This window comes from Dasypus novemcinctus, chromosome 3, assembly GCF_030445035.2.
Source record: "Dasypus novemcinctus isolate mDasNov1 chromosome 3, mDasNov1.1.hap2, whole genome shotgun sequence".
Taxonomy (NCBI): domain Eukaryota; kingdom Metazoa; phylum Chordata; class Mammalia; order Cingulata; family Dasypodidae; genus Dasypus; species Dasypus novemcinctus.
The window spans coordinates 63,916,229-64,060,407 of record NC_080675.1 but is presented as its reverse complement, the minus strand read 5'-3'; positions in this window follow the sequence as shown (position 1 = coordinate 64,060,407).

The window sequence follows — 144,179 nt, the reverse complement described above, 5'->3', positions numbered from 1 at the left end:
AATTTCTATATGGGATGATGGAAAAGTTTAGGTAATGGATGCTGGTGATATTAGCACAACATTGGGTGTGTAATCAACAACACTGAATTGTACATCTGAATGTGGTTAAAAGGGGAAATTTTATGTTAGATATATGCTACAATATAAAAATTTATTGAAAAATCATGGACCTACACAGCTCAGTGTTCATCAAATTTAAAATAAGATAGAGAAATATATAGAGAAAATATTCTATAAGGCTATAGTTAATAGTATAATTATTTAAAAAACTGCTTCCATATATTGTAAAAATATACTACACCAATTCAAGTGTTAATAATAAGATGGTATAGTGCAATCCTGTATTTTGTGTATGATTTGTCTATAAACCCACAACTTCTCTAATAAAAAAGTAAAAATAATGAAATAAAGATTCATTGAATGGATAAAGGGAAAAACAAGTAAGGGAATTAATATCAGGTGATGTGCTCACATTCCTTAGAATTTCTCAATGTGAGAGAATAGAATGATACTTATTTGTCCCCCTTGGGACTTACGTGTTCTCTTTTCTTGAAATCTGGAGCTGTGATGTTCTGCAGCTTCTCAATGTATGGATTTAGACAGATATACCTGTGGATGGGTCAAATTTAATTGGAGCATCTATTAAAATTTACTACCAACAGGAATTGAAATTGTGAATTACCACACTGAAGTAATGTAATCTACTAGATTTTTTTGTTTGTTTGTTTTTTGTTTTATTAAAGTACCAGGGCTGGGCTTGAACCCAGGACCTCATTTGTAGGAAACCATGGTTTAACCACTGAGCCGCATTGACTCCCTGTTCAAATTTTCTTCTATTAGGTTCTTTTTTTTTTGAGGTATTGTAATCTAAACCCGGATATAACAGACACTGTAGCCACTCTCCCATCAGTTACCAGAAAGAAGTGGGGATTCTTCCTCCAAGATCTACTGAGCACCCAGAAAAAGATAAATAAGTTTAATGTTCTTTACACTTCTCATTGATTATAACTAATAACAGCAACTGGGCAGGGAAATAAATGGCAGTTCCTCAAAGCAGTTACAAAGGAGGTAATAAATAGGATCTCAGATTCTAGGTTGAAAAGGCATCATCCAGGAAAAGAGGAATAGCCCTGTAATAAATACCTACTTTAGAACATGATGCTTATGATTCCTTTTTCTTCCTTCAAATAGATCTTTCATTTGAGGATTTTTAAATCCTCATTTAAAAGATGTTGCATACTGAATGAGAGATCAGAAAGCTACTTCTGCTCTGTAATGAACTTCCTCCATTTAGGAGTGATGCCTCATGCCAGTTATTCCAACAACTGTTAAAATCACAAAATGAGAAGCATGTCAGTCCACACTCTGACCTAGAGCAAAGGTAAATGGTTACACCACTACAAATGCCACCAAGGGATCTTAAAATAAGAAGGGTATTTTAATTCAACTAAGAAGCAAAGGTGGGAAAGTAAAAGACAACTTTTTATACTAACAGTTACATTTTCCCCAATGTTAAATTTAAAATATATTTCTCTTTGCAGTTTCTGCTCAAGGAACACTGTGGTCTCTCAATGACCCATAAAACCTGCTACCCAGAGAGCACTTCTTTCTCTATGAAGTAGAGATCAAGAAAAAATAAGGCTTCTAGTTTTCAAAGACGAGGAACAAATGGCTTTATGTTGGAATTACATGGTGATCTTAGGAATAAGGCAATGAAAAATGAAGAAGTGAGAGGCCAGAGATAAAATATAAAAAGATTTTTGTTGCTTGGCTTAAATTGTTGCTGTAGAAATCATTCACTTACTATTAGTAAACATTTTTGTTCCATGACACCATACTGATTTTGCCTATAACTTGTTTTCTTTTTCCTCTTTGATAAAATTAAGAATACCTTTAGGCAAAGAGTTCTATAATGTGCAAACACCCACGACTTGTTTATTTGTTAAGTGCCTATATGCATACTGCCCTTTTTTAGACTATAAGCTCTACACAGATAAAATGGTATGTTATTGCAAACTGAGATTCCCACTGTTGTCTTAGCCTTAATAAAAATGGGCTTTGTGTTTTTAGATATAATTTCATTTTACACTATTAGAAAATCATTCTTCTCAACAGGATCTCATTGACTGACACAGTAAACTGTACCTCGAATAGCAGGGCTTCTGAGGGCACTAGAAACATCCAGAAACTAAAATCCAGGTCAGAGAGTTCAGGAGTTTTGCACCCTGTCACTGGGCCTTACTTTGGAATTTATGTTCTCCAGTATAACAGAGTTAGATTCATTTTTAGTTTCCCTACACATGGCTCTCCTTCCCCTTTTATTTGAACCTATAATTAGCACCATACTTGTTGAATATATGTGCCAGAGACTTAAATCTTTTGTCCATTCATGTGCCAGTTGAGTCCTGAATCTCAGCAGAGTTGCAACACCTACTCTCTAGTTCAATGGTCTCAGTCAGGAAAATAAACAAGAAGATGATGACGGACAATGCCACTCCCAGTGAGCAGAGAGTGCTTGCAACAGCAAGCAAGATAGTTCCACTCATCTAGCCCATGGGATCTAAGCCCCCTCTCATTTGGAAACAGAGTGGGCATCAATATCCCAGAATCCTCAAGATTGGGGAATGTTCAGTGGACTAAAGTAGACTTATTTTTATTCAATTACAGACTTTTTATTATTCTATCAGTGGAAGAAATTTTGTCAATGATAGAAAGGCGGTAGCCACCAGAGTTTCTCAGGGCATGGAGAGGGAAGAAAGGGTATAATATGGGGGATTTGGGGGACATTGGAGTTGTCCTGCAAGACATTGTGGTGACAGATACAGGCCATTATATGTTTTGTCATAACCTAAAATTGTGCGGGATAGAGTATAAACTATAACGTAAACTATACTCCATGGTTGGTGGCAATGCTTCAATATGTGTTTGTTAATTGTAACAAATATAACACACTGAAGGATGTTGTTATTGTGGGACAATGGGGGAGGGGAAAGGGGAGGGATACAGGAGATGCCCCTATGTTTTTTATATAACATTTATGTAATTTAAAGTTTCTTCAAAAAAATTAACAAAAAATTTTTAAAAAAGAAAATAATTCTGGGATTTTATGATGTTGTTTCTTATATTGACATGAATATGTTTGGGGGGATTGCTAAATGGCAAAGGCTCTTATTGGACATTTGCAATTTTGCGTAAGTTAGATGATGGTGATGATAGTGATTTGTCTGAGGTCACTATGTAACAACAGTGCTCTCAGAGAAAATGGAAAAAGGACAAAGAAACTTAAATGTATAGGTCTGAAGTCCAAATTCCAGCTAAATATAAAACATCAGACTTTTTCCCTAAGAAGTTGCATATTTCAATAGAAGATTCAGGGCCAGGTGTCAATAGATGGATTCCAATTCTGGCTCCCTCAACAATTCATTTGAGAGACCTGATTATTGTTCCTATCGTTCTGTTTTCTCTTTGAGGAAATGAAGAGACTATGGTTTTTGTTTTTTGTTGTTTTTTGTTTTGCATAAAAGTGGGTTATTTTGCAGCTGCACTGGGTCAGCTAAGTGCTCATCTCCAGAAATGCCTGGAAGTCTGATACTGACCTTGACCAAAATAAAGATGAGATGTGCTAATTGCTGATGAAGTGCAATGTACAGGTTGAAACTCCCCTACAGGCTCCTGGTGCCATCTTGTCTACATTTTTTAGGAAGAGATTGATGTTTTCTACCTGGTTCAACCAGTTGCACAGCCTAGCTTTAGTTATAAGACCGTAGGGTACAAATGATCCCGCTGGGAACTTTTGCCTGGGCATATCTGAAAACTAGAGGTCTTTGTGGTTGGTAATGACCCCATGACTGTACCTGGAAGTGCCGGACCACTCTAAAATGGTGTATACCTTCTTTCTCCTCTAGTAGAGTACCCTTTACCTTTACTAAAGCTTTATGTCACAAACCTATGGAGGTTTGTAAGTTTTTTCAATTATATGACACTTTGTAAGAATAGAGATGAGGCCAATTAGGAAGACCTATTATTGCTTTCATTTTTCTCTTCTCATACTAACTAACTAGAATAAATATATTTGCAAAATAGAAAACAGAGAATAATAATGAAAGATTTGTTCCTATCTCCAGAACTGTTAAACATGTGAAACATTTTAGAGACTTTTAGAAAAGAAAAATAAAACAAAACAACAAACAAGACACTGGTAAGTGGTATCTGAGTTCTGTCTCGACTCAGTATAACAGAATTTTTTGTACACGATACATGTGGTATGTCAGGGCTTAGTGTCATAGTATTCTATTTTCTAACCCAATTGCAAAGAAGACACATTTTAGTAAATTAGCCAGTTGTTCCTCCCAATCTGAGACATTACTCAAGTTCACATATTAAGGATAGTGACTTAAAGAGTCTTTAAGTGCCTTGTTGACATTGCTCCACAAAATTTTAGCAATGTTCTCCTCACACCCCCAAAAATACCAATACCAAATACTTAAAGCCAGGCAAATAGTAAATAGTCATTTTACAACCATTGTTATTAAAATATATTAACTAATTTTGTTGTATTCTTTTTCCCCTAGTGTCCAACACAATTATTCTAATATATTCCTACCAAAAAAGTCACTATCACCCCTCAAGGATCATGCTGGCATCTGAAAGCTTCAGTAAATTTCTATAAACTGAATATTAAAAGGTACTATTTGTATTTAGGATTCATTATTATGAATAAAAGAGAATAAGAGAACATTATGATTTCCATGTCAACTATCATATATTTAGTTAAAAAATTATAAATATATACATAATATATATTTATGCTATACCTACATACACAAACACAAACACACACATTCATACATTAGTGTTTTTTTTCTTTTTTTAAGAGATACTGGAAATTGAACCCTGCACAGGAGAAGTAGGTGGCCAACTACTGAGCAACACTGGCTCCCCTTATTCTTTGTTCTTCATGTCTTATTTTCAAAAAGGACAAAAGGAGAGACTAATAAAAACTAGCTGATATTTTGCACCATTCCAAGCTTTTTTAAATCCCAGTCATGAATCTCTTTCCCAAAATTCTATATTCATATACAGCCACATTAAAGCAGAATCAAGATCTCTTCATTTAGTAGACAAACATCTCTAGTCAACCCCAGCCTCAGGGGTTTCAGGACACAGAACAAGTTTTAGTAAAATTTTGCAGTTTATATTAACTGTTATTTTCTGTTCTTTTGCTAAGAAAGCCTGAATATAATACTGTTTTTTTTTGAAGAACATTGTCATATCTTAAATTCTGAAATAATACTAAGCAGTTTCAAGTTGATATTTACCTATAATACTTGGATCTCCCTCCTTGATCTCTCCAGCTAAACTACATTTTGCTTTATTAAATCAACTTTGCTTTAAAAAAATTCCAAAGAAATGCAGGCTCCAGAAAATTGAGCTATGACAACTCAATGTCTGATTATATATAAATCTGGTCTATTCCTTCTAGAAACGAACACATCTATTGATTTCAATTAGATTTATAACTCTAAAATAATCCACCAATTTTTCCTTTATTTTATCTTCATTAGATCATAATTTCTAATTGGCTTGGGTGCTGAATGCTAAACCCATTCAATGAGGTCTATTCAATTTAAAAATGGAGATATCTAATGAGAATCAAGCAGGTGATTTGCCTTTAATGGAATTTAATGGAATTTCTATGTAATCAATATAATTTTTAGACACACAGAAAATTTTTAGGCAGTGCTGGGGCAAAATCAGATACTGGAAACAAGAACCTGAGAAATAAAGAATAGCAGAATTCCTACTATCTAATCAGAAGAGGAATAGAAAGAAATAAGCTTCAAAATAGTCTTCAAGTATATAAAATTTTCTTGTGAAAAATAAACAACAATATAATCTTTTTATTTCAACTATAGACTTAAACTAAGGACCTTTTGTAATGGTAAAAATATATGAGAGTTCTAATAAAGCATGCTATAAATTTTCATGGATTATTCACTATATTGTTGAATTTTAGCTGAATGTGTGTAGATTTGATGACTTTCAAAATCCCTTCCAGCACCATAAGTCAATGAGTCTATCATCCTTCATTGTTTAATGTGGTTATTACTGCAAACCATCCTTCCCTCATACACAATATAAAATTACTTAAAAATCAAACAAAAACTTGATCACACTAGAACTGTTTATCTAGTTTCATTTTACACAAGTGGGGAAAAATATGATTTTGCAGTGTTTGATTTCTTGGGTTTTTTTCTCTATATAACAGTAATTTCATTTTAAAATAAAAAGTGCCATTAGGTAATGTAGGAGTTTGACATTATTGATGAATTCCAAAAAGAAATATTGGATTATGTTTGCAAACTGATCTTTTCCTCTGGGCATATTATATTATACTGGATTCATAAGTTTACTTGATTAAGTAATTATGTAAACCTCTTGTGCCAGTAGGTCATTGAGTCACCACCCTTTGGTGGGTGGGGACTCACAGATAAAAGGCATGGAAAAGGACGGAGTTGGAGGGTTTTTGATGTTGGAGTTTTGATGTTGGAGTTTTGATGTTGGAGTTTTGATGTTGGAGTTTGATGCTGAAGCCTTAAGCTGGTGCCCCAAGAAGTAAGCTCACAGAGGAAATAGAAGCAAGCCCCAGGAAGAGAGGAACCCAGGAAGCCTGAACCCTCACAGACATTGGCAGCCATCTTGCTCCAACATGTGAAAATAGACTTTGGTGAGGGAAGTAACTTATGCTTTATGGCCTGGTATCTGTAAGCTCCTATCCCAAATAAATACCCTTTATAAAAACCAACCAATTTCTGGTATTTTGCATCAGCAACCCTTTGGCTAATACAGGTAACTTTTTATATTGTAATGGTTTTGTGTAATTTTGAGCAATGTACAGTATGTTCTCCTTTCATTGAAGTTGTTCAGTATACGTGAATTTGTGACACTATAAATACAGTGAGGGAGCAGATGTTTCACTGTTTAAAAATTGCTAATATCAACACTTCCCTATAAGGAGAGGAAAAGTAAAAGAGAATCTTTATATTTTATGTGCAAATTGTCTTCTTTACACAAAAAATGTATACAAAAGAAAAAACTCTTACTTTCAGAATAGCTCTATTTAGCTGAAAATGTAACATGAAAACAGTAAGTAATAACTGGTAAAGCTAAAACGACCAGCATATACATATATATAGATATATATAAACTCATCTTATATTTGAAAAGAAAGAACAGTATCCTCCAGATGGGCTCTTTCACCTTCTGAAATGTTCACAAATGAGTGGTTTAAAAACTCTCAAGTTTCCCACATTTGTTTCTGATGTACACTATTCATGTTGGAAATGATATCAGTGAATCAGACCATGTCTGTGGTGAGTCAAAGAAGAAGGATGCCTTAGATAGTTTATGCTTTACCTGTGACAATAAGATTGTTAGAAACATCTCTCATAATATCTCCAACTATTAATTCATAAAAATAAATCAGGACTAAAAATATTCTATACCAGCTCTTTGAGGTGTAATATAAAAACTAAATGAGCTATACTACCTATGTAAAGTATAATAAAAAAAGCAAACCTGAGGATGTAGTCCTATCTCTCAGAACAATAAGAATAGTATAAATAGCAAATAAAAATATAGAAATATAGTAAAAATAAAAAGATATACACAGAACTTACTCTGTATCAGACACTGTTAATTATAACATACCCATTTAGTTTAATTTTGGAGGTACAATTATCATATTGATTTTAAAGATGAGAAAATGGTGCCACAGAAAATAAACAATTTGCTAGGTTTACTTGAGAATGAGGTGAAGCCAGGAATTAAAACCAATTAGACTACTTCTAAAGACCTTCTCAATTATTCCACTCTAGTACCTTGCTAGAGGAAGAATGTTTTCAAAGTCATAATCATAATTTCTGATAATCTGTAATTAATCTGGCCTTAGTAATTCATTTTTTTTCCTTTATGAAGGTATTTATGTATCTATTTTTAATTAGCAAGTTAGTTTTTTTCTTTACTTGTAAAGAAGTTTTAGATTATGGGAAAAGTTATATAGAAAGTATAGGGATTCCCATATATCTCACCCTCTCCTCTTCTCACATTTCCCCCTATTAATAACATCTTTCTTTAGTGTGGTACATTTGTTATAATTGATAAACAAATATTGAAGCACCGCTACTAAACAAGAACTATAGATTATATTATAGTTTACAGTTTGCACAACACAATTTTATAGGTTTTAACAAAAAAAATAGGATGTTCTGTAGCCATCATTGTGATATCATCCAGCATGATTCCAATGTCCAGTATCTACCCCGTTATACCTATTCTTCTCTCGCCTTCCCCTCAGATCTCTGGCTAATGTTACAAGTTCTTCCATAACTAGAATAATAATACTTTAGTCAGTAGTTGCAGTCCTCTCCTATGTTTGTTCATTCCTCAATCTTGAGGATTTTATTACTGTGCTGCCCACTCTGCTTCCAATTGAAAGGGAGCTTAGATCCCATGGGGCAGATAGATGGCACTATCTTGCTTAAATTGTATATACTCTGTTTCTTTGGAGTGGGCTTTGCCCATCATCAACATTTTTTCAATTGTCCTGGGTGAGTCCGATGAACTGGAGAGCAGGTTTTGGCTGCAATTCTGCTGAGATTCAGGGATCAACTGGCATTTGAACAGACAGAAGATGTAAGTCTCTGGGACAAATATTTAATGGGTATTGTAATAATTAGAGGTTCAAATAAAAGGGGCTGAAGAACCAGGTGTAGGGAAATTACAAATGAGTCTAACTTTGTTACATTGGAGAGGTAAGTTAATATGTTTCCAAAGTAAGGCCCATTGATGGGGTACCTATTTCCCGGGGTTGTCTGCCCTGCCTACAGTGTCCATATATCTCTAGATTTCTCAGGATCACCTCTGCTTGAGGCATTGTTTACTATGGCAGTCAGTGAGGTCCTCCCGAAACATGCACAAGCATAACCTCTGGAATGACCTCCTGACTCACTCTGAAATCTTTCAGCCATAAAAACTCATTTGTATTTAATATTTCACCCTTTTGGTCAAGGTCTTTTTCCAAATGCATTCCTAGTCCATGCTAGGGAAGCCACGTCAGGGGAAAGGCAGTGAACGTATATGCTGAGTTTGGCTTTGAAAGAGAAAACATTTGAGTAACAAGGAGGCTTTCAGGAGGTAACTCAGGCAATATATATGATTATGCTAAGTTTCAATTATACAAGAATAACATTCTAAGTACAAGCATTAATATCAAGGGCCTAGCATAGTGATCTGTCCTATTTCGCTAGGCACTACCTATGTTCTAGAGATTCTTGCAACTCTATTAGAGAATGTAGAAAGCTCCCAAGAATTTAATATTTTCTTCTTCATTGTGTGGGTCTCCACCCACTGAGATAACATCCCATGACCACATAAGCACACTCATATTCCATAGAGGCCTGCCCCAGGTGCACTCTTCCCCAAACATCCCCCTCCACTGACACCTTGCACCAGTGACCCTCCTCTGCCATATTTGCCAAAAGAATATTTCCACCATTGTAGTTTCCACCACAGACCTACAAATCTCAAGATCGTCTGTTCTTTCCTCCAGCCCACCCCCTAGTTCCATGGATAGTCCAACCACCCCCACACACACTGTTCAGCCCCACATTCCAGCACCAACAGTTCCATTCACATCTCAGCACCTGTGATTTTTCTGTAACTCCGAACCTCCCCCCCAAAAAAGAAAAAAAAAATTCTTGCATTGTGCCTTTCATCATCATAAGATCTGTTTTCTTTTATATACATTTACAATTTCTTCTGTATGTTCCTCTAGTGTCTCATTTTTTTCTCACATTATTTTCAAAGAAGCTTTAGGTTATTGAAAACTCACATTGAAAATATAGGGAATTCCCATATACCCCATCCGCATCCCCTCTCACATTTTCCTCTTTTAATATGGCCTTACATAAGTATGGTACATTTGAAACAACTGATGAACAAATATTGAAGCATTGCTACTAACCATGGTCAATAGTTAATATCACCCCACCACTGACATCCTGCACCAGTGACCTTCCTCTGCCATATTTGCCAAAAGAATATTCCTACCATTGTAGTTTCAACCACAGACCTTGAAATCCTGAGTTAACCTGTTCCCTCCTCCAGTCCTCCCCCTAGTTTCATGGAGATACCCTGTACATCCTCACATTCCAGCACTGTCGATCTCACTCACATCACTGCACTACCATCACACCCATCCAGTGCCTAACTATACCCTTCCACTTTATCATGGATTCTGCCCAGATTGAGCATCAGCTACCACACTGTACTCCCTTTCTGATTCATAATAACTTATCTTCCAGACTCTATAGCTGTGAATCTGCTCAGTATGCTTAGTTCACATAAGTGAGATCATGCAATATTTGTACTTTAGTGACTGGCTTACTTCACTCAACGTAGGGTCTTCAACTTTCGTCCATGTTGCCATGTGTCAATAATTCATTCTTTAGTATAATTGAATAATATCCCATTGTATGTATATACCACATTTTGCTTATCCATTCATCTGTTGTTATATTGCTTCCAACTTTTGGTAATAGTGAATAATGTCACTATGAACACTGATGCACACTTACATCTTCGTGTCCATGCTTTCAGTTCTTCTAGGTATATACCCACAATGGGATTGCTGGATCATATGGCAATTCTATAGTTAGCTTCCTGAGGAACTGCCAAACTGTCCTCCACAATGACTGCATCATTCTGCATTCCCACCAGCAGTGGATGAGTGTACCCTTTACTCCACATCCTCTCCAACACTTATATTTTTCTGTTTATTTGTTTTTGTAATAGCTACCAGTCTAATAGGTGGTATCATCATCTAATAAGATGACTTCTCATTGTAGTACTTTTGATTTGCATTTCCTTAACAGCTAATGTTGTTGAGCACGTTTTCATGTGCTTTTTAGCCATTTTTATTTCCTCTTTAGAAAATTGTCTATTCATATTTTGCTCATCTTCTTTAAATGGGTTGTCTTTTATTTTTGAGATGTAGGATTTCTTTACATATGTTGGATATTAGACCCTTATCTGATATGTGGTTCTCAAATATTTTCTCTAATTGAGTAGGTTGCATTTTCCTTTTCTCGACAAATTCATCTGAAGCACAAATTATTTTTTAATTTTGAGGAGGTCCAATTTACCTATTTTTTCTTTTGTTGCTTGTGATTGGATATAAAGTGTTTTTTAATTAATTTATTGAAATATATCACTCATACATAAACAATAAGTGCATAATAATAGTTGTGAACTTACAAAACAAACCTATATAACATCATATAGGACTCTCATAACTCACCCTACCACCAATAACTTGCATTGTTTTTAAACCTTTTTAACCTAATGATTAAAGAGCATTGTCAAAATATTACTACTAACCAAAGTATTTTTCCCCCAACCAACCTTATTATTATTATCTTTATATCATTTATATTTGAACATACATAAACAATTAAGTGTATAGTAAAATTTGTGAACTTTCAAAGCAAACATGCATAACATCATACAGGGGCCCCATGCATCAGCCCTCCACCAACACCTTGCATTGTTGTGAGATGTTTGTTACAAATTATGAAAGAATATTGTCAAAATCTTACTACTAATCATAGTGCTTACCTTACATTTGGTGTATTTTTCCCCCACCACCCTATTATTATTTTTTAAATATATATATTTTTTTATGACAGAAGTTGTAAACTTATAAAACAATCATGCACATGTGCAGAATCCCAAACAACACCCCTCCCTCAGCACATCACACTGTGGTGGAACACTTGCTACAGATAAGATAATATCATCTGTTACTATGTCCATAGTGTACATTGGCTCACATATTCCATACTGCCTCATTATCAACACAGTACATCTTTTCACACAGATGCAAGAATATTATATTATTACTACTAACCACAGTCCATAGGTCACTCCAGCTGGATTTTTTCCATGCTTCTCCACATTCCCAGTACCCTGAAGTACTGATATACTTTTGCTCTAGCTCACAAAGGACACAATTGCATCTATACCATACCACAATTCTCCTCCTCCTCTTGGTTTACTGTGCTATTCAGTTCCTAGATTATTCTCTGGCATTCTGTCAACTGGCATTTACATATGTAGACTACCATTTTCAGTCACATCCCCATTCATAAACAAGCTGTTACTCCCTGTGTGTTACTATCTACTCTATACATTTCCACGCTTTTATAGTAAAGCTAATTAAACGTCTACATACATTAAACATCAGTAGTCCACTCAGTCCTCTTATCTCCTTTAAGAATCCACCACTTACCACCAGGCCTTAAAGATATTTGCCTACAATTTCTTCTCTAAGTTTTATGGTTCTTGCTTTTATTTTTAGGTTTTTGATCCATTTTGAGTTAAGTTTTGAATAAGGTATGAGATAGGGGTCCTCTTTCCTTCTTTCAGCTATGGATATCCAAGTCTTTCAGCACCATTTGTTGAATGGATTGTTCTGCCCACAGTGTGTGAGTTTGACAGGCTAGTCAAAAATCACTTGTCCATATATGTGAAGGTCTGTTTCTGCACCATAAGTTTGGTTCCATTGGTCTATTGTGTCTGTCTTTAGGCAAGTACCATGCTGTTTTTACCACTATAGCTAGGTAAGATGATTTAAAGCCTGGAGATGAGGGTTTGCTTTTCCTTTTTATGATGTTTCTGGCTATTCAGGACACCTTACCCTTCCAAATAAAGTTGGTGATCATGTTTTCAATTTTTTCTTTAATGCTGGTGGAATTTTTATCGGGATTGCATTGAAACTGTATATCATTTTAGGTAGAATTGACATCTTAATGATATTTAGTCTTTCAACCCATGAGCATGGAATATTCTTTCAGTTATTTCAGTCTTTTTTTATTTCTTTTAACATTGAGTTGCAGTTTTCTGAGTACAAGTGCTTTACATGGTTAAATTTACATTGGTTAACTTTATTCATATTTGAGTTTTATCTGTTATATTTTATTTTCACCACTCCTTTGACCCTTTTGGTTACTTTTATTGATATAATCTTCATTTCTAGATGCTCTTCCAGTGCTCTCTCTCCTGTCTTTCTTTTCAGTCTCTAGCACACCATTTAGTATTTCCTGAAATTCTGGTCTCTTGCTTAAAAATTCTCTCAATTTCTGTTTAACTGTGAATATTCTAATCTTGCCCTCATTTTTGAAAGATTGTCTTGCTGGATATAAGATTCTTGGCTGGAAATTTTTCTCTTATAGTGTTGTAAATATATCAGACCAGTGTCTTCTTGCCTCCATGGTTTCTGGTAAGAAATCAGCACTTAATCTTATTGGATATCCCTTATATGTTGTGCATTGTTTTTCTCTTGCTGTTCTCAGAATTCTCTTTCTCTTTGGCATTTGACATTCCAATGAGTATATGTCTTAGAGTTGGTCTATTCAGATTTTTTCGGATGGGAGTATGTTGTCCTTCTTGGACATGGATATCTATATCCTTCAATAGGGTTGGGAAATTTTCTACCATTATTTCTTTAAATAGTCCTTCTACCCCTTTTCCCTTGTCTTCTCCTTCTGGGATACCCATGACACATATGTTTGCATGCCTCCTGCTGTCATTTAGTTCCCTGAGACCTTGTTCAATTTTTTCCATTCTTTTCTTCATCTGTTCTTTTGTATGTTCACTTTCAGAGGCCATTTCATCAAGTTAACCAATCCTTTCTCCTGCCTCCTGGGTATAAAGTTTTTGAAACCATTTCCTACTACAAGATCGCATAGAGGTTTCCCTATATTATCTACTGGGAGCTTTATTGAGCTTTATTATCTTTACACTTATATTTATGTCTTTGATCCATCTTGAGTTACTCTTTGCATAGGACATGATATGGTGAATCTCTCTCAATCTTTTGGATATATGCATATCCAGTTTTCCCAGCACCATTTATTGAAGCAGCCATTCTTGATGGTCTTGTTTAGTATCAGTTGACTGTATATGTGAGGATCTATATGAGAACTCTCTAATCACTTCCATTGGTTAATATGTCTATCCTTGTTCCAATACCATACAGTTTTGACCACTGTAGCTTTGTAGTTTGTTTAAAGTCAGGTAGCATGATTCCTTCACTTTTGTTTTTCCTTTTCAGCATGTATTTAGCTATTTGGGGACCCATGCTCTTCCAAATAAATTTCACAATTGGTTTTTCCTGTTCAGTGAAAAATGCTGTTTGAATGTTTATTCAGATTGTGTTAAATCTGTAAATCAGTTTGGGAAGGACAGACATCTTAATGATATTTAGTTTTCCAATCCATGAACACAGAATTTTCTTCCATTTACTTAGATCTTCTTTTATTTCCTTATGAGTTTGTGTAGTTTGCTGTGTAGCAGAGCTTTACGTCTGTAGTTAAAATTTATTCTTAAGTATTTGATTCTCTCAGTTGCTATTATTAATGGAATTTTTCTCTTGATTTCCTCCTCTGATTGCTCAGTGTTAGTGTACATAAGTGCTACTGATTTTTGCATTTGGATCTTATATCCTGCCACTTTACTGAACATGTTTATCAGCTCTAGAAGCTTTGTTGTAGATTTTTCAAAGCTTTCTACATATATGATCATGTCATCTGCAAATAGTGTGGTTTTTACTTCTTCCCTTTCAATTTGGATCCTGTTTATTTCTTTTTCTTATATCAGGTGCTCAAGCAAGTACTTCTAAGACAATGTTAAATATTACAGTGACCTTGGGCATCCTTGTCATGTTCTAGATATTAGAGGGGAAAGCCTTAAGCATTTCATCATTGAGTATGATTTAGCTGTGGCTTTTTATAAATAATGTTTTTCATGTTGAGGATGTTTCCTTCTATTTCTAGCTTTTTAAATGTTTTTATCAAGAAAGTCCTGTCTTTTCAAGAGCTTTTTGTCCATCAGAGATGGTCACGTGATTTTTTTCCTTTGATCTGTTAAAGTGATGTATTTCATTGATTGATTTTCTAATGTTGAACCATCGTTGCATACCAGAGATAAAACTCATTCATCAGGGATAAAACTGATTTGATGAGGATTTTAGTATCTAAGTTCATTAGAGATATTGGTCTATAGTTTTCTTTCTTTGTGGCATCTTTTTGTGGCTTTGGCATTAGGGTAATGTAGGCATCATAGAATGAGTTAGATAATGTTCCCTCCACTTCTATTTTTCGGAAGAGTTTAAGAAAGGTTGATGTTATTTCTTTCCAGAATTATTGTAGAATTCACCTGTGAAGACATCTGGTTGCAGGTTTTTCTTGGTTAGGAGGTTTTTGATGACTAATTCAGTCTCTCTACTTGTAATTCATCTGTTGAGTTATTCTATTTCTTCTTTCATCAATGTATGTTGCTTGTGAGCTTCTAGAACTTTACCCATTTCATATAAGTTACCCTCTTGTTGGCATATAATTTTTCAAAGTATCCTCTTATGATGCTTTTTATTTCTGTGGGGTCAGTGTTTCTTTCTGCTTGTTTTGGGATTAGTTTTTCTTTTCCTTGTTCCTCCATGTGTGCAGTTATGTCTTTGATTTTCGCTCTTTCTTATTTTTTAATATAAGCATTTAAGGGGGAGGTGGGGCAAGATGGCATCTGAGTGAGTGCACCTTACGGTCTCTCCTACGAAGAGGCGGCTGAGTGGGGTTGGAGCCTTGCCAGAGTGGGCTGTCTTGGGGCTTGCAGGGCAGAGGCTGTGTGGACATCGATTTGGAGAGAGAGTGGCAGAGGTGGTGCTTGCTAAAGGTAGAATTGTGACTTACAAGTACAGAGGTCGGAAGCTGTGGACTGGTGGGACCCTTCCCCCTGGGGCTTACAGCCCGGTGTTTCCTGAGAATTGTCAGTTGTGCAGTGGAGTTCCTGGGCCCTGTGGTCCCCAGATGCATGGCCCCCAGGTCCGTGTCCCCTGAGCCCCTCTAGCCCATGTTCCATGGACATATGTGCCCTGGATCTGCAGAGTCCCGGACTTCCCTTTCCCAAGTCCAGTGTTCCCAGAGGTCCGGGATTGCCTTAGCCCTCTGGTTTTGGACTGACTCTGTGGGTGGAAGGGATTCAGTGGGGGGTGCAGTGGGAGGGCCTGGCTACTGTGGGTTCGCTTTTCTGGTGCCCCCCCCCCTTTTTTTTCTTTTCTTTTTTTCTTTTCTTGCGCTTGGAGGAGCATACCTGCTCGCTTGGGGAGAGTCTGGGAATAGAGGAGTGGCAAATCTGCTGAGAAAGCCCAATTAACCTAAATACCCTGGGATAGGAAACTTGGCCTGGGAGAAGGTGGAGTCAGAAGATCAACTAGACCTCTCATAGCACACCTAAAGGAGAGGGACTTTAGGAGCTGCTTTCCAAGCCTCCAATAGCATACTTGGGGCTCCTAGTGAGATGTGGGTGCTCTCTCTCTAGAAATTAAGAGTCATTGTTTTCTGTATGGAGCTGATTCAACAAGGACCCACTTGAATCTCCTACGGACCTCTCAGGCAGCTTTCCTGCTGCTTGGGAGAGAGGGAAGTGAAGAAGGGAGAAAAGGGGGAAGTCAGATCCCTAAGCATTTTATTTAACTACAAACAGGATTCCTTGCTTGAAGCGTTCCCTAGTATTTGGTTGGTTTTTCCTTGTTTTTCTTTCCTCTTTATCCCCCCAAGGCCCTTTTTTTTCTTTCTTTCTTTCTCTTTTTCTTTTTCCTGCTTACTTCCCCACTCCCTTTTGTCCCTTTTTACCTTCCTTCTTTCTTTTCTTTCTTTCTTTCTTTCTTTCTTTCTTTCTTTCTTTCTTTCTTTCTTTCTTTCTTTCTTTCTTTCTTTCTTTCTTTCTTTCTTTCTTTCTTTCTTTCTTTCTTTCTTTCTTTCTTTCTTTCTCTGCTTTCCTATTCTTCTTACGTTAGGTGCTGCAGGGAGAGCTTCACATTTGCTGTATTTCCTCATCCTCCATTTACTCTTTACTGTGTGTATTGATTTTGGCCAACAACACTATTCCTTTTCCTCTACATCTTTCTATCCTCCATCATTAATTGTTTCTCTTACATTACAACTTTCTTTCTTTGTCCCCCTATTTTTTTCACTTTTTTATTACTACTACCTTTGTTCTGTTTTCTGCCTTATATTCACTCTATATTATTGTCCTCTCTTTTCTCTTTCCCTCTCTCCTAAACACACAGGCCTTTTAATTCACACTGTATTCCTCCCATATTCAGAATTTTACATACTCTACTTTTCTTACTGTTATAACTCTACATACCTTACATGAGTCTAATATCCTAATATCATTCACCTATATCTCACATGGTTCCTCTGTTAATATTTACTATCAATACTACTATTATTCATTTTCTTTTCTTACTCTTTTTGCTTTCTCTGACCCTAATATTTTCCTTCAGATGAACTTAGCCAACAACAAGGAAATAGAATAAGAAGAACAAAGTGACAAAGAGAAGACTTAACATGCACACAAAAACAACAACTAATTAAACTCCAAATTAGACAAAGAAGCTAAGCAACTGACTAAACCCATCAAAATAAAATGATGACCAGACAGGAACAAAAAACTACAAACCAAACCAATAATCAGGAAAACATGTCCTAATCCAATGAACAAACTAAAAACCAGGAAGAGGAGCAGAATATTGAACAAGTAATTAAAGATCTCAGAACATATATTAGGGACCAATTTGATGAAGTGAAGAAAGAGATTAAGAATATGAAGAAAACAATTGAAGAGAATACAGAAGAAATTGCATTCATATGCAAAAATATAATGGATATGATGGTGATGAACAGCATAATTCAAGAAATCAAAAATATACTCTCAGCAAATAACAGCAGACTCAAAGAGGGAGAGGGGAGATTAAGTGATGTGGAAGACAGTACATTTGAAATCAAACAGATAGTAGAATTGGTTGATAAAAAGATAGAATAAAATCCAGCAGGGGCTTAGGGACCTGAATGACAATGCAAAACATGCAAACATATGTATTATAGGCATCCCAGAAGGAGAAGAGAAGGGAAAGGGGACAGAAGAAATGTTGGAGGAAATAATGGCTGAAAACTTCCCAAACCTATTGAGGGAGATTGATGTACATGTCCAAGAAGCATGACACACCCCAAACAGCATAAATCCCAACAGGCCTACCCCAAGACATATACTTGTCAAGTTATCCTACACTCAAGACAAAGAGAAAATACTAAGAGCAGCAAGAGAAAAGAGAACCATCACATACAAAGGAGGCTCCATAAGATTAAGTGCTGATTTCTCATCTAAAACCATGGAGGAAAGAAGACAGTGGTTTGACATAGTCAAGGTACTAAAAGAAAAAAATTTTCAACCAAGAATACTCTACCTAGCAAAGTTAGCATTCCAAAATGATGAAGAGTTCAAAATATTCACAGATAAACAGAAATTAAGAGAGTATGCCAACAAGAATCCTGCCCTTCAAGAAATACTAAAGGGAGTTCTGCAGGAAGAAAGAAAAAAACAAGAGAGACAGAGTTGGAAGAGAGTGTAAAAGCAACTAAAAAGACAAAAACAGAAAAAGAAAATCAAACAGAATATGACAAACACAAATCCAAAGAAAATATGGCTAATATAAGTAATTCCTTGAAAGTAATACCAATGAATGTCAATGGATTAAACTCACCTGTCAAGAGACTCAGACTGGAAGATTGGATAAGGAAATATGACCCATCTATATGCTGTCTGCAAGAAACACGTCTTAGACCCAGGGATTCAAGGAGGCTGAAAGTGAATGGCTGGAAAACAATCTTACAAGCAAACAATAACCAAAAAATGGCAGGAGTAGTTATATTAATATCAGACAAAATAGACTTTACATGCAAAACAATTGTGAGAGACAAAGATGAACACTACATATTAGTGAAATGGATGATCTTTCAAGAAAAAAGAACAATCATAAACATTTATGCTCCTAACAAGGGTGCCTCCAAATATGTGAGGCAAACACTGGAAAAAGTAAGTGAAGGAATATATGCCTCTACAATTATAGTGGGGGAATTTAATACACCACTATCAACTTTGGACAGAACATCTCAAAAGAGAATCAATAAAGAAACAAAGACTGAGCAATATATTAGAGGAGCTGGACCTAATAAATGTATACAGAACATTACACCCCAATACAGCAGGATATACATTCTTCTCAAGTGCACAAGGATCATTCTCCAAGATAGACCACGTACTAGGCCACAGAAAAAGTCTCAATGAATTCAGAAAGATAGAAATCATACAAAATAATTTCTCTGGCCACAGTGGAATGAAGCTGGAATCTGCAAGGGCCAGAAACCCAGATTTGGCACTAAGATTTGGGAATTAAACAACACACTCTTAGAGAAGCCATGGGTCAAGGAGGAAATCTCAAAAGAAAATAATCGGGAGTGGGAGGAAGAGATGTGATGTGGGGGCATTTTTGGGACTTGGAGTTGTCCTGGGTGGTGCTGCAGGGACAGTTACCGGACATTGTATGTCCTCCCATGGTGGACTGTGGGAAAGTGTGGGCTATGATGTGGACCATTGACCATAAGGTGCAGCGGTGCTCAGAGATGTATTCACCAAATGCAATGAATGTCTCATGATGATGGAGGAGGTTGTTGTTATGGGGGGAGAAGTGGGGGGAGGGGGTGGGGGGAATATGGGGACCTCATATTTTTTTGATGTAACAATAAAAAAATAAAGACAAAAAATTAAAAAAAGGAAATAACTACTTTGAAACTAATGAAAATGATAACACAACATATCCAAACTTATGGGATGCAGCAAAAGCAGTACTGAGAGGGAAATTTATAGCCATACAGTTATACATCAAAAAAGAAGAAAGAGCTAAAGTTGAAGAACTAAATGCACACTTGGAGGTATTAGTTAAAAAACAACAAACTAACCCCAAAGGAAGAAGAAAGAAAGAAATAACAAAGATCAGAGCAGAACTAAATGAATAGAAAATAAGAAAGCACTTGAAAAAATAAACAAAACTTAGAGCTGGTTCTTTGATAAAATCAATAAAATTGACAAACCCTTAGCTAGGTTAACAAAGAAAAAAAGAAAGAAGATGCAAATACACAAAATAAGAAATGAGAAAGGAGATATCACCACTGATCCCACAGAAATAAAGACTATCATAAAAGGATACTTTGAAAAACCATATACCAAAAAAATAACAATTTAAAGAAAATGGACAAATTCCTAGAAACACATAAGCAGCCTACATTGACAAAAGAAGTTGACGATCTCAACAAACCAATCACAAGTAAAGAGATGGAATCAGTCATTAAAAACCTCCCAACTAAAAAGAGCCCTGGGCCAGATGGCTTCACATGTGAATTCTACAAAACATTCCAGAAAGAACTAACACCAATCTTGCTTAAACAATTCCAAAAAATTGAAACAGAAAGAGCATTGCATAACACATTCTATGATGCCAACATTACTCTAATATCAAAACCAAACAAAGACACCACAAGAAAGGAGAATTACAGACCAATCCCTCTAATGAACCTTGACATGAAAATCCTCAACAAAATATTTGCTAATCATATTCAACAACACATTAAACAAATTATACACCATGACCAAGTGGGGTTCATTCCTGGTATGCAAGGATGGTATAACATAAGGAAATCAATTAATGTAATACACCACATAAGCAGATTGAAGGAAAAAATCACATTATCATATCTATAGATGCAGAAAAAAGCATTTGACAAAATACAGCACCCTTTCTTGATAAAAACACTGCAAAAGATCAGAACAGAAGGAAACTTTCTGAACATGATAAAGAGTATATATGAAAAATCCACAGCTAACATCTTTTACAATGGTGAAATCCTAAAATCTTTCCCTCTAAGATCAGGAACAACATAAGGATGCCCACTATCACCCCTCCTATTTAATATAGTCTTAGAAGTACTTGATCTAGCACTGAGTCAAGGACCAGACATAAAAGGCATCCAAACTGGAAAAGAAGAAGTCAAAATTTCACCATTTTCAGATGATATGATCCTATACATAGAAAACCCTGAGAAGTCTACAACAAAGCTTCTAGAACTTATAAATGAGTCCAGTAAAGCAGCAGGTTACAAAATAAATGCACAAAAATCAGTAGCATTTCTGTACACCAATAATGAGCAATCTGAGGGGGAAATCAGGAATCAAATACCATTCACAATAGTAAATAAAAATATCAAATACCTAGGAATAAATTTAATTAAAGAGATAAAAGACTTATACACAGAAAACTACACAAGACTGTTCAAGGAAATCAAAGAAGACCTAAATATATGGAAGAATATTCCCTGTTCTTGGATAGGAAGACTAAATATTACTAAGATGTCTATCCTACAAAAACTGATCTACGGATTCAACGCAATCCCAATAAAAATCAACACATCATTCTTTAATGAACTAGAGAGATTAACTATGAAATTTATTTGGAAAAGAAAGAGGCCCTGAATAGCCAAAGACATATTGAAAAAGAAAAATGAAATTGGAAGAATCACACTACCTGACTTCAAAACATACTACAAAGCTACAGTAGTGAAAACAGCATGGTATTGGCACAAGGATAGACACATTGACCAATGGAACCAAATTGAGACTTCTGATATAAATCCTCATTCATACAGCCATATGGTATTTGACAAGGCCACCAAACCCTCTCAACTGGGAGAGAATGGCCTCTTCAAGAAATGGTTGCTGGAGAACTGGATATCCATATGTAAAAGAATGAAAGAGGATTACCAACTTACACCTTATACAAAAATCAGCTCAAGATGGGTCAAAGACCTAAATATAAAGCCCAAGACCATAAAGACCTTGGAAAGCAAAGTAGGGAAGCATCTACAGGACCTTGTAACAGGAAATGGCTTCATGAACTTCACACCAAAAGCACAAGTGGCAAAAGAACAAATAGATAATGGGGTTTCCTCAAAATTAAAGCCTTCTGCACCTCAAAGGAGTTCGTCAAGAAAGTGAAGAAAGCCTACACAATGGGAGAAAATATTTATCTAAAGGGAGACATATCTTGCATATATAAAGAACTCCTATATCTTGAAAATAAAAAGACAAACAGCCCATTTAAAAAATGGGAAAAAGATTTGAACAGACACTTCTCCAAAGATAATATACAAATGGCTAAAAAACACATGAAAAAATGCTCAAAATCCCTAGCTATTAGGGAAATGTAAATCAAAACAGTGAGATACCATCTTACTCCCATAAGCCTGGCAGGTATGTTGGTTGAAATTGTGGTGCAGAGAAAACTCTTTAGAGAATGTAATATGGAAGTTTGCCTGTTTGGGATGCTTAAGGGGGGTGGGGGGTCATCTGACACAGGGAAAGTTTCCAGGGAGTATGTGAGTGCTCATTTCGTCATAGTAGATTATATCATTGGGTGGAGACCCATACAATGAGAGTGAAGGCATACCCACATCCTGGTGAGGACTTATGTTCTCAAACAGAGGGAATTGTATCTCTTGAGAGAATTGGTGGCTCCTAATAGGTTAGGGTAGTCAAGTTTGTCAAGCCATCAACATTTTTGCAAATATCTCTGAATATGGTCCCTTAAGTAATGAAGATTGATTGTCATAATGGGCCCTGAGGAGAGGGAGAAAGAGGTATTTAATACATGGTATCAGGTTAACTGTGGGGCAATGGAAGTGTTCCACAAGATCATGCCAAGATGGATATAGGTCATGTTAAATTACACCAAAAATGTATAAAAGTCTGTAGACTAAAATGTAAACCATAATGTAAAATATAAGATAACTAAAAATTTAGAAAATTGTATAGTCTAAAATATAAACCATGATGTAAGCGCAAACAGAACCATGTTTGAAAGCTATAGTTTCAATATCTGTACATTAGCTACAGCAAATATAATATGAACATGTAAAAAGATCACTGCTGGGGAAGGGACAAAGATTTTGATGTTGGATAATTGGGAGTACCATATGTTTTATATGTGAATTACTGTGACCTAAAACTTATGTCAAGAGAAACTTAATAATCAGGAAAAAAAAGAAAGAAAGAAAGGAGGTAAACACTGAGGAAGAAATGGAAGAAATTGCCTTGCCCCTGTACATACAGGGCAACACCTGTAGCAGTGATGAAAGGCAAAATGTCAAAAACAAAGCTTTCATTTTTTCATTTCTTTGATACCCCAATTTATTTTTCCTTTATTTAATTTTTCTAAATTTCTATGTATTCTATAGCTAACCTTTAAACCCATCACTATATTCCATTTTTCTGTTAATGGAACCTGGCAATATATTGGGTTTCCTTTTTGAAGTTGTTTCGGATTACAGAAAAGTTCAATTATGGTGGGGGAGGAGCACTGTGTGGGGTGTCATTAGTGGGGGCACATGGTTGGGAGGGAGTTCTCTGGGGCATGTATACAGGGTACATAGAAAGGTTTGGATATTTTCATAGTGGTTTCAGTTGGAAATGACAGCTGGGAGAGTGCTGAATTCCTGACCAGGGGAGCTCTATCACATTCCCCAATGGAACAACAGCAATCCTCCAAGTGCAATGGCAAAGACCAATGAGCCCTTGATATTGATGGCTCCAATTATGAGCCTGTGTGCCTGAAATATGAACTAGGCCTATAGCTGTGGGGTGCCTAGGAGTTACCTCCTGAGAGCCTCCATGTTGCTCAAATGTGGCCACTCTATAAATCAAACTCAGCATGAAGATGCCCCAGTGTAGGACATGACTCCTGGGGGTGAGCCTCCCTGGCACTGAGGGATTACTACCAAGCACCAGCTGATGATGTAACTACAACAAGACAGTGAACAAAGAGGTCAACACAGACAGGCAGAACATCTCAGCTTACATGTAATATCAGGTGTTAAAAACTGCTTTTTGACTTTGGATAAAAAGGGGGAAATAGAAAGGACAAGTGAGTTTATATGATTAAGAGTCTCCAAAAAAGAGTCAGGAGGTCATCAGGGGGTGATACTTATGCATGCCTCAGCAGGGTACCAGAGACAGCCAAGGTAGATGGAAACCCAGGTGCTGGTTCTCCTGAGGGCTGCAGCAACCCACAGGTTCTATGGTCAAGGCAGATGGCTCTGGAGTTCAGGGCCATGTCAGTTGGCCCTACTTTGGAGTTTGTGTTCCTGAGTGATGGAGTTGGACTCAGATAAAACCTTTCTACACATGTCTCTTCTGTTACTTTTACTGGATCTGTGGTTGGCATTTGTGTTGGTGTATACTCAGGAGACCTGAAACTCTGAACTGTCCATGTGATGGCCAGGCCCTGTGCCTCAGCAGACTTTCAGCTCCTACCCTCTGGTTTCTTGGACTTACCCTGGCCAGCTGACAGGGAGGTGAAAAGGGTCAACCACCACACCAGGGAGCCAAGAGTGCCTACAGCTGCAAGCAGGAGAATTGCATCCATCATCCACGTGGAATCTAAACCACCTCTTGATGTAGAGGGGGACTGGACATAGCCATCCCAGGTCCACAAGACAGAGGAATAGAGTATGGATTAGAGGGGACTTATTGGTGTTCTGATGGAGACATATTATGATTAGTAAGGGAAGAAATTGTAATAGTGATGTGGAGAGGGTGGCCAGAGTAGCTGCTGATGGTTGGGAGAGGGAAGAAGAGATATGGTGTGGGGGCATTTTCAGGATTTTGAGTTGTCCTAGGTGGTGCTGCAGAGATGGATGCTGGATGTTGTGTGTTCTGTCATGGCCCACTGGGGGAGAGTGTGGACTACAATGTGGACCACTGTCCATGTACTGCAGCGGTTCTTCAGAATGTATTCGTCAGGTGCAGTGGATGTGCCACAATGATGGAAGAGTTGTTGATGAAGAGGGGTGGGATGGGTGGGGTGGGAGGTATATGGGGACCTCATATTTTTTGAATGTAACATTTAAAAGAAAATAAAGAAAAAAAGTAAGCCTTTATGGCTATAAATTTCCTTTCAGCACTTCTTTAGCTGAATCCCATAGGTTTTGATATATTGTGTTTCAAGGTAGGTACTGATTCTTCTCAAATTTCTTCCTTAACTCACTGTTTATTTAAGAGTGTTGTTTAACTTAGATATTTTTGTGCTTATTCTGGTTTTCTGCTCCTTAGTAATTATTTTGTATAATTTCAATCTTTCTTAAGGACTGAGACTTGTTCTGTGATGCATCATGTGTATTATGCTGGAGAATCATCAAGAAGAATGTATATCCTGCTGTATTTTGGTATAATGCTCTTTATATATCTATTAGGTTTAGTTCCTCTAACAAATCATTCAAAGTCTCTATTTTTTTAATAGCCCTGTCTTATTGATAATGGTCTTATGGTGATAAAGGTGGATTAAATTTCCCAACTATAGTTGTAGAGGCATCTATTTCTCCCCTTAGTTTTTCCTTTGTATGCTTCATGTATTTGGGGGAACCCTGGTTAGGTATATACTTATTTATGAATATTCTTTCTTTTTGATAGATTTCCCCTTTTATTAATATATAGTGCCCTTCTTTGTCTTTTACAACAGTTTTGCATTTAAAGTCTATTTGTCTGATATTTGTATCACTACTCCCACCATTTTTTCATTATTGTTTACATGGAAAATTGTTTTCCAACCTTATACTTGCAACCTCCTTATGTTCCTGGGTCTAAAGTGAGTTTCTTGTAGACATAATATAATGGGTTATATTTCCTTATCCAATCTGCTGATCTGTGTCTATTGATTGACATGTTTTATCCATTAACATTCAATGTTATTACTGTCAAGCCTGTACTTACATTAGCTATTTTTTCTTGTTTCATGTCATAGTTTTATTTATATTTTTCCTTTTAGTTATTACTACTAATAATCTTCCTTTCCAGACTTTCTTCCAACTCTCCTCTCTTTTCCTTTCAACCTGCAGAACTCTTGTTGACAAACTTAATTTTGTTAACTTTGGATATTTTGAACTTTCCCTTATTTTTGAATGCCAGCTTTGCTGGATTTAAAATTCTTAGCTGGCAGTGTGTGGGGTTTTTTTGTTTTTGTTTTTTGTTTTTCCTTTAGCACCTTAGCTATGTCATATGACTCCCTTCAAGACTCCATGGTTTAGATGAGAAATCAGTGCTTAATCTTATCAAGCTTCCCTTATATTAGTGGATCTCTTTTTTCTAACTGCTTTCAGAATTCTTTTTGTGTTGAGCATTTGACAACTTGATAAGTATAAGTCTAAAAGTAGGTCTGTTAGGATTTATATTGTTTGAAGTGTGCTGTGCTTCCTGGTCATGTACATCCATGTCTCTTAAAAGAGTTGGGATATTTTGGGCCATAATTTCCTCCAACACTCCTTCTACCTCCTTTCCCTTCTATTCTCCCTTTGGGATGCCTACAATGCATATTTTTGTGTTTTTCATCTTGTCATTCATTTTTCTAAGTCCCTGATGATATTTTTTCTATTTTTTTAATTTATTTGTCCTATTATCTGTGCAATTTCAGATGTTTTATCTTCAATGTCACTGATTATTTCCTTTGCCTGTTCAAATCTGTTGTTATGTGTTTCCAGGTATTGTTAATTTCTCACATTATGAATTTCATCACTGTCATATATGTTATCTTAATGTATGTTTATGATTTCTTCTGTATATTCCCCAATTACCGTCTTAATATTCTTCACTTCATTAAGTTGATTCATGATCTTTGATTGGACATCCTTGATTCCACATTCTACACTTCCATTAGCCTGGGTCATGTCTTCCTGTTTCTTAATATGGCTTGTAATTTTTTTCTGGTGTCTAGACATCTGTTTATGTTGATGATCATTTTTCAGTTAGTTAGCTTCTCTTTCTACTCTCGGGTTTTATTTCATTTTGTTTTGTGTTAAGTGTCCTTTTTAACACTTGCTTCCACTTATTCTATATCCTTGAAGTTGTCTGTGTCAACTGAAGAACTATTAAGAAAGGAATGGAAAGAAGAAATAAAGAATAATTTAAAAAGGATGAAATATGAATCATAAAAGAACCAGGGAAAAGGAAGTAATAAGAGTGAATAATCAATAAAAATAAATAGGAAAAAGAATAAAAACGTTGGAATAAGAAAAGAAACAGGAAAAAATAGAATAAAATTAAAGACTGAAGAGTTAAGAAGAAATAATGAAGACCAAATAAGAAAAGAAAGAATGAAATAAAAACAACAGAGGAAGAAAAAATGAAAATAAAGAATGAAGAAAATAAGGAGGAAAAAAAGAAGGAAAAGAAAAAACAAAAAAAAGAAAAAGGCTTCCCAGTCATGCCACTAGCAAACATCTCAGGTTGCCAGTGGTCACCAATCAATCAACTTGCCATTCTGCCTCTTCAGGTAAGGTGCCTAGGTACAGAGAGGAAAAAATAAAGAATAAAAATTACAAAGAATAAAGAATTTTAAAAATATAAAATAACAAACGAAAAAAAAACTTTAAAAATATTCAGTCTAGATTCCCTGTCACAAGTTTCCTTGTCTCTCAACTTTCCCACCTCCAGGGATCTGGCTGGGTGCCTGACAGCCTGCTGGATCCCTTCTCTTCTGGACTGGTTGGACACCTGACAGCTCTGGCAGGCTGTCTCTCCCCACCCTCTTTTCTCTCAAGCCAGTTTGCGTTTCTGACAGGTTTCCAGTTGCCTCTCTTGGCTTTCCTCTCTTCTGCGCTCTTAGGCACCTATCAGCCCACCCTCTCACTGACCTACTTTCTCTCCTTTCCAGGGCAGGTGGGTGTGACAGCCATTTGATCAGCTCCCCCTCCTTCTCCCTGGAGCCACTTCCACACTGGCTGCCATATTTCATTTTCCTGGAACCAGCTGAAATCTGTTTTTCCCATCCTATCTCCCCTGCCCACCATAATTTCTCTTCCCCTGAGCCAGCTGGGTGCCAGTTGTTTTCCCCACAACTCCTCCTTTTAGGCACTGGGCACTGGGAAGCATCCCTGGTTGCCTGGGGGCTTTCCTTACTCTCTGCTGAGACTGTTCTTCTATCTAAATCACTTCCCTCTCCCTCTGAGCTGCCTGAGTGCTGGCTTGCGTGCCCTATCTCTCATGGTTTCCCTTTCTCCCTGCCAACTGGGTATCTCCTCTCTAGCTATCCTCTCCAATTGCCCCTATGGTCCCATGGCTTCCCTTCTGCCAGGTAAACCTGCCTACATTCCTGCAGTTTCTGGAGGACAAGTGTGGTTTGGCATTTCCTACTCTGCCATTTTGAATCTAATAATACATTTCTAATCCTTGAGTATATTACCTCTTTGTATTAGTTTTCCATTGCTGTTGTAAACAAGTTGCCACATAGTGGCATAAAACAAAACAAGGTTATTATAATATTTCTGGAGGTCTAAAGTCTGAAGTGGGTCTCACTGGAGTAAAATTCTTTGTGTCATCAGACCTGAGTTCCTTTCTGAGCTTCTAGGGGAGAATCTACTTTCTTGCCTTTTCCAGCTTCAAGAAGTTACCTTCAGTTTTTGGCGTATAAGCCTTTTCATCTTCCAAGTCAGCAATGACCAATCAAGTCTTTCTCATGATTCTTTCTCTCTGATTCTGACTCTTCTGATGCCCTTGTCCCCATTTATAGACTCCTGCAATTACCTTGGGCCCACCCACATAATCCAGGATAATCTCCTTATTTTAAGGTCAACTCATTAGCAACATCATTTCTTCTGCAAAATTAATTTCTCCTGGTTATGTAACAAAATGTATTCACAGGTTCAAGAGATTAAGATGTGGACATCTTTAGGGAGCCATTATTCTGCCTATCTTATGTATTTATACTAAGTATTTTGTACCTATATATGTGTGTGTATATGTGTGTTTATAATATCATAATCACAATGTAATGGGAAATTATTCATCTAGTTGACATTTTGTTTACTAAGATTTTTAAAAATGTTTTCTGTATTAATCAAATAATTACTTTTCTGTGATGGTTAGGCTCATGTGTCAACTTGGCCAGGTAATGGTGCCCAGTTATTTGGTCAAGCAAGCATTGACCTAAATGTTATGATGAGGACATTTTGAGGACTTAAATCATCAATAAATTGATTGCACCTAAAACTGACCATATTTGCAATAAGCTGAAGAGATTGCCTTCAGCAATGATAGATGTCTCATTCAATCAGTTTAAGGCCTTAAAAGGAGAAGTGATGATTTCAGCAATCAGAAGAAAGAATTCCCATCTCTACTTCAATCAGCCAATTTCTCCTGGAGAATGCATTAAGGACCTTAATCAGAGCTCCTGGCTTGCAGCCCGCCCTAAGTAATTTGGACTTTCTCATCACCCCAGTCCTGTGGGGCAATTTTATAAAATCTCATAATATTTACAGATGTCTCCTGTCAGTCGTTTCCCTAAGAACCCTGACTCATACAGGTTCTTTCTCATATATGGCAATTAAGGACAAAATCACAAAGAAATGACTTTCATCATAACTTAAAAACCAGAACACAACTCACATTCTCAATTTCAATTTTCTAAAAGGTCCCTGGAAAAGTTGACATTTACTCACCCACTTTCTTTATACACAATATACTAATATTGTCTATACGCACAAGGTCAGTTAAACCTTTATTGGTTATTGAAGATCCGAGGTGTGTCACACCTTAACTGAAGTAGTCTCATAAAATGTCCTACTTACAATGGGCTTAAACGCACATAATGGCTTAAATTTAAGAACATATCTTTCTGGGTTACATATAGTTTTAAACCACCATAGAAAGTAAATATTGCAAAACTCGAAAGAACCATTTTCACAAATTAATACAATTTATTGACACTTATTTTAAGAACTTGAAAACTGTAAAAAGGTTTGAAATATGTCTTATTCCTTTTAAACTGAGGCAAGGCAAGCTTCTTCTCTTGGACTAAGCTATTATTATTTAATTTAAAATCGGCACTTCAGTAAATGTACCCTTGCCCTTAAAGAGAAAAATTACTGACTCAGGAGAGAAAAACACAGACTACACAAACTTCAACTTCTATTTAGAAAAATGCCAGAATGAGTAGGTTTTGACATACATCTCTACCAGCTGACCCTCGAAAGGCACTGTTAGGAGGGGGTTAACAAGGAAAAAATGTCAAACTAAATGTAAAATTATATGTACTGAAAAAAGAAAGCAAGAGAAAACAAAAATAAGGCATTATGAGCTAACACAGATATGGCAAAGGATTACTGAAAGTTTAATTCTCACGACGTTTTTCCAAAACTTGTTTAAATGAATATATTTCTTCCCTAAATATTTGCCCAAATACTAAAGAAATGTCACCATAATCATTCTATATCACAAATATCCATTACATAGCTTATTTTATCCTCATGGCCAAAAGTTCTTTTTTCTCTCTCTCAATATACTCAATTCATGATGAAACGGTGTTAAGGGATGAAAATGCAAACCGAATGAAATAGGAAAGGTCATAGCAGGACGAGTCAGAAATTCCAAAATCTTGTTGAATAAAGATAGTCCAAGATACTGTATCTGAAACCTAGTAAGCAGTACTTCCCTAAAGATTAACAATGCCATCACTTTATAGCAAAAAGTTGGAAATTGGCCATTTGACAGTCACCTCTCTTAACACATCCAAGAACCTATTACGCCTAGCCCCTGAAACTTGAGTGATCTTTCAAAAGCATTTCTTATCCATCTATAGCATCTTTCCTATCCCTCCCCAAAAATGGCAAACAGTGTTCATATATCTTTTCCATATATCAACTACAAAGGGACAGGGAAAGTCATGATGTTCTTTAAAATGTCTTCTACCCATTATTCCATTTCATTAGATTTTCTACTTTCTGGAATGATTGTCAAATCAAGATTATATAATTGTCATTATAAATGGCAAGCATTTTACTATTTCTTTCAATAAAAAATGGGAATGGATACCAAAGGAAAAAAGAGAACTTCTCTCTTACTGATTTTTCCTACTTGAGAACACAGGAATTCAACTGCATGAAAAACAAATAGGGGAGTAGATATGGCTCAAGCACTTGAGCACCTACTTCCCACATGGGAGGTTTTAGGTTTGGTACCCAGTTCCTCCTAAAAAACAACAACAAGTAAGCAAATGAAAAACCAACTCATGGGAGATGTTGTGGCTCAGTAGTTGAGCACCAGGTTCCCAAGTACAAGGTTCCAGGTTCAATCCCTGACCCTGGTACCTCAAAACAATGATAATAAATAAATAAATAAATAAATAAATAAATAAATAAATAAAGGCCACTATCTGAGTGTTACCAAGTCTGCAATTTCTGATACTTTTTGTTGTTTTTTTGGTTCATTTAAGTAGCTTTGAAAATATTTAAGGAAGTCATACAATAATTGGAACTATATATCACACTATTTTTATTTTGACAGATTATATTTCTATAATGCTTTTTAATTTTCATAACATTCTCACTCATTCAACAAGCGTTTATTACCTATTAAAGTACATGTCAGACATTCTTCTATGGCCTGGAGATAATTCAGCAAACAAAACAAACAAAAAACCCTCTCTTCATAGAGCTTACATGTTTATGGTGTGATCCAGACAAAAACAACCACAAGACACCCAGTAAATTATATCATATGGCAAGAGGTGATAAGGGCTATTGGAGGAAAAAATCTGTCAAATAGCATCAAAAGTGCTAGGGAATTCTCTTAACAATTTCAAAAAGACTTGAAGGATAATCTTTATGAGAATGTACCATCTAACAATCTTAAAGGAAGTGAGAGAGAAAGTCATGTGGGTATCTGGGTGAAAACACTGAAAACGAAAGAAATAGTGGTGCTAAAGCTCCGAGGCAGAAGCATGCCTAGTAAATGTAAAGAATAAAGAGGATACCAGTATGTCTACAGCCAAGTGGAAATGGTGAAAAAAGAAGATGAGGAAATTGGGGGAAGATCTTGCATTTTTATATTTTGCTTATTTATTTCTAACACTGACTTAATAAGCATAGTGACTATGAATTCCAGAAGTGCAAGAAGAACAATCACTTGTCGGTTGGCAGAATTGGCACAATTACCAAGAGACAGCTTGATGTCTAAGACCTTCAAGACCTCTTGGGCCTCCCATTTTCATGATGAATTGAGAGAATTAAGAAACTGAGCGTCTGTATTGTGGGCTCAGAAACTGGAGAACAATAGCAAACTGAGTACAAAATAAATATAACCAATGCCTCAAATTAGTGTCCATTTCCAAGATTAATTTATAAAACCACAATATCAATATATCAATTTAGAATAAGAAATTGGACTTTCAGAAGTAACAAGTATGAAAATGGATGGGAAATTTTCAGGCAGTACAAGTACTCTCTGGTGAAATGCTTGACTAGTGCATACTTGAGAATTGGATTGGGAGTGAAATCATGATCAAAATTTATTTGGAAAACAAATTCATAAAAGGGCATCAGGTATACCAAAGTTTTAATGATACCCCCCAGCCAGAGTCAGCTTTGTCTTCCTCATTGCAGACACAGTGCAGTACTGCCATACCTAGAATCTATTAGCTTAAATCCAGATGGCCTTTCCCATACAATCCCTATTAGCATAGATGAGCATTGATATATATTTTTTTGCTTTTCTAGTACACATGGCTGCCAACAATCCAATGCTCTAAATGCCTGACTTCATTATTTCTAAGTTATTTTGCATAACTCCTCACCTTTCCATTAACTGAATGTCTATTATTCTTTCTTTTTAATATTTTAATATTCATCCCAAGTATTAAAGTATTACATGCATACATGAAGTACATGGATCATAAGTATACAGGTACAGGGACTTTCACAGAATAAAAACACTGATTTACCTACACCTAGATCAAGCCATGTAAGAGTAGTTCCCTTTATGCTTGCTTTCCATAGTTCTTCAGTACCATGCAAAGGGAACAACTACTGATATCTACTTCAATAAATTAGTTTTGCTGTTTTGGACTTCTTGTTACAAAAGGAATTATGCACTTTTTACTCTTTTGAGTCTAACTACTTTTGTTCAAAATTATTTTCATGAGATTTATTTATGTTGCTGTGTCCAGCAGTAGTTGGTTCATGTTAATGACCTTTAATATGCCAGTGTATGAATATATCAAAATGTATTTATTTTCATTGTTACTGGACATTTGAGTTATTTTCATTTATTAGATGTTATTAATAGTTCCGATAAAATTATCCTTGCACCTCTTTTTTTTTTTGATTCACATTAGTACATTTTACTGTTGGATGTAATCTTAGAATTGGGGTTGTGATCACAAAATATTATTAACTTTATAGAAGATGTCAGTTTTCCATACTTAAGGTATCAGTTAACATTTCCACCAATAATATATGACAGCTTCAGTGTCTCTGAAGCCTTTCCAAATTCATCCATTCAAAATGTTAGTTTTTCTCTTAGTGATTGCTAACTGACCTCTGATTTTGCCCTTACTTCGGTATGAAGTAAGATTAAATGCAGAATACTTTATAAACAATGGTAAATGTCTTAATAATTATAGATTTACAATCAAAATGCAGTATCTTTCAGCCATGTAGTGACTAGGTGAGAATGCCAAAGGGCACTGCTAGTATCTTTATAAAGAGTCATTATCAAATCACACCTAGATTTTTTTATTATTTTCTGTCATTGGTCATTAAACTTACTGAAATGTTTTTCAACTATGCAATAACTACCATTCAAGTATCTTCCTCCTGGAAACTATTCTCATTTTATGGAAACAAAATATAATTATTTATGCTCCGACTTAAAACCAGCCCTTAAGGCCATACTTAAGATCATTTTGTTTTCCTTTTTATCATGTACTTATATTTATATATTAGAAAATGTTTTTATGTATATCTTGGTCACTATACATAGGCTGTATTTTACATTACAAATGAAGCAATTTGATATTAACTAGGATTTGGAATAAGGAGCATAAAATCTTATTTTAAATATTTGAGAAGGCAAGTTAGGTAATCAGATCTTACTGAAGTCATTAATTTTCACAGTCCTATTAAGTGCTTATTAATCTATTTTAATTACATTTATATACTTGCTTATTTAAATTATTTCTAACTACATAATGACATGAGAAAATTACTACAGTCATTTTTTCCCCTCTCAAGTGCCTTAGTTGATTAAATTCCTTCACTACCTAATCGCTATCATTAATATTAGCACATTTTTAATTTTAAAAGATACTTGTCATTTTATTGTCATATTTCTATGATGCATATGTATATGTATTTGCATATGTAGGAAAGAAGTTTTTATTAAAATGTTAATATTAACAGAAACTTCTTATTGTTTGTAATTTAGATTGGCATTTACTGGAGGGACATGATAGAGCAGAAATTACCAAGAATACTTCCATACCTTAAACAGGACAAAAAACCTGAAAACATTTAGATCAAACTGTTTCCTACTGAGACTGGAAAGAATGGAGGCAAACAGGTGACTAGCACTCTAAGCAAATAAAGCAAATAGAGATCATTTTCATTTTGCATAGAATAAAAGGAGAGAGCAAGAGAGGTACCATCACTTGAAGAATATATGGTGAGCCATCTAGCTTGATGATGTTTACAGATGATAGGTTCCACAGGCAGTTCTCAATTTTTACAGTTGCAAGAGTAGTAGGTGGAGCATTTTACCTACTTAAAGATCTGCCAGGACTTTCATTCAGCTAAAGCAAAGTTGCCTAGAAAATTCTTGTTTAATCTTGTTGACAAGTTCATCCTCCATACATAAAGCAAAGAGCAAGGGGATTTTTAAACTGGACCATTCTCTGACCAAAACAATTATTAAGCCAAATGTAACCCATGGGGTCCACAGCAGTAGGAGAATACAACACTGGAAAGGGCAAATCTATGCACCATTGCAAAATTCAAAGAAACACTGTGGCAGAATTCATGTTCAGATTTCCAAAATATAAGATAAAATCATAGAAACTGAAAGTCTAAAAATATGTAATTCTTATTTTTCAATCACATATTACTGATTTGTTGAATTATTAATTTATTTTTAAAATATTATTTATTTCCTTCCAGATTTTAGGTACCATGTTTTGTGAGGGGAAGATAAAATATGGAATTGCTTAAATAAACCAGTGTATTTACACAGAAAATTCTCTGATCAGTTCAAATTTTTAAATAGCATGGACAAATAGTTAAAGAAAATGCTAAGTCACCCAGGGAAAATATATGGAGTCACAAGAAAAATGTTAAGTAGCCACTAATTGCCTACTTTTAATATTCAAAGAGAAAGAAATGGGAAAGAATAATGTTCACTGCTCTTTAACCTAATGATACATAAAAAGCTGTCCTAGAGAATAATGTGGTCAAATGTACATTTATAACAGTGTTCCTGATTTGATTAACTCACCAGTGTACCATCAAGATATTTTTCAATAAGATGAAATATTTGACTCTGTAGCCGTAATTACCTGATGATAGTGCTGTATTTTGTTAACAAACAACAAAGGCTAAGATGATTATAGTTAACTATATTTTCTGTTACTTCTTAAAGGCAAAAATAAATTCGTGCATAATTAGCATTGCTAGGTATATATACTGAGCAGTATCAATGAATAATGGCATCTTTATTTTCATCCATATAGTCATTCATTCAGCAAATATTATTGGGTTTCTACTATTGCCACACATCAGGATTTGGAAATATCAGAGGCCAAACAAGAATCACTGACTTGTGGATATATTTTGAACACAGACCCATCAGAAGTTCCTGGTAAATTGAATATAGACTAAAAAAAAAAAAGGTGTCAAGAATGATTCCAAAGTGGTTTTTTTTACCTGAGCAATATTATTCTTGTGATTCATAAAGACAAATTAAAAAGAACATGATCTGAGTTGAAAAGAATCACTATAATCTAAAATTAATTAGAATCATAAAGTATATAAGAATTAGAACTTCAGGACAACTCCAGATGATTCTCATTTAAATAAAAATAAGTAAATAGAAGCAAAAAATCAAAATGAGGAAAAACATATTTAAAAATTATACCAAGTAAGAGGAAGGAGATAGTAGCACTAGAGGAATAATTACACTAAGAGAAAACTTCGCAAAGTAGGGAAAGAGATGTTATGATAAAACATCTCCTCCAGACAATGACAGGGAGGATTTACAGCATGCTCTTGTATACACAACAGACCACATACATTAATAACATAAGATTTGAAGCAAAAACATCTTAAAATCAAGGCAGGTCAGCTGTATTCACAGCTAGAAGAGCCTTGGGAAAGAAAAGTTGCTAAAATGGGAGATAGAAGTACAGAGAGTAGAGAGACTTTGCAAGCCGATGATAATAGACATGAAACTAATGCATAGTAACATCCTGAGGTAACATGTATGTGCTGTGGGAAGTGTATCAATGAGGAAAATCATTAGACTTCCTAATTCCTTCCAAAAATAATTTAAAAGGACACTTATCTTTCCCAACAGTACAGAAGACTGGGCCTGTAAAAACAGTTTTATGCATCAGAGTAATATTTTTGAAATATTAATTTGTTGTACCCTTGAAATTGTTTCTTTTGCACTTCCCCTTCAGTCATTTCAGTCAATTACCCAGATTTGAAGTCATTGCCTCAGGGAAGGTATAGGAATAAATGAGAAAGAGAAAATACTTTGCAAGTTTCTACTGACTTTTGTTTCCAAAATATGAAAGCCCTTAATAGAATTCGAAGGACTTCTGGCAAAATTTAAAATGTTTTTGAAAGTGAGTTTTGAGGATCGTTTATGTTTTCCCTATAATAAAACTAGGCACAATTTTGCCCCTCAAAGGAACTTTTAGCAAAGTCTGGGGACACTTTGAATGCCAATGTGGAGTGGGGCTAGGGCTGGAGAGGGTGCTACTAACATCGATTGGGTAATGATCAAAGGTACTGGCAAGCATCTTACAACGTAGCAATAAATAATTAAGTATGTAAATAATAGAATTATCTGGTTCAAAATCTTGAAAGTACTGAGGTTGAGAAATCTTGCTCTAGAAGAGACTGGAGAAAATTCTCTTAGTTGGATGGGAAGACAGAAACCAGTGGTGAGTGATGGGAGGACATCCTGCCTCAGAAGCTAAAATCCAAAGGCTTGACAAAAAGGAGGGACAGTGCATTGAGTTTAGGCTAATTTGGTCTAAAAGCAGCAGAAATGGTAGCATTCGAGTTGGTCAGGGAACTGTGTCAGTAAGGCTGTTAAAATGCGGACTAAAGCCAGCGTTGAACAAATAGCAGGGTGAGGCAGCTCAGTGAAGAACCGGATGAGATGATTCAGAAGCCAGAGGATGTTCTTTAATCTGCTGGCCCGAAGCAGATACAGAGAGCTAAACTCCAGAATAAGGGAACACTGAAGTAAAGCTAAGGAGGGTGCTGCCCAGCTCCAGAAAAGATGTTTCCCAGGAAGCCACTAAGATTTGGGATAATATTTTGAGTACAGGAACACCTTTTATAGAAATAAATTTAAAATAGTTATATTTTAGATGATCATACTTGAGCAAGGGCTTTATATTAAATTTGTTTTACAAAGTAAAAATAATCTTAAAATACATTTCAGTTTAACAGGTTAAATTTAAATACATCAGATTAGGAAATAGAGAAATTCTTCACTTTTCTGAAATACAAATGTTTTAAAAATTCAGTTGTGGATGGATTAACATTCTGGGTGTTCTTCGTTACTGTTTTGCTTTGTTTTTGTTGAATTTAGTTTAGTTTTGCTTTTTTAACTTAGACTTTCTAACTCAAATGACTAGGATTGAAAATACAAAGGAAGGCCATTATACAAACTCACAGCCATTTAATGTCACTCTTCCCTGAAGAGTCCGGGCTGAGATTGGAGAAATGATAGAAAAGAAGTCTTCTGTCTAAATCACCTTAAGATTTATATCATAATAAATCTTATAATTTATATCCTAAATTATATCATAAAGCATAATCTTATATATGTTATAATATAAGTATATGATTATAAATGATATTATGTGATTATAATTTATATCCTAAATTATACCATATTTATAACTTCCTTGTAATTTATATCACAGTTGTACATGGATTTTAATGTTATAACTCTTTCAGAGATCACATTGTAAGTATAATTTATAATTTAAATGTCACTTCAAATCCATTAAAAGTAGGAAGGTTTGTCTATACAACAAAGTAATAAGTAACATTTACCAGTATGGAGTAGGTGCCAACCATTTTACTAGGACTTTGCATGAATTATCTCATTTAACCCATAGAAAATAATATGTGGAAGATCATGTCAACGTTCCCATTTTACTTTTAACTAAGGTGCAAAGGTGTTAAGTAACTTAAAAATCACAAAACTAAGAACTGGAAAAATCAGTATTCAAAACAAAGTAGTCTGGTTCCACAGTGTATAGCAGTGGCTTAGAGCTACCCTCTATTCCAAGAAGGAAGGCTTCCAGAAGTTGCCAAATAGCACTATTATGTACACTGTCCCCGTTGGCTAGGACTTACTATTAGTAAAAAGTCTGGAAAATAAAATCTTTATTTTGGCAAGTTATATACACAGCTAAATTTCTAATGGTATGGAAGAGGGCAAATCAGATATTAAGAGGCAACTAGAAGTTGGTGTCCCTGGATTATTAGAATAAGTATTTATTGTATCCTCTGCATATAACATTATCTCCATCTTTCTCTCATAGTATAAGCAGTAACATTGATGAATGTATCTATATGCCCTGATTTGTACAGATTTGCCATATGCTACGTGGTTAATATTGAAATAACCTAAATCTGTTAAAAATCATTTAAAAACAAATGCTATTACCAAAAAGATGTCTTAGGTCTGTTCTTAAGAGATACCTCTACGGAAATGCCTGGTTCACATTTCCAAGGTGAACATACAAACTCACAAACTTTGAGATAAAATTCCAACACTGGTAAAAATTAACAACTAAAATAACCTGCATAATCTGTGTAAATACTTTCTTTGCCATGTAAAACCTAACAAATGCTGTGCTTTTTTACAAAACCCATGTTCTTCTTGGTGTCTCTATTGGCTAGAAATCAGGACACTTAAGGACAGAGCTCAAGTTGATCATTTCTGATCATTGCTGCTACATGGGAAAGCCTTTGAGTATCTTACAGTATGCTATTTGTGTTAACTGCCAAGTCTTTTCTATTATCTTTGAGGTAGCTTTACCTTGATTTGTTACCTAGACAACTATAACAGTTAATTTTATCTGTCAACTTGGCTAGGGTTAGGAGTCCAATTTTTCAGTCAAACACTGGCTTAGATGTTGTAGAGGTTTTTGGATTAGCATCCACAATCAGTTGACTTTAATTAAATGAGATGGACCTCAACAATATGGATGAACTTCATCCAACAATATGGGAGTTCTTAAAAAGCAAAGAACTTAGGGTTCCAGAATCAGTGGGAATGCTGCCTCAGTACTACACCCTTCACTCATCCCTGGTCTCTCCTACAGACTCAGACTAAAGACATTAACATCACGCTTATTGGAATTTCCAGCCTCCACACTGCCTACAGAGTTAGATTTGCCAGCCCCCATGCTAATGTGTGCCAATTCTTTATAATAAATCTGTTTAAATATATACACACACATGCATATACCTTGTTGGTTCTGCATCTCTGGACACCTGTGACTAATATAATAACTAAGTTATAATACTAAAGACTTGTTCCCTCTTTTCCAATAGATATAATATTTAATCCCTTTTTTTTCTCATTTTAAGAACTTAAAATAATCTTAAATTAGAGAGGCATTAATATTATTACCTTATTCTGATTTTAGTGAGACTGAATGAAATGTGTAACCACTAACCCTAAAGCTTACCACAAATAATAAGTCTGAAATCATGTTTGAAATCTGAAGATTTACGGACAGAGACTGGGGGTTCTCTGAGATAAGTTTATTGACATTAACATCAGGAAACAGCTGTCCAGAATAAAAAAGAAGAAAATGTTTGTCAGAAACAGGTAAAAATTCACCAAATCAATGTGAGGAAGATGTTAAACATCAGTGAAGGATCAGAAAAAAACACATATCCCTAGGCAAGCTAAGGCTCATGGGCTGCCATGAAAAAAAAGATTAGCAATTAACACTTAAATTAGAATAGATTATCACTTGTCATTTTCTGTCTGTGTTTATATATAAACTGATAATGAACCCTGTCCATATTTAATAAAATTATTTGTTCCATCCATTATTTTTGTTGTATTGTAAATATTCAAATTTAATAATAAATACATACATTTTTTAAGAAAGAAGTCTAAGATCAGTACACCAATGTGACATTGAAATTATCATTCTGGTGAATTTATTTAGAAAGTAAATGAATTAGAGTTTATAGAATTATTGCCCAGGTAGAAAAAATCCTACTGCAAATACTGTAGTAAATAGGCCTGTTTGTACACCTGGATGTATAGAGTCTATTTTTTTGTAGCCTTTTGTGAATATTATACCACTTCATTTTATTATTGTGTTTGCTTTTGAAATATTTGTAAGTTCATGCTCTTGGGAACACTAATATCATGTACCTTAAAAATAACATTATCTGCAAGCATGCCAGAGTTGTTGATCCTTCATACACGAACATAATTTCCATTTTCAGAAATGTGCTACATTCAATTTTGTATTTTCATTCTTAACTATCATGGGTAGTTAAGGTTAAGCAAATCATTCCTCCTTTAAGAGATTATGGTACTAACATATTTAAGTTGTATCTACCAGTGGCATTTCTTTCTTCAACATAGACTTTCAGCAAATCTGTCATCCTGTAATTCTTGTTTCAATTCCTATTACTATTTTAATTCTTCCACAATCTGATAAAAGAATTATTCTGAGATTTCTATGTAATTATGTAAATGGCTATCATAAGACAAAGTGGAAGGTCCTATGATAATGTGTTTTTCACAGCTTATCCTAGTGCTGTGTCCACTTTTTCTGGGAAAATTATCTCACTGATCCATGTAGATGTTATAAGGCAATTAGCACCTCCATAGCTTTCACTAGTTCACTTACTAATTGATTTTTCTTCTGTAAAAAGCATAGTCCCAAGTTGTCTTTTCTTTCTCAACATCCTCCTCGGGTTATTCAAGTTTTTGGGATTTAATTTTCACTATCATGTATTCTCAAATCTATTTTAATATTACCCTACCTTTATCTATATATCCTTTTGAATAAATTCGTTTTATGAAATGATGAGAAATAGAAAGCATTTGTCTTAGTTTCATAGAGCTCCTGTAACAAACCACCACATACTGGATGGCAGAAACCAAGAACAATAGAAATTTATAGTCTCACAGTTGCCTCTTTCTAGCTTCTGGTAGTTCGCTGGCAATCCTGGAGGTTCAGTCTTTTCCTCATTCATCACATGGCATTCTCTCCTCTGTTTGACTGTTTCCAGTTCTCTTCTAATAAAATCAGTCATATTGGAGTAGGGCCCATCCTAATCCAGTTTGATCTCATTATAACCAATTATAGTTTCAAAGACCTTATTTCTGAATAAGGTCACAATCACAGGACTGGGGGTTGACTTGAACATGTCTTTGGGGGACACTTTGTTTTCATTTCCTAGGCTGCTTAAAGCAAATACTATGAAATGATTCAGCTTAAACAATGGGAATTTATGTACTCATGGTTTTGAGGCCAGGAAGTTGTCCAAATCAAGGCATCATCAAGGCAATATTTGGTTTCTGAAGACTGGGTAAGGCAATCCTTGGCTACTGTGACACATGGCAAGGCACACAGTGGCATCTGCTGGTCTCTCCCTTCCCTTTAGTTTCATTCATTTCAGCTTCTTGCTGCCATGGCTTTCTCTCTATGTCTGTTTGAATTTCAGTCTCTTATTATGGACTCCAGTAATAGGATTAATATGTACTGATTGAGGTGAAACACATCCTAATCGAAGAAACTTCATCAAAGTTCCTTCAATTTCTACTTAACAATGGTTTTTAAACCAACAGGAATGGATTAAATTTAAGAACATATTTTTCTGGTGTACCTACAGCTTCAAACCACTACACTATTCAACCCATGACACCATTTTAAAGAGATTTTCTATTCGTACAGAACTGGAGGGCCAAGGAAAATTTGATTCCTCCATAGCATTCATTTTCTGATATCCACTGTAGCTTTGAACAGTCAAACAGTTCCACTGTGGCTTTCATGTAATTCCTTTTTATTTTCTGTTACTACAAGTTATTATTTTGCAATAACTCTGCTAAATAGCTACAGGTCTCTGATAGAATTTTGATACACTGATTTGATACTATGAAAAAATGAAATTATTCATGTTTTTCAATGCAAATTCCAAACATATTTGTGGAGTTGACAATTGCGAGGTATCACAGGTATGAAAGGTCCTAAATAAGATGGAATGGAAAGCACTTTACTTAAAAAAAAAATTATTGTACATATATATATATATAACAAAACTTGTCATTTTAACCATTTCTCAATGCACAATCCAGGGGCATTATCTAGGTTAACAGTGTTGTGCTGTCATCACTGGCATCCATTACCAAACTTTTTCATCACCTCAAATAGAAACAATATACCCATTGAACAATATCTCCCCATTCTCCCCTTCCCCTGCCCCTAGTCACCTCTGCTCTATGTATCCTTTTTTTAAAATGAATTATCACATTAGTGGCCATAGCTGATTAATGAGAAGGAATAAACATTTATTAAAATTTCAGCATATAAGTGCCCTGTCAAGTTTTCCTCTTTCACAACTGGAATGTGAAATATGTTGAGTTATGGTCTCAATATATCAAATATATTATCTTAAATTCTGTGTTAAAATTAATGAAAAGTGAATGCTCTATCCAACATGTAAATTTCCTCAACATTTCTACTTGCTCCATCACAACACTAACTCTGATTTACTCAAATTGTTACTGTGTTTATGTGAGTGCAGTGGGGAAACAACATTTATGGAAGTTGCTTTCCATTTTTTCCCCTAATTCTTAGTACGAAACTAACCCCATAGTAAGTTCTTACTTAGGAAAATAGTTATTGAATAAATAAATGCGTTTTCCAAAATCTGGTTGTAAATTCAATGATAGTAAGTCATTTAAAAAATTCAAAAAAATCAAAGACAATTTTAGTTAAATTAAACTTAATGTTTAATGCTTTTCACCTGACATTTCCATAAGAAAATCTTATTGCTTGATAATGCCTGACTTCAACTTTAATTAAAGAACAAACTTCCTCCAAATTGCTGAATACAAAATCTGAAATCCTTTTGCTTTAGCTTTCACAGGCACCTTGTGGCACACAGGTAACTGAGAAAAGACAAGGAAATGAGGTAATAACATGGAAAATTATATTATTTCTGTGATGTCAAAAGAATCTAATAAGTTGTGCAGTGGTGTTCTGGAGTCTACTCATGCCAGCTCATGAAAGTCAATTTTTTGCATCTCTTTCTAATTTCGGGATCAGTGACACCACATTGGAAATTTGAAATTGTCCATAGTGGGAGCATTTATACCATGAAAATTAGCAAATGCTACGAGCCACATCTTTCCTCCTTACCTCCCTTCTTCCCTCCCTCACTCCTTCTATTCCTTTCTTTCTTCCTTCTTTCCTTCCTTCTTGTTTCTTTCCTTTTTCCTTTCTTTCACCTTTTTAGAGAACTGGCTCACCAGCACACATTTGTTAATATGATGTCTTAAACATGTATCAATAAAAAATATTTTGCACCAAGTATAAATAGATTATACAAAAACTTTCTTCTCAAGAAACAGCAGAAGATAATGCTTTTGATAGCAACCTTTTCCTGAAAAACATCATTTTCAGCATCTCTGTTTTCTGGAACTATAGTCAAGAGATTATAGTTGAAGATTCTAAATTGCACTGTTAATGTAACAGAAATTAATCTAAATTCCCAAGGAGTCATAAAAGCCTGTAGGCAATACAGACTAGGGATTAGCAGGAATGTCCAGAAATGATTAATTGGAATAAAGGCAGGCAATGAAGGACAATCTATATGCAGATGCCTGAGGCACTCAAAAGATTCTGTCTTAAGGTAACTGTCAAAACCTAGTGATGAAAAGGTTATGGGGAGAATATTAAAGTAGCTTTTTTAAAAATCTTGTATATGTAGCTCACTACATATTCTTTTATATTAAGATCAAATAATTTGAAACCATGTTGGAAGAAGCCATAGCACCAAGGATGATCTGGAAAGGCAAGTAGACAAAAGAATGAGAATAGTGATAGAAAGAAGTATGTGGAGAGTGACTGCAAAAATAGCAGCAAAGACATAGCTGTGATCGTGATAAGCAAATATTACATTTATTTAAAACAAACCATTGTACCAGGCACTGCACTAGGCATAAATAAAAAAAGTATTTCCTGGTAAAATGAATTCAGGGCTAATAAGAGTTCCTAACATGCAATATAACAATAAAGAAACTGCAAAGTCCTCTGGGAATAGCAACACGGTCTGAGCGAGTTTGGACTGCATATTGAAGGCTAAGTTTCACCGAGGACTTGGAAGATGACAATTTTGATAGCTAGTAAAGAAGAAAGATCTTCCAGATAGAGGAAAAGATAATTGTTGAAACAAAATATTTGGTGAACAGATGTGATATGGTGGGCCAGAGTGTGAAAGAATCAAAAGAGAAAATGTCTGCAGATGAAATTAAAACCGGATATACATTGGTCAGAGGGCTCTGAGTACATGTAATTGCCAGACATTTTTACAGTTCATTGAATCTTTATTAGATAAAATTAATATTCATATCCATCTTTCATAGACATTAAAGCTAGGGAAAAATCTTCCAACTACCTGCAGAAAATAGGAATACTCTTTCTAATATTCAGGCATAAAATATTTTCATTTGTTCCACATCTTCTCCGACACTTAATACTGTCATATTGTCATTCTATTTTACTGTTGTTTATGTAGTAGTATCTTAATATGGATTTATTTTGCATATGCCTGACGGCAATGATGTTAAATACTTTTTCATGTGCTAATTGGCCTTGAATATCACCTTTTTAAAGTTTTAAGCTTTTTTGTCTAATTTTTTCCTTATTAACTTACAGAAGGTCTTTATATATTTTGGATAAAAGCTTTTTCTTTTTTTTTGCAAGTATGAATTACAATTATTTCCTCCAATCTGCAGCTTGCTTTTTCATTCTTAGTTTGATGAACAAAAGTTCCAAATTATAAATTATTTCCTCTGTAATTATTGATTTTAATGGCCTGCATAATAAATTTAAATTTTTGCTGCCCGAAGTCCATTATGATATCCTACATTTATATTCTATTTATTGATTTAACTTTATGTTTAAAGTTATGTGACATATCTGTAACTAAGTTTTTGCATGCTGTGAGGCAGGGGTAAAGTTAGTATTTTTTCACATGGATTTATTTCATCCAGCAATAATCTGAAATCTGAGATTTGTCATAAATACATATTTTTGGATTTGTTGTGGACCCTATATTCCATTGGTCTAATATTCTATCCTATTATCAATTCTATGTGGTTGCAATTTCTTTATTTGATAATAATCCTGATAATCCATGACTTAAATCTTTAAAATTTATAAATAGTTTTGCAAATTATCTTGGAAATTCTTGATTTTTTAGCCTTATGACAGGCATTTTAATATTGGCTTTCCAATTTTTCACAAAGCATCCTACTGATATTTGTTTGGAATAATTTGGAACATATATATCAATTATGGGGAAAATCATATCTTTTGAAATTGTTTATTCTAAACCATAAACCTGGTATATCATCCACTAATACATCAAGACCTAATGGTGTAACAGTTTGATTTTGGTAACTCTCAAAAAAAGATTATGTTTTTGGACTAATCCTTTCCTGTGGCTGTGAGACCATTTGTTGCATTAGATTCAGCTAGGAGACCTTGATTAGATCAGTTATTAGATTGCTTTGGATTGGACTACCTCAGTGAGGCATGATTCAGGTTGAGTCTCCATCTCTTACTAGTGCCTTATATAAATGGAGACACAAAGAGAAAATAGACATACAGGAAAAGGAGTTCTGTCTCTTTTACCCAACCATGTGAGAGATTGAACTCAAGGATCTGCTTGCAGCCAAAGCTGAGTCACAAAAGCCCTCAAGAGACTGGGCCCATGGAGTAGCTCAGGACTTCAGGGATGCGCCATATACCTCATCATCCACAGCAGGACTCCTGGAGATGGTAAGCCTTGAGGGGAAGGAAGAGACCTGGCATAGATAGGCTGCTATCTTCTCTCACCATGTGGCAGGATGATCAGTAACTGACTTTGGTGGGAAAGCATTTCTGATGCTGCCTTGATTTAGACATTTTCACAGACTTGGAACTCTAAGCTTTTACTCCTAATAAATTTCCATTATAAAAGCCAACCCATTTCTGGTACTTAGTGTTGGCAGATTATGGCAAACAAAATACACATAGCAATGCTAACCTTGATCACTTGGTAAGGCAAGGCTGCTCAATTTCTCCTCCACAAAGTTATTCTTTTTTCTTTTCCATATGCATCAGAAATAAGTTAGTAAATCCATCCCACAATCACAGAAAGGGGAATTAAGATCTCCTTCCAATAGTATAGTTATCCTTTCCATTAGTCTTTTCTTCATTCTGACATTTCACTTAAACTTTTATCATTTCTTCACTGTCTGTCCCTCCTCAGAAGATCCTGTGAATGGTATTCTAATTTCCACACTCCTCTCTTTTGAGATGGCAGTCCTTCTCCTACCCAGCTGGTGCCAAGATTGTGGAGTAGAATCTTTTCATCTAGGTAAAACACAGTAAGGCATACCAAAAGAGTATTACAGAGACTTTATTAACTAATTTGACATTTGAATCATAATCTACAGAAATGCATTCTTAACCTAAACAAGTTAGCAACCAACTAAAACAGAAAATTTCAAAAGGCACCATACCGTTATAACATAATATGCAAAATGTCTATAGTGTAGTCCAAAACTATTTAGCATACCAAGAGTCAAGTGTACTCAGTCAGTGCTCAATCAGAAAAGCAGGAATTGGCTTAAGAGATTGTGGGGACTTGCTTGGCAAGCCCAAAATTCATTGGGTGGGTTCAGGAAGGGCAGACTGGAGCTACTGAACATGAGCTGAAGCTGTCTTCCACACATGGAATTTCTTCTTTAGGGAGAACTGAATTGTAAAGTCTTTTGACTGATTGGATAGAGCCCACCTAGATTATCTAAAACAACTGCAGTTATCTGATCATAGACTGTGCTAGTCTGCTACACTCCCTAAATCAATATATCAGAAATGTGCTTTTATAATGGAGATTTATTAGTTTACATGATTATTAGCTTACACAATTATGGTTCTAAGGGTTTGAAAATGTCCACATAAAAGCATCTTCAAGACAATACCTTGTTTCTGAAGACCAGCTGCCAGTGATCCTGAACTCCTGTGTCACATTGCAAGTCACATGGTAGTGTCTGCTGGTCTCTCCCTTTTCTTCCAGGTTTAGATGCTTTCAGCTTCTTTCTTCCATGGCTTTCTCTCTCTCCATATTCCTTCTGTTTATAAATGACTCCCATAAGAAAATTAAGCCCCATCCTGGCCCACACCTTAACTTATGTAACCTAATCAAAAAGCCCTACTTATAAAAGGTTTACATCCAAAGGGATGAAATAGCTTTAAGAGCATACTTTTCTGGGGTCCATACAGCTTGAAACTATTCCATCTACAAAATACCATCACAGAACCTAGATTATTGTTTGATTGAATTACAGTTTACTGTAGCCTAGCCAAATTGAAACATCAAAAAGACCACTGCATCAGGAAAATCCCAACTTGAATGAGAAAAGAAAATTTATAGTTAACAAAATTAAGATGATACAGATGTTTGAATTATCAGGAAATGATTTTAAAGCAGCTGTAATAAAAAAAAAACTCCAACGAGCAATTACAAACACTCTTGAATCAAAAATTTAAAAATATTAGCCAATAAATAGATAATATAAAGAGAAAGAATCAAATGAAAAGTTCAGAATTTAAAAATACAATATGAAAAAATTAAAATAAAAAATTCCTCATATTTGGACTTAAGAGCAGAGTGGAGATGACAGAAGCAAAAAAAGCAATGAACTGGAAGATGGATAAATAAAAAATGTAAAATCTAAAAAACAACTTAGAAATCTGTTGGAAAAGAATAAACTGGGCTCAGTGACCTAAGAGACAATAACGAAGTATCTAATAAAAGATTCTTTCATCAGAGCCCAAGAAAAAAGTAAACAAAATGTGAAATAAAAAAGTATTTGAAAAAACATGAGTATTTTCCCCATATTTGGTGAATAACAAACCATGAACCTATTCCATAGGCCGAAGAATCTACAAACAAAATAATGCAAAGGAAATCTATCCACAGACACTTCCTCATCAAATTTCTAAAAATGAAAGATTAAAAAAAAATTGGAAACAACCAGAATTCTATATCCAGGGAAGTTATCCTTTAAGAATGCTACAAGCAAGAAAGTTCCATCCATCTGCCCTATGGGATCTAAGCTCCTTCTCAATCAGAAGCAGAGTGGGAATCACCATCCCAAAATCCTCAAGACTGAGGAACAAACAAACATAAGGGAGGAACGCAACTAAAGACTAAAGTAGACATTATTATTCTATAAAGACAGTGGTCACCAGAGGTTCTGAGGGGAGAGAGAGAGAAGAATAGGTGTAACATAGGGTATTTGGGGGACATTTGAACTGTTCTGTATGATATTGCAATGATGGATACAAGCCAATATACATTTTGTCAAAATCTATAAAACTGTGAGGTGCAAATTGTAAGCCGTAATTGAAACTATGGACCATGGTTAGTACCAATGCTTCAATATTTGTTCATGAATTGTAACAAATGTACCACACTATGAAAGATGTCATTGATGAAAGAAGTGTGGGAGGATCAGAAGATGAGATATATGAGAATCCCCTATATTTTAGATGTAATATTTATGTAACTTAAAACTTCTGTCACAAATAAGCACAAGACCTGGATAGTTTTAAAAACTCAACTGAATCTTTAAGAAAGAGATGACATATTATTAAAAGAATTTCAGAAAGGATGAATAGAATTTTCCAACTAAATTTATGATGTTTTTAAATCTTGTTACCAAAAAAATTGGTAGGAGAACTCATTAAAATGAAAATTGGAGAATACTTTTTACTTTTGAAAGTATTAATATTTTTCTAAATAGTGATTTTGAATAATCTTATCTTGGGCATGTTCTTTCTTGTTGACCACATTCTTAACACTCCCTATGTGCTCCAAATAGATTAACATTATGCTAATATACTGCCCCACTATGTCCTCTAGATGCTGGGCAACAATTGAGGGGCAAAGTTTAGGGCAGGCTCTTGCATCTAGCTTTGGATAATCCAGTCATTTTCCACAAAGTGAATTTTAAGTATTAACATATTTACATGTGCCAAGATCTTAAAAATTGTTGGAATCACTGCCTTTTTCCTTGCATCACGTGCCAATTTACATATAAAAAATAAAATTGTTATTATTTATTTTACTTTATTTTTAAAGAAATTTTAGATTACATAAATGTTACATAAAAATATACAGGATTATTATGAAAAGATGGTAACAAATTAGTGAGACAAGCCTCAGCTTTGTCACAAAAACAATGGAGAAAGAGCCAAAGCTTCCCATGGGTCCTGCTTCTGAAGTCAGCAGACCAGGGATAGAATGAACAACCTGAAACAATAAACTGTGAGCTACTAAATCTCTCCATGATCCAGAAGTGCTCCTCTTCCCCACCTCCAATACATCTCTGTGGAAAGGTGCACCAAGAACCACCTGCTGGAAGTTGCATGGGCAAAATCCACAATTGGGTCTCTCTCTTCCCTAACTTCTGGGAGAAAATCTGCACCACATTAGTGAGTCCCTAGCACAATTTTGATAACTTAAGCTGCACAATTTTAGAGACTTAGGAGAAGTTGAATCAAATACCAAAGAAGACCTGTGAAAAAATAATAAAAATAAGCAAGAGATAAACTGGCCATCAAAATAAATTCATGAACATAATCAGGTGACTAGACTTTGGCAAAAAATTACAAGTCATACTAGAAAACAGGAAAAGATGGCCCAGTCAAAGGAACAAATCAAATATCCAGAAAAGAGAGAATTTAAGACAATTATTTAATGATAATCACACAACTTTCCTAAATCAATTTAAAGAAATGAAAGAAAATATGACTAAAGAGATAAATGATATTAAGAAGACACTGTGAGCAAATAGAACAATTGGAAAGTTTGCAAAGAAAAGCAACAACCTTAGGGGAATAAAAGACACAATGGATGAGATTAAAAATATATTAGAGGCACATAAAAGCAGATTTGAATTTCTCAAAGACAGAATTAGTGATTTTGAAGACAGAACCTCTGAACTGGAAAAGACAGGAGAACAGAAAGACAAGAGATTAAAAAAATGGAATAGGGTCTTAGGGAATTTAATGACAATGCAAAATGCACAAGCATACACATTATTGGTGTCCCGGGAGAAGAAACAGGAAAAGGGGCAGAAAGAATATTTAAAGAAATAATGACTGAATATTTCTTTACCCTTATGAAAGACATAAATGTCAATATTGAAGAAGGACAACACACCCCAAACAGATTAATCTGAGTAGACCTACCCCAAGACACCTACTATTCAGAATGACAACTATCAAGATAAGGACAAAAGCAAAGCACATACAAGGGAAACTTGATAAGATTAAGTGATGACCTCTCATCGGAAACCATGGAGGAGAGAAGAAAGTAGTATGCTGTATTTAAGTACTGAAAGATAAATAGTGCCAGCCAAGAATTCTGTATCTGGCAAAGCTGTACTTCAGAAATGAATGGGATTCAAAATCTTCAAAGATAAACAAAAACTGATAGCATATGTTAGTAAAAGACTGGAATTATAAGAGATACTGAAGGAAATGCTGCAGTTTGAAACAACAAGGTTGAGAGACTTAGAATAGAGGGTAGAAATGATGATTATTGGAAAGGGAAATTAAAGGCTGAAAAGATAGACAATAGTACAATATGACAACAGAAAGCCAAAGTCAAAATGGATGAAGTAAGCAATGCATTTAAAATAATAATATTGAACATTAATGGCTTGAACTACCCAATCAAAAGACAGAGACTGATAGAATGGATGAAAAAAATATAAGCCATCTATATGTTGTCTACAAGAGTCTCACCTCAGATGTAAGAACATAACCAGGTTAAGAGTGAAAGGTTAGAAATTGATATTTCACCAAATGGTAATCAAAGAAGAGCAGGAGTAACAATACTAATATTGGAAAAAATAGATTTTTAAATGCAAAATTGTTATTAAGGATGAAGAAGTTCATCATATACTAATAAAAGGGGTAATTCAGCAAGAAGTATTAACTACACTAAGTATTTATGCAACTAACCTCTGTATTCAAAGAGGCACATACTGGCAAAGCTGAAGGGAGAAATAGACGTCTCTACAATAATAGTTGGTGACTTCAATACACCACCCTCGGTATCAGATAGAACATCTGGACAAATGTTCTTGAGTAATATGATAATAATATATCTTGAATAATATGATAACTTGAATAATACGATAAATGAACTAGACCTAATAGACATCTATAGAGAATTGCACCCCCAAAAGCAGGATATACTTTCTTTTCAAGTGTTCATGGATCCTTCTCCAAGATAGAACATATGTTGGGTTAGAAGACAAATCTCCACATATTAAAGAGGTTGAAATTATACAAAACATTTTCTCTGATCATAAGGGAAGGAGGCTGGAAATCAAGCATGGATGGAAAAGGAAAAATTCATAAATATACAGAGATTAAATAAAACTCTCCTCATCAGTGGAGCAAAGAAGAAAATGTGGGAGAATTCAGCAAATATCTGGAAATAAATGAAAATGGAAACACAATATATCGAACCTTATGGGACACCGCAAAGGCAGTGCTGAGAGGGAAATTTATAGTCCTCAATGTTTACTTGAAAAAGAAGAAAGAACTCAAATTGAAGACCTAACTGCTGTACAGCTGGAGGAATTAGAAAAAGAACAACAAACTAATACCAAACTAAGCCAACGGAAAAATAGTAGTAAAGATCAGAACAAAGATAAATGTAATTGAGAACAACAACAAAAAATAGAATCAACAAAACCAAAAGTTGGTTCTTTGAGAAGATCAACAAAATTGACAAACCCTTAGCTAGACTAAGAAAGAAAAAAAAGAGAGAAGACACAAATATATAAAATCAGAAATGAGAGAGGAAACATTACTACTGACTCTGCAGAAATAAGAGATATCATTAGAAAATACTTTGAACAACTCTATGCCAAAAAAAAAAAACTGGAAAATGTAGATGAGATGGAGAAATTTCTAGAAATACACAAACCACCCACACTGATCCTAGGAGAAAATAAAGACCTCAAGAAACCAATCACAAGTGAAAAGATTAAAAAAGTTATGGAAAACCTCCCAAAGATGAAAAATACACAACCAGATGGCTGCACAGGTGAGTTCTACCAATCATTCAAAGATGACTTAATACAAATCTTGCTTAAGCTTCTCCAAAAAATGAACAGGAAAGAACACTACCAAACTCATTATATGAAGCCATCACCCTAATACCAAAACCAAATAAAGATATTATGAAAAAAGAGAATTACAAACCAATATCTCTAGTGAATATAGTTGCAAAAATCCTCAACAAAATACTTGCAAAAAGAATTCAAAAGCACATTAAAAGAATTATTCACCATGATCAAGTGGGTTTTATCCCAAGCATGTAGGGGTGGTTCAGCACAAAAAATCATTTAGTGTAATAAACCATGCTGATAAACTGAAGAAGAAAAATGATATGATCCTTTCTATTGATGCAGAAAAAACATTTGACAAAATACAACGCACTTTCTTGATAAAAAACCTTCCAAAATTTAGGATTAGGTGGAAACTTTCTTAATATGGTAAAGTGAAATGAATGAAAAACCTCCAGCTAGCATTATACTCTATGGTGAATGACTGAAAACTTTCCCACTGAAATCAGGAACAAGACAAGGATGCCCACTGTCACCATTATTATTCAATATTGAGCTAGAATTCTACCTAGAGCTATTAGGCTAGTCAAAGAAATAAAAGGCACCCAAATCCTGAAAAATATACAACAAAGCTACTAGAATTAATAGATGACTTTGGCAAGGTGGTGAGATACAGAATTAATATGTAAAAATCAATAGCATTTCTATACACTACTGATGTGTAGTCTGAGGAGGAAATCAGAAAAAAATTCCACATTTTAATAGCAACTAAAGCAATCAAATATCTAAGAATAAACATGACTAAGGACATACAGAACCTATATTCAGAAAACTACAAAACATTGCTGAAAGAAACCAAAGAAGACTTAAATAAATGGAAAGATATTTCATGTTCATGGATTGGAAGACTAAATATCATTAAGATATTAATTCTATCCAAGCCAATTTACATATTCAATGCAATCCCAATAAAAATCCCAACAGTATTTTTTCCAGAAATCAAAAAGGCAATATTCAAATTTATTTGGAAGGTAAGGTGCCCCAAATAGCCAAAAAATGTATTAAAAAAGAAGATCAAATTTAGAGGATTCACACTTCCAGACTTTAAAGCATGTTACTTAGCTACAGTGATAAAAAAAAAAAAAAGCATGGCACTGACATACATACACATTAACCAATGAAACCAAATCAAGATCTCAGAAATCATCTTTTACATCTACAGCCAAGTGATTTTTGACAAGGCTGTTTAGCCCACCTAGCTAAACCAAAACAGTGTATTCAACAATTGTTGCTAGGAGAACTGGATATCCATATTCAAAAGAAAGAAAGAAGACCCCTATCTTACACCTCGTATTAAAAAAAATTAATACAAAATGGATTAAGAACCTAAATATAAAACAATAACCATAAAACTTCTAGAAGAAAATGTAGGAAACCATCATCAATATCTTGTGGTAGATGGTAGTTTCTTGAGTTTTAAACCAAAAGCATGAACAACCAAAGAAAAAATAGTTAAATGGGACCTCCTCAAAAATCTATACTTTTGTACTTCAAAGGATTTTGTGAAAAGGGTGGAAAGGCAGCCTGCTCAATGGGAGGAAGTATTTGGCAAATATCTGACAAGGGTTAAATATCCATGATATATAAGAAGATCATACAATTCAACAAGAAAAAGACAAACTATACAATTAAAAAATGGACAAAAGGAAAAAAGGACAAAAGGACAAATGGAAAAACAACTGCCCAAAGAAGAAATACAAATGGTATAGAAACACATGAAAAAGTGTTCAGTATCACTATTGATTAGGGAAATGCAATTCAAAACTACATTGAGATATTATTTCACACCTATTAGACTGACTGCTATTAAAATGTTGGAAAACTGTAAATTTTGGAAAGGATGTGGAGCTATAAGAATGCTTACTCACTGTTGGTTGGAATGTAGAATGGTACAGCCACTGTGGAGAACTCTTTGGCAGTTCCTAAGAAAGTTAAATATAGACTTGAGTGGGGATGTGGCCATACCATTACTGGTATATACCCAGAAGAACTGAGAGCAGTGACATGATTATACATTTGCACACCAATGTTCATAGCAGCATTATTCACAATAGCCAAGAGTTGGAAAAACCCATGTGTCCATCAACTGTTGAATGGATAGACAAATTGTGGAATATACACACTATGGAATATTATGCATCAGTAAGAAGAAATGAAGTCATGAAACTTATGACAACATGGATGACGCTGGAGGACATTATGATGAGTGAAGCAAGCCAGACACAAAAGAACAAATACTGTATGATTGTGCTATTATGAACTAAATACATTACATGAAATATAAATATATTGTGAAATGTGTATACAGGTAAAACTGGATATATGACTTTTTCTTTGTGGTTGAGTGGGTATAAGTTGAAATTGCAAAATGTTAATATCAGACCCAAAAGAAAACATTATACTGAGTGGAGGAGACAAGACTCAGAGTACTACATATTACATGATTATTTACTTTTATATAAAATGTAAATATAAATCAATTTATAAAGATGAAATTACATTAGTAGTTATGTAGGGCTGGATAAGGAATGCTAAGGGGCTTGGAGTTTTCTTTTTGGAGTAATGAAATTGTTCTAAAATGTTTGCCATGATAATGTACAGCATTGTGATTATACTAAAAGTCTTTGATCGTACACGTTGGATAGATCATATGGTACATGAATATATCTCAAATTGTTTATTAAACAAATAAATAACTGTGTAAAAATAGCCAGCAATAACAGATATATACAGCAGGGGAAGAATAGAGAGATTGAGAGGTGAGAAATTTTAAATATATAGGGTTTTCCCATATACCTCACCCTTTCCCCCACACGCACTTTTCCCTATTAACAATGACTTTCATTAATATTGTACATTTGTTACAATTGGTGAACACATATTGAACATTGCTACTAATCATGGTCCACAGCTTACATTATGGTTTACAATTTTCACCACACAATTTCATAGATTTTGGCAAAATGTATATTGGCTTGTATGCAACATTACAATATCATGCCAAACAATTCTCTTGCCCTCAAAATGCTTCACCTTACAGCTATTCTTCCCTCTCCTTCCTGTCTGAATCTCTGGTGATCACTGTCTTTATATCAATGTTACAAGTTCTTCCATTACTAGAATAATAATAGGTCTACCTTGGTCCATATTTGCATTCTCTCCTTGTGTTTGTTCATTCTTCCATCTTGGGGTGGAGATGTTTACCATTGAGAGAGAGCTTAGATCCATGGGGCAGGTGGTTGGAACTATCTTTCTTGCAGTTATATTAGATACTCTCTGCTTTTTGGGATGGGTGTTGCCCAACATCATTCTTTTGTTACTTGTCCTGAGTGAATTTGATGAACTGGTGAGTCTATGTTGACTGAACCTATAACTAGCACTATACCCATTAAATACATATTCCAGAGAATTAAATCATCAGGGTGTTCATAAGGTGGTTGAGCCCTGAAACTCAACAGAGTTGCAGCCACCACCTATAATTTTTCTCATGTTGACTTTGGGAATAATTAGTGTAGTAAGTTTGAGTTATAAAATTTTATGTTAAGTTTTAGTATGTTAAAATTCAAATTGAGGGTAAATGTGACATGTCATTAGAGCTTTGTCAAATTATTTTAATTTGTCAATTGTACTGTTGCCTTTTTATAAGAAATATTTGATCCTTGTTTTCAGACTAAATTTTTACAATTTTTGGTGTCTTTTATCTGGGTGGCTTTTAAGATTTTTTCCATGCATTTTATGTTGTACAGTTTCCATATGGCATATATGGTCCAAATTTGTTTTTATTTCACTTTCTCAGGACCTCACTTGCTCCTTTTATCTGAGGACTAGGATTTTTTTTGCTTTTGAAAAACTTTCAAAAATACTTCATCAAATATAATTTATCTCTCATTTTCTCCATTCTGTACAGCCAAAACTGCAATTATATCTTCTGTTTTTTTCATGGTATCCCTAATGTTTCTTAACAGTTGTTCAGTATTTTACGTGTCTTAATCTCTCCTGTGTTCTTAACCATTTCCTCAGATTTATCAATTATGTTATAAACTATCCCTTCAGTATGCCCAATATTTTATTTTAGATGTTTATCACATTCTTAATTTTAATGATTATATATCTGTAATAAGCATTGTTATTTATGTATGTATTTTTTATCTCTTTTATTATGCTCTTATACTTTAACACCTAATCCTTCTGGTTCCCCAGACTGGACAAAGGAATGTTTTCAATTCTTCATTCCAACTACAAACCTCTGTGGTCTTGTTCCCCTGCAGACAACACAAAAGTTTCAAATCCCTCTTATTCTCAGATTTTGTTAGAGTTTCACTTATAGATCCTGTGGCTTTCCTTTCTTTCATTTTGGTAGATCATATTTATGATTTTTAAAAACATTCCTAAGTTCCATATTTGGTAGGCGAAGCATCCACTCTCAGCATCCACATAAATTTACATTATTATTTAAACTTAAGAATACACAATCCAAATACAAATTTTCTTGCATTCTTTCTCTATTTTCGGCTTCTCTTATAGACCCCATATTATATTAAGTATTCCTTTATTCCTTTCTACATATGTAAAGAAGTATGTAGAAGTGAACTTATAAGCCAGAACATTCAAAACAGAACACTTTTGCCTAGAAGAAATAAGAACATCCAAGTTGAATATGAAATCCTTCCTTTTAATAACTTGCACTTTGCCAAAATGTTTCTTCTCCATTATGCTTATCATTTCCTAATAATCATGGTAATACTAGATTTTTGGTGGCCAGAATTATGTCAATAGTAGCTGCAACTTTATGATTCATTCTTCATTCATATGCAGAAAAAGAACAACATTTTCTGATGAGAAATCAGTAATCAGACATCAAATCTGGAATCTGGAAGCAAACTTGGAATACTGGAAGCCACAAACAATAGATCAACATTAGCATGTGTGTTGAAATATGTTACTCATCCATGATCTGATATAACACTAAACTGGAAATAATTTTAGTTAAACAATATCAGCCTGAACTCAGACCATCAACCCCAGTGTAAAATTGAAGCTACCCATTCTAATCAATGGTATTGTATTTTATATGACTCCTGTGATGCAATGTACTTTTTGCAGTACTCTCATTCATCTGACTTCCACAACAAACCTGGAAATTAAAATTATATTCATTTGAGAAGAACAAATAAAAGAGTTTACTCAGGATGACAGAAAAATTATTTAGCAAATCTAGAATTTAAATCTAGATTTTGGTTGCTTCTGAGATATCTGTGCTAAAGCCAAGATAAAGTGTTGAAAATATCTATGATCCCATTGATATTATTCAGTAGACAAGTCATTCAGATTTGTCTCATGAATTATTCTGAATATTTGCATATTATTATAAACAAATTGCAACTTGATGAATGTGTACATGTAAACCTAAATCATAAACTATAACAAGATATATATTGAAAAAGAAATATACAGATTTAGCAAACACCTCAAATGTTGATTTTTTTAAATTGTCAAATATGGTAGTTTGAAACTGTATGCACCCCAGAAAAACATGTTTTTAATCCAATCCAGTGGGTATCAATGCATTTTAAGGAGGACATTTTGGTAAGACTCCTTCAGGTAAGGTGTGATGTCACCTCTCAGGATGGGTCTTAATCCTTTTACTAGAGTAATCTATAAATGGAATGTACATAGAGAGAGAGAAAGAAAGAAAAAACCATGGAACCAAAACGATGAAACCATAAAACCCAAAAGAGAAGGGAGGAACCAATAGGCATCATGTGCCTTGCCATATGGCAGTGGCACCAAGGATCACTGGCAACCAGACTTCAGGAAGAAAGCATCACCTTTGTGATGCCTTGATTTGAACATTTTCATGGGCACTAACCATAAATGAATAAATTCTCATTGATTAAGTTGAACCACGTCATGGTATTGCCTAAAGCAACCTAGGAAACTAAAGCAGACTTTGATACTATGAGAGTGAGGTGCTGCTATTGCAAATACCAAAAATATGAAAATGCTTTTGGAATTGGATAATGGATAGAGGCTGGAAGAATTGTGTGGTATTTGATATAAAAGGCCTAGATTGCTTTGAAAAGAATGCTAATGGTACTTCTGATGAGACCCTAGAAGAAAACAATGAAAATGTTTTTGGAAATGGGAAGAAAAGTGATAATTGCTTTAAAGTAGCAGAGAACTTGGCAAAATTGAGTTCTGATGTTGGATGGAGGGCAGACTTTGAGAATGACGAGCTTAGCTCTTTACCTGAGGAGATTTCAGGCTAAGCGTAGCCTGGTTTCTCCTGTAGTTTATAATAAAATGCAACTGAAAAGGGATAAGCTTAGAATTAAACTTCTGGGCACAAAGAAACCACAAATTGAAAATTTGGAAAACTCTGAGCTTCTGGAAAGTGAGACTCCAGAAAATAATGCTTCACGTGAGGGTTTAACTGAGCCAGCTTACCACTGCTGCACAAGGGAGGATTAGAAATGCAGTTATTGAGAAAGGATCTGTCAAAGTTCTGCTGTCAGATGATTTGGACACTTCTACACTACTTGCAAACCTGACAAGTTTTTTCATGACCTGTATGAATGGAACCACTGCCTGCATGGACTAGAAAAGGGACAGATTGAAGGAAATATCACTTGCAGGGCAGACCCATGGAAGCTGAGGTCTGGACCAAAGATATCTTCTCAGATCAAGAGAGTGAACCTAGCTATGTATGTGGAAAGAGTTAGTGTGCCTTGGCATGCAGAGATGGTTGACTTTCCACCCTGATGTTCAGGAAGAGTGCTGCTGCCCCAGGCTTCAGAAAGAGTTTAGCATATTCCCCAAAGATTTCAGAAAGTCTGGCCACTACCCCAGTGTTCTGAGTGGGTTAAGTCTTTGCTCCAGGAATAGGGGAAAGTATGGCCATTATTCTGATGCTTGAAGTGCATAACTCCTGGAATGACCTCCCAACTCTCTTTGAAATCTCTTAGCCATGAAAACTCACTTGTATTTTAATATGTCTTGATTTCAGTCAAGGGCTTTTTCCAGATACTTCAGTAGTTTATGCTTGGTAATAATCTCTCAGGGCCGGGGAGGATTATCCCTGGGGGTCATATCCCATGCCAGTAGTGGGTCTTAATGTTCTTCCTAGAGTCATTTATAAATTGGATGAATAAGAAGCCACAGAAACAGAGAAAATCCCATAATCTAAGAGAGGAGTCCCCAGAAGCCAGAAGCTGAAATCAATAGAACACAGAAGATGAAATCAATGGAACAAAGAAGCTGAGATGTAGCCACTAAAGCCAGAAGCTTAAAGCAGTGGGGTCTGGAAGAGAGGGGAGAGATGAAGAACACCATCAGATGCCTTGTCATGTGCCTTGACATATGAGAGAGGAATCCAGGACCATTGGCAACTGGTCTTTGGGAAGAAAAACATTGCTTGATGAAATTTCAATATGGACATTTTCATAGCCTCAGAACTATAAGTTTCTAACTTAATAAATCTGTATTGTAAAACTCAACCCATTGTTGGTATATTGCTTTGACAGCACTTACCAAACTAATGTATACCTCAAGGCACATTATAATCAAACTACTTGAAGTCAGCAATAAAAAGAAAATTGTAAAGTAAGAATAACATAACAAAAAGGCATATTTCAATGTACAAAGAAATAAAGATAAGAAGGGGGAAGTGGATGTAGCTCAAATGATTGAGGGCCTGCTTCCCATGTACAAAGTCCCAGGTTAGATCCCTGGTACCTCCTAAAAAAAAAAAAAAAAAAAAAAAGGAAATGAAATAAACAGTTCTCACTGAGGAGCAGATAGGCCACAGATTTCAGTTTTGAAACAAGATAATATTGGCACAGCATAATAAAGTACCGAAAGGAAATTTTTTAAAAAATGAGTCCACCTAGAATCCTACAGGCAGCAAAAATACCTTTCAAAATGCAAAACTATAGATAAGATTTACACTACAAAATTAAAGGAAGTTCTTTAGGAAGAAGGAAAATATTCTAGAAGGAAATATAGATCTTCATAAAGGAAAAAAGAATACCAGATATCATAATTATGTTTGTAAATTTGCTAGTTTCTTATTACTTAAATATATTGATATTTACATAGATAATTGATATTCAAACAGAAGGGGTTAACAGCGTAGCATTAGGTTTATAAAATATGTAGAAGTAAAACATATGACAATAACAGCACCAAGGCTATGGGGGGAGAAATGAAAGCACACTATTGTAAACTACTTATACTGTACAGAAAATTGTATAATATTTCTAGAAGTAGATTGTGATAAATTAAAGATATGTAAAATAAACCATAAAGTAGTCACTAAAATTAAGCAACACATAAAGATTTATAACTAATACAAAGGGATGAAATGGAAATGTGAAAAAAAATCCAAAAGAAGACAAAATAAACAGAAATACTGAATAAAGATTTGGTGGAATAAATAAAAAATACATAGAAAGATGGTAGGTTAAGTCAACCATAACATGATTCACATTAAACGTAAATGGTCTAAACATTCTAATTAAAAGACCAACATTTTACTATATGCTATCTAGAAAAAAAGCCCTTACTTAACATATAAAAACAGAAGTAAGTTATGATAAAAATATTAATAAAGATATACCATGTATTTGATAATAAAAATAAAGCAGGCATATCTTTCATGTCTATATTAATGAAAAAGCACATATTTCACAGCAGAGAATATTATCCCAGTTAATTATAACATTAAGGAATTATATTATTAAGAGGAAATAAAATCTTAAACATTATGTACCTAATCAGCAGAGCTTCAAAATATATGAAGCAAAATCTGATAGCACTGCAAGGAGAAATAGACAAAACCAGACTTATGAGATTTTAATATGATTTCAACACTCCTCTCCCTAAAATTATTAGAACTTGAATAACATCATAAATCAAATTGACTTAAGTAATATTAACAGAAAACTCCACCTAAAAACATCAGGATACATACTCTTTTCAAGTGCAAAAATGGAACTTTTCTAAGCTTAAAAACAATTAAAAGTATTTCCTGTACATTTAAAACCAATCAAGTCACATAAAGTCTGTTCTCTGACCACAAAAGACTTAAGGCACAAATGAATACCAGAAAGAAATATGGAAAATCCTCCAATATTTGGAAACTAAATACCATAATTCTAAATAATGAGCAGGTGTAATTAGAAAGTAACTAAACTGAATGATTATGGAAAAACACCATATCAAATTTTGTAGTTTACTGCTAAAGCAGTATTTAGGAGGAAATTTTATAGCACTAAACTTTCTTTATTAGGAAAAAAAGTTCTTAGATGATCTCACTATTCACCTTAAACAACTAGGGTGAAAAAGAACACACATACAAAATAAGCAAAAGAAAGGAAAAAAGGATCAAAGTCGAAGTCAATGGAGAAGAAAATACAAAACAAGAAAAGCTGTAAAGTAAACCAATACTATTAAAAAGCTACTCCTGTGGGAAAATCAACAAAGTTGATTAATCTGTAGACAAACAAATCAGTTGCTACTCAAATTAAATAGAAAAATTCTGTGGAAGACACAAATACCAAAGTTTACTCTAGAAAAATAAACAACTTGAATAGTCTGATATATACTAAAGCAATTAAATATTTTAAAAGAAATTTTAAAAAGATAGAAAATTTTCACAATTTAAAATACAGACCCATATAACTTCCCAGGTAAATTCTACCAAACATTCAAATTTTTAAGAAAGAAATAATTCTATTCAAATAGTTCCTGACAAATTAAGAGGGGCTAATAGTACCCAACTCGTTCTATTAGACCAGCATCACCTCAACACCAAAATCAGGCAAAGAGTTTTAAAGACAACCCAAGCAGACATCCCACGTGAACTCTAATGCAAAAATTCTAAACAAAATTTTAGCAAATTAAATCCAACTATATATAAAAAGGATAATAATTCTGTCATGTGGAGTTTATCATGAAAATGCAAAATTAGATTAAAATAAATAATAATTGAAATTTATTATAGTAACACATCATTAAAGAGAAACCATATTATCATGGCACTAGAGGCAGTGAAAACATTTGATAAACTCTAACACCCTTTCCTGATTAAAAGTCAAACAGAAATAAACTTCCTCAATCTGAGGAAGAGCATTTATGATAAACTTGCAGGTAGCATAATACACAACAGTATATTCTGAAGGGTTTCCCCTTAAGATGAGGTACAAGAGAAGGATTTCCATTCTTACCATGTCTATTAAACATGTACTGGAGTTTGGGTTATGCAAACTTAATTAGATATATTGCTGAAATAAATAAACATAAAATTCATGCAGTAAGCACACAGATATTTAGCATATATGCTTATCTTTATTTTATTACACATTCAAGCATCAATAACTCACTCTCAGAAAGAATATTTAGAAATGGGCAACAATAAATACAGTTACCTTTAATATTTTTTCTAAATTTCCCAACATATAGGAAACTATCACTACATATATTTTCTTACTTTTGTCATTATGAAGGTATGATGCCAAGGAAAGAATATATTTACTTTAAAGTTATTTTAACTTGGTTTATAACTTCTAAATATCAACATGCAGAATTTGGATCTCCATTTATACTCCAATTTCATGTCTTGCCAAAGTTGGGTACAGAAATGTTCTCAGCATGGCATGTATTTTAATGATGCTGGTTAGCAGCAGATTTCTCCTTTTACTATCATTTTATGTGCAGTGGTATAAGAAAAAATATAGCATTTTACTAATAATCAGAAATAACACTAACATTTTAAGAAGAAGGCAAACATATCTCTGACATAGTAGAAGGGAATCAAGTAATTAACATTCAGTTTCTGTAGAACAGGGAATTTGAGAGATAGAAGTTGAAAAAAAGTGGCATGGCAAATATATAGAAATAATACAGTAAAGAAGATAAAGAAGAAAGAAGACGAAGAGGAAGGACAGGTAGATAAAGGAGGAGAAAGAGAAAGGAACAAATATGACAAAAGACAAGTGAAGAGTTTATTTTAATGGACAATATTTTAAAATTACAAAAGAAAATTTTTCACGTGTGTCATGCTATAGCAGATTAAGAATATTACTAATTAAAATAAAATAAGTCAATGATAGAATTATAAAACAACAAAATTTTACAAAAAGGGAAATCACAGAAAAAAGAAAAGGAAAAAATACTGTTAAAGATAACTAAGTAAATTAGAAGTAGAAGAATATGTAAGACAGAGCAGATAGTCAAATCAGTGTCATAAAGAAAGTAGCAGGAAATAACAAAGAAATTACAATATGAGAAATATGTAAATATGGAGGATATACTGAAATAATTTCATAATGGTTTGACCAATAGCATATGTGTCTAGTATAACACGCCACACTTCATACTCACTGAACATTTACTCTAAATAAGGATAATTGATATTCCTAAAGGAATGAACTCATCAAAGAGGTTTATTGTCATCTGTATGATAGGAATATGACCCATCGATTTTCCTTTTAAAATCTTTTTTAATACCTTTTATACTTAAAAGGAAAGTTATGATCATTATTAACTAGATTGTGAAAAATCTTGTTATTGACATGCAAAATCGTAATTGAGGACTTTCAACCAAAATTCTAGGATACTTAAAATATTATTGTAGGGAAAAAAGTGAGCTCCATTTACCATATGGCAGACCCAGGTTTGATCCCCAGGACCTCCTGGTAAAAGAAGAAAAAAATGCATCTCAGACCTGTCCAGAGAGTTTCAAGTCCCCGAGGCCATGGGGCAGCAGGGAGCCCCCACAGAACAAAAAAGTACTGAAAAAGATGGCACAATCAGATAGGAAAAAAAATAATCATTGCAAATATATTGCCTTTTAAATCTTTTACTTAGATATTTAAATCTATGTAAGAGACCATTAATATGACATTCATTCATTCATTCATTAAAAAATACTCTTTGGATTATTTTATGTATCATTCACCATTCATGATAAAATAGTAGAAGACAGATAAAGATCTTGTTGTCAAAGAACTTATATTCCCAGATCCAACAATTAAGGCAAATTTTGAGATATAGTTTCCCATGGTATGACTGTGCCTGTGTATGATTTTATTCACTTCAAATATCGGTGGATACCTGGCAAATTCATTTTTCCAAGAACTAACTTCCTTGATTATGTCTATTTTCTGATTGGGTGCAATCAAAAGCCTATCATATTGTGCAGTTAATTAAACAGTTCATAAAGCCCTGTAGTAAGATTTATGTCTTTAGAAGTGATCAAATATTTTCCTAAAGATTTGGTTCTCAGATTTCAGTATACTTGAAAATCACCTAGGGTGTAAACTCTAAATAATAATTTTTACAAGCATCAAAGATAATTCTGACATGGTGGTTTTCCTTTCAGACTTTGAGAAACCCCTTTCTAAAGGATGTGCCCTGATTTTGTGTATAACATTTGTTATAATGAATGCATAAATATTGAAAGATTGCCACTAATCAAAGTGTATAGTTTACATTGTGGTTACACTTAATTCCAATTACCCTAAAAATGCCCTATGTTCCATCTATTATTCCCTTCCTTCCCCTCAGAACTTATGGGAACCACTATCCTTATAACAATGTTACATGTTCTTCTGTTACAACAATAACAATTGGTTTACTTTCCCCATGATTGCATTCCCCCTTTTTGTTTGTATAATATTTTATATGTACTTTATTTCAAAATATTAAAAATATTTCTATTTTACCCACAATGTTATTTTAAATGTCTACTGTAAATATATTGTGGACCATAATATATTAATTCTTTAAAATCTTCATTATAGTAAGAAACATTTAGTTAATGTAATAATGTTTGAATAATATTGGGGAAAATGTTTTTTAATTGTATGTATTTTAATTTTTTCAAATGACCTTTTGATCTCACTTTTGAATTTTGAGAATAGCTTAACTTGATCCATAATTCTTTTGTAATAATTATTTCCATCAAGATTTCAGTGATATTACCCCATCTTTGTCTGGCTTCTATTTTTGCCATTCAGGTGTTTGTTATGAAAAATGACTAATTAGCACAATCATTTCTGTTCTTTCCTCAGACAGAAAAATTAAGAGAAGATTTTGAGGAAGGAGAATGTGATTGTTTCTGTTTATATATATGTCTATGGATGTATGAAAGGCTGGGAGTATGTTTTAGTTTGATAAATGCTGCTAGAAGCAGTATACCAAAAACATGTTGGCTTTTATAATGGGGATTTATTAGGTTCTGATGCTGTGAAAGTGTCCAAATAAAGGCACCACCAGGAGAGATCCTTCCTCCCTGAGCTGCAGCTGTGGGTGATCAGGCACGTGTTAGCATCCACTCATCTCTCCCCTCTCCCCTAGGGACCTTATGCTTTCAGCCTCTGGCTAAAGTGTCTACCCTTCAGCTTGTGCTTCCTGGGGCCCTTTCTGTCAGCCTCTGGGCTCCTCTCTGCAACTTTTTTCTGAGTCTTTTTTTTTTTTTTAACTTTTATTACTCCATTTATAAATTACTCCAGTAAGAGGATTAAGACCCACCTTTGATTATGGTATATATTTAAAGGCTCTTAACTGAAGTAATCTAATCAAAAGTTCCCACCTAAAATTGTCTGATATGCACAGGAGTGTATTAGCTTTCAGAACAGGATGTTCTGGGGTCCACATAAGAGTCAAGCTGCCACAGAAGAGATGTTACTGATAAAGTGAACAATGGCAACTCATCATGAATGCAGAATGAGCTCTATGGGTAAATTTCTGGGTTTTGTTTCCTAGCTCCACATTTTCCTTAGTAGGTAATTTCTTGCTCCACTCCTGTTCCACTTCATGCTGAACAGAAGCATCAGCCTAACATCAGCTAAAGGTGATAGCGGTGATGATGGGGGAGTCAAGGCGAATTGATTAATCTCTTGCAGAGCTGGCAAGGAAATCATTGTTTCTCCGAAATTCAAATTTAACTTGGAGTCCTGTATTTTTATTTACTAAATCTGGCAACCTTCTCTTGGGTTTATACCTGAGATTGGATTGGCAGTTTCATAGGGTTTACTCAGTCTTAATTGCATCAAGTACTAGCAGATTTCTTGCCCAAAATCATACCAATAATGCATTAAGGTTTCAGTTTCCACCATACTCTTGCCAATACGTGGTATTATTAAACTTTCTTACTTTGGCAAAATAATGTAATGTATTATTAAACTGTTGTTTTAATTTGCATTTCTCTCATACTAGTACTGTTGAGTTTTCCTTCATAGATAAAATTAAGCCGATGATATTTCTCCTCACATGAATCACCCGTTTGTGTGTTTAAGGAAAATAATTTCCTCAATTTCCCATAAATTACAGAAATCTACTCTTTTCAGAATGTAGTAAGAGAAATGCCTTTAATATACATCTTTTGGGGAGTCATGGCAACTCAGGAATTTTTGAAAATGTCAGTCTTTCTAGATATGCCTTATCCACTACTCCTGGTACAGTACCAACGGCAGAGAAAATATGCAATAAATATTTGCTGAAATGAACAAATAGATAAATGTGCACATACTTTTGAATATACAAGTCTGTAGATCTCTTTCATACTGGGTTGGAATCTAGTTCCTATCGGTACCATAAAATTCTCAGAAGGGAAGGACTGTAGAAATACAGGAATATCTCATAACAATTAAGGAGATAAATGAGAGAAATAAATCAACAGTCTATGTACAAATGTTTGACCACAATATCTTGTGGTATTATTCAGATTCCTTTTACCAAATCAGGGAAAGACAGATCATTCTCACATCTTCCTCTTTGCCTGAATAGTGCACTAGATTATGTTTGACGTTTAGCTTGTGGGTATAGTATACTAACAATATAGCCTATTTTTATTTAATATTAAGTATAAAGACAGCCAAACAGATAGCCAAGTCACTCCTTCTCCCAACTTTTTCTTTGTTATTTTTGCTTGCATGGTTCCAAAACAGTATTTATGCTCCTAAGAAGAAACAAGCATCTCCTCTTATCTTGTTCATTCCTTATCAGAAAACTTTCTCATTATTTTTCTTCTCCCCTTTCATAAGAGAAGCAAATGTTAGCATTTTGCCTTCTCCATCTCATTCAATATAACTAACATATGAACATAGGAGATTGTTAGGTATGTGGTTGAGAGTATAATGTTGAGAAACCTTTTTCAAAAATATAATAAGGAAGGTTACCTGTTTAAGATGCTTAAAGGGGAGAATCTGACACAGGACAGGCTTCTAGGGAGTGTGCGAGTGCTCATTTTGTCATAGTGGGTTATATCATTGGATGGAGACCCATACAATGAGAGTGAAGGTATGCCCACATCCTGGGGAGGACTGAAGTTCTCAAATAGAGAGAATAGTATATCTCGAGAGAAATGGTGTCTCCCAATGTTGAGCATGTCAAGCCTTCAACATTGTTGCAAGTATCTCTGAACATGCCCTTCAAACAGTGAAGATTGATTGTCACTGTGGGCCCTGAGGGGAGGGGGAAAGAAGTATTGAATAGATGGAATCAGTGTAACTGTGGGGCAATGGAAATGTTCCAGAAGATTATGCAAGGATGGATAAAGGACATGTTAAATTACACCAAAAATGTATAGGGGACCATAAGCTAAAATGTAAATCACAATGTAAAACATAAGATAACTAAAAATTTAGAAAATTATGTAGTCTAAAATATAAACCATAATGTAAACCCAAGTGTAACCTTGTTGGAAAGCTATTGTCTCAATATCTGTACATCAGTTGCAGTAAATATAGTATGAACATGTAAAAAGATCAAAATAACTCTACCACCTGTTTGAGGAAATTCAGATAGTAAAAGTAAACTTCCTTTTCTACAGATACTTGACATAATATAACATTAATCAAAAGAAACCAATCATTATTATAAATATAAACTAATCATATCTACACATAACTCATTTTATACTATGTCTTGGATATCATAGCACCAATTAGTTTAATTTTTGCCAAAATAAATAATTAATAAGTCCATAATGAAAAATTAACTAACATTCTTGTCTTTGTTGCCAATTTAAAATAATTACATTGAAGGTCAAAGTTATTTTCTGAGATTTAGAGGAAGAAAAACACCAAAATTTATAACCACCTGCAATTGTACCAACTAGTTTATTTAATACTTGCTATTTAGTTTTAAATTTCCTTGTGATGTTTCCATAGTTTTTGCTTTAATAGACTCCCTTTAAAGTAAAGAAAATATAAAGAATGTGCTTTTACTTATGAAAATGATATTTTGGGCATTTTTCAGCAAAAATGATTGTAAACTTTGTGTTTGATGGTGATGAAAACACTGTTTATAATAAACTACTGTCTCATGAATACAAATTTAAAATTTAAAGGCATGTTTAGTAAAAATTTGCAATATGAGAAGCAAACTGATCTATTCCATGATCAAAACTATGTTTGTGATTCCTTTAGTAACTTATTCTATCTAAATTACTGGCCTAGACCATTTGACTACACATTATTAAACAGAAAGCATACAGCTTGCCTAAGTGACAAATAGGTAACCTCTGTCTACAAGCCTTGTCAATTAAATCATTAAATTAGTGGGACTACTATGGACACAAGATGCTAGCAGAAAAATACTTTTCTGAGTCTCAAGGTATGCAATAAATTAATTCTAAGCATAAGAGATAGTAATTAAAATGATCCATTTTAAAAAGCTGGCTTGAGATATGTATGGTTTTCCTTTAAAAATAAATAACCACAGTCTTAAGCCATCATCATTGAGTGCATCATGGTGACTTATTGTTGCCATCATTGAATATACATTTAATAAGTCTTGCCCAGCCCTAGGTCCATAAATCATGCAACAAAACTACCCTCTGAGGGAGCCATCTGAGTTTTCTCAGTTTTTCATTTTTCTATCTGACTCAACTATTTCTACCCTGAGGTTGTTTCCTTGTCAAGAAATTCAGGATAGTGTTTTATTAGTCAGTTCTGCTTCCTACAAGTGTTATTTTATCTTTTGTGCTCTGTGAATTTCCTTTAGAATGTATGATATAATTTGGCAGAGGAAATGCTGGGAAATAGCAATTTATTTGTAATCTACTTCTGAGGGTGGAGGAAATAAATACGAATCTTCTTCTTTTTCTTCTTCCAGCATTATTATACCCTCTAGACACAAGAAAATACAGTAGAATAGTTTACAGCACTAGTCATTGCAACATGTTTATAGAATATATTTGAGAACATGACTTTGCCTGTGGATCTCAAAATTAGGCTTTGAGTAGAAGCCTGAACCCCTGGTTCTGCAATTCTTGTATGAACATGTAGCCATTACTGAATGCTCAGGATGTCCATGGATAACCTGATATCTCGGGTTCTATCTTGACTTTTTTCTAAATAGCTCATGACTCTGAATGTGTCTTTTTGGATCCAAGTAACCCCTGTCACTCCTAGAGAAAAGACTTTCTAATATCTACTATTACTAACTTAACTGTAGTCCCTTATCTGTGAGATGTCCTTGACATGAATATTAATTTTTCAAAGTTATCATTATTTTTTCCTCAGAATAAACTTAATTAAATATTTGTTATATTATACAGCTAATAAACCTTCAGCTTCAATCATTTGTTAATTATTAGGTCAGAGATAAATATTACTTTAATGCATACTCATATATACCCTCTTATTATGCTAGTATGTGGTATTTTTGTTAATTACTAATTATTTTATTTTACATAAAATTTCTTGGTGTCTCATTACTGATTCCAAAAATTCTCAAAAATATCTAAAATACAGTATAGAAATTTTACTGGAAAGCTGTAAGAGAAATTTAATGATGTATTTACAAAGGCAACATGAAAATTTCCATGAGAATCCCATGACTATCCCCCCAGCTTCTGAATGCTCATTCTCTTCCTCCACATATTAAACCTTAAGGTACGTTGATTCCTATAATTTTTATTTCAAATTTCTCAATTATCCCACTCCTTGTCTGAATGATTTGGGCTTTAGTCCTCTTTGAGCCTAAATTGAAGACATTTCCACCATGATAAATTCCTCACCTTTTCCCCTCATATAATATACTCTGTATTTTGGAGCAGTCAGAAAACACAATTGATCCACAAGTTCTCCCCTACCTGTGACAGTGAAGTCTGGGATGCATGAGCAAAGTCTGCCATTAAGGCTTCCTGCAGAGATCATGGACCAGGTAGTCAAGAAGGTCACCTAGCCATCTCTCAGCCCATGGCTCCAGGGCAAAACCATGTAGACTCTGGCATTGTTTTATTTCTTTCTCTGATTCTGAATGTCAAAAAATCAGATGTGTTCTCCCTTTGGTGTCCTATATAAATTTTGACTCTCAAGCTTGAGTTCTTTTTTTCACTATACATTGTTTCTTTTCCCCAAATAGAAATTCTTATTATAGAGTGTAGTTAGAATTTAGACGTTACTTAATTCAAATTAGGAAAACAAGGTTCCCAGCTGTCAATGTGTTTTTGTGGAAGCAAAGCATATCTTTAAGGGTTAAGAGTTAAAACTAGAATCTCCACTTCCTGACTCCTAGCCCAGTGTTCCTTCTAATATATTTCTTTGAGTCTTTTACAGCAAGTGCACTCAGCACTCCCTTGGGTGCTTTAGAAATTATCAAGACTGTAATAATATGACAAACCATATTAATCTGATGTGGTGGGTAGAATTATTGGATCTCCTCTAAAGCTGTCCATTTCCTATTCCCCAAATCCAGTGAATATGTTATGTCGCATGGCAAGGTTCAGGTTGCAGATGAAATTAAGATTGTTGATTATTTTATCTTCATATAAGGAAATTATTCCGGATTATCCAGGTGGGCTCGATATAATCAAAGAGTCCTTTAAAAATGGAAAGGGGAAGCAGGAGGTCAGTCAGAGTGGGATTTGAAGATGCTATACTGCTGGTTTTGAAGACGGAGAAAGGAGTCATGAACCAAGGAATGCAAGCAACCTCTAGAAGCTGGCAAAGAGAAGAAAAGACAAGATCACCCCTTAGAACCTCCAGAAAGGAACTGAGGCTTGCCAACACCTGGATGTTAACACAGTGAGACCCATTTTGGACTTCTTACTTCTAGAACTGTAAGATAATAAATTTATGTCCCTTAAAAGTACCAAATTTGTAGTAATTAGTTCCAACAGCAATAGAAATCTAAAACACCTTGTTAGCAAGGGAAAGAGTAAAAAGTTAATGTCCAAACTTCTTCAGGGTAACAGGCATCAGTTGCTCTGGAGAATTGTAATAAATTTTCAATTATGATCTATACCCAAACCCACATATCTATTACTGTATATTTTTTCTGGTAATACATATAGGTTCAAAATATACTATTTGGAGAAAGTTAAAGTTCTTCTGTAATCAAGTCCAATCCAATAACCACCATTTAGGATTCATCTGTTTCCCTTCCTATTCATTCATTCATTCACTCATTCATTCATTATTACTATTTTTTGTCTAGGCTGAGTTATTATTTTTCTATGAGACAGTTTGATCAGGTAATCTTTCAAATATTTTTCTTATACTTTATTTTCCGGAATCACAGTAAAAAATATATTTGCAAAGTCTTTAGAACTCAATAGTTCTAAATAATAATAATAATAATAATTCTAAAATTATGTTTTTAAAACAAAGAATACCATAGGTTGTTCATTGTCATCATTTACTTTGTACATGCCAGGAATGGAGAAAAGATGAGAAGCTATAACTTATGTCACCATGATATAAATTCTAAATGAATGCTGGCATAATGCTTATTTGAAGAGGACACCGAACTTCTGGTAAACTGTGAAATTCACTTGTTAATATAAATTAGACTTAGTGAAAGCCTAAAACAAAACAAAACAAAAAGGTGAAAATTACAAAAATGATTATAAAATAAAATGGTAAAAGAACCTATTTGCTGTAGAATTTTCTTAGAAATAACTTTATAATTTTCCTTGTGCTTGAAAATAATTTCTAAAATCAACAATATAATACATATTAAAATTAAATTCTATTATTTGAGAAGAGTATAAGCATTTCCTATAACAGGTTAATAATTTCCTCTAGGATAGAAGCACAAAAATTAGTGTTTTGTTTCTTATCACAGCTTACCTATATGCATTTATTATAAATTAAATATTGAATTATTTTTATAAACTCAAGTATGGATTTAAAGAGCACAAATGTAAAACTGCTTTTGTTGTATGGAATATAGTGTTTATATTTTCTTCAAGGAAAACTACATATAATGCCCAAATTGACATAATTTTCTTGAAAGCAGATATTTTAGAGAAATTTGCATAGCCATAGAAATTAGAATATCTGTATTAAATTATGATGAACAGACAAAATAATGAAAATATTAAGTAGAAAATACTGAAAAGTTCAATAAGTGAAAATAACCCAGTATGACATTAAATCTAATTGTATGCTAGTTTGGAAAAATAATCCTCAATTACCACAAATTATTAAGACAAATCTATGATATTCTAAAGAATGAATCTATGGTTTCTACATCTAAAGTATTTTCATGGTAAGTGCATCTTTTATTCACACATATATGCTTAGGTTTCTAATAAAATTTTCTAAATATAAATTAATTTACATAAGTTAGTGGTGGAAAAATTGAGCATTTTGCTGTGTTCTATTATGCTACTGTTAGCTGAGTATGTTATATTAAATATAAGTGAGGGCTTAGAGAACTGTTTTCCAATTTTGTTTATAAAATATAACAGACACTTTTTTTCATCAATTTCCACATTTTAGGAAATGAATTTGTTCAAAGATTATTGTCCCATCATTAAGTACTTTATCACATTAGATTGCATGTATGTCTGTATGTATATAAAATACATTTTGGATCACAAATATAGATTGTAGTTATAGGTTGAAAGAATTTCCAAAATTCACCTAATACAAGTGATATATTTTTTATATGTGAGGGCAAAACTGTTTGCCTACCTGAACAGAACAAGTTATTTTTCAAAAGAATGGTAATTTGGAATTTAGTTCTGAAAAAAATTCTGAATTTATATATATTTCCTGCAAGTCAATAAAATTTAAACACAATTTTATTCTCTGATCAATATTAACATGATTCAGTAGGAAAATTGTAATAGTTACTATGAAAATATTCTGAGCAACTTAGTTAAAAAGAAGGAAAAACAAGTTATAATCAAGAGAAACTCAAGCAAATAAGATAAACATAGGAGGATATCTAAAAGAAAGCAACAGGCCTAGACTCCTTAACTTGTGAGAGCTATAAGACCATCAACAGCAGATAATATCTATACTTTATAAACTGTCCAGAGCATTGAAAATTAAAGGTAATTTCCTAAATCATATAATGAAGTGAGCATAATTTTGATACCAAAAGCTATCAATGTTAAATTTACAAAGTAGAAGTACAATTGTTTTTTAGAAATGTGTGTGACTTGGCAGTTCTTAAATAGCTATTTAAATATGTGCTCACAGAATAACTCATGAACAACCAGAGCTTGTCCTGGAAATATCAGAATGACTCAACATTAGGAAATTATTAATTTAATCCTGCACATTAACAGATTAAAGGAATTCAATAGGACTGATAGCTTGCTTAAAAAGTATTGCATAATATTCAACTCCCAAAATTGATAAAAGCTCTTAGCAAAGCTAACAACAAGAAAATTTCACTTCAGATAAAGTGTATTTACTGAAAATATAAAACATCAATAATTCTTATTGATGAGATACTAAAATAATACCATTTAAAACAGTAATAAAATTATTTGCATTCAATCAAATAATAGTAAATGTACTAGTGGCAGTTCTCCCCAATGCAATGAGATATATTTAAAAAGTGCTATAAATATCAACAAAGAAGGAAATGAAACTTCCATTATACCCAGACAATACAGTTGGTTGGCTAGAAAATCAGGAGAACAAATTCAAAATTATTTGAACCAAATTGACTTAGAAATGATATATATATATCTTAGAAATACAAAATTTTTTTAAATTATCACCAATATGCAATTCAAAAGTGAGGGAAAATTATACCATTCACTAAAGCAACTAAAATCTAAAATATCTGGGAATATAGTTTTGTGGGTTTTTTTGCCAAAGAGGTATGTCCTTGGGTTTTTTGTTTTTGTTTTTTTAAAAAAATTTAGATTACAGAAATGTTACATCAAAAAATGTAGAGGCTTGCCATATACTCCATGCCCTCCCACACCCCCACTTGCCCCCATGAATAACATCTTTCATTAGTTTGGAACATTTGTTACAATTGATGAACACATTGAAACATTGCTACTAACCGTGGTTTATAGTTTACATTATAGTTTATACTTTGCACTGCACAAATTTATGAGTTTAGACAAAACTTATAATGGCTTTATCTGTCAGTGCAATGTCATGCAGGACAATTCCAATGTCCCAAAAATGCCCCATGTAAAACCTGTTCTTCCCTTTCCCTCCCCCTCAGAACCTCTGGTGGCCACTGCCTTTATATCAATGATACAATTCTTCCATTGCTAAAATAATATGAAGTCTACTGTAGTCCACAAGTACATTTCCCCCCTTATATTTTTTCATTCCTCAATATTGAGGATTTTGGGATGGTGATGCCCACTCTGTTTCTGATTGAGAGAAGTATTATTTTCCATGGGGTATGTGGACAGAACTGTCTTGCTTGCAGTTGTGGATACTTTGCTTTGGGGGCTGGGCATTGCCTGTCATCATTCTTTCGTTAGTTGTTCTGGGTGAGTCCAATGAAGTGGAGACTAGGTGTTGTAACTCTGCTGAGGTTCAGGGCTCACATGATACATGAACAGACCAAGGATTTAAGTATCTGCTACATATATTTAATGGCAATAGTTATAATTACAGGTTCAAATAAAAGGGGCAGAAGATCCATATGTGGGGAAATTATAAATGAGTAACTCTGTTGCATTTGGGAGCAAATATTCCATAGTAAGGCCCACTAACAGGGTGTGGAATCCATGAACTTGTCTGCCCTACTTATAGGATCTAGATGTCTCATGAGCCCTCAAGAATCCCACAGTTTGAGGCACTATTTATTGTCACAATCAATGAGATCCTGCTGAGACATGCATAAGTGAAACCTCTGGAATGATCTCCCCAACTCACTTTGAAATCTCTTAGTCATAAAAACTAATTTTCATTCCCCCTTTTAGTCAAGGTCTTTTTCCAAATGCATCACTAGTTGGCACATGGTAATAATCCCTCAGTGCCAGGGATGTTCATCCCAGGGAGTCATGGCCCACCCCAGAGGAAGGTAGTAAGTTTTATATGCTGGGTTTGGCTTAGACAGAAGCCACATTTGAGCAACTAGGAGGCACTTAGGAGGTAACTCTTAGGTAGTATATAATGCTAGGCTAAGTTTCAATTTCACAAGAACAAGGTTCATAAGTACAACCATCAATATTAAGCACCTGGCATAATGGCCTGTCTTCCTTCTCTAGTCACTACCCATGTACTTGGGGGATTCTTGCCACTCTCTGTAGTAGGCCTTCCCAGAATGGGTTTTCAATATTGTTTCAGTCATTGTGTTGCTCTTCACCCACTGAGACAATGACCCATGACCACATGAACATATTCAAATGTCATAGAGGTATGACCCTCCACACACATCACCCCCATCACCAACACCCTGCACTAGTGATCCTCCCCTGTGGCACTTGTGACCCTTTTGCTCTCCAAAATCTCCCCAAAAAGCCAGAAAAAAACAAATAAAACAAATAAAAATAGGAAAATTAAATAATTGTAATAAAAACATAACAAATAAAATACAAACTTGAAAAGTCTGTTTTCTATGTTTTCACTTTATCTTCAAAGAAGATTTAGCTTACAGAAAAGTCACATAGAAAATATAGGGGATTCACATACACCTCACCCCTTCCCTTTCTCCCACTGCCCCTATTAATAGCACTTTACATGTGTATGGTATCTTTGTTCCAATTGGTGTACAAATATTGGAGCATTGTTACTAACCATGGTCAATGGTTTACATTATGGTTTACATTTTGCACCATACACTTACAGGTTTTGACAAAATTTAATATGCCCTATATCCATCATTGCAAGATCATGCAGAAAAATCACCATGCCCAAAAAAGCACTCCCCCTCCCCTTGGAACCTATGGTTACCACTAAGTTTCAATTTTTAAAGAATAAGATTATAGCTCCATGCAATAATATTGAGGGTTTGACATATTGGTCTGTTTTCTTTAATTAGGCACTGCATGTTTTAGAGAGATTCATGGCCCTCTATGCGAGAACATAACAGGACTCCCCAGGATGTGAATTTAATATTTTTTTTTTATTATGTGTGATTCCACCCACTGAGATAATATACTATGACAAGATTCCATAGACGTATGCCCCAGCTGCACCCTATCTTGCATATCACTCAACTTAAGCTCTGCACCAGGAACCCTCCCCTGCCATATTTGCCAAAAGTACATTTAACCATGGATCTACATATCCCCAGAGTGCACCTGTTCCTTTACATCCCCCTCCCCCCAGTTCCATGGATAATCCAACTCAACCCCCCCCACACACCCTACTCCCCCTCAAAGCCAGTCACATCATTGCACCACTGTATTAGCCAGCCAAAGGGATGCTGATGCAAAGTACCAGAAATCTGTTGGTTTTATAAAGGGTATTTATTTGGGGTAGAAACTTACAGTCACAAGGCCCTAAAGAGTCCAGTTAAAGGCACCACAAGAGGTACTTTCTCACCAAAGTCCATTGCCATGTGTTGGAGCAAGATGGCTGCCAGTTTTTGTGAGGGTTCAGCCTTCCTCTTCTTCCTAAGGCTCCTTGGTCCCAGCTCCTTATCGCAGCTGTTGACTGGCATAAGGATTTGTCTCTCTCCACAGGGCTCAATTCTTTCTGGGCTCAGCTGCTCTGTTCTCTCCACAAGGTCAGCTATAGACTCTCAGGCTCTCTCTTTTCCCGGGGCCTCTGCAGTGTCTATAGAGCCATCTCTATTTATTTCTCCTTTGTATTTACCTCCTGGAACTTCAGCATCAAAACTTAAACTCTCTCCTCTGCCATGTCATTTTCTCTGTGAATCCCCACCCACCAAGGGGGCAGGGATGAAACACCCTTCTGAAATGGCCAAATCAAAATCCTTGATCATAATTTAATCAAGTAGAAGTGAAACCTCTGAATTTAATACAATCTAATATTTCTGGAGGAACAGACCAGTTTACAAACACAATCCAATATATGTTTTTGGAATTCATAAACAATACCAAACTGCCACAACCACTATCACCCCCACCCAGTGCCCAACCACCCCCTTCCACTTTATCATGACTTTTGCCCATATTGAAGATTAGCTCACCACCCTCTACTTTCTTTCATTTCCTGATAACCTATCTTCCAGACTAGCTCTGTGAATCTGCTCAATTTGCTTAAGTCATATCAGTGTAGTCATGCAATTGCCCTTCAATTCCTGGCCTACTTCACTTAACATAAGGTCTTCAAGATTCATTCATGTTATCCCATGTGTTAATACTGAATTCCTTCTTACAGCAAAGTAATATTCCATTGTATGTATATACCACAATTTGTTTATCCATTCATCTGCTGATGGACACTTGTGCTACTTCCAGGTTTTGGCAATAATGCATAATGCTGCCATGAACATTGGCGTGCATATATGTGTTTGAGTTCTTGCTTTGGAGTCTTCTGGGTATATACCCAGAAGTGGAATAGCTGGATGGCATGCCAGTTCTATATTTAGTTTCCTTAGGAACCACCAAACTTTCCCACATAATGGCTGTACCATTCTACATTCCTACCAGCATTAGATTAGTATTCCCTTCCCTCCACATCCTCTCCAATACTTGCAGTTCTATTTTTTAAAAGCCACTAGTCTAACAGGTATAAGACGATATCTCATTGAAGTTTTGATTTGTGTTTCCCTAATAGCTAGTGGTACCAGTTAAGCATCTTTTCATGTGACTTTTTAGTCAGTTGTATTTCTTCTTTGGAGAAATGTCTATTCAGATCTCTTGCTCACATTTTAAATGTGTTGTTTGTCTTTTTATTTTTGAGATTTATGATTTCTCTATATATGCTGGCTATTAGACCCTTAATAGATAAATAGTTACCAAATACTTCCTCCCATTGAATAGGCTGCCTTTTCACTTTTTTGACAAACTCCTTTGAGGCACAAAAGTTTTGAATTTTTAGGAGGTCCCATTTACCTACTTTACATCTCATTGCTTGCAGTTTGGGTTTAAAGTTTATGAAACCATTTCCTACTACAAGATCTCATAGATTCTTCCCTACATTATCCTCTAGGCGTTTATGAGCTTGGCTTTTATATTTAGGTCTTTGATGACTTCTAAAACAAATACCATACAATGGATTGACTTAAGGAATGAGGATTTATCAGCTCAAGGTTTTTTTTTGTTTGTTTGTTTGTTTGTTTTCCAAATTCTACTTAATTTATTCATTTTTAAAAAAATATTACATTCAAAAAATATGAGGTCCCCATTTACCCCCACTGCCCCCACCCCACCACTCCCCCCACAGTAACATTCTCCCCCATCATCATGACACATCCATTGCATCTGGTGAGTACATCTCTGGGCATTGCTGCACCCCATGTCCTGTGGTCCACACCATAGCCCACACTCTCCCACATACCATCCAGTGGGCCATGGGAGGACATACAATGTCCAGCAATTATCCCTGGAGCACCACCCAGAACAACTCCAAGTCCTGAAAATGCCTCCACATCTCATCTCTTCCTCCCATTTCCCACACCCAGCAGCCACCATGGCCACTTTTTCCACACCAATGCCACATTTTCTTGGTTATTAACCACAATAGTTCATGAATAGGATATCATTAAGTCCACTCTAATCCTTACTGTATTCCTCCTTCCTGTGGACCTTGGCTTGGTTGTGTCCATTCCACATCTATGTCAAGAGGGGGTTTAGATTCCACATGGATACTGGATGCAATCCTCCCGCTTTCAGTTGTAGGCAGTCTAGGCTCCATGATGTGGTGGTTGACCTTCTTCAACTCCATGTTAGCTGAGTGGGGTAAGTCCAATAAATCAGAGTGTAGGAGCTGAAGTCTGTTGAGGCTCAGGGCCTGGCTAGCATATTGTCAGTCCAGAGATTCAAATCCCCTAGATATATTTTAAACCCCCCAGCACCAACTACAATTCCAGTAAAGTAGCATGAAAGGCTTGTGAAAAGAGATCCCATCTGAGTCCAGCTCCATCATGCAGAAACACCAATTCAAAGAAGGGCCAACTGGCATGGCAGTGAACCCCATCTGCCGTGACCATAGAACCTGTGGGTCTCTTTAGCTCTCAAAAGGACCAACACCTGGGGTTGTATCTACTTTATCTGTCTCTGAGACTCTGCTCAGGTGTGCATAGGGGCAATCCTTCGGACAACCTCCAAACTCTTTTTTAGAGACTCATAGCCATATGAACTCATTTGTCCTTTCCATTTCCCCCTTACTTTAGGTCAAACAGCATTTTTAACTCCTGTTATTATATGTAGACAGGGATATTCTGCTGGTCCACATTGAACTTTTAATTCAAGGTCATTTTCTAGTTACATCATCAGCTGGTACTTGGTAGTGATCCCTCAGTGCCAGGGAGGCTCATCCCCGGGTGTCATGTCCCACGCTGGGGGGAAGGCATTGCATTTGTATGCTGAGTTTGGCTTCGAGACTGGCCACATTTGAGTAACACGGAGGCTCTCAGGAGGGAACTCTTAGGCACAGTGCTGCTCTAGGCCTTGTTCTTATTTCAGGTGTATAGGCTCGCAAGCATAGTCATTAGTATCAGGGGCTCACTGTTAGACCCTCATTCCTTCCTGGTCCTTACTGTTGCACCTGGGGGACTGCCGCTGCTCCCCTAGGGACCACGAGAGAGCTCCCCCCAGCCAGGAACCCAGTACCCCCCCCAGCTGTTGTTTTTAATTGTTTCCACTATGAGTATATCCAAACATTTCCATGCACCCTGGACAAATGCCCTGTATAACTCCCTGTCAACCATATATTGCCTGTCCATAACATCCCATACCATTATTCCTCTGCTGCCATTGTCGAACCACTCTGTGATCCAAAACTTCCTGAAAAGTGAAGCCCAATATAATGTCAGGTTCCCTTACTAGTAAAATGGAATATAGCAATGAGTTTAAAGGTTAGATATAGAATACATATTGATTTGGAAAAATTCTACATCCTATCTTTTTCTTTTCTTTTTTCCTAATTATTGAGCTTCTCTTCACAAGAGTCTTAGATCACAGTAATTCATATATACAATATACAGTACTCCCACATATCTATTATGAAACCTTTTCCCTTCCACAGCAATAATCTTTTAACTTATTCATATCATATTTACTACAACTGATGTACAGATATTGAGACAATAGCTTTCAAACAAGGTGACATTTGTGTTTACATTGTGGTTTATACTTTAGGCTATACAGTTGTCTAAATTTTTTAGTTATCCTATGTTTTACATTATGGTTTACATTATTAGTCTGTCGTCCCCTATATGTTTTTGGTGTAATATTACATGTTTTATATCCATCCTTGTGTACTCTTGTGAAACACTTCTTTTACCCTCATATTTACTTTGGTTCCATCTATTCAATATCTATTTTCCCCTCCCCTTGGGGCCCACAGTGACAGTCAATCTTCATTTCTTGAGGAGCCATGTTCAGAGATACCTGCAACAGTGTTGAGGGCTTGACTTGCTCAACTGCCCTAATGCCCTGGGAGCCACCCTTTCTCTTGAGAGTTACAGTTCCCTCTATTTGATGACATTAGTCCTCCCCAGGATGTGGGTCTACCTTCATTCTCATTATATGGGTCTCTACCCAATGGTATAACCCACTCTGGCAAAATGAGCATTCAGATATTCCCAAGGAGTCTGTCCTACATCATATTATCCCGTTTGAGTATCTTAAACAGGTAACTTTCCTGATTATATTTTGAAAAGGTTTTCTCAGCACTTTACTTTCAACCAACACCTGACAATCTCCTATGTTCATATGTTGCCCCTCCCTCCCCCCAATTTCTTGGGCAATATTACCCATCTGCCCATCCCTAGCCCCCCTCAAACCTGCAAAGCCCCACCCAAAGGTAACCCTATGCCCCCATTTTATCTCTTCCTTGTACACATACTTACCGCCAGCTTATCATAGATTTCACCCATGTAGATGTAAGCTTACATCCTTCCTCTACCCCCCGATTTCCTGTAAGCCTATCTTCCAGTCTCCAGCTCTCTGAGGCAGCTTGCATATTTCATATCATTATGTTCATGTAGTATTTGTCCTTCAATGCCTGGGTTACTTCACTCAACATAAGGTTCTCAAGATTCATCCATGTTATCACTTGTGTTTGTAGTGTATTTGTTCTTAAAGCTGAGTAGTATTCCATTGTATGTATATACCACATTTTATTGATCCACTCATCTCTTGATGGGTATTTGGGTTGATTCCAACTTTTGGCGATAGTGAACAATGCTGCTATGAACATTGGTGTACATATATCAGTTTGTGTCCTTGTTTTCAGGTCTGCTGGGTATATACCCAGCAGTGGTATTGCTGGGGCATATGGCAAATCTATGGTTAGTTTTTTGAGAAACCGCCAAACTGTCCTCCAGAATGGTTGGTTCCTTCTGCATTCCCACCAGCAGTGGATGAGTGTTCCCATTTCTTCACATCCTCTCCAGCATTTGTATTCTTTTGTTTTTTTCATAGCTGCCAATCTTATGGGAGTAAGATAATATCTCATTGTAGTTTTGATTTGCATTTCCCTGATAGCTAAAAGATTGGGAGCATTTTTTCATGAGCTTTTTAGCCATTTGTATTTCTTCTTTGGAGAAGTGTCTGTTTAAATCTTTTTCCCATTTTTTAAATGGGTTGTTTATCTTTTTATTTTCAACATATAGGATTTCTTTATATATGCAAGTTATAAGTCTCTTATCAGATGTATGGTTGTTCAATTTTTTCTTTCTTCCTTTTTGATTATGAATTTATGGCTATAAATTTCCCCCTCAGTACTGCTTTTGCTGCATCCCATAAATTTTGGTATGTTGTGTTATCATTATCATTTGTTTCAAGGTAGTTATTGATTTCTTTTGAGATTTCCTCTTTGACCCACTGTTTTTCTAAGAGTGTGCTGTTTAATTTCCATATCTTGGTGTGAAATCTGGGCCTCAGGCCCTTGCAGATTTCCAGCTTCACTCCACCGTGGTAAGGGATTTATTCTGTATGATTTCGATCTTTCTGAATTCATCAAGTCTTTCTTTGTGGCCTAGCATATGGTCTATCTTGGAGAATGATCCATGTGCACTTGAGAAAAATGTATATCCTGCTGTGTTTGGGTGTAATGATCTGTATATGTCTATTAGATCCAGCTCCTCTAATATACTGTTCAAATATTTCATTTCTTTAGTGATTCTCTTTTGAGATGTTCTGTCCAGAGTTGATAGTGGTATATTAAAATCCCCCACTATAATTGTAGATGCATCTATTCTTTCACTTAGTTTTTCTGGCATTTGCCTCACGTATTTAAAGGTGCCCTTGTTAGGAGCATAAATATTTATGATTGTTCGATCTTCTTGACAGATTGTCCCTTTCACTAATATGTAGTATCCTTCTTTGTCTCTCACAATTGTTTCGCATTTAAAGTCTATTTTGTCTGATATTAATATAGCTACTCCTGTCTTTTTTTGGTTATTGTTTGCTTGTAAGATTGTTTTCCAACCATTCACTTTCAGCCTCCATGAGTCTCTGGGTCTTAGATGTGTCTCTTGTAGAGAGCATATAGATGGGTCATATTTCCTTATCCAATGTCCCAGTCTGAATCTTTTGATAGGTGAGTTTAATGTGTTGACATTCAGTGTTATTACTTTCAGGAATTATTTATGTTAGCCATATTTTGATTGGACTTTTGTTTGTCATATTTTGATAGTTTGTTTTTTTCTTCTCTTTTTGTCTTTTTTGTTGCTCTTACACTCTCCTCCAACTCTGCCTGTCCTGTTTTTTCCTTTCTTCCTGCAGAACTCCTTTTAGAATTTCTTGAAGGGGAGGTTTCTTGTTGGCATACTCTTTCAATTTCTGTTTATCTGTGAATATTTTGAACTCTCCATCATTTTTGAATGCTAGTTTAGCTGGATAGAGTATTCTTGGTTGGAAATTTTTCTCTTTTAGTACCTTGACTATATCATACCACTGCCTTCTTGCCTCCATGGTTTCAGATGAGAAATCAGCACTTAATCTTATGGAGCTTCCCTTGTATGTGGTGGTTTTCTTTTCTCTTGCTGCTTTTAGAATTTTCTCTTTGTCTTGAGCATTGGATAATTTGACAAGTATATGTCTTGGGATGGGCCTTTTGGGGTTTATGATGATTGGGGTGTGCTTTGCTTCTTGGATATGTACATCTGTCTCTTTCAGTAGATTTGGGAAGTTTTCAGCCATTATTTCCTGCAACACTCCTTCTGACCCCTTTCCCTTCTCTTCTCCTTCTGGGATGCCTATAATATGTATGTTTGTGTGTTTTGCATTGCCATTCAGGTCCCTAAGTCCTAGCTGGATTTTTCCTATCTTTTTATCGATCAATTCTACTATCTGTTTGATTTCCGATGTACTGTCTTCCACATCACTAATTCTCTGCTCTGCCTCTTCTAATCTGCTGATATTTGCTGCAAGTGAATTTTTGATTTCTTGAACTGTGGTGTTCATTCCCATCATATTTGTTATCTTTTTGCATATGTCTGCAATTTCCCCTCCAAGTGTTGTCTTCATGTTGTTAACTTCTTCCTTTACTTCATTAAATTTGTTGGTGATATATGTTCTGAGATCTTTAATTACTTGTGCGAAGTTCTGCTCCCCTTCCTGGTTTTTAGTTTGTTCATTGGATTCAGCCATGTTTTCCTGATTACTGGTTTGGTTTGTAGATTTTTGTTGCTGTCTGGTCGTCATTTTATCTTGACGGGTTTAATCAGTTCCTTAGCTTCTTTGTCTAGTCTTGGGGATTAATTTGCTGTTGTTTTTGTATAAGTGTTTTATCTTCTCTTTGTCACTTTGTTCTTCTTATTCTACTTTCTTATTGCTGACTGAGTTCACTTTGAAAGAAAGTATTAGGACCAGGGAAAGGCAATTGTGTAAGCAAGGACAATGTGTAAAGTAGTATTGGTAATAAATGTTAACAGAGCAACAATATGAGATCTGCGAGGATGGATATTAGATTCATGTAAGTTGTGTAGAGTTATAGCAGTAAGTAGAGTACCTATTATGAGGTAGTCTACTGAATATGGGAGAAATATGGTATGAATTAAAAAGCTAGTGTTTTCATGAGAGAGGGAAAGAGAAAAGAAAGGCAATAGTTTCAAGAGTGGATAAAAGACAGAAAACAAAACAAAGGTATTAGAAATTAAGAGTTAGACACTTTGTGGATCAAAGAAAGGGAGGTGGAATATAGGAGAGACAGTAGATGATGGAGGATATCAAGATGTGGGGGAAAGGGGATAGTGTAGGTACCCAAAATCAATTCACACAGAATGAGGCAATGGAGGATGAGGAAACCCAGCAAATGTGAGGTGTTCCCTGCAACACCTATTGTATAATTAAGGTAAAATAAAACAAGAAGAAAATGAGCAACAAGAAGAAAAAAAAAAGAGAAGAAAGGAAGAAAGAAAAAATGGATGAGTAAAGGGGGGGAAACAAGTAAGGAAAAGAAAAAAAAGATATAGAGCAACCACAACAGCAACAACAAAACCCCCCCCTAAATAACTGAAAAAAAAAAAAAGACTTTGGGGGATACCCTGGGAGAAAAGACTAGGAGATAATGCAATGTTAGCAATCAGGACAATAAAAAATAAAAGATAAAATAAAAATAAAAAAACAAAACAAAATAAAACAAAAAAGAAACAATGCAAACGTTGAGGGCTAGGACATTCAAGGACCTCAGATGGACCTCAGGGCATGATGGATTCAGGGATGGAAAGTCTGTGATATTGCAGACTCAAGAAGTGTGAGTCTCTGGGGTGTGGGCCACCAGAGTTTAGGGGACTCAGACCTGGAAACTTCAAATCTAGTTAACAGGGAGCCTGGGAGCACTGCAGTACAACACAGCCTTCAGGGATCCCTGCAGCTGGGTGCCAGTCCTATGGGGGAGGTCACATCTGCAAACTCTGACCTATGTGTCTGAACCCCGCAATTCACCCTCTCACTCAGGTTCTTCTGTGGCTGTATCATCAATTCGACTTCAGAACACCTCCCACCCTGTAAGCCCCCAAAATGGCCACCTCTACACTGCAGCCAATTTAATGACACAGATCAGTAGCCAGGCCCAGGGGGTGGGACTCCACCCGGAAACACCAATATCAGAGTCCGAAACCGAAATTCCCATGCTTCGCAAAATATTCCCCTAATCCCCTTCCAGACGTCTCCCACCCTGCCAGTCCCTGAAACAGCCTCCTGGTGACGTCTCTTTATTGTGAGTGATTTAAGGCCACTGCAGATTGGCAGCCGGCCTTTGGGGCGGGGCTCTAGCTAGAAGAGCTATTATTTGCCTCCGCAATCAAAAATTCCCCACCTCGCAATAAAACTCCCGTTTGTCTCCCCAAATCAGTCTGCGAAGGCCTCCTGCCCTGTTAGCCCCACAATAGCCTGCTCAGGGCTTATGAATTCCCCAGTACCACAGAGCCTCCAGGAATCACCACCGCAGCGCCGGTGCCACGGCTCTGCCCACCCCAGGAGAGAGCATCCTGTGCACAGCCCCCACCTCCGTGTAATAGAGCCTCAATTTTATCTTATACATGAATTTTCTCCGTTACCTTCCCACCAAATCGATGTCCAGACACCTCCTGCCCTGCAAAATCCTGAAACAGCCTGGTCCCGAAGAATTTCCAATGCTGCCCAGCCGCTTCTTTGCAGGAGAGATTATCAGGTGCACTCACTCAGCCACCATCTTGCCCCGCCCCCTATCAGCTCAAGGTTTTAAGTCTAGGAGACCTAGATGCAGAATTGAGGCATCAGCAAAACAATGCTTTATCCCAATGGACTGTGGCATTCTGAAGCTGGCTATTCATGATCCTTTGTCCCTTGCTTTTTTATCACATGGCAATGCATGTGGTGACGTCTTTTCCTTTCTCCTCCATTTTTCTATTGTTTTCTGGATTTTTCCTGTGACTTTCACCGTTGTTGTTGTTTTTGTTGTGTTTTGGTTTTTTTTTTTTTTTTTTTTTGAGGTACTGGGAGCTGGGGGAATGAACCAGGTCCTCTCTTATGTGGTAAGCTGGCACTCAACCACAGAGCCACATCAGCTTCCCTGAGTTGTTTTTTTCATTTGTTTTCCTTGTTGATTGTTTGTTTCATTTTTACAGAAGGCACCAGGAACCAAACCTGGGATCTCCCATGTGTGAGGCCAAGCTCAACTGCTTGAGTCACATCTGCTCAAGCCACATCCACTCCCTGAACCTCACGATTTCACTCTTTATGTTTGAATTTCATTATGTTTGTAATGGACATGAACAATCTGGATTAATTCAGTTGGAACACACCTTAATAACATCTTCTAAAGGCTCTATTTACAATGGGTTCACACACACAGGAATGAATTAAGATGAAGGATGTGTTTTTCAGGGATACATAATTTAGCCTCCCTCACATACACATATACATTTACATTTACATATACATACACACAGAAGTACATGTATGAAATGTACCTAAGGAAATAATAAAGCTTTAATCAATACTTTTAAAAATGTTACTTCTCCATTTTATCTATATATTCAATGTGAATCGAATAAAAATCTCTAAAACTTTTTTGAAGGAATTTAATGTTCACTTGAAAGAGGAATATTTAATAATGAGATATTTTGCAAAAAATTAAACAGATTTCAAAATATAACATAACATAAAGCCATTTATATGAAATAAAAGTTCATGATTCATAGAATACAGTGCTCCTATGGACAAGATAATGGCTGTCAAACAAGGATTTACCCAGTATGTATAAGCAAAAGTCGTTGAAGAGACTGAGGAGAACCATCCTAATAAAAACACAAAAGCTCTTGTCTAGTCTATGGACTTGAGTCAATTTTAAGACCTGGATCCCAACAGAAGAAGGAGAGGCTAATTCAAAGAAAGAAGAACGCTGCAAGATCAGGCAGTGATGATTCCCCTTAGGAATCTATGGCAATTTACAAAGGTAACTGAACTCTGGAGAAAGAAAAGGGGAATAATCAGACATTTCAGGAACTGTTGGATTCAGACAGGTACCTAATGACCCAAAGCATCATTTTTACAAAAGTTAGATGGATCCTTGAGTATGGCAGTGGACTACTACAAATTCAGCCAGGTAATAACTGCAATTACAGCTGCTATGCCAGAGGTCATATCTTTGCATGGTAGGTAGCATAGCTTCAGGTACAGTACAGGATATATGATCATTCATCTGACAAATGTCTTCCTCATCCTTAACAGGAAGGAGCACCAGACCTGAAGAATTTGTATTCACATGGGAGAGACAACAGTTTGTTCCAGGGTTCAGTTTATTCTTCCTCTTCTGTATTATTTTCTAAATAGATGGGGCACATCTAGACCTATCAAAAACATCACATGGGTGTATTAAAGCAGTGGCATCCCATTAATCAGGCCAGGTCACCCATAGATGGCAAGTACATTATAGGCCATGGTAAGATACAAGCACTCCAACAGATGGGAGACAAAACCTATCTGTGTTCTGCAACATCATTTGAAGTTTTTAGGGGTTCAGTGGTCTGAGGCATGATAGAAAATCCCTTCCTAAGTAAAAGACAAAGAATTATATCTTGTATCTCTCATCACTAAGAAGGAAACACAACACTTGAAAGGCCTCTTTGGATCTTGGAGACAGCATATTCTGCATTTGAGAATACTGATCCAACCATTTCAGTGAATGAGATGAAAGGCTACTGGTGACAAGTGAGACTCAAAGAAAGAAAGGAATCTTCAGGAGGTTCAGGCTGTCATGCAATCAACTCTGAGACATGGACCATACAACATAAGAACTGATAGTTTTAGTGGTGTATATGATCATAAAAGACTAAGCATGGAGTTTATAGGAAATCCCACTAGGAAAATCACAATATACACCCTTGGCTTATAGAGCAAAGACATATATCATTTATAAATAAGAATTACCTATCATCTGAGACACAGCTCTTGGCATATCCTGTACCCTAAAAGGGTATATACCATGGAAAATTAAGCAACCTTTTAAGTAGAACTTTCTTTTTCCTACCACATATTAGGGAGCAGCCAGCAGCAATCCATGGTAAAATGGATATGGGTCATGAGCAGGGTGCAAGGATACAAAGTAAGATGTACAGGTAGCTTATATTCCCATGTCACTTAATGTTTTTACACTGGCATCACTCCCTCAAGATACCACCTTCTAGAACCAAGGCACTCATTCCCCAAGCAAGGAGTGTTGTCTACTGAGAGCTTATATCCAATTCCTTCCCCAGGCATAGCCTTTATCCAAAGGGGTCTGCCTTACCCAAGGTTATGTCACTAAGGAAGGTCACCTTGCTTCTCAAGATTAGTACATGTAAAAATTACAAAAGCTTATTTCTTTTGCCTCAATTGGGGGCATCTTATAAAGGGTTAATCCAATTTCAGAATTCCTTGTGGGACTGTGTAAGACCTTTTTCACAACTGCATCATGGTTCATGCAGTGCCCAATCCTGTTGCCTTCACCTCCTTATAGGATTTGTTCCTGATAGCACTCCCCAATAACCTCTTCATACACTAATCTGCATCAGAATCTGTTTCACAGGAAAGCAAGGAAACTGACCTACAATAGAGTATAAAATGATAGAATCTTTTCTTGGTGGACAATTTTACAGTATCAAAATATAAATATCCTCATCAATTATCTGGCAATGTCATTTTGAGAAATATACCTACAGAAATGCTAATCTATGTATCCAAAGATATAAGAACAAATAAATTTTTGTTAAAGTAATTTTAATATACTAAAAAATCCTTGACTACTATTACTTGGAGAATGCATAAATAAAGTATAGTATACAATTTAATGGAATTCTAGCATTAAAAAATGAATTTGACCTGTTTATTTATCCATATTTCTAAAATATATTCTTATGTGAAAAAAAAAATTTCTGAGTAATACATATAAAATAATATCTTAATACCAAAAAGTTATAATTTAAAATACTCCTTAGAGATTATTCTGAGCCCTTTTATCCCCCTCAATCAAATCTTGGTAATCAACCTGTATTCTCTTTCCCAGAAGATTTTCTATTCAAAGAAATAAGGAATAATTTTAATGAGAAATATTTGAGTAATAAATTCATGCTTTACTTTTTTGGATCCTTCATTATCAAATCTTTCAAAAGTTGGATTCTAACTAATATAGTAGGCCCCGCAGTGGGATAGGTGGACAAGCATAGATAAGAAATGATTGTGCCATCAATTCTCTAATCCAAAAATATTGCTATATGGCTCTGGGTCAGATTGTGTTAGTTTATCCAACATGATTCTAAATAGTATAGTTTGTTACATATTTAATATAAGCCTATTCACATATTTTTAGTAATAATGAGTCATTAATTTTAAACTTACAATTTAAAGTAAAGTTTTAATAAGTTATTTTCACAGAAATGTTGATGAGTTTTAGCTTTAATATTAATGTGTTGAAAGAAGTAATATTAATATACTCTTGAAGTTGAAATGTCATGGTTATGGTTATAATAATATAGTATTAATTACTACATTTTATATATATATATATAAAAGCCCCAAACCAACCTCCAAATGTGGTAGCTTATTGAATATTTTTTCCATTCATTTTTAAACTAGACTGAAATGACCTTATAGTTATTGTTTCTTCCATCTGATTTAAGTGACAGTTGACAAGGTTTATATTTTGAAATTATTTACTAGTGAATGGTTTCATTAATTAAAATTCTGCATCCATAGTAGCTAAAAGATACATGGAAGTATCATTGATATACATTTGAATATTCTTTTGTTCTATGTTTTATTAAATATTTACAAATTCACAGTAATGTTTAAATTCTTTTTTAAATTTGTTTATTAAATTGTCTAAAGATACATAGATCACAAAAAATGTTACATTAAAAAATATAAGACATTCCCACACATGCCACCCCCCACCCCCCCCCCCACTCCTCCCACATCAACAACCTCTTTCATCATTGAGGCACATTCATTGCATTTGGTGAATATATTTTCTCCCAGTGAAAATCATACAGTGTGTCTTATGAACTCTATATTCTGTTTTGTTATTTTAAAAAATGATTGTCACATAAGGCTAAATGATTTGGTTTGTTTGTAATTTCTATTGCCAAGCAACTTATCAGCAATTATGTTTTAAACTTAGTGTTTTTAAAGTTTATTCATACACAATACTGGAGCCTTAATAATGTAAACCTAGACAAGTTCTAATAAAATTGTTCAACAATGACAAAATAATAAAATAAGCATTTTAAAAATTACTTTATAGCTGATATTATGTAATGCCAAATATCTACCATAGCTGAGTAATTTAACCTAATAGTGTAATATAACATCTACATTGCCACAGGAAGATTTTTGGTTGTTGATTTAAATAGAATAATAGGTATGGGCGACATAAAATATAATGCTTTTACCAGGAAGGTATTAATTTCCTTATAACTCCCATGTTATTAAAGTGTGTGGGTACATTCAATTCAGAGGAAAATTTTATCAATATGGCCAAATGCATTTTTTCTTTTATCCTTTCACACATAAACCAATATGTGCCAAAGTTTATATAAAATAATGAACACCAAAGTATATATCTTAGCAATGTTCAAAGTAACTTATTTTATATAATTAAAATTTGCAGTGCCCAACAGCAATTATATTGTAGAAAATATAATACAAATAACTGCCAATTTCCTAATCAAATTTTCAAAAGATGCAACGTGTTACTGGAAGGCAAAATAATGAGAGAAAAACAACATATCCCAAAGTATCAGATGGCTTTGGAGTAGGCAGGCAGGGCTCCACTCTCTCACAAAAACAACAGAGAAAGAGCCAAAAGCTGTTACAAGGGAAATTGGAGGGGAAGTCGGGGGGCTTTTCTTGAGTGGATTCAGCCAGCAGAGCTCCCTTTGAATCTCAGTACTGGCCAGACCAAAACACAGCAAAACAGAGTTTGAAAACCTCTGTGGAAAGCTGCACAATTGAGGACCATCTACAGTCTGATTTGGAAATTGCAAGGACAAAGCTGTTTTTGCTTCTCTATATATCTTAACTCCTATAGAAAATCTACATCCTATTAGTAAGTCCCTGTACCAATTTTGATTACATAAGCTGGGCAATTTTAAAGACAGAATAAAATTGAACCAGATATCAGAGAAGAGCTGGGGGAAAAAAATAGATGAGAGAGAGAAATTGGCCATTACAGTAAAATCACCAACATATTCAGATGCCTAGATATCAGCAAAAAGCTACAAGCCATACTAGGAAACAGAAAGAGATGGCCCAGCCAAAGGAACAAACAAAATATACTGAAGAGACATAAGATTTAAGACAATTAGCTAATGATAAGTGCACAAATATCTTAAATCAATTCAAAGAAACTAGGGTAGTTTGTCTTTATAGTCTTGTGCTGATTGATAGCTTTATATATCAATATTAAACCCTTATCAGATATATGATTGAAATAATTTCTCCCATTGAGTTGGCTGCCTTTTAACCCTTTTGACAAAGTCCTTTGAGCTGTTTAAGTGCTTAATTTTGAGGAGGTCACATTTATCTATTTTTTTCTTTTGTTGCTCATGCTTTGGGTATAAGGTTTAAGAAACTACTACCTACCACAAGATCTTTAAGATATTTTCCTACATTTCTTCTAGGAGTTTTATGGTTGTTTCTTTTATATGGAGGTTCTTGATACATTCTGAGTTAATTTTTTGTATAAAGTGTGTGATAACAGTCCTCTTTCTTTCTTTCAGAAATGGATATCCAGTTCTCCCAGCACCACTTGTTGAATAGACAGTTCTGGCCCAGCTGGGAGGGCATAACATTTGACTTCTACTTGAAACTATAGTTAGTACTAGAGTTGATAGGTGTATATACAAAGAGACTTAAATTTTGGGCTGTTCATGTATGAGTTGGACCTGAATCTTAACAGATTTGCAACATCTATGCTTTAGTTCATTGAAGCATGACAACTATCAAGGAGATGATGATTGACAATTACTATCTCAAGGAACAGAGAGAGTCTGCAACTGCAATAAAGATAGTCCCATTCATCTGCCTCATGGGACTAAGCTCCCTCTCAATTAGAGGCAGAGTGGACATCACCAGCCTAGAATCCTCAGGATTGGGGAGTGAATACTGAACTAGAGTAGACTTACTGTTATTCTACTAGAGACTTATTGTGATCTTAGCAATGGAAGAATTCTTTTCATTGATGTGGAGATAGTGGCCACCTGAGGTTTTGAGGGGAGGAGAGGGAAAAATAGGTGTAATTTGGGTGCATTTTTGGGACTTTGGAATTGTCCTGCATGACATTGCAATGACAGATATGGGTCATTGTATATCTTGTAATAACTTACAAAAATGTGGGGATGAGAGTGTAAACTACAATGTAAACTATAATCCACACTTAGTGGCAATGCTCCAAGATGTGTTCATCAATTGTAGCAAATGTGCCACATTAGTGAAGGATATGTTGATATGGGTAAAGGTGGGAGGGCTAGGGAGTGGAGCTCATGGGAAGCCCCTATTTTTTCATGTAACATTTATGTAATCTAAATGTTTTTTTAAAAAGTTAAAAAAGCACCAGGTCAGCTAAGAGGAAGGTGAAGATGGTCAACAACCACACCAGGAAAGTAAGAGTGCCTACAACTGCAAGCAGGAGAATCACATCCATCAACAATGTGAGATCTAAGCCCCCTCTTGATTTAGAGGTGGAGTGGACATCACCATTCCAGAGTCCCCAGGATGGGGGAATAAAATATGGATTAGAGTGGACTTACTGGTATTCTACTATAGAACTATTGTGACTCTAGCAATTGAAGAAACTGTATCATTGTTGTGGAGACAGTGGCCATGGTAGTTGCTGAGGGGAGGGAGAGGGAAGAAGAGATGAGATGTGGGGGCATTTTGGGACTTGGAGTTATCCTAAATGATATTTCAGGGACAGATTTTGGACATTATATATGCTCCCATAACGCACTGAAGGTACTCGGGGAGAGTGTAAACTACAATGGAAACTATAATCCATGTGGTGCAGCATTGCTCCAAAATGTATTCACCAAATGCAATGAATGTGCCACAATGATGAAAGAGGTTGTTGTTGTGAGACGAGTGGGGTGAGGTGTGGGGTATATGGGAACTTCTTATATTTTTTAATGTAATATTTTTTGTGATCTATGTATATATTTTTTAAAGGCAATTAAATGTAAAACAAAAATTTAAGTATAAGACCGTTTCAGCTATTCTGGGCCCCTTACTCTTCCAAATACATTTGATTATTGTTTTTTTCCTATTCTGCAAAAAAGTCTGCTGGAATTTTTTGGGGATTGTATTGAATCTGTAAACCAGTTTAGGTAAAATTGGCATCTTAAAGATTTAGTCTTCCAATCATGAACACAGAATGTCTTTCCATTTATTTAATTTTTCTTCAGTTTCTTTTAGCAAGTTTTTGTAGTTTTTTGAATACAGGTCCTCTTTGTCCTTGGTTAAGTTTATTCCTATATATTTAATTTTTTAGTCACTATTATAAATGGATTTTTTTCTGATTTCCTCCTCAGATTGCACATTAGTAGTACATAGAAATTATATTGATTTTTGTGTATTAAACTTGTATCCTGTCACTTTAGTGAATTCATCTACTAATTCTATTATTAGGTTTATTGTGTATTTTTTCTAGACATAGGGTTGTATCATCAGGGAATTGTGAAAGTTTTACTTCCTCTTTTTTTTTTTTCCACTTCTTTATCTAGCCTAATTGGTATAGCTAGGACTTCCAGCAAAATATTGAATAACAGTTGTGACAGTGGGCACCCTTGTCTTGTTCTTGATTTCAGTGAAGAAGCTTTCAGTCTTTTACTGTTGAGGGCAATGCAAGCTGTAGGTTTTTCATATATGCGCTTTACCATATTGAGAAAGCGTCCTTCTATTCCTATCTTTTGGGCAGTTTTTTACCAAGAAATTATGCTGTATTTTGTCAAATGCCTCTTCTGCATCAAAAGAAAGGATCATGTGATTTTTCCTTTTCAATTTATCAGTTGATTTTCTTGTATTGAACACCCTTGCATACCTGGGATAAAACCCATTTGCTCATGGTATATAATTCTTTTAATGTGTTTTTGGATTCAGTTTGCAAGTATTTTGTTGAGGATCTTTGCATCTAAATTCATTTGATATATTGTCAGTAATTTTTTTTGTAGTACTTTATCTAATTTTGGTATTAGAGTTATATTGGCTTCATAGAACAAATTTAGTAGCATTCTTTCCTGTTCAATTTTTTGGAAGAGCTTGAGTAACAATGGTATTAGGTCATCTTTGAATGCTTGACAGAATTCACCTTGATAGAGACCATACTATCCTAGGCTTTTCATTTTGGAAGGTTTTAGATGACTGTACCAGTCTCTTCACTTGTGATTGATTTGTTGAGTTCTTCTATTTCTTCTAGGTCAATGTAGGTGATTTATGTGTTTCTAGGAAGTTGCCCCTCTCATCTACATTTTCTACTGTTTTGGCATACAGTTGTTTATGATATCTCTTATTTCTGTGAGGTCAGTGATAATGTTCCCCCACTCATTTCTTTTGGTGACTTTATGCTGATGGCCAAATTCTCTCTCATCTATTTTTTTTTCACAGCTCTTCTCTGATATTTGACTCAACTTATTCTAAGTCTATAAAATTGCCCAGCTTATGTTATCAAAATCAGGACAGGGATTCATTAATGGGGTACAGATTTTCTTCCTAGAGTTAGGATACAGACAACTAAAAGCAGTTTTTGTCCATGCAATTTACAGACTGGCTAGGAGATGGCACTACTTGTTGCACCTTTCCACAGAGGTAATTCAATCTCTTTTCCTGTGTATTGTTCTGACTATAGCCAAGATTCAAAACAGGTTCTGCTGGCTGAATTCACTGAACAAAAGCCCCGCAACTTCCCTTCCCTTTTCCCTTCTAAAAGTTAACAGGGAAGAAGATGTCTATTCCCTGCTTAATCAGGTGCAGTGAGCCAAGGCCTTTTACTCCAGCTTAACATCTTGGAGTGGGAGAGTGGAGTCCTTTCTGGTATCACTGGAAGTTTGGTAACTCACTTTTGTTGTTTTGGGTTCTTCTTCTTTCTGTCCCTCCCCTTCCTGGGAGTTGTGTAGCACTGTCTTGGTCTGCTGAACCCCAAGCAGATCAGACTCAGACAACTTTTGGCTCTTTCTCATTGTTTTAGTGAGAGAGTTGAGCCCTGCCTGCCTTAATTGATGCCATCTTCTGACAATTCCCTGCAAAAATTATTTGAATGAAACTTCTTACCTAAGTTGTGACAACATTGTTTATTATCTTGTAGTTATACACTACTTTAGAGGATTCCTACCCTACTAAAAAGGTTAAACAGACAAAAACAAACAAACAAAAAGTAATCCACTTTAGCATGCAATAGTATACTTTCCTTTTTACCTATTTTTGAATTTGAGGTTTTGAAATCAATACAGTAGATTATAAGGGAAGAATTATCTCTGGAGAACTTTTCTTAAAAGCATATTGATAAAATTTATCTCAATAGCTAAGGAAGTTAATAGATTTAGCATCACTTAATAGCCTATTCATACCTAAGGAATCAAGTTTATTAGAATTAGGATTTGATACCTTGAAAATTACAAGATTAAGATTAAGAAAAGATTAAGAAAATCAAGTTCATTTTCTCAGCATTTCTTTCTGATAAGTAAGTAAGTTTTCATGCAGACAGATCACAAAGTCATGGGTGTGGTGTCACAAGGTAGGTTTTTGGCTAAGCACACACCAGGACCTTCCTTGGCTTGCAAACTTAAGCAGAAATCAGATTTGCTTGGGATTTTCAAAATCCAGATTGCTGTGACCCATAACCAAATTTTCTGATTCAGTAAAATTGGGGTGGAACCTAATAATCTGCATTTATAACAAATTCCTAGATGTTGCTAATGCAGCTGGCCCAAGGACTGCACTTTGAGAATAATCGCCTTAAATCGTGCAGAAGTGTATCAGGCAGTTTGCAAAAGCCAAACTATTAATTTAAGGACATTTGCATATACTGTTCTGGCAATATGGTGAAACAACGTGTTGGATAAAAGTCAGCAAATATCTAAATAATTAACAAATGGGAAATCGAGAAGGCAATGAAAACCAATGCCATAAGCTCCAGCTTTCCTGGTGAAGCAGGCTGGCTAGTAAGATAGAGAGTTAATAGATGGATCTGGAACATGGCAGAGAGTCCACGTGGACATCAGTAACCCGCAAGATGGCTACTGAAAGATCTCCACTCCCAAGATTATGCTATGTAGAACAAAGACTTCTGGGAGTAAGGAAAAGCCCTGGATGTTCCCCAGGAACTTTATTATTGGGCACTCACTAGGGGATTGATGGGTGGGGTAATCAATCAAACAGCAAACAGTTGGAACCCCTCCCCTGCTATTAGCAAAGGGATGGAATAATTAATAGTTTATAAAGCAGACCACAAGTTTTGTGCACTGCTCTCGCCCTGCTCTTTTACCTCTAGACCCGTCCCTGCCCTCTGTGCACTGCTCTTGCCATTTTTCCTCTTCCACATGGCCACACAAGTAAATCTGGGGATTTATAACCTATAAGGGGGAATTGCAGTCTGTAAATCAGCTTGCTTTATCACTTTTCAACCCCTTCCTCTCTACCTGGGACCCCTGATCTGTTATTTTCACCTGTTTCTTGGCCCTCCCTGCCTGAATAAATTACTGGCCTAGCTCACCCAGTGTGCTCTTGAAATTTATTTCTGCAGCATAACCAAGAACCTAAATAAAATCTGATAGCTCTGGGGTTACCAGATGCTCTATCTTGTCAATAAGCCTATATTTTAACTGTTTCCCAAAAGCAGTATACCAGGCGATGGGCAATTGTACATAGTGGGAACATGGGCTCAGGCATAAGAGAAGTTTTCAGTAAATGGCCAATTTATTACTTATACTACAAAGGGTCAGGAAGAGCAGGGGAAGAGAGCCCATTGTGGCCAAATGCTCCAGTCAGTGTCTGTGCATGGTGGCTCTGTGCGCCCCACTTCACAATGCAGGCGAGAGACAAGTCTGTCCTGCCTCAGGGCAGAATATTTAAACCCCAAGGGAAGGAGCCCTGACACTGAGAGTTCCCACCCTGGTAAGCATCTGGGTCTGCTTGTTCTGGGTTTTGGGTTTAAGTGATGGTCAGGCCATCCCATTAGAACTAATTTCTCCTGGCTACTGAAGGGAAACATTGAAACATCTGCACACAGTAGAAAAGGAGGGGGATGATTGCAGGTGAAGGTTGGAGATAGCCACTATGCATATCCTTGACTTATGCAGCAAGGGATATCTAAGTAGAGGTAAGAATCAAGATTCCTGAATCAACTAGGACAAAGGGCTGCATTCTCAATAAAATGATGGACTAGAAGGAACATAACTGCACCCACCAAAGGTAAGTCAAGAGGAAATTTATCCATTAGCCAAATTCTCAGTCATTATTTTCAGTCCTCTGAAAGTTGATAAAAAGAAAAATCTTGCCCTAACTTGCAGTTGAGATTTGAATACACTCTTCCAGTGGAGACCAGGAATTCATGAGTGAAAACTTAAATTTAAAATGGTCAAACAAAATATAGAAAATTTTAAGAATAATTTTTTAAAATTTTATTTGTCATATGTATGTAGAATTATCTGAATTCCAAAATCAGAGATTTCATATTATTTTTATATGTAAGTCATGCAAGAAAATCTTCTTTAGGAAGAAAATAAGGCTCAACCGATTGTGGAGAAGAAAATAATTTATTCTCAATCTTGCAAGAAGGGGTGCACAACCAGAAAATGTGGCTGATGCCCCAAACAAAGAAAAGTGACACAATTTATACCCCTAAGCCTAGCACGCAAACCCTTCCTCTGTTTCTCCACAGATTGGATACTTTGGAGGTTACAACCTATTCGAGAAGTCTAACTTTTCCACTCAAGTTTTCCAGTTTTTGATTAACCACTTGCCCCATCACATTCCAACCATTTCAGGTTTTACTTGCTCCTTTTGCCAAATAAAGAATGAAATTTAGTGCTGAATGGTATTGACTTAGCTCGTTTCTGTGCATCCTTTTTACTGGTTATAGGACTGGCTTTAAGGTTTCCTTTGTGCCTGCTTAACGCAGGAGTGGGAGACTGAGGCACTAGGCTTTCAGGTTACATTAATTAATATTTTCTTCCTTTATGTGTAAACAAAATTAATCTCCATTTTCACAGTCATATACATATAAATGATAGGATAGATCATAGAAAAGGTCATAAACTAAGACATAATACAATTCAAAACTTGGGATCAGATAAGAGCACACTCTGCAAAATCCAATAACAAAGTCAATAACAGTAAATAATTAAATTTTAAAAGCTCAATTTAAAATTACTCTTCTAAATAATGCAAGGAAAGGAGAGAAATTATAATGAAATTTTTAAAATGCTCAGAACTAAATCATAATGAAAATATTATTTTTAAGATGTGGATAAAATGCTATGTACTTAGAGAAATATGTAGCATAATATTATCAGATTTTAAATATAAAATGGTAAGATCAATATGTCAAACTTTACACTTTAAACGTTTTATTTAAGAAGTAATATATTCTGGAGAACTTCAATAGTGTTTAATAAAGAATTTTTCTGGGTGATGCTATTATATTTTATTTTAATTCTTCAGTTTTTCATAGTTTTCCATTATTTTACAATGAATGTTCTTTTATCCTAATTGTCAAAGGCAAAATGATGAATTTTATTCACTAAAAACCTTTTTGTTTAATGTATATTATTAAAATTAGAATTATTCTTTTATAGGGTTTTACTAATTAAAATTATTTTAATTTTAGCTTTACTTCATTTATGTATTTCCTAAAAATCAAGAAAAATATTGAAACTGAGGTTTATATCAGTCAGCCAAAAGGTGTGCTGATGCAAAGTACCTGAAATCTGTTGGCTTTTATAAAGGGTATTTATTTGGGGTAGAACCTTACAGTAACAAGGCCCTAAAGAATTCAACTCAAGGTTAGTTCCTCATCAAAGTCTGTTGCCATGGTGTTTAAGCAAGAAGGTGGGAGACATCTGCAAGGATTCAGCCTTCCTCTTTCCTCTTAAGGCTCCATGAGCCCAGTTTCTTCCACACTCAGCTGTAGGCCAGAGACTTCATTGCTTTCTGGGCTTGCTCAGCTGCTCAGGGCTCTGGCCATTTCAGGTGCAAACTATCAGGTGAATGGTTCATCTCTCTTCTAGTGCTCCTGCTGCGTCTATGGAGCTCTCTCTCTTCCTCTGTGTTCTCCTGTGTATCATTTTCTGTGTGAATGTCCATTTATACAGTCCACCAAGGGAGTAGGGATTCAACTTTGAGTAACCAAATGATGTGGTCACATCAAAGCCCTAATCTTGATTTAATCAAGTAAACATAAATCCTTTGAATTTAATACAATCAAAGGTTATCATGCCCAGAGGAACAAACATAACCAATATCTCTTTTTGGAATCCATGATAATATCAAACTGCTACAAAGTTGGAAATATTCTGTTGTATATCTACAGGTGTAGTAGTTTGATATTATTGATTAACTTGAAAAAGAGATATCCTATTATCTTTGTAAATTGATCTTTACTCTGGGCATATAAGATTATATTGGATTCAGAGGTTTGCTTGATTTAAGTAATCTGGTAAACCTTTGTGTCAGCAGTGGCTTGAGTCCCCACCCTTTGGTGGGTGGGAACTCACAGAAAAAAAGGCATGGCAAAGGACAGAGTTAAAGGGTTTTTTATGTTGGAATTTTGATGCTGGAGTTTGATGCTGAAGCTGGACCCCAGGGAGAGATTGCCTGATAGTCTACAGCTGACCTTGTGGATAAAACAGAGGAACTGGGCCCAGAGGAAGCCAGGAAGCCTGAACTCTCACAGATGTCCGCAGTCATCTTGCTCCAACACGTGAAAATAGACTTTGGTGAGGGAAGTAACTTATGCTTTATGGCCTGATATCTGTAAGCTCCTATCCCAAATAAATACCCTTTATAAAAACCAACCAGTTTCTGATATTTTGCATCAACACCCCTTTGGCTGACTAATACAGAATTTGGTACCAAGGAGTAGGGAAGTGCTTTTGCAATTACCAAAATACTAGAACAGTTTTAGAAATGGTCAAGAGGCATTTTTTGGAGAAACTATGAGATACTTGATGGAAAAGGCCTAAATTGCTTTGTAGAGACTGTTGGTAGCACTATGGAGTCTAAAGTTATTTTTGATAAGGCCTTGGAAGGAAATAATTGTGAGATGGATGCTAAAGAGACTTTTTATGATGCCTTAGAAGTTAATGACAAAACTATTATTGGAAACTGGAGGAAAGGCAATCCAAGTTTTAAAGTTGCAGAAAACTTAGCAAGATTAACTCCTGGTGTTTTATGGAAGGCAGAATTTGAAAATGGCAAGCCTGGGCATTTCGCTAAAGAACTTTCCAAAGTAAACTCAAACAATGCAGCTTGCCTTCTCCTTGCAGCTTATAGCAAAATGCTAGATGAGCAAAATAAGCTGAGAACTGAATTATTGGGTACAAAGAAAACACAAACTGATTCTGGAAATTCCAAGTCCTGGAACTCAAACTTCCAGATGAAAGTGCCCCATTGAGGGACTTAACTGAACCTGGAACTTGTAAATCAGGATTGAATATGCAGTTATCTTGAAAAGACTTGTGGAAAGTCTTACTGTCTGATGGCTTGAACCCCTGCTTTCTGCATACTAAATCAACGGCTTTTTGAGAAAGCTGTATGAACAAAACCTCTGTCAGCCTGGAATAAAAGGGACACAGGAAAAGAGATTGAAGGGGAAATGACTGCAAGAGGAAAACCATGAAAGTTGATATCTGGAATTAGGACTTCACCTTGAACCAAGACAGGAACCCCATCCATGTGTTCAGAGAGGGTAAGTTTGTCCCAAGGAAGAGGGTGGATGTTCTTGGCTGATGTTCTGGGAGAGTTTTGCTGCTCCAGATTACAAAGAGGGTGGAATACATTCCGCATGGATTAGGGTGGTTAAGTTCAGCACCCCACAGGCCTGAGAGGGGTAGACCTGTCCCCCAAAGGTTAGGGAAGGCCAGGTGGTCAACTCATTGCTCTGAGAGGGTTGAGCCTGTTTGCCAAAGGTTAGGGGGGATGTTGCCTTCACGTCATTGTATTAGGGGGGTTAAGACTCTAATCCAAAGTGGGTAAGTTGTAGCAATCACCCCAACACTCTTGGAGGGAGAGGGCAGGAGCTTGGTCTACACCCAGATGCTTGATGAGGGTGGAACCCAGAAAATGGCCATTCAGCAAGCCTGTGGAAAGGGTGAGTTCCCATAAGGCCTCAAGGAAAAGGAACCATCATCTTAAGAATGACTCTCAGACTTTGAAATGGAGTAGAGGATGCCCTGCAGGTCTACTGAACTATAGAGAAACTGTGACTCATGTTTCCCTCCCAATTTCTCCTTATTGTAATGAAAATGTTTATCCTTTGTTCATTCCTGTATTGGAGGCAGATGTTTTCTAACTTTCAGAAGTCTACATCTAGGTGGGACTTTGCCTTAAGACAAACTGCATTTCTTTAAATTGATTGTGATATGATTTAGTACTTGTATTGTTACTGACTTAAGGTTTTTTTTTTAATATTGTAATGTATTTTTGGAATTCAGAAGGTGGAGTGTAGCAGTTTGATATTGATGAATGCCAAAAAGAAATATTGGATTACGTTTGTAAACTGAGCTTTTCCTTTGGGCATATTAGATTATATTGGACTCAGAAGTTTGCTTGATTAAGTAACCATGTAAACCTCTTGTGTTAGTAGTGGCTTGAGTCCCCACTCTTTGGTGGGTAGGGACTCACAGATAAAAGGCCTGGCAAAGGACAGAGTTAAAGGGTTTTTTATATTGGAGTTTTGATGTTGGAATTTGATGCTGAAGCAGGAGCCCCAGGGAGAGAGACAGAGCTGTTTGCCTGTTAGTCTACAGCTGACCTTGTGGAGAGAGGCAAAGCCTAGAGCTCCTCATAGTCTACAGCTGACCTTATGGAGAAAACAGAGGAGCTGAGCCCAGAGGAACCCAGAAAACCTGAACCCTCACAGACTCCAGTGGCCATCTTGCTCCCAAATGTGAAAATAGACTATGGTGAAGGAAGTAAATTATGCTTTATGGCCTGGTATCTGTAAATTCCTACCCCAAATAAATACCCTTTATAAAAAACAATCAATTTCTGGTATTTTGCATCAGCATCCCTTTGGCTAACTAATACAACAGGTATGATGTTAATAAAATGCCTTAACACCAGGAGTCATATACCAATGTGCATCTGTTGTTTTTATTCAGTACTCATTGGTAGTAGAAGCCATATTTCCTTTGGAGAATTATGTACCCTAAATTGTTAGAGTTTAGGAGTGGTATGTGCCATCCACATCTCCAATGGGTGAACTGGTTGCTAAGTTTTTCTTATCCATTACTGATTAAACAAGGACAGGCATATGCTTCAATTTTGCCATTAACTACTGGACCTGGGATATTTATTGGGACTGTTTTAAATAATATGCCATCTTCCCTCTGCAGTTGCTTAACAGTGGATGTGAGTGTCCAGTTGTCAATAGACACCTTGGAAAGCCTCTTGAGAAGGCAGTAGAGATCTACCATTTTAGTTTCAATTTCAGGAATCAATTAATTTTCTTTTTGGCTTAAATCATTCAGTAGGATTTTAAAAATTATTTACAACTGATCATTTTAGTCAATTCAAATTGTTTTAAAACTATTTCAAATTCTTATAAAATCATTTGCTAATGAAATAAAACTGACTATATACAAATCCCCAATTTCATAATTAATACATTATGTTACACAGTCCTTAGAAGTATGTACCCTAAGGAAAATCTACACTCATGTTGTTTTTGTGAGTGTAATGTCCAGTGTAAATCAGAAAAGTTTTACATTTTCCCTTCAAATTTTGATGATTTTTTATTTATTTTTCTTGCCTTATTGCTCTAGTGGGAACTTCCAGTACAATGCTGAAAAACAATAACAGTGGGAACACTTATCTTGTTTCAAATCTTAGAGAGAAAGCTTTAAGTTTTTTACCATTAAGTATAACATTAGCTGTGGGCTTTTCTTATATGCCTTTTATCATGGTGAGGAAGTTTCTTTCTAATCCTTGTGTTCTAAGGATTTTAATCAAGCAGCGGTGCTAGATTTTGTCAATGCCTTTTCTACATTAATTGAGATGAGTATGTGGGTTTTTTTCCCCTTCATTGTATTAATGTGGTGTAATATATCAATTGATTATCTTATGTTGAACTAACCTTGCATAACAGGGATAAATCCCACTTGATCATGGTGTATGTTCTCTCCACACCTTAATTATTTCAACCCACTGCTTCTTGTCTCCATTGTTTCTGATGAGAAATTGGCATTTAATCTCAATGGGACTTCTTGAAACATGCACACACTGGAGAAAACTTTCCCAAATCAGTCTTTGTCTGCTGAAACCACACCAGGAACCCATGAAAGGGTTGGAGACTGGTTCCAAAGTGCTCTGAGGAGGGGATCAGGAGAGGCACCAAGTTCTTCTTCGATGGCTCCCCAGCACTGAGCTTTCTTGGCTTGCCCAACAAATGCAGCTCTTCAACTAAATTTCTACTCAGCCATGAGGAAGCCTAGCATCTTTAAGTTTCCTCCATGACAGTCCTTTTCCAGTGTGTGTTGAAACAATGGTCACTGCTGCCTTCCTCAGGGAAAAGTTTGAAACAATTGTCACCCTCAGAGCTGGGCCCCAGAGATCCAAAGACATTAATCAAAAGTCATGAAGTCATGATTAGTGAACTGCATTGCCCATCCTCAGTCTTGGGGAAGAGGATTTTTACTTCCCATTCTGATTCCAGGGAGGTAGCCATAGGCTATAGTCTATGGCAGCCTGTTGCTATTGCGAGAGTGGGTGATGGGCACTGGTAGCTATTCTGCAGAGAGAGCAAGTTGCTGTTCTTTACTGTAATTTATCAGCCTTTCCTCCTGCTCTTCCTTGGATACTGTACAGTGTTTTAATGACCTCCAGTGTTTTAAAATAGTTGTTAACAGACAATTTTTATTTAATAGTTGTTCTGGTGGAAGAACTTGAGTCCTGGAACTCCCTACTCTGCCATCTTCCCACAAAGTATGGTACTCGCTTAAGAAGTCGTTTCTTAATCCATGAGGACATACATATGAAGTGCTTTAAATAAGCGTATCAGCAATCATTCACTCCGAGCGTTTTGAAATAACATCAAAGTACTTCAAATGATTCAATTCTTGTAATGAAAAACAATAGAACTCTTCCAGCTTGTTAATAATTAGAGATTTAGCATGATAAGCTATAGCTACTAAATAGAAAGAATAGCATGTTATAATTTTTGAGTTAATATAATCCATTTTAGGATCAAGTTAGGTAAGTAACACCCCTAACACCCAAAATGGTATAATTTATCAAGTATTATAGTCACATTGATCAATTTAAAATAATATACTGATAGTTCATTTTATTTTATGATATAATAGATACAAAATACAATTAAAATTGTAATTTTCTTTTCTTCTGGTTTGAGGAAGTATATGTGCATGCAAAAACAAAGTAAACATGCTTCAATTCCCAACAAGTGATGACACTATATATATAATATGGCCATAGATTTAAAGTAAATTAATTAAATATAAATTCTTACTCTTCTCAAAATAGACATCTTCAAATACGAATTGAATTATTAAGGAATGGAATTAAGCAACAGCTCTCCTTTGTGAGATTTTACAAAGTAATATGCTTCCTAATATCAAAGAAAACCATAAATAGTGATATAAGTGAAAACACTATTCTAAATTATAATATGTGATCCTAATCAAAGTCACTGAGAACATGCTTTGAAACAGGCTTCTGCAAACAGTTGACTAGGTTTACGAGTGTGATGTGGGAGAAGGCTGCATTTTAAGTTACATTATTTATGATGACTATCAGAAGTTACGATGCTATATCTGTAGCATGGCAAAATTATTTTTATAAATTTGAATTTATTGTGATGTTTTGGACAGGTTCTTACTTCTTTTAACTCAAAATATTGAAAATAAATGTTGACTAAAGTTTTGCATAAATGAACAGTTATGAGCTCCTTAAAAGTTAAGGTGGCTTGGTGGCTCTTGCTACTCCATACATAGTTTTTTACCATCATTTATTTAAGAAGCGGATTTCAACAAGGTAAAGAGTCACAGCACTAGAGCAAGAAAGCTTTGGTTTTACTCCTCTCCCTGCCATGGGAGAGAAAAGCAGTGCTCTTTAATGTATCCAGTTCAATTAGAGGGATTTCAAATGAATCATGCACAAGACTGGTATCCCTACAAAGAGAGACTGTCATCTAAGCCAGTGTCTGGATGGCTGCTTTCTGAACTACAGAAACTTGTAGGTCTAAATTGGTGCAACAGAGCACAGGGTAGAGAGAGAGTCCTTGGAAAATCATGATGTGTTCCTGATGTTTGGAGGCATATATAAACAAAGAAATGGATGCCTGATTCCATCCAGGTAATTTTGTATATTCCCAAACTCACGGGGCAGAGAGAAGAAATTTGTGATATGTAGAACAAACACGAATGACTGCTGAGGCAACTGATAATGAGATCACTGGGGACTACATGAACATGATCAGGCTTCCAGCACCTTGTGGAACTCTACCTAAGAGGACTTCTCAAAAGGGGAAAGAGTGAGATATAGTGGATAAGCTCAGGATGAAAAATAGAGTTGATGGCTTACCACAAAAAAATTAGAGAGTACATTTCTCTTGTCTGAACACCACAGAGACACTCTGAAGGACACACAAATATACCCCACAATAGAATAAGAATATATAGGCTTTCCATAATGGAAAAATATAATGAACGACTAATGTTAACAAAGAGAGAACAAGAAATGGTACCAGCCAAGTCAAAGAGCTTTTATCATTTTAATCAAATCCCCTTTCCCATTTTATAAGAAGTTTGACCTACAGATGCAAATGTAAAAGATAGCAAGTTTATAAGAATATGTATTTCAGCACTGCTTATAGTAGAAAATTTTAGTAAAAGTCTAAATGTACATAAACAGGGGAAAAGTTAAATTATAAAATATGGCACAGAATACAATGATATTCAATTAGGAAAAAATGAGTTAGCTCCTTCTGCACTTTTATAAAAGGTTATTTAGGTTATAGTAAATGAAAACGGAAGATTCAGTACAGTGCAAATAGTATGTTGTGACTTCCAAAATACATATGCTTACATGTGTACATTATATTTCTAGAAGTGCATATAAAGACCTGGTAACAATGGTTGGGGATTATTGGAAGAAAGAGGTTGATGAAGACTGAAACCTATTTTTCATTGTGCACTTATTTGTACTTTTTGAATGTTTTACCATATATGTGTGTACTATATATTAAATATAAATGCACATGGACAGTTGAGAGATTAAAGTCTCCATGTGCGAGCTGGGCCCTGAGCCTTAGCAGAGTTGCAACACCTATTCTCCAGTTTGTTTGACTTAACCATGTCCGCTAACAGGGAGGTGAAGATGTACAACCACCGTACCAGGGAGTGAGAGAGTCTACAACACAAGAAGGAGAATCCCATCCATCAGCCATGTGGAATCTAAGCCCCCTCTTGATTTAGAGGTGGAGTGGACATTGCCATCCCAGGGTCCTCAGGATGGAGGAATAAAATATGGATTAGAGTGGACTTACTGATATTCTATTATAGTATTATTGTGACTCTAGCAATGGAAGGAACTGTACCGTTGATGTGGAGATAGTGGCCACAGGAGTTGCTGAGGGCTGGGAAAGGGAAGAAGAGGTGTGATATGGGGGCATTTTCGGGACTTGGAGTTGTCCTTAATGATATTGCAGGGACAGATGCAGGACATTATATATCAGGCCATAACCCACTGAATGGACTGGGAGAGAGTATAAACTACAAAGTAAACTATAATCTATGCTGTATAACAGTGCTCCAAAATGTATTCATCAAATTCAATGAATGTGCCACACTGATGAAAGAGGTTGTTGGTATGGGAGGAGTGGGGGTGGTGTGGGAGGTAGGGTAGATGGGAATCTCTTATATTTTTTAATGTAACATTTTGTGTGAACATTTTTTTAAAAGGGAAAAAAATATAAATGCAATTTAAAATGATTCCTGGATGATTCTGATGCACAACTATGTTTATGAACCAGAATAGAGGAAATTCGAATAGTTGCTAAACTACCCCTAAAGCACTGAATTTTGAAGATGCCCTAAAAGTTTTCTTTATCTGTAGCATGCAGACTATCCATCAGAATTACTGGAAGTGCTTGTATATTTCCTGAGTGAATAAGAAATATTTCCATCAAAGTACCTGAGGATTTCTAGTTGTAGTTTTCTCTGTTATTGCTAGTTGTAATCTTTCAATTTTGTCTAGGACATTGGTATCCAGTATTCTGGATTCAGCAAGTCCTAGTAAATGCATTTCTAACAAGATCCCTGATGATGCTGGTGATGCTGGTTTGGGGACATTTTGAGATCCACTGGTCTAAGATTTCAAGTCAAATAGGAAAATGTGAAAAGGAGAAATGAGTATAGTGTTTTTTAAAACATGAGGAGGAATTATATATATTGAGAAAGTTTTATTCCAAATTATTATAAATATTTTAGCAGTAGATGACTTGATTTTTTATTACTCTAGCTTGATAACAGTGCCAATGATTTTCCTGCTTTGCTCAGGGCAATAGTCTTAAAATTCTGTGAGTTAGTACTGAGGTGGGCAGGTGAAGTCATTCGGAAAGGTTGAAATACCATGTTGGGGACAATCTTTCAGGTTTCTTTATGGAATTTCTTACTAAGGCTCATTTGTGACCCTCGAGCCAGTATGGCTTATTTCACTCCAGGATGTTTCAACATGACATTTACACTTAAAAAATTTAACAAATTTCCTAATTTTCTAGAGCTTTACGAGGGTTTAATTATATTTCAGTAAATTACTTGAGAAATTTAATATAAACATGAAACAACATAGGATAAGTTGTCTGTATAAGAGACCTGCAATATGAATGGAAGCAATGAGGTAAAATGATAAAAATCAGTGGTTCAAAGGTACAACTTCAAATTCAACATTCATCTGTACGGCTTGGTCTGTTAACTTGGGTTCCTTCCTATTGCTGCTGGAAAATTTTGCCACAAATTTGGGAGTTTAAAATGACACAGATATATTATCATACAGTTCTTGGTGGTCAGAAGTTTAAACTGGTTCTCATTGAAATAAAATCTAGGTGGCAGCAGAGCAAAGTTCTTCTGGAGGCATTAGGGGAGAATTGTTTCTTGCCTATTGCAGCTGCAGCTAGAGATTGCCACGTTCTTGGGTTTACCGCCCCCTTCTACTTTCAAAGCTAGCAATGGCCAGTTGAGTCTTTCTCATATTGCATTACTCTGACTCTGCTTCCATCATCACATCTTCTCTGACTGACTCTCCCGACTTCCATCTATAAGCACTCATGTGATTACTTTTGGCCCTCCTAGATAATCCAAGATAATCACCCCATCTGGAGATCTTAAAGTTAATGTGGAAAATTCCTTTTGTTATGTAATTAGGGGCCATAATTCTGCCTTCCATAGTAATTAAGGAATTAACCAAGGTTAACTCAATCATAATTTTTCTGGAGGAAGTTGATGCTAAGGCTGGAATTTAGTTTGGGGCTGAGAGATTTTAGATTATGGAAACTTGAGGAAGAGAATAGAATTTGTTTAATGAGAGAGGGAAAGGAATTATTTTTGAGAGAACCAACTAGTTATGGTCTTTAGTTACTCATTAGGCTTTACTTTCTTAGTAAGGTGACAAGATAGCTAGAGAGTATGAATCAATTAATTGCTAATGTTTTCCTGAGCAGTATAGAAGCTGGCAATTTATCCTGTAGCAATTTGCAAAATTACCCACCTCTCTGCAATTCCTGCTATCAAGAGGTGAGCTTATTCCTCTTCAGTTTTGATTAGTTTTGAGACTTGTTTTGGCTATGAGACTAAGTTAAAGGAAACATTGCGTGAGTTCTGAGCCTGGGCCTCAGGAGGCTGTGCAAAATTTCCTTTAGGATTTGGCAACTGCTGTGTGAAACAAGTCTGACTTGCCTGCTGAATATAAGAGAACATCTGAAGGTCGGTGCCAGTCAGGTCAACCATCCAGTCAAAGATTAGCCAGGTTCCAGCCAACCCATACTCTGACCATGTATGCATGAGTGCAGAAGTTTGATATAATTGATGAATTCCAAAAAGAAATATTGGATTATGTTTGTAATCTGATCTGTACCTGGGCATGATTAAGCTATTATTAGGGCATGGAGTCCCCACCCCTTGGTGGGTGGAGACTCACAGATAAAAGGCATGGCAAAAAACAGAGTTGGGGATTTCTGATGCTAGAGTTTGATGCTGAAGACCTGGGAAGTCAGCATGCAGAGGAAAGAGAAACCAGCCCCAGGAAGGAAGGAACCTTGAAGCCAGAGAAAAGCAAGTCCCAGGAACGTAGGAACATAGGAAATTTGAACCCTCACAGACATTGGCAGCCATCTTGCTCCAAATAGACTTTGGTGAGGGAAGTAACTTATGCTTTATGGCCTGGTATCTGTAAGCTCCTACCCCAAATAAATACCCTTTATAAAACCAACCAATTTCTGGTATTTTGCATCAGCACCCCTTTGGCTGACTAATACAATGAGTAAAGGCAGTCAAGATGACCTATGCCTGGCCCAGATCCACTGAATACCTTGCTGACACCTAATTTCAAGAAACTTAATAACATTTCATGGGGCTTGTTCTTTTTAAGTCATGTCAACAGATAATTGAGAAGCAAATTTAATGGAGCATCTGTAGGTCATTCATTTCCCATTGCTGAATTTTCAGACAGTATTAAAAACAGGAAACAAATATCAAAAATTTAAACTTAAAATACATACCAAATTTAGGGGGGAAATTCAAATATATTATTAGACTACAAAAAGCACAATTAATAACTGGAAAAAATCTTTAAAACAATACTCTTACAAGGGAAAGAAAAACAGAAAACCTGATTAAATGAGTAATGTAAGATAGAATATGGAATTCCTAATTCAAGGAAAGATTCCTGCCCACTCAGTTAGTATTCAGAATCAAGATTTAATAAAGTAAAATTTAAAAATACTGAAACAAAAGAAACTAAGAGAAAAATATTAATACAAAGACTAAAATCCTATATATGGCTAAATCACCAAAAAAAAAAAAATCAAGAAAATTAATAATGGTCTTGTAACATTAAAACCAATTTAGTAAGAGAAAACAAGTCCATTATGAGTCAAACAAGGTACAAAAAAGGGTTCTTTATTCCCCAGACACGTTGGTCTTTATGGTATCAATTGTAGCCACCTCTTCACTTACCTCAAAACTGTCAGGCTTGCTTTCCTCAAGTTCCTGGGCCAGAGGAAGCCATATAGCTTTAAAAAAGAGCAATAGCTATAGAATAAGAGCTTTAGGTATAAATCCTAGCTCTGTTACTCACTGTCAGGAATGTCAATTACTCTAAGGCTCCATCGCCTCAATGGTAATCCTGTCATTTTAATACCTACCTCATATATATCATAATACATGAAAAACAGGCTTAGTGCAATGGTGTATATTCTCAAAATGTGGTTTGAATTATTTGTATCCCAGAAAAATATGTTATTAAGTATAATCAATTCCCATGAGTGTGAACTCATTGCAAGTAGGATCTTTTGATGAGGTTACTTCAATTAAGGTGTGGCCCACATCAATCAGGATGGGTCTTAATCTTATTACCGAAGCCCTTAATAAGCAGATTGAAACTCAGAAAGAGAGAGAGCTGTGGCAGCAAGAAGCTGAAATTCAACAGAAACTGGAAGAAAACAGAGACTAGAAGAGGCTGCCATGTGCCTTGCCATGTGAAAGAGGAGCCAAGGACCAAGGATCACTGGCACCTGGCTCCAGAATGCCAGTTTTCAGGAAGAAAGCATCACCTTGATGACACCTTGATTTGGACTTTTTCACAGCCTCAAACCATGAGTGAATAAATTCCCATTGTTTAGTCTGACCCATTTCATGGTATTTGCTTAAACAGCTTGGGAAACTAAAACAGCTAACTATATCATAACCAAATACAATCATTTTAGCCCCACAATTTAAAACTTCTAATTTAAAACTTTATGCAGTGGCAATGATGTACTGCCTAGATTTTCTTTAAAGAACATGCTGTGCCAGCTCTTCGCTGCTTCAGGGATTGCCTCAAGGTCACAGACCATTCCGTGAAGGTACTACATAAAGCTTGATCCATCCAGAAATATGAAGGCTTGACCAAGTTGGTCCAATTTGGGACTACGCTAAACAACCATTCTATCCTCAGGGCTTCTGGTAGGGTTGTGGAAACCTTAGTTAAGTCAGCTTAATTTCTCCTACTCTCCATTCTTGCTTCCTTTCCCTTTCTTATAAAGGTGTTGAACCCAAAGGTATTCTTTGATAAGCATCCTGTAAATACTGTCTCAGTTTTCTTCCCAGGGATCCTAATACTTCATATTAGGGAAAAATTGAAACTTTCTGAGGTGGCATTTACTTACTGACTTATGTTAGTGCCCACCAATGCTTTCATTCTCTATTCCAGCCCAGAACTTCCCAATTATTGTGCCCTGGCACGAAGTGTGCCAAGCATGGATGTCATGCATGGGTGCCTTGCAAGGGTGCAGAGCTCCTAATTCACTTGACTTCAAGGTGCTCTGTTGAACACTCAGAGACCTACAAGATGCTGTTTACCTCTGCTGTGAGAAGCGTCATCTCTTTATCCCAATATGCTGTAAAATATTACCAGTAACTTTGTGAACAAAGTTGGGTAGCATTTTTCCAGGCAGAACCAATATCATGCTGTCTTGGGAAAAAACTCTTGTTTTTGCACAAAGCTATTTCCCTTAACTTACCTTCAAAGGTCATTTTTTAAGGCATGTCTTCTCATTGAGATTTTTTCCTGATGTTCAAAATGGAGGTCATTGCTTCTTTGTCTGAACTCTTTTAGATTTGTAGATTTACTTCTATTATATTTTTATCAACTACACTTCTAATTGTTTCATTTATTCAGCACTGCACAATTATTTCATACTAAAACACATATTCTCTTGCTCATGTGTGTGTTCAGAATTCTGAACACAGATGAGTCACATAATAATTCATAAATAAATGTTTCTTGAATGAACACATCAAATTTATTAATACATATATGACAAGTGACTGCATGAAAGGAAATACATTGGGATTGGGAGATATTTTTAACTCATGATATGTTAAAAGTATGTTATCTTAGTGGTTATGCTATTATTTATGTTTTGTTCCTGTTTGAACCTTACCAAACTGAGGAGACAAGTATAGGCAAAGATTCTTTTTCGTCAAGTAGTTGTTTATTTTGCACATAAATCCAGAAAGGAAAAGAGGACCTCTGTCCTATAACTATTCAGCTAATAACCTGAAAAAGGCAAGGGATGGATGCTCCCCTAAAGCCTCCCTTGATTTTAGCCTGGCTAAACGGAGGTAGGTGTTCTGACCTACAGAACTATAAGGCAATGAATTAGTTGTTTCTTTTTTTTTTTTTTAAGGTTTATTTAATTTATTTATTTCTCTTCCGCCTCCCCTCCCCATTGTCTGTTCTCTGTATCTGTTTGCTGTGTGTTCTTCTTTGTCCACTTCTGTTGTCAGCGGCACAGGAATCTGTGTTTCTTTTTGTTGCGTCATCTTGTTGTGTCAGCTCTCCATGTGTGCGGCACCATTCCTGGGCAGGCAACACTTTCTTTCGTGCTGGGCGGTTCTTCTTTTGGGGCACACTCCTTGCATGTGGGGCTACCCTACACGGGGACGCCCCTGTGTGGCAGGGCACTCCTTGCGCGCATCAGCACTGTGCGTGGGCCAGCTCCACACGGGTCAAGGAGACCCGGGGTTTGAACCCCAAACCTCCCATGTGGTAGACGGATGCCCTAACCACTGGGCCAAGTCCACTTCCCAAATCAGTTGTTTCTAATTGATGTTTTATGGGGATAAATGGGTAATAATTTATTACAGCAGCATAGAGAATGAATATAAAGTCTATACTAGATACTTTTCTATTCTTGATCTCATTTAATCTTAAAACTAAACCATTAAATTAGATATTATTTTCTTTAATTTACAGCTTAGGAAATTGAACTTCAGAGGTGTTCAGCGCCTTAAGCAAGTTCACACAGCTGAAGAGTGACAGAACTCATTCCTAACCCCATACTTGCAAACCCTAGTCTTCACTGAATGGTGCATCATTACAATAATGTTAAATTCATGTGTATTATCCTAACATTTATATATACTCCTGGAATGTGCACAGAAAAATATCTGTTGTGCTTTAAATTATTCTAGACATTCTACTATTTTTGCTTTTATTCTCAAAAGAGAAAATGGCTACCTTGACTATAAGCTTAATGGATGGAGATATAGCCACCTTGTCCCAGGTACTGACTAGGACTTCACTGAGCTGCTAAAATAAGATCAGCAACTTTCAAATGCACATTACCATCAGCTATTGTCGCCCCCTGGGCTTCTTTTTAGGTAAGGAAACAAAGACTTTATTTATTTAAGCCTCTATCAGTTGGGCATTAGTGCTCTCTGCAGTCAAACACATTCTCAATTAATACCATAATGGAAATTATTTAGAATAGAGTCTGGCACAGATATCTTTATATTGCTGTTACTGTTCTTCCTGTTTTTGTTACTATTTTAAACTACAGGAAACAGCACAAAAACAAAAAGTGCAGAAAGTTTGGGATAAGATAATAAAAAGAAACAGTTCTGTAGGGAACAATAAAAAAGAGGGATCAAAATTCCATGTTAAAGGATAAATTTTTTAAACTAAAGAAAAACATACATATTCTACCAAATGCTCTAAAGAGACCAATAAAAAAGAGCTATTAATCATCATATATCAAAATTAGAATAGCAGATCTCTTTTGACTTAGTAACTCCTTTTCTGGGAAATTTCCTTATTAAAAAAACAAATAAAAAATTGTACAAACATGTGTGCAAGGTATTATTCTTGATAGTATTGTTTATAATTGGGAAACCCTGAGAAAATCCTAATTATCCATTATTACAAGATATAAAAAATTGGAATCCATAAAATAGAGACTTAATATAATATAGCCTGTGCATAAATTCAAAATTGTTTCCCAGTGTACCTACTCTCTAGAAATCCAAATAAGTAATATAGGCCCTACAATCTTTGAATGTTTGGAAAGGATGTAAGACTGAATGTGTATTCAAAGTTGCATCCAGATGGAATGTGGGGGGATTTTAATTCAAGCTCACCTGAAATGTGGAGGATATGCTAAATCAAGCTCACCTGAAATGTGGGGGGTACTTTAATTCAAAACCTAGCTAGTACTCAGACACTTAACTAACAAGTAAAGTCATTTTCTTTCAAAAAGGCGCCATTTAACTCCTAACCCTTGTATCTTTTCTGTATAAAAGGGAACCCAAAATTCTATTTGGGGCTCAGTTTTTATTAGGACAGGAGTCCACCGAGTCCAGCCGGTCAAAATAAATCAATGTCCTTCTCAGAGTTCTCATGTCCTGACCTTCAATACCGTGTACACCTGACTTCTCTACAACAATTCAATTTTTTAAAATGATAATGTAGATATATTTATTGCACTCAAAAATAAACACAATATTTTTGCATTAAATCCAACATGAAGAATATATTCTCTTTTAAGAGAAATTGTAGAGAGAAATCTTGAAGGATAATGATCAAAACATTAACAAAGATTTCTCTATTAAAGAAATTCAGAGGTTTTTTTTACTTTATGTACTTCTTCATTTGAATTTTTACAGTAAGCTTATATATATTTATAATAAAAATAAAACTAGTTTCTAGTTTTTTAATGTGAAAGGTGAAATGGCGATAAAAGATAAATTAGGAAAAGGCACCAAAATACCAGAATAGCAATTTAAGTAACAAATACAATAAAATTAATTGCCCAACTCATCTAAGGGAATATTAAAACCTTGGATGTTAAAATAAAATCTAAAAATTATAAGATGGAAAGAGCACAATTACTATTCACTTTATATGTCCCATAACTTAGAGTTGAATTAACAAGGCAAAAGAAGAGAGCTGGAAGATAACGACAAAGTAAAGATAGAAATCATTTCAGGAAAAATATTAATGTTAGAGAATATTCAAACAATAAATCTGATTTGATGGCATATAAAAATGTTATTCTATAAGGAACATCCCAATATTACCAAATTTTGATTTTGTGTTACTGTGTTTTAAATAGCATTTTTTTTTTACCAAAAGGATCTTATATTTCTACCAATATGATGATTAATATCACCTACTTTTAGTAGATTACATTTTCCTATCTTCTACTCTAAAATATCTGGAATCCTGAGTATAAATTGGAAAGTCACCCAATTGTGGTATCTAAACTCAATTGAAATATAAAGCAAAGAACTGGTTTCATCAGTTGGCACTCTAGTAACTATTTCAATTTTTTTTCATGTATCCAACAAAAGCATAACAAAATGAATATGCCTCTTTTCATGGAGAGATTAGGCTTTATCAAAAGAAAGACATCATTTTTTCACATTTCATTTTATAGTTGTCTACATTCACACCAGTCCTTTCTTCCTTCTCTCTGTCACAATGGAGAAACTATTTTCCTTGTCTCTCCAGCCTCTTCAGTTCAAACTGCCTCTTTAACAACATTGCTCCAAAATGTATAACCTATGAGATCTGACATTTGTCTCTCTCACTCTTTCCTAACCTCCTCCTCAATAACATGTAAAGATGCTCAAGTTGCTCCCATATTTAAAAAGATAGTACTTTGACACCCTTGTTTCCTGGCTCTTTTCCTGTTCACAATAAAATATGTTGAAAGACTGTCTGCCATCTCTGTTTATACTATCTCACTTTGCATTTACTCATCTATCTGCTCTAAAAAATATCTTCCCCATTAGTCTCTTGAAAGTACTCTCACCAAGAAAATAAAATTATACCTATTAACACTAAAGGGTTCTTTCTAATCATTTTATTTGATCTCTTAGCAGCTTTTGGCTTGGTTGACGTTTCTTTCTTGAAAAACTACTTGAAACCCTTTACTAGTTTTCCTTCTGTTACTCTGACTGTTTTGTTTAGTATTTTAAGGAAGTTTCATTTCCTCTTCACTATTAAGTATATATAATTTTATGTTATTTTCCTCTTCCATCTTCTCTATCACTCTTCCTGGATCCAAGCGACATTCATCTAAACAAGTTTCAAGGAAGAAAATTTAGTATCCCAAGGAATTCAAATCTACCTAAGGGAAAAATAATCAAAAGACATTCTAAGAGTACAGGGTGCAAAAATGTATTATACATGTATTTCCTTCTTAAAAATGCAAGTGTCTGATGTACTTTAGGAAAAACAATTAAAAAATAAGATGGGGGGAGTTTTGGCAGAAGACATGTTATACTAGATTATTGTGGCTGATTACATTATTTATTCAAAATTATTATTCCCCCTCCCCCCCCCGCCTCCCCGGCCCACACCATATTTCCCTACAGGAGAAGTATAGTTCTCCATTGACCTTTTGCTTGGCCATGTGAGTTCTTTTGAACAATGGAAAATGAGTTGCCCTGATGTCTGCATGTTCTAAGTAAACAATTTGCATGAACTTGCCTGGTTTGACTCATCTCTCTTGCTCTTCTCTTCTCCATGTGGAGAGAATATACCTTATGATGGCTCCTCCTTTAGATTGGGTCCTATATTAAGAAGACCAATGAAGGTGAACCTCAACAGGTGAAGTCAAGACCAGAAAACACAACCAGAAAACAGCCACTGTCAAACAAGTTCCCACACATAAAGTGAGCAAAAAATAAAAATTCATTGTTGTAGGAAACTGAGATATTGGAAATATTTGCTCTGGCAACAAAGACTAAGTAATAAAATATTAAAAGAATTGAAAATGTAGTTAAATTTATGTAATTGTATCGCTCAAACAATGCACATTTTAAGATATTATTCATGGAAAACTATATGCACACTTCAGTTATTGATTATGTAAACCATAATCAGGTTTAAAATTCTCATGAATTAACAAAGACAAAGAGGTGAGTTGATAACAGGTGACAGGAGGTTAGATATTTAATTTTACCTAAAGTGAGGTGAAAAGGTACATTATAATTGATTTTGAAAATTAGGAAAATATGGATTAAAATACATGCAATAATATAAACAAGAAAAATAAATTCTGAATCACTGGAAGATGTAAAAAGAAAAAGGGAAGTAAAATACAGGTTATATTGCCGGTCACAGAAACAAAAGATTTAGCAAACATGAATAAAATAAAAAGTTGATAATTATAATAATAACCTTTTTAGAACATTTATAATAACTAGCTCTATAGAGTGACTACCATGCACTTAGCCCTCCATTAACAATTTAAGATGTATTTTCTGAGTTAATCCTTATAAGTCTAAGAGATAAGTACTATTACTAAGCCAGTTAACAACTGAGATTTAAAAGACAAAATAAATAGAGAAGGCAAACAATAATAGTATATTTTATAATATGATTAGTAGATATCTCAAATTTAATACTTTACAAAGTATAGCATAATTTTCAAGAGCTCTGGAGAATATTCCATGTTCATGGATTGTAAAATTCAATATTGTTAAGATGTCAATTCTTCCCAACCTGGTCTACAGAATGTATACAAACCCAATCAAAATCCCACCAAAGATTTTTGTAGATATCAACAAATGATTCTAAAATGTATCTGGAAAGGTAAAGGACCTAAAAGATGTAACACAATTCTGGAAAAGTAAAACAAATTTGGAGGACTCACATTATCTGACTTCATGACATACTATACATAATATGCATTGCTCATTATCAAGACAGTCTGGTAGTGGTGACAGAATAGAGATATAGATCAAGGGAACAACATGATCCATGAAAATAAATTGATGAATTGGGCTTATTAAAATTAATAATTCTTGCTGTATGAAAGACACTGTTAAGATAATAAAAAGACATAGTGATACATTGGGGAAAATATTTACAAATCACATATATGATAAAGGACTTGTATATAAACAAAGAATTCTTAAAACTCAACAAAAACAAGACAGAACCCAATTAAAATATGAGCAAAATGTCTGAACAGACACCTCACCAAAGATATAAGATGGCAAATAACCATGTGAAAAGATAATCGTCATTTGTTATTAGGGAAATGCAGACTAAAACAATAATGAGACCCTAATATATACCTACTAGAATTGCTAAACAAAAACATAAATATGCAAAAAACAAAAATCACAACAAGCAATGTCAATTTCCAGCAAAACTGTACAGCCAGAGGAACTATTTTTTAAAGCTAATGAGAATACAAAGTAGTGCAGCTACTTTGGAAGACAGTTTGGTGATTTTCTTATAAAGGTAAATTGTGGTTGCCTGGATAAAGAATTTTTTATTGCTACTAACATCAGTGAGCTAAAAACAGCCAAGAATGCTTTTGGTTGTTATACTTGTGCAAAAGTCCTTGTGCTGAAAACAGCTCCGTCCACTTTACCCCTTGCCTCTAATCATAAATAGCAGAAGTAAAACCTATCAGAGGAGTGAGAATTTGTTCTTTGTTCAGGCAACCACACTCAGCAGAAACAGCTTGTGCTGTCCTGCTCCCTTGCTTCTGGACATTGTGATAAGAAATACAAAGCTCTAAAATCTAACCCAAAAATTCTTGGGCAAAAGTCCAGCCCCCAAAAGATATATATACTAGTACATCTCTGAATAAGGAAGAATTAATTAATTAAAAATGCTCTGCCACTTAACAGTGTTCAAGTGTATTCTCTCGCACCTTCTCTAACTTGCTGGATGTTAGTAATTCAACCACTACCACAAGTGTAAATATAGTTGTGTTAGTCAGCCAAAGGGGTGCTGATGCAAAATACCAGAAATTGGTTGGTTTTTATAAAGGATATTTATTTGGGGTAGGAGCTTACAGATACCTGGCCAGAAAGCATAAGTTACTTCCCTCACCAAAGTCTATTTGGAGCAAGATGGCTGCCGACTTCTGCAAGGGTTCAAGCTTCCTAGGTTCCTGCATTCCTGGGGCTTGCTTTCTTCTGGGTTCAAGGTTCCTTTTTTCCTGGGGCTGGTTTCTCTTTCCTCTCTGAGCTTACTTCCAGGGACTACAGCTTAAGTCTTCAACATCAAACTCCAACATCAAAACTCCAACATTAGAAAAACCCTCAACTCTGTTCTTTGCCATTCCTTTTATCTGTGAGTCCCCACCTACAAAGGGGTGGGGACTCAACACCCTAATCATAACTCAGTCATGCCCAGGTATAGATCAGATTACAAGCATAATCCAATATTTCTTTTTGAAATTCATCAATTATATCAAACTGCTACAATAGTGTTATGATAGGATCCAATGACAAGGCTTTTTAGGTTTTCAACCAACTGATTTGAGTCTGATTTCTGTAAGGAAATCTTCACATAAATTTTTATAGCAGCTTTTGTCATAATCATAAAAAGTTGGAAGCCACTAAAATGTCCTTCAATAGGTTTGTGTGTTAAAAGAAAAACTTTTTCTGCAATTTAGGATCTCACAGCTTTATTGAACCATTCATGAATTGGGAAGCATCCCCTTCCAAAAGTATAAGAAACCCCACTGAGGGGTTGGAAAAGGGAAACTCTTACAAGGCTAATGCAGAAACAAGTGGGAAATATTCTGATTGGCTGATATTGTTTCCATTTAACTTAGAGAATCTTATAAAGTGGGGAGCAGATAGGAATGAGGAAGTTACTTGGCATAAGAACAAGGAAGTTAGCTGGCAATAATTTGAGATCATTGAGATAACTGATAAAGATCTGGCTATATTTTAGTTTTGTCTTCTAAGCCAGTAGGGCATTTACAGGAAATAGGAACTTGCTTAGGTTTTTCAGTTTTGCTGACATGGGCTTAGCATGGACACATCAATATTGAGTCTAAAAGATTTTATTTATCAATAAAAGGGATTTTCAATTCCTTGCTAGGGAGCCCTGCTCAGCAATAAAAAAAAAATTAAAGAACTCTTAAGCCATGCAAAAAACATGGGTTAAACTTAAATGCATTTTACTAGGTGAAAGAAGCCAATCTGAGAAGGGTATATACTATACGATCCTGTTTAAAGAGCATTCCAGAAAAGACAAAACTATAGAAATAGTAAATATGTCAGAGGCTTCCTGGATGAGGGGAGGAGGATGGGCTGAATGGAGCACTTTAGATCTTTTTAGGATAGCACTTTAGCTCTTTTTATGAAAGCAAAAGTATGATACTATAGCAATAGACACATGATAGTATTCATCTGTCAAAAGCAATAGAACTTTTTACACAAAGAATGAACAATAATATATGCAAATTAAACAAATCAATTAGAAGTTCAGAGATTTCAGGATGGAAGGCAAACTGTGACAAATGAATTCAGCTATTACAAATTAATTATATAACCTCACTGAAAGGGGTGGTGGGGAAAAGGTGCTGGCCTAAGCTACTTTGAAAATAAGTGGGGGCTAAGACTTAAAGAAAAAGGAACACAAACAAGCATGGTACTCTGGTTGATAAAATTATTTCTCACAGGGTTATGAGTTAAGAATTCTCAAACCACTGCACATATATAATGGAACTGAATAAATAAATATATGGCAGAGTGTGGGAGTTAGATTCATCACTGATGGAATGGGCGGTTATGGGTAAACACAGGAGAAAAACTAGAATGATCCAGGCGGGATTGGATTAGAGTAGAGTTGGAGACATCACTGTGTAATCATGTTTAGCTTAATATAGATAAGATGGATACATAGAGAAATATTTATTGATATGTGCACTCAGGCTATTATACCTACATATATGTCCTTGCTGTCCACTGAGAAAGCCTAGAAGCAACAACCTCACAATAGCAACCATCACACCAGCACCCAGAACTTAGTTTCTAATTCATTCTCAACAAAAATAAGCAGCTCTTTTTGAAGAAATGGTCAACTGGGGGACTGGAGAGAAAATAAACAAAATGTGCCCTGGAGCATCTTGTAGTGCCAGAAAGTGAGAAAGTACTCAAGAAACAAACAATGCACATATGTGAAAGCGACACAGGAGCCAACTGAAACAGCTGTCAAAGTGTAAACTTGGAACCACTTGAGCAATAATAGCAATATGATAGTATTAGATTATATCCCAAAATGTAAAATAAATATCCAAGTGTCCATACAGATATAAGTAAATGATAGATCAACTAAATACGTATCAGAAAATCAGTCTCCTATAGGGAACTCAAAATAATTTTTAATTAATTTGTTTTTTACTTTTAAAAAAGCTTTAGATTACATAAATGTTGCATTAAAAATATAAGGGATTGTTGTATGCCCCAATCTCTCCCCCTCCCACACTTTCCCACATCAACATCCCTCATTAGTGTGGTACATTTGTTACAACTGATGAATATACATTGAAGCATTGCTACTAACTGTTGGGTTACAGTTTACATTATAGTTTACACTCTATCCTGCACAACTTTGTAGGTTATGAAAAAATATACAATAGCCTCTATCTGTCCCTGCAATGTCATGCAAGACAACTCCAAATTCCTGAAACTACCCCCATATTACATCCATTCTTCCCTTGCCCATTCCTCAGAACCTCTGGTGGTCACTGCCTTTTATATCTATGATAAGATTCTTCCATTGCTAGAATAATAATAAATCTATAGTAGAATAATAATGTCTACTTTAGTCCATTGTTTATTCCTCAATCTTGAGGATCTTGGGCTGATGATGCCTACTCTGCTTCTAATTGAAAGGGGGTTTATATCCTATGGGGCAGATGGATGGAACTATCTTGCTAGCAGTTGAAGACACTTTTTTTCCTTGAGATTGGTATTGTCCATCATCATCTCCTTGTTAGTTTTCCTGGGTAAGTCCAATGTCCTAGAGAGTAGGTGTTGCAACTCTGCTGGAATTCAGGGCTTAATGACACATGGAGAGATCATATATTTTTACTTGTTAATACATATATTTAACAAGTATAATGTTAATTATACTTTATAACAATAAATACATATATTTAACAAGTATAATGTTAATTATAGGTTTAAGTAAAAAGGGCAGAAGAGCCATGTGTAGCCTAACTCTGTCACACTGGGGAGCATAAATTCCAAAGTAAGGCCCACTGACAGGGTGCCAAACTCCTGAGCTCTCTGCCATGGATTACAGTTTCTGGATGTAGAGTCCTCAGCAGCATCACTATTTGAGGCAATGTTTGCTGTGGCAGTCAAGGAGATCCTGTGAGACTTCCATAGCATAGCCTCTGGAATGAACTCCTGATGTACTCTGAAGTCTCTTAGTCATAAAAGCACATTTGCATTTAATATCTCCCCTTTTGGTCAAGGTCTTTTTCCTGATGCATTGCTATTTGGCACTTGGTAATAATCCCTTGTTACCAAGGAGGCTTATCCCCAGGAGTCATGTTCCATGCCATGATGGGGAATGGTGGCATGTTTTTAAGCTGACTTTGGCTTAGAGAGAGGCCACATTTGAGCAAGAAGGATTTCAGGGGGTAATTCATAGGCAATATCTAATACTAGCCAAGTTTCAATTTCACAAGAAAATGTTCATAAGCACAATCATTAATATCAAGGGCCTGGTATAATTGTCTTTCTTCACTAGGCACTGCCCTTGCACTTGCGGGAATCTTCCTGTCCTATTAGAAAATGTAACAGAACTCCCCAGGATTGGAATTCAATATTCTTTCAGTTATTGTGAGGCTCTCTTCCCATGGAGACATTGCCCCGTGAACACCTGAACATATTCATATGCCTTAAAGGCATGCCCCAAGTGAACCCCTTCCCATGCATCCACTCATCACTGATACCCTGCACCAGTGATCTTCCCTTACCACTGTTATGATCCTTCTGTGATCATAGCAGTGGTTAAATTATGTGATTGGGTTTGGTGGTGCTGGTTTGTGAGGGGAAGTAGGGTGGGGAGATTAGGTTGGACTATCCACAGAAATGGGGGGAGGGTTTGGGGAAGGAGCAGATGAACTCTGAGGATTTACATCAACTATAATGTCAGGAATCTTCTTTTGACAAATATGGCAGGGGAGAATTATGGTGTAGGCTGTGGAATGTGGAGGGGTATGGGGGACAGGGTACAACTGGAGCATGCATCAATGGAATATGTAAGCATTGTCATAGTATGTAATATCAGTGGATGGAGAACCACACAATAAACAAGAAAATATCAAACTTCCATCCTGGGCAGTCATTCTACATTCTCAATTAGAGGGACAAGAATCCTTCAAAACATCAGCAGTACCTGATAAAAGAAAATAAACCAATATGTCAACCCTCAATATTATTGCAAGTAACTATGAATGTTATTCTTCAAAAATTGAAACTTACTGGTTCCTGTAGGTCCCAAGGGGAAGGGGAGGGAAGAATATAATAGATGGAACATAGATCATTTTTAGGACAATTAGAATTGTTCAGCATTAACTTGCAATTACAAATATAGGCCCCTTCAAGTTTCATCAAAACATAAAAGTGTATGACCCAAAATGTAAACCATTGACCATGGTTAGTAGCAATGATTCAATATTTGTACATCAAATGTAGAAAATGTACCATCCACATGTAAATGTTATTAATAGGAGAGAGTAGAAAAAGGGGAGAGCATTAGGTATATACGAATCCCCTATATTCTTTATGTGACTTTTCTGTATCCTAAAGTTTCTTCAAAGAGAAAATGAAAAAAATAAGACACTGGGGGAATATATGGAGGAAAATGTCACTATACAACAGGACAACAGATCATACAGTTATGAAAGACAATGTCTAATAAAAGTTTTTTAAAATTTTATTTCAAATTTTAAATTTTTGTATTTTATTTGTTATTTTTACATTTTTATTTTATTAATTTTATTTGCTTATTTTGTTGGCTTCATTTTTGGAGAGATCTTGGATCAAAATAATTTTTGTAGATATCCTTTCTTCAAGGGGTGGAACATAGCTTCCCACACTTTGTGTGGACTCTGCATGTTGACTTCCTTCCAAAGAACACAGCATGAAAGGGAGGAAAAGGGTAAATGTGAAGTGAAGAAATCTGAGAACACTACTTTAATCTGGTGATCAAGGTTAATACTGTCAGTGATAGCTCATGTGCCCTTGATAGGATGTGATAGGAATGGCACTTTACAGATGTGATTTTCTTCCCCAAATCTATAATACTAATCTAACCATGAAAAAATCACCAGAAAACCTAAAATGAAGAACATGCTACAAATATTTGGCCAGTACTCCCTTACCGAAAACAAAGGAAGTATCAGAAACTCAGTCTAAAGGACCCTAAGGAAGCATGGCAGTTTAACTTAATATGGTAACCTGGATGGGACCCTGGAGTGGAAAAAGTAGTTAATAGTAGTGAATAGTAATCTATCAGTGTTAGTTCATTAATTCTGAAAAATTTTCCATAGTAAGATATTAACAGAAGAGGCAACTAGGTGCAGAGTACATGATAATTCTCTGCACTATCCTTGTAACTTTTTTCAAATGTAAAACTATTCTAAAATGAAAAAAGGTTATTTAAAAAATAAATAGGAAAATGACCTTTAGTAAAGTTCAAAAAACATTTCTAAGAACTATAATTTAGAAAAATAATAACTAATTATAATAAAGAATATTACTCTTAACCCACAGTTAATGGGAGAAAAAAAATCTCAAGGCACTCTGGTAAACACAAGTCTAGCTCCAAGGAACTCAAACCAAATCCCTAGGGAAAGATAGGATTATATTTTAAAATGGGGTAAATTGAAAGGTTTTTGTTAGTAAAAGGACTGGTGGAAATTTAAAACCAAAGCAATTCTGCTTTGTGGTCTGATTATATAGATAATATACAACATACATGGGTGAAGGTATATTTCTTTAACTCATATGGGGAATGTTGGAAGACAGTACAACAGTGTCTACAGCAGATCAAGGGAATGATCTGGGGTACAGTTCCTCCAAGCTTACTTTTAAAACACCTGGAGTGCTTGTTTAAAACACATATTCCAGATCCCACTCCAGATCCATTGTATAGTGGATCTTGGAGGTACATCCAGGAATTTGCATTTTCAAACTAGTACCTGAAGTGATTCTTTCGTGTACTAATGTTTGAAACCAGAGATCTAGAAATGTGATAGCCAAGCCTTCAGAAGCAGAAAACATAGTGTACTTGTCCTTAAATTTCCTGGAATTGCAGGGAGGAGGGCTGCCATCATGTACCTAGGAGAACATGTACCTAGGAGAATATATATACCCTCGAAACTTCTTGAATGAGAGTAAGGAAATTTAGGAGCTGAAAAATACAAATTTTCAAGTCAGAATTGCTTTACTCAACAGGTTTGCCCCGGTGAAATCCAGAGTGCACTGTGAGGCCAATAGTTCTGATGATTGAAACAATGGAATGGCTTCAGGTTTTCAGGAACATTTTTTTTTTCCTTGAGCCTAATGTTTTTGAGATATAGATTTCAAACTGGTAAAGGTAAAAAAATACAACTGAACTAATACTTGGTACACAATAGGCAGGCTTTTTTAAAAATATATTTTTCATTGAAATATTCGTACAAGGACATGCATAGGCAATAAATGTATAGTAAAGATTGTGAACTTACAAAATAAACATACATATCATACAGGGGTCCCATACATCAGCCCTCCACCAACACATTGCATTGTTCTGAAACATTTGTTAAAAACTATGCGAGAGCATCATCAAAATATTACTACCAGTTATAGCCTGTATCTTACATTTGTTGTATTTTTTCCCCAACCCACCCTATTTTTTTTTAAATATATTTTTATTACAGAGGTTATGAACTTTAAAAAACAATCATGCTCATGTGCAGAATTCCCATACAACACCCCTTCACCAACCTACCACACCATGGTGGAATATTTGATACTCTTTATGAGATTATACCATCAGATTATTACCACCAACCATGGTTCATAGTATACATTTGGCACACTTTCTATACGCCCCCCCCCCCATTATCAGCATAGTACATCTTTGGCATTGATGCGAGAATATTATAGTATTACTGTTAACCACAGTCCATAGATCATACCAATTGTATTTTCCCCAAACTTCTCCACATTCTCACCTCCCTGAAATAGTGATGTACATCCACTCTAGAGCACAGAAAGACACTCTTGCATCTGTATTATCAACCACAAGTATCAACCACCTTAGGGTTCACTGTGTAATTCAGTTCCTAGATTTTTCTCTAGCTTTCATTTAATTGACATTTACTTCCCCAGACTACCCTTCTCAGCCACAATCCATTTATAAACCAGCTGCTACTCACTATAATGTGTTACCATCAACTCTATCCATTTACACATATTTACATTCAAGTTAATTGAAACTTCTACATACATTAGGCATTAGTAGTTCTTCTCAACCCTTCTCTTATCTCCTAATAACAGGTTTTAACTCCATGTGCCTATTATTTGTATTTATTTCATATTAATGAGACAATGCAATATTTCTCCTTTTGTGTCTGGCTTTCTCACTTAACATAATGTCTTCAAGATTCATCCATGTTATCACATGTGTCCCAATTTCATTTCTTCTTACTGCAGCATAGCATTCCATAATATGTATATACCACATTTTGTTTATCTATTCTTTGGTTGATGGACACTTGGGCTGTTGCCATCTTTTGGCAATTGACAATAATGCCACTATGAACATTGGAGTGCAGTTGTCTGCTCATGTCATAGTCTTTAGCTCTTCTGGATATATTCCTAGTAGAGGAATTGTTGGATCATATGGCAGATCTATATGTGGCTTCCTGAGGAACCATCAAACTGTCTTCCACAGAGACTGCATGCTTTTATAAGCCCACCAACAGTGAAGAAGTGTTCCTATTTCTCCACATCCTCTCCAGCACTTATTGTTCTTTTTTTCAATAATACCCATTCTATGTGGCGTTAAATGATATCTCATTGTTGTTTTGATTTGCATTTCCCCAATAGCTAGTGATATGGAACATTTTTTCATGTGCTTTTTGACCATTTGTATTTCCTCTTTGGAGAAATGTCTAATTTAAACCTTTTGCCATTTTTTAAATTAGATTGCTCGCTCTTTTATTGTTGAGTTTTATGATCTCTTTATGTAGAATGGAAATCAACCCTGTATCAGATATGTGGTTTCCAAATATTTTTTCCCATTGAGTGGGCTGCCTTTTCACCTTCTCGATGAAGTCCTTTGAATCTTAGAAGTGTTTCAGTTTGAGGATGCCTCCCCATTTATCCATGTTTTCTTTCATTGCTCATGCTTTTGGTGTAAGGTTTAAGAATATACAACCTACCAACAGGTCTTGAAGATGTTTCCCTAAATTTTCTTCTGGGAGCTTTATGGTTCTTGCTTTTATATTTAAGTCTTTGATGCATTTTGAGTTAATTTTTGCATAAGGTGTGAGATAGGGGTCTTCTTTCTTTCTTTTCGCTGTGAATATTCAGTTCTCCCAGCACCATTTGTTGAATAGACTATTTTGTTCCATCTGGGTGGTTTTGACAGGCTTGTCAAAAATCACTTGGCCATAGATGTGAAGATCTGCTTCTGAACCATCAGTTTGGTTCCATTCATCTATATGTCTATCCTTATACCAATACCATGCTGTTTTTACCACTCTAGCTAGGTAATACAATTTAAAGTGTGAAATTGAGAGTCCTTCAACTTCACTTTTCCTTTTTAAGATGTTTCTAGCTATTCAGGGCCTTCTACCCTTCCAGATAAATTTGATAATTGTGCTTTCCACCTGTTTAAAAAAATGCTAGTGGAATTTTAATTGGGATTGCATTGAATCTATATATTAATTAGGGTAAAATTGACATCTTAATTGATATATAGTTTTCCAACCCATTAGTATGGAATGTTCTTCTAATAATTTAGGGTTTAAAAAAATTTTTTTTAGCAATGCATTGTAGTTTTCTGAATACAAGTGCTTTACATTCTTGGTTAAGATTATTCCTAAATATTTGATTCTTTAGTTGCTATTGTAAATGGAATTTTTTTCTTGACTTCTTCCTTGGATTGTGCATACTAGTGTATAGAAACACCACTGATTTTTGCATATTGATCCTGACACTCTACTGAAATTGTTTATTAGTTCTAGCAGCTTTGTTGTAGATTTTTGGAGACTTTGTAGACACAGGATCATATCATCTGTGAATAGTGTAAGTTTTACTTCTTTCCTTTCCAATTTAGATTCCTTTTATTTCTTTTCCTTGCCTGATTGCTCTACCTAGAACCTCCAGCACTATATTGAACAGCAATGGTGGTGGCAGTGAGCATCCTTGTCATGTCCCTGTTCTCCTTCTAGCAAAGAGATTAGGCTTTGGAAAGAACTAAGCTAATTAACTATTTAGGCACTTCACATCACTTTAATTTTCTACAAACCCAATATTCCATTGGGAAAGATGGGAAGGGATGAGCATTCTCTAATTGACTCTGTTCCAGGCACTTTGTTCAGTTTTTTTTTCCTGAATATTTTATTCAGAACATGAAGAACATCTGAAATTGCAAATAATGCATCTCTGGGTTTATTCACTCAACTATTGGTATACTCTCATTGTCACATTTTTAAATGGATGCACGGATTCTAGCTCATCTCATCAACAGTAAAGTAAAATTTGTCTTCTTTTAGGACTGTATCTCTTACATCCAGGGAAAATATTCAACATATTTAACAATTATTGTATAAAACCACTAATCAATCAGAACAGATACGGGATCAGGATCCTGAATGTGTTTTGCTGTGCCAGAAATTCCCTCTGGATTTTCTTTCACAAGGGCTTCACATTCCTTGGAAAAGGGTCAAATGGCAAGCAGACCCTCAGAGATTGAGGACAAGAGCTTGGCACCAACTGACAGGAAATTATTTCAATAGTTGACAGCTGAGGAGTTAAAGAGTCACCCTGCCTTAGCATACATATTCTCCTATCTTATCTGACTGTTTTCACCTAAATGCCCTATAAAAGGATGACAGAGAAAAACAGGATGCTCATTAAAAGAACTGAGTTTGTGTTTTAACAAGAATGTACTAATCAATCTCTTTGGTGATTGCATATAGAAAATGTGTTTTCTTGATAATGTCAGCATGCAAGCAAGTACAAGGAGCTGGAAAAAAAGGCTGACATAAAATTAAGAGAAATGCTTACATGTGAATAAGTACTTACACATGCTGCGTAGGAATCCAGTAGTTTGAACTACTCTGAGGGCAACTGCGAGTAATCCCTCAAGTTTAGAAACCTCAAGGCATACCTCACCTCCTAGTTGTGTCAGGTGAGTTCTATTCTTTAATGTTCATTTTTACCTACTTTACTGAAATTACTCAGCTTTTAAATATAAAACTAGTTAAGAACTAAGATTTTTTTTTGAAGTAATTGGCAAAGCAAATAATCTTCCTGAGGATAACTAAAGTGCCTATAATTAATTTTGAATATAAGATATACAAAAGAATTAAGATAATTTTGATTACTCCATTCATCTCACATGGTTTCATTCTCTGTATTGTGAATTAAATGAATAGTATTCTCTTATAAAGAAGGAAGAATAATAGTGCTGTACCTCTCATGAAGCATAAAATGTGGAGAAACAATATTTCAAAATAGAAGAAAATAACTTAATTACATAAACAAAAACAAATATGTCGGGTATCCAGGAATAAGATAAAATTGAATATAATCACAAATTGAGCCTCAATAGTGACAATTCGTGACCAGAAAAGCTTTGGTTCCACTATGAAATAGGAAAGGATGCATTTCAGTAGGTATAAAAATCAATTTATAAATAAATCTAAGGTTAATTTGAGTTTCTGAAAGTTTTCAAATTATTATTGGTTGCTGTAATGAAACAATAATGATACTTTGCATGTGCAATATATCCAATAATTCACTGTATCTTAAAATGCTGAAAAGATATTTCCTGTGTTCATTTTCAGATGTATGCCTTTGAAAACTATGAAATTATGTACAGGGTGATGCAATAGGATGAAATTATTTATTTGAATCTTTTAACTGCTTTGAGTTGATCCTGTAATTATAAAGTTGCAGGATATAATTAATAATTAAATTGACCATATTGCTTTTTTATTTACTGGTCCTCAAATTGTGAGCACTTTAATTTGAGTTTAAACTTTAAAACCCAACAATTTTGGGGGAAGGAAGAAAAATCTAACTCTAACATATGTAGGATCACATGGAATGAGTATTTTCAGACTCTATGAATTCCAGCTTGTTTTTATATTTGCGCTGTTGATCAAATAGGAGGCAACAGAAGGATAAGAATATACATAAATCAAATATAGATAATTACACTTGGCATGCTCAAACATTGATGTATTAACAAGTTTTAAGGCAGCAAATATTAAATGAGCTTTATGTTGAAAAAAGTGAGAAATAGTGAACAAATATTTTGATGTATTCTTGAATTACCAGTTAATAACTTTTTATAAAGGATGTTTTTGATAATTGAACAATTAAATTTCCTCAGTCATTAAAATGTTTATTAAACATTGATGATATAAAGGTCATAGTGACTTTATTTTAAAACATTTTCTTATCATCCCTTAATAGAAACTAATTAACATTTCACATTTTAATTATATTTGGGTTTTATTTTTTTAAATGCCTCATTTGGGAGGTTTTCCCAGGGTGAAAATAAGGAGAAAAAATATCAATTTCTATAAAATAAAAATTCAATTGTACTTTAAAATTATTCATGCTGTGACATTTATGAAGGGTATTATTTCAATTTTCATAACCCAACTCTGAAGACTCAGAACATTGCCTGATACATGTTTGTTTTCAAAAAAATATTTATCAAATAAATTAATAAAAAATATTAAAATATTGATAATTTTCTCCACCTATATATGTATACCCTAAATTTGGAAACATTTGAAAAATTATGTGACTCACAATGTTTGTATTTACCAGTTCTTCTCTTATACATTATATTTTGCCATTCTCTGTAATGCCTCAAAAAAGCAAAAATACAGTCTTGAATATTGTTAACTATAAATGAAAGTCAATATTTCATAAATATTCTCATGTGGGTTCATGAGTTATTAGCACTCTGAGTTGGAATATTCAACCATGTTCTCTACTATAAACTCTGATATTTCTTCTCATATGCAAGAATAAATATTATTAAATGCTTTATTAAAAATTAGCTATGCCTTATCTAGGTGGGCAATGAAATGTAATGCAAAGATAAAGCATTATTGTGAAAGAGATGCTCTGTAAACTAAATCAAATCTTAAAAAATGAATAAGCAAACATATCTCTAAATGTCCATATCCAACTTAAGAAGAAATAGGAAAAGAAAAGAATAAGCTTTGTAAATATGATTGCCTGATGGTTTTTGTCAGCTAGAACCAAGAACCTGGAGCCTTGGATTTTAGAGGCTATTGAAGAAACAGGAGTCAGGTGAGCAGTTAAATCCAGAACCCTGGAAAGCACTACATATTCAGTGGAAGGATGTACTTTTGATGATAAGGAAAAGTTTATGAGAGCTATATGGAAAAATGGAAGTGTCCCCTCTAATAACTTGTAAACAATGCTCTGCCCTCCTTATATTAGGCTTGAATTCACCTTACCTACATGTCCCAGCACATTCCAGGTTAAAAAATTAACATATCCTAAGTTGGTAGAACCAAAGTTTACATAGCAAGAGTAAAAATCAAAGGCATATATTCTAAGGGTAAAGTAAGTGTTAATCATTTTATCACTCACTCATCTGTTAGTGGTCTCCTCATTGCAGTGCAGGGCCTGCCTTCAGTTTCAATGTTTCATTGCTCACAGTTTTTAAGCCTGAGCCTTCCTTCTTCCTTTTCTGCCCCACATAGCAACGAGCTTCCCAGAAAGCCCAGGTATTCTTTTGTTGTGGATGAGAAATTAAAACCGCACGTGGGAACCATCAAACTGGCCCCACTCCCTGAACACTACAAAAACCCTACACTTGGTCTTTCCTTGCTCTCTCAAGCCATTTTAGGACCTGCTTTGGAGATACTCTCCTCTCCCCTGAAGGCCTCAGGTGAGAAAGCTTTTCATACTCTCTTGTTGTGTGGTGGCATCATCAGTCTCAACATTCCAATGAAATTTTGCTTGGAGGTCAGTTCTGTCTCTGAGGTGGGGGCCACAGCAATTATTAAAAAAAAAACAAACTAAATAACTCATGTTTTTCATTAACATAGCTTTGTTCTTGGGGACCAAATAAATTCAAATCTTATTATTGTATTTTTATTTATATCAGTTTTGCTAGTCTATAGTGTGTTATCTCCATTGATCTCCCTTTGAGAAACCTGGGGTAATTTACAGCATCCAGAATTCAAGGGCCACTCCTATTTTGTAATACATTGAAGATGACTGAAGTTCATTCAATCAGTACCACTGTAAATTTCTCAGTGTGCTGGTATGTAACAAATTTGAGGCATGTTACATGTACTCATTTAGATGAGCTGTAATCCCTCCTTAATCTCTTATCTAGCAGGAGGTTTAATCCTATCATAGGAGCTCATGAGATCTAAAACTCTGAAAGGAATATAGGTAGCCATAAAAAGCATTGGATTTAAAGTACACCTGGGTTTGCAGTTGGCATCATCATTAGTTGTATAAACTTAGGCATGTTCGTTATCCTCAGAGATCTTCAATTGCTTCATCAATAAATTGAATATTTAGTGTCATATAGGAATTGTGGATGTATTTAAGGGAGAAACATCTCTGGGGAGTACTGAAGGAAACAGCAACAAAATCCAACCCAGCTTACCTTCTGACTAGTTTAATTAAATGTTCCACATTAACATTCTGCAAAGAGATGTGCCCATTTTTAGGCATAAATTATATTTACCTTTGTCTCTTCTGCTCTAAACAAGATGACTGGCATTCAATAAAGGATTTTGAGAACCAAAAGAAGGTGGCAATAAAAATGACCTATGATCAAGAAACAAAATAATTACTAGACCAGGTCAGATAATACTAAGATATAAGAACTACCAGACAGGGGCAATATAATTATTATAAATAATGTTAAAGAATATAATGGAAAATATAACCAATATACATGAACAGATGGAGGATTATAAAGAAGAGATGGAAACTATAAGAAAGAAAGAAATGGAAATTCTAAAATAAAAATACAATATCAGAGATGAAAAGCTTCTTTGGTAGGTTTGTCAATAGATGTGATCCAGGCAAGAAAAAAATCAGAAAACTTGAAAGTAGGGCTATGAAAATTAGCCAAACTGAAGTTTTATTAGATATTTCCTGTGTCAGAATTATATTTGTAATTGGTCCAAATAAGAAATGATAGTGACTTAGATGAGGGTGGCATAAGAAGATATAAGAAGAAATTTTAAATGAACTGATATTGACTGATTAGATGAGGGAAAACAGAAAAGAGAGGTGTCAGGATAATTTCTAAGTTTCTGACATGGACTGCCTGGAAGATGAAAAGGCCATATTCCATTATGGAAAACACCAAAAAGGAATCCATTATCAGAAAAGGAAACAAGAGTTCAGTATTAGGACATAAAAGTTTTTTTAGATTTCTAAGGGATATCCAGGTGGAAATATCTAAAAACAAGTATATATTTAGATCTGAGGTTCAGTAAACATGGCTGGCCTGTGATAACAACTAGGGAATTGTCAAATTAAGGAAAGTTTTTAAAGCCATAGAAAAGGACTCAATCATTTATGAAAAAGATATAAAGTGGGAAGAAAAGATGGTCTGTGACTGAGCCCTAAGGAACTCCAGTACCATCAGTCAAGTTGTCAATGCAGTTTATATGAAGTTTTTAAAAGTTCATGTGTATATGGCATATCCAAGTCCCAAGTGTAAAATTCATGGTAAAATTCTTACCATGCAAGTACCAGAATTGTTGCCCGTTCATGAGTCATAGTAAACCAGACCCAGGAGTTAGATTTTCTGAAAGAAAGCAGGTGGCTTCATTTTGAAGGGAAGAAGAGTCAAGGAGGAAGCTTGTATTAATTGCCAAACTCGAGATCTGAAAACATAGACAAAACTCTGGAATCCAGACAGCCTAAATCTGAAAGTACAATGCAATATGCATATTATTTTTGGGGTGTCACAGTCCCATTTTGTTATTTGATTTCTGAAAGTAGGCATAATCAATAATCAAGGCAGTTTAATTTTTCTGTATTGTCACATTTCTGAAAACTGAACTCCAAACTGTATCTTTCCTATATTTATCAATATTTCTTTATGTGCAGTAGTATTTCCACTAGTGTTCAAACATAACCAGGAAATGCATGAATTATTTAAAGATTCTATGAATTCAGGGAATGCTTCAGAGTCACTAGTAAAAAGGACAAAATGTAGTGGGTAAAGACACTGGTGCCAAATGATTTCGCCTTGACTTCTAATGAAAGCATATACAAATATGCAGAATACAGACAGGGAGGAATATTTTAGACCAAACCATTTCTGAACTAGGATCAACTCAATTACTCTAAAGCTTATTTATGGATTGCACCCTGCACCATTAATTTTTTTCTTTTCTTTTGCCAATTTTTCTGCAGATTAAAATTCTTCCAGAAAGTGATCTAGGAAAGAGAAAGTAGAGAAAACTGAATGAAAACATGGCTATTTGTCAAAAGCTATCTTGCCTATGAAAAATGTTTGAGAGTAGAGGTTGAATTTGTTTGGTAAAATTAACTTGAGTGATTATTAATTTTAAATTGCATAATTCCTATTATTCTAGTTGAATAGTTTATTTTGGCTATTGGATGCATTCTTTTTACTTTTTAAAAATTCTTTCCTTACATTATTTCCCCAAATTCAAATTAATAAACAAAACAGATGTAATTACAATTGCTCTGGGTAAAGTAAGAGATGGGTCTCTTGAAGAAACACCCATTTGAAACACCCTCTATATACACACGTATACACATAAACAAATGCATACACACACAAGGACAAATACTCAAACATATATACAGATGTACACACACAGAGACACCCATTTACACTCCCCCATACACACATACACAACATTCATAGACATACATAAACACATCAGGCACCCAAAAATATATTTCACTAACCTCTGCAAACTAGATGCAATTTGAAAATTACTACTATAAATCACCAAGTGTTATGTTATGGACCATAAGTTCTTTAATTTTTTTTTTTTTTTAATTTCTCTCTCCTTCCACCCCCGCCCCAGTTGTCTGTTCTCTGTGTCCATTTGCTGCGTGTTCTTCTTTTTGTCTGCTTCTGTTATTGTCAGCAGCATGGGAATCTGTGTCTCTCTTTGTTGTGTCACCTTGCTGTGTCAGCTCTCCGTGTGTGCGGTGCCATTCCTGGGCAGGCTGCACTTTCTTTGGCGCTGGGTGGCTCTCCTTACAGGGTGCACTCCTTGCGCGTGGGGCTCCCCTACATGAGGGACACCCCTGTGTGGCACGGCACTCCTTGCACGCATCAGCACTGTGCATGGGCCAGCTCCACATCGGTCACAGAGGCCCAAGGTTTGACCCATGGACCTCCTATGTGGTAGACGGACACCGTATCCACTGGGCCAAGTCCGCTTCCCCTTACTATATAATTTGATTGCACTTATTAGTATAAACGCCTACAAAAAAGTAGGCAATGCACAAAAGCAGAAAGATTCTACTACTTTTCTGAAGAACCCAGGATCAATAATACATCCAGTGTAGATTCTTTTACCTTCTCAGCAGCATTTCAGCACAAGGTCATGGAAGGACACTCTCGCCCCTTCTCATTCCTCAGCCTGATAATCAACATTGAAGGAGTAGCAATGTGACTTAAATTAAGCCTATGTGCCTTTATCAAATCTGCCATTTCTTAAGGATACAAAGTACCTTAACAATATTGAAGCAGATTTTCCAGTACTAACACAACCCTTAAATGGCTAATAAGCTTTCTGTATCAGTCAGGATGGTTTGGCTGCAAGCAAGAAAATATCCAAATGAAAGTAGCTTTACAAAAGGCAGATATAGTAAGAAATCCTGAAGTGGAGAGCTTTACTGATCAGTCTTTTTAAGAATTGAAGTTCACCTCCACCTTCAACTCTGTTTGTTGTCTCAAATTCAAACCTATATGGTTCTGCATCTCTAGAAAATAATCCATCATTGTGAGGGGAGGGGGCTCACACTTCAGATGTTTAAACTGCTGTTCTCTTTTGACCTCAGCATCCTGACGTAAGAATAATGCACATTAGAGATTTTCTGAATGAGTCATTATAAACTTTTCCATCTTCTTTGTACTTTTCAGGATGCTATCATTGCTTCTGTTTCCTGGTCCCTTGTTGGCCAAAGCTTTTTTTTTTTAATTGTTTTATTATAATTTTAGTGGATTTTGGGAAAGAAGGAGGGGTAAAAATGCATGGGTTCAATATACCAGATTTAATTTTAAGTGCAGGGATATGTATGTCATATAGTCCAAATAGGCACAAAAATTTTGTGGGCATAATGCCTTTAGCATTTAATATACAACAAATAAATGCTAATATTATTCTAACTTACTTAGATTATACTGCTTAGAGTATACTGTCAACAATGCAGACTATACTGCTACTGACATTTGCTGAGGACAAGCAGTGATTTATGCTAGGCTAAGGAAAAATAAGTTATTGTTCATTAACTGGCGAAACTATAGGATAAGACAGGTTGACAAAACAATTTCTATGCTGATAAATAGTTGTGTAGTTATTTGCAAGGCTGGCATAAATAATCTTATTTCTTCAAGGTGCAAACTATAGATAGCAGGAGACCATTAGATGTCATGCCAGCTAAGGGCCAGCAGAGCAATTCAGAATCCTCAGGGCTTTTGGCTTCAGGATCATTAATTTGTGTTTTCTAGTGTGCAGTTCATTTCTAAGAAAAGTCTAAAGTCTAGCCATGACACTTTTGAATGATAAAAGTAATCCTTGAGAAGATCAGGTTTAGTTGCCTATGTGCAACTATTTAAAAGAAAACTTACATTGTATATAAAACTAATGTGTCTACTTCTGATTTCTAACATGAAGCAAGAGCAGCAGCGAATTCGAGGTGTTTTGTGCAGTTACCACTATCTTTAATTGGTCCATACTAATTTTAAAATGGACTTTTTATAGGGCAACAAAACAACTTGCCAAACTCAATTTTTCAAAATGAACAGATAAATATTTCTTTAGACCATATTCAGAAAGAAATTGTGGTAAAAGCAACAAAATACTTGAAATATGAGAATATTAAAATAGTGATTTAATATGCTAATGGAAAATTTAAGAGTTGAAGTTGTTCTCCATATAGTAATACACAATCTAATTAAAAAGTGAATATAAACTCTATTACAGATCAGATTAAAAGGAACCTTTACTTAAAATTAAATAGTGAAACTGTCCTTAAGGTGATTTCATCTTGTAAAATATCGCAATCACTCTAAACATGATCCTGCTGTAAACATTTTAGATAAAAATACAAATTTCCATTTTAATGCGCAATCGCTTGATACAAAAAAGATGAAACATTTGGGTGGATATGGATGAGAGCTCATTGGATGTTGTACCCACTGAGTTTTATATTGAGATTTATGGGCTGTGTCTTGATTCTACTGGAAGGATGAACTCTATTCCAATTCCAGTATTCTACCCTATGATTAATTCTGCATATATGCTCTACAGCCTGTTTTTTTTCCTCCACAAATTTCTGATCTCCTCGTAAGTCCCCCTCTAGTCATGTAGGCCATTCTTTGTTAACAGTCGGTGCCTGCTTCTGTTCAAAGCACAGTGAGTTCAACAGTCCTTTAAAATTATCACCAAAATATTGACCCAAAATAATGATGGTGGATGTCCAACAGTGAATGCTCAATTCAGACATTGCTTTTTACATAAAGTGAACTTGCTTTTCTCATCAGGCAATATTACTTAATGCCTTGATTCTTTCACAAACCCAAGAGTAGATTAATACAAAGGTAGATAATACAATTTTGGAAGCAAGCTGAGTTACTTCCAACTACTTCCAACTTATTTACTTCCAACTCTGCTAATAATCTAATTTGTTGCACTAGAAAGATATTCATAAATACATATCTTGACTCACCACCTTGTAAAGTCACATAAAAGTAAAAGAATATATGAGGCTTTACCTGTTTTGCCCGATAAAGTCCATGGAGAAAAAAAAGGAGTTAAAGTTTTATCAGGTTTACCAGATATCTAATCTATTGTCTCAGTTCAAGGTTTATGTTATTTTCAACTATGAATTTTCATAATTTCTGAAGAATATGAATGATTTGTTTTTAGGTAATATAAATACACAGGAAAATAAAAAGGAAATTCTTGGGACACAAAGCAAAAGAGCATATTTTAGCAATCTAACAAATCATTAGGTAAAATGCTCAGTCTGCCCATATTCATAAAATGTTGGTGATTTGTTCCTTTATTCTAATTGAAGCTATTTTCTTTGGGATAGACAACTAATTTTAGTCCTGATTATAAATTCATCATTAAATTTTTCCTTCAGTTAAATATACATATAGAATATAATGAAATTTAATGCTAAAAATAATTTTCTTTAAGAGCAAGATGGAATATGTTCATTACAAACTATTTATAAAAATTGTGTACTTTATGTTTAATCTTCTAAGAATAAATAACTGGTTCAGCATTACATAAATCAGCAGTAAAAATCATGGTGCTTATTTTGCTTATCAACTTTAAAGGAAGAATAATTCTTAGAAATCCAGTAGTTAGGATATAAAAAGTTTGGTAGAGAAAAGTATTTTTGAAAATCCTTATTTGCTGCATAAATTAAAAAAAAAAAACAATTCTTTGTCAAGCTATGATTATTCCATTTCATACGCCTCCTCCTACAGAACGTATTCTCTGATAACCTTGGTTGTGAGATTGAAGAGACTCAGATATGATATATTAATTTAACATTTTTATTGACCTCCTATTAAATGAAAAGTATTACAATTGACCAAAGATTGAAGGCAGTGAGGAAACAAAGTTTAATACACCATCATTGCCCTCTATTTTCAGATAGTGAAAGAAATAAGATTTTTAAAATAATTTTATTAATTTCAGTAAAAAAAAACAAAGTTAAAACTTCTCCCTTTTCATGCACAAAATATCCCTTTGATAGTTGTAAAACTCAATTTATGTACTTATGAATTCATGCATATGCATATAATATTTCTGGAAAAAATATACTCCAAACTGTTTACTGTGGTTGCCTCTAAGCTTGAGAAAGGTCTACTTTTTAATATGGTATTTTTTGTTCCATTTTAGTGTATTTTGTTCTGATCTTGTTTTACTTTCTAAATCCACTTTAATGCATTATAAAAATCAAGTAAAATGTGTAGATTGAGATGCATTTTGACAAATACATACATACTTGTAAACACAAACTCATTCCTCAATCAAGTAAATGTTGATTTATTTCTGTCACAATTGATTACTTTTGCCTGTTCTAGAACTTCATATAAATGGAAGCATGCAGTACATATGCTAGTGTTCTTGCCTTCCTTTACTTTGCCTAACAGGTTTCTAAAATTGACCTATTTTGTTACATGTATCAGCATTTACTCCTTCTAATGCTTTGTTGTATCTAATTGAATAAATATGCCACAATCTGTTACCCAGTCACCAGTTAATGCATAATGGATTGTTTCCACTTACTCTTGAACAAACTACTATGAACATGTAAAAGTTTGTATTTCTTTTGGATAAATACCCACAAGTATGATTGTCAGTAAGTAAGTGTATCTTTAATTTTATAAGATAACATAAAACTAGTTGGGCCAAGGGGCTTTACCATTTAGGATTCCCTTAAAAAATGTATATTAAATTATAAATTTTCATATATGCATTAATTGAATTGTATCCCATAAATTTACTATTATATTTCATGAACATTTTCTATTCAGATTTTTTCCAACATACTTTATTTCTTCTTTGACCTATCAGTTATTTAGAAGTATATGTTTAATTTCCAATTGTTTGAGAATATTCCAGATAGAGTTTTATTCATTTCCAGTTGAATTTGTTTCTTCAAACATATTTTCTATTAATTCAATCTTTTTGATTTGATTAATTAATACTTGTTTCATGACAACATATTGTCTAGCTTTTAAATATTCCATTTGCCTTTCAAAAGAATGTGTACTCTGCATTTGTCAAATACAGTATTCTAGTAATTTTGATTAATGAAGCTGCTTGGTAATATTTTTGGAGTCCTCTATATTCTTAGGAATTTTCTGTGCACTTTCTATATCAGATACAGAGAGAAGAATGTTGAAATCTCCAACTTTACTAATGAATCTGACAGTTTCTGTTTTTCCATTCAGTCCTTGTTCCTTCATTTATTTTAAAGCTCTCTTATTAGATGCACATACATTTAAATTTGTTTCTTTTCTTTATGATTTGCTCTTCTAACTCATTAAGAAATGTCTCCTTTAAGACTGCTAATATTCCTCGACCTGAAATCTACTTTGTCTGATACTAATAATCACTACAGTTTTGTACTGGTTAGTCTTCGCATGTTGTAACTTTTTCCATTCTTTTACCTTTTACTCATCTGTGACTTTATATTTAAATTTCATATCATTTTTTTTAATTTTCACATTTTTATTTTAACATTATCTTTTTTCTAAAAGGTACATGGATCATACAAAATGTTACACTAAGAAATATAAGAGATTTCCATATACACCAATCCCTACATGCCCCACATCGACAACTTCTTTCATTAGTGTGGTACATTCATTGCAGTTGATGAGTATAATTTGGAGCATTGCTAGAGAACATGGGTTATACTTTATGTTGTAGTTTACACTCTCTCCCAGTCCATTCAGTGGGTTATGGCAAGATATATAATGTCCTGCATCTGTCTCTGCAATATCATTGAGTACAACTCCAAATCCCAAAAATGCCCCCATATCACACCTCTTTTTCCCTCTCCCTGCCTTCAGCAACTCTCATGGCCCCATCAATAATATAATTTCTTCCATTGCTAGAGTCACAATATTTCTATAGTAGAATACCAGTAAGTCCACTCTAATCCATATTTCATTTCTCCATCCTGAGGACCCTGGGATGGTGATGTCCACTGTACCTCCATATCATTTTAATAACATGTATTTGGGTTTTCCCTTGTATATATATTTAAGCACACATTTACCCTATTTGCCACTTTTTAATCATTTGAATATATATAGTCTCTATTTGGGGTCATTCTCTTTCAGCCTGAAGTACTTTCTTTTTAATTTTTTTTTTTTCAGTACAGGTCTGTTGGAAGTGATACACTATTGTTTTACCCTATTATTGTCAAATATTTCACACATAAAGAATTATGTTAAAAAGAACAAAAATCATGCATGCCCAGCATCCAGCAATTCTAAAATTCTATTTTCTATATAGGACAAATCAGCTTAGAAACTTTAATTAATTTACCTACTCTCCAGTTGATTGGCATTTAAGTTGCTTTTCTTCTACTTTTAGCACAGCAAATGTTAATGTAATGAAGGTTCTTTTGAATACCACCTTTTGTAGATTATTCCTGAATTATCTAAAATATTTAACCAGAAATAGAATTGTAGGACCAGTGCTTGGGTATACCTTCTAAATTACTAATTCATTGTTAATTTATAACAAGGCAATTACACCAATTATATTCACCCTTCAGGTAGTTGTGGAAGACTGGTATCCAGAGTTGCTACAATATATTAAGTAAACTGTCTGATTTTCAACAAAATATATAATATAGCAAAGAAACAGGAAAGCGTGATCCAAAAAGAGAAAAGAAAAACAAAATCGTGAGTATAAACTGTTGTTGAGAGTGTCCAGGTAATTGAATTATCAAAAATGACATCAAAGAAGCTATTATAATGTGTTCAACAAACTAAAGGAAATCTTATCATAAAAAAATCAAGATATTATGAAAATGTTCCATCTAATGGAGAGTATCAGTAAAGAGTTAGAAGTCATTAACAATTAGCAAATGGAAATTCTAGAGTAAAAATTACAGTATTGATAATGAAAAATTCAGTGGAGGGATCAACAGATTTAAGCTAACAGAAGAAAACAATCAGAAACTTGAAGGTATATTAATAGATATTATGTAATCTGAAGACCAGAGAGAAAAAAGAGAATTCTGAAAAAATGAACAGCAGCTCAGGGAAATATGGGACACCATCAGTCATAACGACATTCATAAAATAGGAATACTAGAAGGAGAAGATAACAAAAGGAGGAGAAGAGAAAGAAAAGAGCAGAAGAATTACTTTTAAAAAAAATGGCTGAAAACTTCATATATTAGAAAAAAGGTCAATTTACATATTCCAAAAGCTGAAAAAATTCCAAGAACAGTAAACATGAAAAAATCCACATCCAGACCAAATTATAATAAAAAAGTGAAAGCCTACAGTTAGGAAAAAATCTTGAAAAATTAAGAAAAAGACTCATCATGTAGAAGGGAACCCCCGTAGATTAAACAATTGGCTAACCATTAGAAACAAGTTAGGAAGAATGCAGTGGGATGACACATGCAAAATGCTTAAAGTAAAGCCTGTCAACAAAAAAGCTTATGCCCAGCAAAACTATCTTTCATAAATGAAAGTCGAATAACATTCTAAGATAAGAAAAGCAGATACAACCCCCAGGTATTGGTTCCTTTGAGGGCTAAAGAGACCCATGGGAGTTATGGTTATGGCAGATGGGGTTAACTACCAGGTCAGATGGCCCCTCTTTGGAACTGGTGTTTATGTGTGATGAATCTGGACTCAGATGGGATCTCTCTTCATAAGACTTTCATGCTAATGTGCTGGAGTTGCAGTTAGTGTTGGGGTTTAAGATATATTTAGGGGATTTGAATCTCTGGACTGACAATGTGATAGCCAGGTCCTGAGCCTCAACAGACTCCAGCACCTACAATCTGATTTACTGGACTCACCACACTCAGCTAAGATGGAGCTGAAGAAGGACAACTACCACACCATGGAGCCTAGAGTGATTACAACTGAAAGTGGGAGAACTGCATCCAGCATCCATGTGGAATCTGAGCCTCCTCTTGACATAGAGGTGCAATGGACACAACCAATCCAATGTCCACATAGAAAAGGTGGCATTGGATTGGGAAAAGTGGACATGGTGGCTGATGGGTATGGGGAAAGGCAGGAAGAGATGAGAGGTGGAGGCGTCTTTGGGACATGGAGCTGCCCTGGATGGTGCTTCAGGGGCAATCACCGGACATTGTAAATCCTCACAGGGCCCACTGGATGGAATGGGGGAGAGTATGGGCCA